Source organism: Salvelinus namaycush, chromosome 27, assembly GCF_016432855.1.
Source record: "Salvelinus namaycush isolate Seneca chromosome 27, SaNama_1.0, whole genome shotgun sequence".
In the NCBI taxonomy this organism is placed as follows: domain Eukaryota; kingdom Metazoa; phylum Chordata; class Actinopteri; order Salmoniformes; family Salmonidae; genus Salvelinus; species Salvelinus namaycush.
Window position 1 is genome coordinate 28,630,230 of NC_052333.1, and position 123,870 is coordinate 28,754,099.

At 42.6% G+C, this 123,870-nt stretch overlaps 5 protein-coding genes across 7 annotated transcripts; 3 read left to right on the forward strand and 2 right to left on the reverse strand.

The window, feature by feature from the left end:
* The first annotated feature begins 19,267 nt into the window (after positions 1–19,267).
* Positions 19,268–48,988, forward strand: LOC120022136 (phosphatidylinositol 4-kinase beta-like). Of its 2 annotated transcripts, none has more exons than XM_038965986.1 (12): positions 19,268–19,380; positions 27,041–28,371; positions 41,753–41,980; positions 42,167–42,400; positions 42,498–42,631; positions 44,189–44,293; positions 44,468–44,591; positions 44,710–44,823; positions 45,052–45,203; positions 45,464–45,596; positions 45,852–45,972; positions 46,120–48,988. In XM_038965986.1, the coding sequence occupies exons 2-12, from the start codon at positions 27,055–27,057 to the stop codon at positions 46,299–46,301; spliced, it is 2,844 nt and encodes a 947-aa protein (XP_038821914.1). In that variant the 5' UTR covers positions 19,268–19,380; positions 27,041–27,054; the 3' UTR covers positions 46,302–48,988. The 2 variants fall into 2 exon arrangements, with proteins under 2 accessions (XP_038821914.1, XP_038821915.1); XM_038965987.1 differs by having other exon boundaries at positions 42,522–42,631.
* A 3,473-nt stretch (positions 48,989–52,461) lies between these two features.
* On the reverse strand, positions 52,462–66,811 carry LOC120022256 (ubiquitin carboxyl-terminal hydrolase MINDY-1-like). The gene is made up of 10 exons (XM_038966141.1): positions 66,614–66,811; positions 64,862–66,286; positions 64,114–64,171; positions 60,915–60,979; positions 55,931–56,089; positions 55,722–55,824; positions 55,339–55,481; positions 54,892–55,089; positions 54,428–54,574; positions 52,462–53,870 (listed from the first exon to the last, which is right to left on the reverse strand). The coding sequence occupies exons 2-10, from the start codon at positions 65,567–65,569 to the stop codon at positions 53,790–53,792; spliced, it is 1,662 nt and encodes a 553-aa protein (XP_038822069.1). The 5' UTR covers positions 65,570–66,286; positions 66,614–66,811; the 3' UTR covers positions 52,462–53,789.
* Positions 66,812–72,160: 5,349 nt separating this feature from the next.
* Positions 72,161–96,332, forward strand: LOC120022645 (exopolyphosphatase PRUNE1-like). Of its 2 annotated transcripts, XM_038966624.1 has the most exons (8): positions 72,161–72,367; positions 80,485–80,589; positions 82,750–82,955; positions 83,683–83,867; positions 84,114–84,272; positions 88,727–88,821; positions 92,177–92,335; positions 92,907–96,332. In XM_038966624.1, exons 1-8 carry the CDS (start codon positions 72,329–72,331, stop codon positions 93,390–93,392), a joined length of 1,434 nt encoding a protein of 477 aa, XP_038822552.1. In that variant the 5' UTR covers positions 72,161–72,328; the 3' UTR covers positions 93,393–96,332. The 2 variants fall into 2 exon arrangements, with proteins under 2 accessions (XP_038822552.1, XP_038822553.1); XM_038966625.1 differs by lacking the exon at positions 80,485–80,589.
* Positions 96,333–98,750: 2,418 nt separating this feature from the next.
* LOC120022604 (guanine nucleotide-binding protein G(s) subunit alpha-like) lies at positions 98,751–102,445 on the reverse strand. The gene has a single exon (XM_038966576.1). It carries the CDS (start codon positions 102,068–102,070, stop codon positions 101,240–101,242), a length of 831 nt encoding a protein of 276 aa, XP_038822504.1. The 5' UTR covers positions 102,071–102,445; the 3' UTR covers positions 98,751–101,239.
* LOC120022328 (bcl-2/adenovirus E1B 19 kDa-interacting protein 2-like protein) lies at positions 99,567–114,842 on the forward strand. The gene is made up of 6 exons (XM_038966222.1): positions 99,567–99,813; positions 100,137–100,343; positions 100,546–100,648; positions 100,754–100,885; positions 114,364–114,450; positions 114,740–114,842. Exons 1-6 carry the CDS (start codon positions 99,567–99,569, stop codon positions 114,840–114,842), a joined length of 879 nt encoding a protein of 292 aa, XP_038822150.1.
* Positions 114,843–123,870: the final 9,028 nt, after the last annotated feature.

Genomic DNA, 123,870 nt, shown 5'->3' on the forward strand with positions numbered 1-123,870 from the left:
TGTAATAAAAAAAATCCACTGGGGCTGATAGGCTTGATCTATTTTTGCTGCAGCTCTCTGCCTCCCGATTTGCAGAATCATTAACTCATTTTTACCTGACGATCATATCTGGTACTATCCCCAAGGTTTGGACGGCGGCCCATGTAATCCCCCTTCAAAAGGTGCTGACCCATGTGAGCTAAATAATTATTGCCCTATTTCTAAACCCTCTTGCCTAGATAAAATATTAGATTCCTTGATTTAATTCTCAGCTTTGCTCTTTATCTTTGAAATGTATTCTAAATGCACATCAGTTGGGTTTTAGACCAGGTCATAGCACTCTCTGCTGTATCCGTAGTTATAAATGTGGTTCATTGTATGGATAAAAGGCAACATTGTGCTAAGCTCTTCATTGACCTGTCAAAGGCTTTCGATACTGTTGATCATTCACCTCTAATTTAGAGGCTTCCCTCAATTGGCCTACACAAAGCTGCATGTAACTGGTTTAAAAATTACGTGACAGAACTATGTATATCTGCTGATGGTGTTAAATCAGGTTTCTGGGATATTATGAAAGGTGTGCCCCAGGGGTTGTTTTGAGTCCTGTACTTTTTACATTAACAATATCGACTTGTCTGAAATTGTAACCTGAACTTGTAGACCGATGAAACTGTTGTATGCTATTGCCTCCACGGTTGACCAGGCTCCAACTACAGTCTTTCATTGCATAACGATGGTGACAGGTGTGCGCCATAACGAGCAGCCTAGTGGCCGGAGAGGGAGCACACGTGACATAATGATGCCACTGGTTTGGCCACTGGTTCAGAAAGTGGTACTCACAAGCCAAATGTGGCACCAGAAAATTGAGTACTACATCACACATGTGCACAAATGTGCACCACATCTTTGCTATCTCTCTCTTTTTGCTCTCCCCCGGAGTCATTGAGCCTGCCTTCCCTGGGGCAAATGCCAACTCGCCACACTTCTGCGGGCGGTAATGCTGGGCAGTGCATTATTCTAATTAGTCTGGCTCACATAACAGAAAATCAGTGTTTCTTGTATCCAAAATGGCTTACCACAAAATTACATGAATTCAACTAAAGATTGTAGCTAATTGAGGTAAAACAGTAATTATGCATGTATTGCATGCTTATTGACGAATTACAACAAAAGCGAGAGGTTTAAAAAATATTTAGTTGCTAACATTGCGGTCGGCATAAATCCCTTTCATAATCATGATCCAACAGTAAGATGGTATATGTCATGAAATGTTTGTAATTAGCCCACACAAGTGCAATTATTGAATGCAATATGCTGAGATGTACATACATGTTTTGAGATAATATGAATCAGCCACGAGGCACAAGAAGAATATAGATGATTAACCATTAACACATGTTATCAAGACCCTGCAACTACAACAAGTAGCTACAAAGTGTGTGTCACTAAATGTATTAATTATTTCCATATCCTTCCATGTCAAAGACTCGGCTACATGGACCTCACATAACAAGCATTCATCATTTCGCTACATCGTTGGTTTTATAACCTAGCTAGCTAGATCTATACCAGAGTCAAATGTAGACATAGAAAAGAAAGCAAAGCTGGGTTTGAAAAACTCAGACCATAACATTGGTCTTCTGTCAGAGCGAGCACCGCGCGCAAACGAGAGAAAATAAATGAAAACATCATCCATTAGCTAGCTATTAGCTAACGTTAGTTAGTAATCAACGGCTGACACACGACCACACCCCACCAGTTTGGAGTTGTGGATACACTACTAGCTAGCTTCCTATAATACACATGGGCAGACAAACCTAAATTAGCTAACGTTAGCCTAGCTTAGAAAGTTATCTAGCTAGCATAAGCTCTCTTATGTTAGCTAGCTACTTACTAGCTAAAGTTAGCAAGAAATAAATAAGAAATAAAACCTTACAAGTTAGCTAGCATAGTTTACGTAGCTAGTAACACATTGTCAAATGAGATAGCAAACCATCTGTCACATATGATCCAACAAATGCGCAGACAAAATGTTATCAAAAAAAAATCGTTAAAATAATGCACATTTCTCCATCATAGGTTTGACTATCAAATGCAGCTGATTTTTGGCCATCGCATTGAGCTAGTTAGAACACGTTAACGTTACCTAGCTAGCTAACCTTGTGCCGGCTAGCTAATGAAGTAGCTATGAAAATTGTTTCGCTGGTAGAAAGCTAACGTTACATACATCGTAAAAAAGGGTTTGTTCTTTCTGGATTACATTAGAATGACAATTGCAGAGAAAGGGACAGGGAAAGAACTCTTACAATTCCAACTATTGAATCCTGCAAGATACTGTTCTTAATTATACAACTACGTTTTTTGCCAAGGTGGATATGCTGAAAACAATTTTGCCCGCTCTACAGGTGTTTATATCATAATTTTGTGAGAAAAAAAATAGAGATTTTTTATATATTTTTTTTAATTCAGATTTTTCAGGTGCTACTTCCCCCGGATATGCTTTTGGAACCTCGAACCCTGGCAATTTGACTATGCTAGAAATGCAAGAGTTTGGGACTATAAGGTTCTATCTGCAAAAATAGGATTCTGAGATAATTGGCTTTAAGTTTTCGAACCCTCATTGGTTTGAATGGTGTCAGTAATTTTTATATTGTATTCTTTTGAATTTAAGAACATGAATTGGGGTATTTAGAGTACTATATCGATAGAGAACATTGAACAGAACAAGGCTATGTCAATAACAAAATTTTGACAAAAATGCAGATAGAGCCTTATAGCCTTGTCACGATCTTTCAAGATCGAACCCAGAAGCAGACCAGGACAAGGAGCGTAGGAAGAAGGTGAGTATTTATTTACAGTGAAATGTGAAAAGGTAGATATATCCAGATGGCGTAACGGGCAGCGGTGGTGAGTAGATGAGAGGAAATAGGTGAATCCAATGTAGTAGCAGAATCCTCTGTCAACCAGGCGGGAATGGAGTGAATGATCCAGGTGAGTAACTGAAGACAAAACAAACGGAGGTAAGTTCAAGGCAAGCAATACGTAAATGAAAACAACAAAACAAATTCTATCCAACTGGAGTCTGGTACTCAGGCACAACATACTGTTCATGGCTAACGATCCGGCAGGGAATGGAAGTCAGGTCAGAGCTTTTGAAGGGTAGAGATGATGATCAGGACAGGTGTGCAGATTACTGACGGGAAACAGGTGCGGGTGAAATCAATCTCCCAATGAGCTAATTCGCCCGGCAACCAGACAGGGTGCGTTCCAGGACACCTGAAACACACTCCAGGACAGACACACAGGCAAACCCAGACTCAGGAAGCGGGATTCGTGACAGTACCCCCCCTCCGACGAACGCCACCGGGCGGACTACCTGGAGCGCCAGGATGGAGGCGGTAGAAGTCACGAATCAGGTCGTCATCCAGAATCTGTCGCCGAGGAATCCAACTCCTCTCCTCTGGACCATATCCTTCCCAGTCCACTAGAAACTGGTACCCTCGACCCCGCCGTCTGGAGTCCATGATGCGGCGCACCGTGTAGACAGGACCACCTCCGATCATCCGAGGAGGAGGAGGACGAGGAGGAGGAGGCAACAGAGCACTGAGGTGAACCGGCTTGAGACAGGAGACATGAAAAGTGGGATGCACTCTAAGTGTTGCAGGCAACTTGAGTCGAACCACCACAGGATTTATGATTCTCTCCACTACAAACGGACCAATGAACTTAGGTGACAACTTCCTTGACTCCGTCCGTAGAGGAAGATCCCGTGTAGCCAACCAAACCTTATCTCCAACCGTATAAGCTGGGGCAGGAATACGGCGACGGTTCGCCTGTATCTGATACCGGTCAGAAACTCTAAGGAGAGCCTTCCTGGCCCGATGCCAGGTCCGGTGGCAACGACGAATATGGGTCTGGACAGAGGGAACCGAGAGATCCCTCTCCTGAGAAGGAAACAAAGGAGGTTGGTATCCGTAAAGGCATTGGAAGGGGGACATCCCAGTGGCAGATGAAGGAAGGGTATTATGGGCATACTCAACCCAGGGTAATTGAGATGACCAAGAGGTGGGATCAGAGGAGACAAGACAACGCAGCGTGGACTCCATCTTCTGGTTGGCTCTCTCCGCTTGACCATTAGATTGTGGGTGAAATCCAGAAGTGAGACTGACTGTAGCTCCAATGGCCAAACAGAAGGATTTCCAGACAGCAGAGGTAAACTGAGGACCACGGTCAGACACAATGTCACTGGGCAATCCGTGAACCCTGAAAACCTCCCTGACCAGGATCTCGGACGTCTCCGTAGCCGATGGAAGCTTGGAGAGAGGAACAAAATGAGCAAACTTGCTGAATCTGTCCACAATGGTCAGAATGACCGTGTTCCCAACAGAAGGGGGCAATCCCGTGACAAAATCCAGGGCCAGATGCGACCAAGGTCGCCGAGGAATAGGTAGGGGATGAAGAAGCCCAGAGCTGGGCCGATTGGTACTCTTGTTCTGGGCACAAACAGGACATGCGGCAACAAACCTCCGGGTATCTTCTCCCATGGCAGGCCACCAAAAACGTCTGCGCAGTAGTGCCATAGTCCGAGCAACGCCAGGGTGACAAGCTATCTTGCTGGCGTGGGACCACTGAAGGACAGCAGAACGGACCGACTCGGGTACGAACAACCGACCGGGTGGACCGTTACCGGGGCCGGGCTGCGTCCGAAGGGCCGCCATCACATCCTCCTCTATCCTCCATGTAACGGCTCCCACGACAACATTCTGGGGAAGAATCATCTCAGTCTTGACCCCACTCTCCTCCGTCTTAGAGAACATCCGGGACAGGGCGTCCGCCTTCCCGTTCTTAGACCCAGGTCGGAACGTCAGGGAAAAATTGAAACGTCCAAAAAACAAGGCCCACCTAGCCTGACGGGCGTTGAGACGTTTAGCCGATTGTACGTAAGCCAGATTCTTGTGGTCAGTCCAGACCACAAACGGTTGCTCCGCTCCCTCCAACCAGTGCCGCCACTCCTCCAAGGCAAGCTTCACAGCGAGAAGCTCCCGGTTACCCACATCGTAGTTTCTTTCAGCTGGAGAAAGACGACCAGAGTAGAAAGCGCAGGGATGGAGTTTACCGTCAGTGGAGCTACGCTGGGACAGGATGGCGCCCACACCCACATCAGAAGCATCCACTTCCACAACGAACTGACGGGAAGTGTCAGGTTGAGAGAGAATCGGGGCGTTGGTGAATCGGCTCTTCAAGTCCAGAAATGCTCGGTCTGCCTCAGGAGTCCAACAGAACTTTCTGGTGCAAGACGTCAGAGCAGTTAAAGGTGCAGCCACCCGGCTGTAGTCACGGATAAACCTCCGATAAAAATTCGCAAACCCCAGGAATCTCTGGAGCTGCAATCTTGTACCGGGCTGGACCCAATCCCGAACCGCCCGAACCTTCTCTTGGTCCATCTTGATCTCTCCCCTGGATATGATGTACCCGAGGAAGGACGTTGTATGGGCGTGAAAATCACACTTCTCCGCCTTCACGAACAGACGGTTCTCCAATAACCGCTGCAGGACCTGCTTGACATGCAGAACGTGGCTAGAAAGCTCCTTTGAGAAGATGAGGATATCATCCAGGTAAACGAACACAAAAATCCCAATCATATCTCTCAAAACGTCATTCACCATACTTTGGAACACCGCCGGAGCGTTGGTCAGTCCAAACGGCATCACCTGGTACTCAAAATGTCCCATCGGAGTATTGAACCCAGTCAACCACTCGTCCCCCTCCTTGATCCGAACCAAATGATAAGCATTACGTAAATCAAGCTTCGTAAAAACCGTAGCACCCTGTAAGGAATCGAAAGCCGAGCTCATCAAGGGCAGGGGATACTTGTTCTTAACCGTAATCTCATTCAAACCCCGATAATCAATACACGGTCGAAGAGAACCATCCTTCTTGCTCACAAAAAAAAATCCTGCTCCCAAAGGTGATGACGATGGCCGAATGAGACCTGTAGCTAGAGACTCCTTGATGTAGGTCTCCAAGGCCTCACGTTCCGGTCGAGAGATACTGTATAACCGTCCCTTGGGAAAGGCAGATCCAGGAAACAGATTAATCGCACAATCATAAGGTCGGTGGGGAGGAAGAGACAGAGCCTTCTGTTTACTGAATACCTCACCCAACTCGTGATATGTTTCTGGAACCAGGGACAAATCAGGAGGAGCAGAGTCACTGACCTGACTGGAAACAGCAGGAGAACAGGCAGTCCTAAGGCAGTTAGCATGACACTCAATGCTCCAACTAGTTACCTTCCCTGTCACCCAATCAAACGAGGGATTGTGTTCCTTCAGCCAGGGGTAACCAAGAACCAGAGGAACATGGGGCGAGGACAAAATGAAGAAAGAGAAACTCTGAATGATTTCCCGACACCAACATCTTAACCGGTTCAGTTCTCATAGTGATCCGTGCCAGACTACTGCCGTTCAGAGTGGTTGCTTCAATGGCTTCCGGCAATTGCTCCTTGGAAAGCCCCAGCTGTTCCACCAAGTCGGCATCCATAAAGTTGCCATCGGCACCTGAATCGATAAAAGCGTTCAGGTCAAAACTCTGATCCTTATTCATAAGGGTCGCAGGAAAACGGGGTCTGACAAGATCCTTGAGAGATTGAAACTGGCTCGCTAAAATTCCTCCCAAATTTAGCGAGCCGGGCAGTTTAACGGGCGCTGTGGACAAGCGGAGTTGTAATGTCCCGATCTACCACAGTAGAAAGAGCTATTGGTCTCACGTCTACTTTGGCGCTCCTCCTTAGTTAGCCCGTGTCGCCCCACTTGCATTGGTTCAGAATCTGGTGGCAAGACTCCTCCACTAATCCCTTGTGGAGAATAACGATCAATACGTCCTGGTTCACCTCCTGAACCGAATGGTAACCGAGTTACAGATTGATTGGATAGACCCCACTGCTTCTCCCTCCTTCTCTCTCGGACTCTATTATCAACCCGAATAGATAAAGCGACCAAGCTGTCTAAGTCACTAGGCTCTGGATAAGAAATCAGCTCATCCTTAAGTTCATCTGACAACCCCTTGTAAAAAACCGCTTGTAGTGACTCCTCATTCCAACCACTCTCCACAGCCAATGTCCTGAACTCAATCATAAAATCTGCCACACTGCGATCTCCTTGGCGAAGAGAGAACAAACGTTTAGCTGCGTCCTTACCTCGGACTGGATGATCAAAAAGCTTCCTCATCTCTCCCGTGAACTCCTGATATGAAGCCGTGCAGGTTCCCTGTCGTTCCCAAACGGCTGAAGCCCATTCCAGAGCTCTTCCACGCAACAGTTCAATAACAAAGGCTATCCTAGCCTTGTCAGTGGCGTAAGAATGGGGCTGTAGATCAAACACTAACCCACACTGCATAAGAAACGAACGGCATTTTCCCAAATCCCCTTCATATTTATCAGGCGTCGGTACCTTGGGTTCACGAAATGGAACCGCTTCAGACACGGCAGGTGAGATGGGTGAAACCGGTAGTGAATGAATCACCTGCAAACTGAGCTGATCCTGGACTTGTGTCAAGCTAGCAGATAAATTCTGGATCGAACTCGCTATCTCCTGTAGCGCCGTATTGTGTTGTCCCAATTTCTTCTCCTGCAGGGTAATGGCATGGCAAACGGAGTCCAGGTCCGCTGGGTTCATTACTGGCCGGATCGTTCTGTCACGATCTTTCAAGATCGAACCCAGAAGCAGACCAGGACAAGGAGCGTAGGAAGAAGGTGAGTATTTATTTACAGTGAAATGTGAAAAGGTAGATATATCCAGATGGCGTAACGGGCAGCGGTGGTGAGTAGATGAGAGGAAATAGGTGAATCCAATGTAGTAGCAGAATCCTCTGTCAACCAGGCGGGAATGGAGTGAATGATCCAGGTGAGTAACTGAAGACAAAACAAACGGAGGTAAGTTCAAGGCAAGCAATACGTAAATGAAAACAACAAAACAAATTCTATCCAACTGGAGTCTGGTACTCAGGCACAACATACTGTTCATGGCTAACGATCCGGCAGGGAATGGAAGTCAGGTCAGAGCTTTTGAAGGGTAGAGATGATGATCAGGACAGGTGTGCAGATTACTGACGGGAAACAGGTGCGGGTGAAATCAATCTCCCAATGAGCTAATTCGCCCGGCAACCAGACAGGGTGCGTTCCAGGACACCTGAAACACACTCCAGGACAGACACACAGGCAAACCCAGACTCAGGAAGCGGGATTCATGACAAGCCTAGTCCCAAACTCTCAAATGGCTGCCAGTCTTGATTTGAACTGCTAATCTACGGATTAGCCCATACATGTCTGTCTATGGTTGGTAAACAGCTGTCAATTTGTCTTTCACAAATTTAAAAATACAATCCCGCAAAATACGTAGGCTACAGTTTGGAAAGCAAATGCTGTCATTACTAACTGTGTAATGTCATACGTATTTTAACATTACTATTTTTTTTACACACACAAAAAAAACATTTGAAATATTTAATGAGTCGACTTCCTCAAATGAAGGGGGTGATGACACAATTTTTGCGAGAGGGAGGTATCTGATTTGTGGCTCAGACACTTCATTCAGGGTAAGTGGAGTTAGCCTGCCCATAGCAGGATTCATTGCCATAGAAATTTAACTGGCTAAATGATGAGCCACTTTTGTGTCACCGGTTATCCCGAGTTGAACTGAGAGTTGACCAGAGTTACCTTGCCAACTCCTCAAACCTGATTCGTAGTATAGGGCTCTGGCCACAGTGGCTAGGGTTTTTTTTTTTTCTTCTTCCAAGTTACCACAATGCACTTTCTGGTCCCATTGATCACCCAATGTACAGAAATTCAGCAGTTCTACTGGTACCAGTGATTTTACTGTACCAAAGTAGTAAAAAGGAAATTAATGCCCCACTTGTTCAAAGAAAGGGCTCGGCTCTGTTAGGCTAGTGGCAAGTCCCCCAAAATATTATCGAGATAACACCTACCCGAGGTATAACAAAACACAACCATGTTTTTCCATTTCTCTAAGGTCTCCCATATATGAAATGGATGGTTGTGTAAAAATATTTTTCTGGGTGGACAAAATGGCGCCGTGAAGAGAACACTGTGTTTCAGCGAGCTCCCGTGGCATTCGTAAATTTATATTTTTTCATTAATCTCCTAGCTTGAAAAAGTGGTAGAATTGGCTAAATAAGTTATCCTACAATGAGTCTTGACAGCTATTTCTCAAAAATCTCCGACAACATGCCCAACAGAACTACTAAGAACTCGACCAAAACCACCATCCCTGTAGATGTGCAGGAGGAGCTAGCTTACGTTAGCGAAGCTAACACCATTGCAGATCCAGGCACAATGGACCTGGTGATTCAAAAGATGATGGATAACATTACTAAAGTGATCGATGTTAAGATAAGAATGGTCTAGGAAGCAATAGCAGGCCATTCAGCTGAACTACAGAGGGTTGTCAAACGTGTTGATGAGGCGGAAGGAAGAATTGCTACAGTGGAAGCTTCAACTACATCTATGGACACTAAGATAAAAGCACTTGAGAAACATGTGCGCGAAATGGCGGAGCACATTGACGACTTGGATAATCGAGGACGCAGATGCAATATTCGTGTTGTGGGACTCCCGGAAAATTCTGAAGGGACACGTTCAGTAAAAAATTTTGAGGAATGGATCCCTGACTACCTACAAATGGACACTAAGGCTGGTCGTGTGAAGCTGGACAGAGCCCATCGCTCTCAAGCACCGATACCCGGTCCCAACCAGCGCCCACGGCCAGTGGTTATAAAGTTCCACAACTTCACCGACAAGCAGCGCGTTATGGATGCGGCTAGAAACATCGGCTCTGACGGTAGTCAACGTAAAGGTCCAAAGGTCTCATTCTTCAATGATTATTCCACAGCGGTTGTACGAAGACGCAAAGGGTTTGATGAGGCGAAGGCTCGACTCGAGAATGAAGATGGACTACGCACTGCTGTACCCGGCCACATTGAAGATTATGGTCAACGGATCGCCTAAGAAACTCTACACACCTGAAGAGGCTGCTGCGTTTATTGACTCTCTCGGGTAAATAACTTTAAGCTGCACCTCCGCAGCATTGGATAACTTTTTTATTTTATTTGAATCTGATCATGAAACAGTGGTGTGAGTTCTCACGTGCTCCGGTTCAGTAATATTCGTATTTTTATTATTTTTATTGCTAAAGTAACTGCCGCTATAGCTCAGGCTGAGATATGGGTGAATCTATATTGGTGCCCAGGCTTGGTTTTAGGTGGAAGAGCCTCAACCTTCTATTGATTTTCATTTCCATATATATAAAGGATGAGGCTATTGAGTGGCAATGCAGACTTAAGAGTCTACATTGGAAAGTTGAAATCCCCTGCATGTTAGCTAGTGGGAAAACCCCCTTTTGGATCTTTACATGTTTAATTTTTGGGTTTAGTATAGTTCGAGTTCAGGGTTCATATCGTTTGTTTATGCTCGGTGAGATAGAAGAGAGTTCAACACATGGAAAAAGGTACCACCCCACTTTTTACAGTACGATTCAGTCTGGATATTGAATGGTCAAAGTGCAATGGCAGGTAACAGACTGCGTGTATGTATATGGAACATTAGAGGGAGCCATAACCCCATTAAAAGGAAGAAGGTACTGTCTTTTTTGAAAAAAGAAAATATTGATATTGCCCTGTTGCAAGAAACTCATTTGGATGATAAGGAGCATCTGAAATTACAACAAGGGGGGTTTGGTCAAGTGTTTTTCTCATCATTTACATCCAGAGTAGAGGTGTAGCAATTCTTGTGAAAAAGAACTTACCACTTAAGGTCTTGAATTGTGTGAAAGATAAATTTGGTCGCTTTGTTATAATTAATGGTACTTTACAAGGGCAGAACATCTCCATAATGAATATTTACTTCCCCCCCTGCCCACCCCCCTGATTTCCTCACTAAGGTATTTCTAGACTTTTCAGAATTAAACTCAGACACTGCAGTGGTTGGAGGAGATTTTAATTGTTTGTTGAACCCCCTTATTGATAAGTTTCCCAGCGGTATAGCTTCACTCTCTCCTCGAGCTAAGTCACTTAAAGCTATTGTGGGGTATGCTGATGTTTAGAGAACTTTTCACCCCTCCAACAGAGAGTTCACTTTTTTCTCTGCACCTCATGGATGTCAGACTAGAATAGATTACTTTTTTATGCCCAGGACGTCTTCGCAGTCTGTTTTATCCGCTAGGATAGGAAGCATAGTCATATCTTATCATGCAGAGGTGATCCTGGACATAAAACTCGACGGGGCATTCAATCTGTCAAGACATTGGAGGTTGAATACAACCATCCTTAAAGACCATACATTCACATCATATTTTATTACAGAGTTTAAAGCATTTTTCTCTATTAACTCTCAATCAACAGATAACCCCTCGCTCCTTTGGGAAACCTGTAAAGCGTACGCCAGGGGTCTGATTATGTCATACACAGCCACTAAGAGGCGGAAAAAGCGTGAAAAGCAAAAAACGTTAGAGGGTGAATTAGGAACTAAAGAGAAGGACTATATTAAAACTCCCACTCCTGCCCTATTAAAGGAAATATCAGTTCTTAGATCAACGTTGGACTCTCTCCTAACACAGGAAGCTGAAAAGAAAATGAGATTTGTCAGGCAAAAGCTATATGAACATGGCGATAAGCCAGGAAAGTACTTGGCGTACCTAGCTAAAAAGAGAGCTGACTCACAGTCAATTGCTACTATTACTGATTCTGATGGCAATCATTTATATGAAAATAAATTGATAAATGACTAATTTAAGAAATTTGATGCAAATCTTTATGCCTCAGAACTGCCAAATGATGCACCCAAATTAATGGAGAACTTCTTTTCTAAGATTGTTCTTCGGAGATAGTAGGGAGCTCAGAGGTCTCTCCTTAATGCCCCTATTACCGAGGAAGAGATAATGTTCGCAATTAAGAATCTGCAAAATGGTAAGGCCCCAGGACCAGACGGGTTTTGTAATGAGTTCTATAAAGAGTTCCATGGCCTGATCCTTGAGCCATTGAGTGATATGTTTAACCACTCATTTTCAAATGACCAGCTCCCTCAAACGCTGAGAGAAGCCAACGTATCACTTATTCTCAAAAAGGGAAAATGTCCAGAGTCTTGTTCCTCGTACAGACCAATTTCCCTTCTGAATGTGGATAGAAAATTGCTTTCTAAAATTCTAGCCACAAGATTAGAGGACTCACTGCCACTAATTGTGAAAGGAGACCAAACTGGCTTCATTAAGGGCCATAAGTCATGCAACAATGTCAGGCGGCTTCTTAAAGTAATTCAAGCCTATCAACAAAGTGCTAGGGATGGTCTTGTGCTCTCCCTAGATGCTGAGAAAGCATTTGATCGTGTGGAGTGGTCTTACCTATTCTTTGCTCTAAATAAATTTGGTCTAGGGGACAACTTTATAAAATGGGTGAAAGTTTTATATGATGATCCTCATGCTGCTGTCCTTACTAATGGGCTACGGTCAAATAGCTTCTCTTTATACAGAGGTACCAGACAGGGCTGTCCTTTGTGCCCTCTCCTATTTGCACTCGTTATGGAACCACTGGCCGAGGCCATCAGGGTAACGCCTGCTATACAGGGGCTGCTCATTGGTGATGTTCACCATAAAATAAGCTTGTATGCTGATGATGTCCTGATATTCATCTCTAGTCCCGAGACTTCAACTACATCTCTTATTAATATTATTGAATTATTCAGCGAATTCTCAGGCTACAAGATTAACTTAATTAAATCAGAAGCTATGCCAATTGGTAACCTTCACTCTGTACCTAATACTTCTCCCCCCTTCCCTTTTAAATGGTCTCCCTCAGGTTTTACGTATCTGGGTATATTTGTAACTCCTAAATTCCAGCAAATGTACAAAGCCAATTTTGTTCCCTTGTTTGATACAATAAGACAGGATCTGGAGCGCTGGAACTCTCTCCCGATTTCTTGGTTGGGTAGAATATCCCTCTTGAAAATGAACATTTTACCTAGACTACTTTACCCAATCCAAATGATCCCAGTATTACTATCCAATAAGGTAATAAAGGATGTAAATGGATGGCTAAGTTCCTTTACATGGAGTAAACGCAAGCCAAGACTTAAGATGGCAATATTGCAGCTGCCAAGTTCTATGGGGGGCTTGGATCTGCCCAATATCAGGTTCTATCAGTGGTGTGCCCACCTATGTTATATTTCTGATTGGATCACAAACGATGATGACTCTATTTGGTTAGACATTGAGACTTCTCTTTCAAAATACCCCTTACAGGATCTTTTATTTTTCAGAAGATTCAAGTCTGTAGAAGATCACTGCAATAATCCTATTACACTTAACACACTCAAAGTATGGAGGTCAGTTCAGCGCTTCCTGGGAAGGTCCAAACTAACCTCTGCTCTTACCCCAATTCTTAACAACCCAGATTTTGGTCCAGGATTGCTGGATGCTGGCTCTAACTTTTGGCTTAATAAGGGCATACGCAGACTAAATGACTTATTTGCTGATACGATTTTATTGTCATTTGAGCAGATGGTGGAGAAATATCGACTCCCAAAGCAGGACTTTTTCCGCTTCCTACAAGTAAGACATTATATTGTGAAGAGCACCACCTTAATTGGTAACCCTGATATGTCTGTCATTGAAAGAATGCTTTTTTTCCCACAACGGAAAATGTCTGTAAGTCTGTTTTATGATGCTTTAAGGTCCTTTTCTGCTGTCGACACACAGAGGGTGAAACAAGTGTGGGAGAAAGAATTGTCTGTTACTATTGACGAAGAGATGTGGGAGGACATTTGGAGATATGCAAAAACAATATCTATATGTAATCGTACTAGAGCAATCCAATTAAGAATAATACACAGATTGCATATATCCCCAAATCGCACACATGCTTTTAGCCCCTCTTCCTCTTGTCCTCAGTGTCTTAAATGCAAAACTGATACAGGCACCCTAACACATTGTTTATGGTCATGTACCAAAATACAAAGATACTGGTCTGGTGTTCTGCAAGAAATTGAAAAGATCCTAGGGGTTGATCTAGAATTGGACCCAGTTTCTTTACTGTTAGGTCTCCCTAGTAGGCATGTTACTTCTGTGGGTAAGAGGAGGCTTTACAACATCCTTACCTTCGCAGCGAGGAAAAACATCCTTTTACAGTGGATTAGTGATAAGGTTCCTTCTATTAAAGATTGGCATAAGATACTATTTGAATGGGTGCCTCTGGAATATCTGACATGTACATTGCATTCTAAAACAGATCAGTTCTACAAAGTATGGGAACCCTATCTAAATTACCTAGAACCTGAGGTATCAGCTATTATGCTGCAAGGATTCTCTTAGAATGGTGGTGATCTATGTATTTCAGAATTACACTCTACGTTCCATGTGTGGAACCTAACTTCTTAGTTTAAACTGAGCTTTTTTGTTTAATTTCTGTTTGTAAGTTTGTTTAAAATGTATATATTGAGAGACGCAATGATGGGGATGGGGTGAGAGAAGAGGGGAGAGGAAAATGGTGTGTGGGTGTGTATGTGTGTGTATGTATGTATGTGTATGTATATGTATTTATACAGTGGGGCAAAAAAGTATTTAGTCAGCCACCAATTGTGCAAGTTCTCCCACTTAAAAAGATGAGAGAGGCCTGTAATTTTCATCATAGGTACACTTCAACTATGACAGACAAAATTAGAAGAAAAAAATCCAGAAAATCACATTGTAGGATTTTTAATGAATTTATTTGCAAATTATGGTGGAAAATAAGTATTTGGTCAATAACAAAAGTTTATCTCAATACTTTGTTATATACCATTTGTTGGCAATGACAGAGGTCTGTAACGATTGTCCTCCTCCTCTTCTTCCGAAGAGGAGGAGTAGGGATTGGACCAAAGCGCAGCGTATGTTGAATCCATATAGATTTATTTACAGACGAAGACGAAACACGAAAAACACTTGAATAAACTACAAAACAAATAAACGATGTAGACAGACCTGAACTAGAGAACTTACATAAACACGAAGAACGCATGAACAGGTACAGACTACACAAACAAACGAACGAACAAACGAAACAGTCCCGTGTGGTGCACAGACACAAACACGGAAGACAACCACCCACAAACAAACAGTGTGAACAGCCTACCTTTATATGGTTCTCAATCAGAGGAAACGTCAAACACCTGTCCCTGATTGAGAACCATATAAGGCTAATTACCACTGACCTAAACATAGAAACACAAAACATAGAATGCCCACCCCAACTCACGCCCTGACCAACTAAACACATACAAAAACAAGAGAAAACAGGTCAGGAACGTGACAAGGTCAAACGTTTTCTGTAAGTCTTCACAAGGTTTTCACACACTGTTGCTGGTATTTTGGCCCATTCCTCCATGGCCCATTCCCCCACTGTATATATACGCAGGTATGTGTAAGTGAGTGCAGTTTTTTTTTGCTTTTTCTCTGTTGTTGTATCTCTTAATATTGGTGAAAATTGTGAAATTCCAATAAAAATACTGTTTAAAAATAATAATAATAATAATTTTTCTGCAAAAGTGTTTAAATTGATAGATATTATGACACACCTGCCCACGTAACTCAATATAGCCTGGCTGGAGGGGGGGGGGGGGGGGGGAGATTTTGTACCCTTAGCCCTTAGTCTTGCAATTAAGGGCTCTATTCAATCTGTATTGCTGAAGCGTTACATTTTGTGAGAAATAAATGTAAAGATCATTTCCATTTGAGTTGTGATTGCAGTCAAAACTGTTTGGCTCAGACGCATTAAGAAGAAAATAAATTCCACTATTTAACTTTTAACAAGGCACACCTGTTAATTGAAATGCATTCCAGGTGACTACCTCATGAAGCTAGTTGAGAGAATGCCAAGAGTGTGCAAAGCTGGCAAAGGGTGGCTACTTTGAAGAATCTCAAATAAAAAATATATTTGATTTGTTTAACACTTTTTTGGTTACTACATGATTCCATATGTGTTATTTCATAGTTTTGATGTCTTCACTATTATTCTACAATGTAGAAAATCGTAAAAATGAAGAAAAACCCTTGGATGAGTAGGTGTGTCCAACATTTTGACTGGTTCTGTATATATTTGAAGATCATCCCTGGGCTTTGATAGACAGTAAAAGGGTTGCAGAGGAAGTGGAGCTGATCAAGCATTGTACATAAAGACCACTAACTCACAATCAATCGCCGACCACCATCAATTTTCACATACATCAAGTTTTACCACCCATAAATGGCATATTCCTTATAGAATTCCTTTGTTTTTTTTGTTTTTTTAAAAGCCCTTTTTCTCCCCAATTTCGTGGTATCCAATTGGTAGTTACAGTCTTATCTCATCGCTGCAACTCCCGTACGGACTCTGGAGGGGCAAAGGTCGAGAGCTGTGCGTCCTCCGAAACACAACCCAACCAAGCCACACTTCTTCTTGACACAATGCCCACTTAACCCAGAAGCCAGCCGCACCAATGTGTCGGAGGAAACACCGTACACTGTGCCCGGCCCGCCACAGGAGTCGCTAGTGCGCGATGGGACAAGGACATCCCTGCCGGCCAAACCGGCCCCTAACCCGGACGATGCTGGACCAATTGTGCGCCGCCCCATGGGTCTCCCGGTCACGGCCGGCTGCAATAGAGCCTGTCCTTGAACCCAGAATCTCTCGTGGCACAGCTAGTGCCTTAGACCACTACGCCACTCGGGAGGATGTTGGGATTACTGCAGTTTCTCAGACCAATGCATGAGTCACCCCAGCATGAGAGCTCATTCTTCACATGCAAGTCCAGTTCAGGTATCATATGGGCCTGCCAGCCATGGTTGGTAGCAAAATAGTTACATGTTAGAGCAATGCACAGCAGCAATTTCCAGTGCATTTTTGCTGTTGAATGGCCTCCTGACATGTGGTAGTCCAGTTCCATGGTTTTTCTGTCTCTAGTAACGGTCTGAGAGGAGGACTGATGGTGGACTGGGCCTATCGAGGATGTTTTGGGAGATTCAGGATGGCATGAAAGCAAATTTGTGAATGAAAGCAAATTTGACTTGGAAGGTTGTCTATTAAACAGCTACCAAAAAGTGAAGTTTACATTCATCATTAATAATCATAGTTGATATTTCAACCTATTGTATCTGTGTGTTTACAGATCTATATTTCCAATATGCAGTAAGATATCCAAATGTTGTTTGTTTGTGTATGTAGGGCAGACAACTGACTACTTGCTAAGGACCCTGGGACTAAACACCTCCCTCTGCAACTGGATCCTGGACTTACTGACGGGCCGCCCCCAGGTGGTAAGGGTAGGTAACAACACATCTGCCACGCTGATCCTCAACATGGGGCCCCTCAGGGGTGCGTGCTCAGTCCCCTCCTGTACTCCCTGTTAACCCATGACTACATGGCCAAGCATGACTCCAACACCATCATTAAGTTTGACGACGACAAAACAGTGGTAGGCCTGATCACCGACAACGATGAGACAGTCTATAGGGAGGTCAGAGACCTGGCAGTGTGGTGCCAGGATAACAACCTCTCCCTCAATGTGATCAAGACAAAGGAGACAATCGTGGACTTCAGGAAAAGGAGGACTGAGCCCGCCCCCATTCTCATCGACGGGGCTGTAGTGGAGTGGGTCGAGAGGTAAACGTTCCTTGGCGTCCACATCACCAACTAACTATCCTGGTCTAAACACACCATGACAGTCGTGGAGGGCACGACAATGCCTATTCCCCCCCCAGGAGACTGAAAAGATTTGGCATGGGTCCTCAAATCCTCCAAAAGTTCTACAGCTGCACCATCGAGAGCATCCTGACTGGTTGCATCACCGCCTGGTATGGCAACTGCTCGACCTCCGACCGCAATGCACTACAGAGGGTAGTTTGTACGGCCCAGTTCATCACTGGGGTCAAGCTTCCTGCCATCCAGGACCTCTATACCAGGTGGTGTCAGAGGAAGGCCGTAAAAATTGCCAAAGACTCCAGCCACCCTAGTCATAGAATGTTCTCTCTGCTACAGCACGGTAAGCGGTATCGAAGCATCAAGTCTTTGCCCAAAAGGATTCTTAACAGCTTCTACCCCCAAGCCATAAGACGCCTGAACAGCTAATCAAATGGCTTCCTGGACTATTTGCATTGCCCCCCCTCATTTTTACGCTGATGCTACGCTCTGTTTATTATCTATGCATAGTCACTTTACCTCTACCTACATATTACCTCAACTAACCTGCGCCTCCGCACATTGACTCTGTACCGGTACCCGCTGTATCTAGCTTTGTTATTGTTATTTTATTGTTGCTCTTTGATTATTTGTTATTTTTAATTTTTTCTTATTTTTAATTTGTATTAATTTATACATTTTTTGCTTCAGTTTATTTTAGTAAATACTTTCTTAACACTTATTTTTCTTAAAACTGCATTGGTTAAGGTCTTGTAAGTAAGCATTTCACTGTAAGGTCTACACCCGTTGTATTACGCGCATGTGACAAATAACATTTGATTTGAATTCCACATTTTAGCAATATCAGATCTTGCAATTTTGACTTACATGAACTTGCAAATTAGAGTTTGTACTGGACCATTGCAGGTAGGGCCCTCCCCGTTTCATTCTGTTTGCTTCCGTTTCGTTCAGAAACAGAATAGACTCAGGGTTCAGGGACTGGTGTATTTTCCCACATTGGCCACCGGGTGGCATACTATCCACAGACATACATTTAGTTAATGCAAATCAATGCAGTGAGTGTACAAGGCAAATATAAAATCTTCCTGAAACGCACCGAGAAGTCAACTCAGTTATGAAGAATCCAAAGACTCATGGTCTACGAGAAAATGGGACATATCAAGTTAATATTCCAATGTAATTTATTTCCAACATTGGTTATTCTGAGCTTCCTCTTTTCATATCACACAATGTAAAATACAGACCATAAACCATCATTTGGGTATATGTATGGTTGGCTTTGGTAATGAACAGATAGAACGCATCACACTGTACCTTATATTGGTGGAAAGGGATGTGTTCATTTATGCCGCGTTCAAGACAACTGGGAACAAAGAAAAAATTAGCTCCGACTGGAAAAAATAGTTTTAAACGGTCATCCAACTCAGAATTCTGAAGATCACTGACGTCATGATTTGACCTCGTTTTCCGAGTTCCCAGTTGTTTTCAACGCGGCATCAGATTCACTATGTGATAATGCTGGCGTCATCTGTCCTTTTAAATATTTTGAGGCGGATCCGTTGGCTAGAGGTTTCGGATTTGCGCAGCATCAGAATGAGATTTGAGCTGGGGTGCTAGAGTCTTTCCAAATGGAATTACAAATCCAATGGATAGATTGAGACCCTAAGATCAAAAAATATTGTCAAGAGGGTAAGTTGTTTATTTATATAACGAATTTACCTAACGTTACAGGGTTCAATTGATATGTGTTGCTCCCGGTCCCAGCTGTGGCTAGTCGTTTTAAGGAATGCTTCCTCTTCCAATCGACGCAGGAGCTATCTAACAATACTAGCTACTAGTTAGCGAGCAAATCAGTCAGAAGCTATGCTTTATTTGTTCTATTTATTGAGTTTAGCAGTATGAATGTATTTGTCCTTTTTAACGATTAGAGGTTGAAGCCAGTGATGTGAAGAATTTACTGTCTAACGCTTGTTGTAGCATTTAGGATCTTCAAGTGTTAGTTAACTAGCTGCTGGGCTAGGCGGCTAGCTAGCCTGGCTCGCGCAGCTAGCTAAGTAGATGGCAAACAATAACTCACGTGACCCAGTTTCTGGTTGTCTATGAAAGCATTAGCTAAAAAATGTAAAGCACGATTGAGACGGGGTATTAAATACAGCTAGGACGCTAGTCATTCTCAGGTGGGCACTGGGCAGTGTTTTTTTTTTTTTTTTTTGGTTGTTTGATAGCTAACTAAGCGTTTTGACTGTAACGACAATGGAGTGTTGGCACTCCTTGAAAGCCAATATGTTCTGCTTTACTAGCTACAGTAGTTAGCCATAGTAAATATTAGTTTATTGGCATCGCCTATTCCTCCATGGCTATAGCCATCTGACTTTTAGTTAAAAAGTAATATCGTTGGTGTATGTACTTTAAAAACAACTATGTGCGAAGTAGTTAGGCATGCCGTTTGGGAAGTGCTCCTAACCAGCATCATGACTAACCACGGTAGGATTCAAGTGGTGAGGAAAAGTGTGCATGATACTACTCAACGTTACTCTAGGGTTACCCATGTTCGAGTCGTTGAGAATGAAACGAGTGGGTTTGCGGGGGGGTTCCCGACGAGATAATGCCAGTTGAGTCACATGATTGATGGTTACCTTTGCGGACTGTTTTGAACTACACGTGCCTCTTGACACTTTATACAAGTCGAAACGTCGCACCAATGTTTATCATTAACGCTCGAGAATTGACTTGTCGCGTTCAAAACAACTGGGCACTCGGAAATCTCCGACCTCAGTGTGTTCAAAAAAACTTGAAAAAAAAAAAAACCTAGCTCCAACTGGGAAAAGTCGATTGAAAGTTAATCAAACTCTCAATTCCAAATCGGAAACCGCTGCATACACCAGTTTCATAGAGGTCGTCATTTGATGCTATCATTCCTCGTAGCTAGGTAAATTGATGATTTTGTCTGGTCATTTGTAACTGAAGAATAGAGTGCATTCTTCTCATTTCCATTTATCATGTCCAAACAAACTAATTCACTTCCAGGTGGATTATCTTTCAGTGCACCAAACATTTATAATACCAACCCATGTCTCCTAAAAGAGAAGCTGAAAAGGAGCATCATCAGGATTGTGTTTTATCCAGACAGGACCTCAAGTTCACTGCAAACATTATTTGTATTAGTCTAATACATGGTGACAATGTAACATTTAGTTCAGGCATTGTAGCCCTGCCCATCTGTGTTCAACCTGACACTGAATTTCAAGAGCACTTCCAGACAGTAAGTATAAGGAAGTGTTGTATACCAGCAAGTCTTCAGTATGGATATGGAAGAGTTATTTAAAAGAATAAGCCATCCAGTTCTCTTCCTGTTCAGTTGCTTGTTTCTCATGAATAAGTTCTTACTGGGCTAGACCTACAGTGCATTCGGAAAGTATTCAGACCCCTTGACTTTATCTACATTTTTATGTTACGGCCTTATTCTAAAATGTATTAAATTGTCGTCACCCCCCCCCCCCCCCCCCCCCCTCAATCTACACACAATACCCCATGAAGACAAAGCAAAAACGGGTTTAAACATTTTTTCAAATGTGTATATAACAAAAAAAAACGACACTCATTTACATAAGTATTCAGACCCTTTACTCAGTACTTTGTTGAAGCACCCTTTCCTGCGATTATAGACTCGAGTTTTCTGGGGTATGACGCTACTAGCTTGGCACACCTGTATTTGGGGAGTTTCTCCCATTCTGTGCAGATCCTCTCAAGCTCTGTCAGGTTGGATGGGGAGCGTCGCTGCACAGCTATTTTCAGGTCTCTCCAGAGATGTTCGATCGGGTTCAAGTCCGGGCTCTGGCTGGGCCACTCAAGGATATTCAGAGACTTGTCCCGAAGCCACTCCTGCGTTACGGTCGTTGTCCTGTTGGAAGGTAAACCTTCACCTCAGTCTGAGGTGCTGTGGAGCAGGTTTTCCTCAAGGATCTCTCTGTACTTGGCATTCAGGCCAAAGAGTTAAATCTTGGTTTCATCAGACCAAAGGACTCTCAGACCATGGTCTCATGGACATGTCATGTGCCTTTTTTACTGAGTGGCTTCCGTCTTTCACTCTACCATAAAGGCCTGATTGGTGGAGTGCTGCAGAGATGGTTGTCCTTCTGGAAGGTTCTCCCATCTCCACAGAGAAACTCTGGAGCTCTGTCAGAGGGACCATCGGGTTCTTGGTCACCCACCTGACCAAGGCCCTTCTTCCCAATTTGCTGTTTGGCCGGGCTGCCAGCTCTAGGAATAGTCTTGTTGGTTCCAAACTTCAATTTAAGAATGATGGAGGCCACTGTGTTGTTGGGGACCTTTAATGCTGCAGACATTATTTGGTACCCTTCAATTGATCTGTGCCTCGACACTATCCTGTCTCGGCGAGCTCTACGGACAATTCCTTCAACCTCATGGCTTGGTTTTTGCTCTGACTTGCACTGTCAACTGTGGGACTTTATATAGACAGGTGTGCCTTTCAAAGTCATGTCCAATCAATTGAATTTACCACAGGTGGACTCCAGTCAAGTTGTAGAAACATCTCAAGGATGATCAATGGAAACAGGATGTGCAATTTCTAGTCTCATAGCAAAGGGCCTGTTTATTTTTTATACATTTGCTAAAATTTCTAAACCTGTTTTCACTTTGTCATTGTGGTGTAGATTGGTAAGGACAAACAATTTAATCAATTTCAGAATAAGGCTGTAATGTAACAATGTGGAAAAAGTCAAGGGGTCTGAATACTTTCGAATGCACTGTATATGGACAAGCTGCCTTCTGGAGATGTGTGTTGGAGGGTCTTTGTTGATTTGACGACACAACCACACATTCCAACTCTAAAAGAGCATGATAGATCATTCTGTTTATTCAATGTACGTATTCTAAAAGCTGGGGGATGTTCTTGGTGAAGTCATAATGTGTGAGAGATCGTGATTTGAACCAGTGCCAGATTACTCACTCCCCCGCTATAGCAGAGAAACTTTACCGTCTGTGCTGTGATGGAAAGACTGAAGTGTGCAACTGATCCTGCTGGTCACAGTTTCGGAGAGCGAGCGAGACGCCAATCAGTGTTATTCCGCCTGAGTAGCTCATTGTGCCACTACCTCATTAAATAATACATCGGGAGAGGGGAGAGGTAGGGCTTTGTGCGTTTGATATTCCACCCCACTGACACACTGACTGCCCTTCCTGTTGTTTTCACTGTCCAGTAGCCGCTCTATAGAAATTAAATCGGAAAACAAATTAAAGATGGAAATGCAGGCTGATATCTCCTGTCACACCTGCTGGAAATGCCTTCACTTGTGGTAGTGACATTTTAGAGTATATGTACAAGCTTGTGTATGTTATTGGGTCAGTGGAAGGGTCATTTACCAGCAAGTTTTTATATGCTGTTTGTTTAAGGGGTGATAATTCTGTGTACAGCTCTAGATTTCTGATAACAGAGGGTCGGAGTTCAGGAGGGAAAGACGGCAAATGGGCTCCTGCTGCTACATCGCTGGTAGGTCAGTCCAATTAGGTCAGATGTCGTTAGTGTTTGGAGTGAGAGATTTTTCACCATTGATCTAATTGGTAACAGTGAAATGCAAACATTTTAGGGAACATCCCGCATTTCACTCCAGTCTTTACCACCCAACCACAACAATGATAAAGGCCATTCAGGCCGGCACACAGTGACTATTTGTGCACAACACGTTAAGTGGCCACATTTAAATAAGCTTGAAGGCCAGGCTGTACTGCCATGGTCTGTCCTGCAAATATCTCAAGCCCAGTTGGCAGTTGTCATATTTTCCTTAAAAGAGATGGAGATGCCAGCACGAATACTCTCAATTATCAAGTGCACATTTGCCTCAAACCCTTGGTCTGGTAAATAACCTTCTCACTGCCTTAATTAACTATGTCAAGTTCTCTCACACACACACACAGCCTTGATGCCATAAAGGGAGAAGTTGTTGGCTCTGTTCATGCCTGTGCTGTATGACTCGCTCTGTGGAGCAGCAGCTGTGTAGAGGAAGAGAGGTGGCAGACGCCCACCCCTACAGCCTCCAAAACCCCACACCTGGAAGCCATCGTCCCACCCCTGCCTGACAGGGCCCCGGTGGGCCTGGAGGAGCCGGCATGGGCTCATTACGTCAGTCATCTGTGTTTTATTAATCGTGACCGTGCATCATCTGGGTTGTGTTTTACAGTTGGCTGAGTTTGAAATCATTACAACCACTCAGAGCCTCGTCAGAGTGCTAATCATTTTTTTTCAATTGCTGAAAACATTTACTTCCTGAAATTCCACCTAAAGAATTTCTGATAGTGTCAACTGGCGTATCGGTAATGAAATCGGAACATCAAGCACATCCCACAAGAATGAGTCATGTTCTAGGTTACAGCTTGTAAAGTCAGTTAAACATTTATCTGAATAAATATTAGGTAGGCCTATCCCATGTCTCTTAGCCATTTAAAACATTTTAAGAGCTTTCCTTGCTATAATAACATTTGTGGATACACACTGACCTCCATTGATATCAGTGCTTTGGGCACATGTCACCATTAATTGATACTCTAGGCCTTTATGCAAGGGAAAGTTAATCTCCATTGTGTGCTAATCTCAGATCAGCTTCTTAAACAACATTTGTGGGGTTGATTAATTAGGCTTGGCCTAGACTATACCTTTGACTCTTTAAGCTGTGGTAATAGGAACAGGCTTAGCGTAATGGCACAATGTGTTTTTGGGGCCTGGAATGGGTGTCAGAAGCAGCAGATCAGAATATTGTATCGTGGTCTGTTTTAATGTGTAGGCTAAACACACACTGAGAGGGAAGTAGATTACTTGTGTGTTTTTTTTGTTCTCTCAAAGTTGAGGCTGGAATGGCAATGTGTATTCTACAAACTGTTCAGCATCAGTGCCCGATTCTCTGACACAGCAGGGACGGGACCTCTCCACAACATAATCAGATCTGGTGACGGTCAGAGGATCAGGATGTCTTACAAAGTGAACTGTACCTGAGAGTGAGCAAGGCCACATGCTCAATCTTAATAGGTCCACAACCCAATGAAACCTATGAGAGCTACAGCATATGCTCATTTTAATAGGTGTAGGAACCTGAGCCATATGCTGTTTGTATTGGTAAGCCTAGGTCTTCAGTGACTGCCTTTAAATAAAAAAAATTAGAGAGCAATACACATATGTAGTTAGGGCTACATGCTTTCAAGGAGGATTGTTCACCTGAAAGAGCTAGCTAAGCTACGCAACATGCATTCTAAAAGGGACTCGGAGGTAGACGACTCCAAATGCCTTTTGAAAGTAGGCGCCATTCTTATTCTAAAAAGTGAAACATGCTTCAAGTCTACTTGATCAAACCTTTAATCCAACCGACGATCTACTCCAGAGGTTTGGGTGATTGTGGATGTCAGAGGTCCACTTTCAGTTGGTGGCGTGAACATTTGCGAAACCTTAAAGGTACTGATAAAGGCAAACATGCAGGGCTGTATCTTCTATTTCACTGTTGCTCAAGCCTGTGGTATTCATAGGGGACTATCGCGCACATGTAATTTAAAGCCCTGTCGCTGACTGCATGCCGAAACCTGTTGAATGACACGCATGTGATAGATTCCCATGAAACCAGTTTTAACCATGGCAGTAGCAAATTCAGTTAGAAAACCAAGATGCCTAGTTTATGGCACTTTGCCTTATTTTAAACACATTTTACATTTTCGTCTTATTTTTTTGTACGCTTCCACCCCCAAGTTCACATTACCGAAATCTGTCTAAAAGGCCTGATGGTTTCTTTTTTGAAATATGTTTACTTTGGTCCCTCAAGTGGTTCTCATGCTTTAATAGCCCCCCCCCCCCCTCGAATCCCCCAAAAGACTTGCCTATTAGCTAGTTTTTAAAGGCGAAACCTTAGTTTTAGTAGAGAAATTCTATGGAAAGTGCCAATCTCCCTGTTTGCTGAAAATGACCAGCATTTTGTCATGACATTTCTATACATGAATGATGGACACACAATGAATGTGAAATCTTGAGCTATCAAATATTTTGATTCATCTCGTCCCCTTCAAGCAATGAGGGGAATCTGCCTGGTTATGTAACGCTCTAATCCTTTCCCTCCCAGAGGGAATTGGAATTGGCCTCAAGCACATCTGTGAGGCTTGTGTCATTGGCTCAGACTCGTTCTAGGAAATCTTGGGAGTGCAGCTGCGTGGAGTACTGTGTTTGTCACATCTTTGGACTTGGTTATGGCAGGAGTGTGATCATGGATGTCTGGAGAACCGACCTTGTGACCCAGTAGATCTTATGCTGATTGGAAATGCAAGCTTTGTGACTTGATTTTGGTAAATGTACTGGAATAGATTAAAATGTTTAATACTTGGTCATGGAGAGAGGCACCCGTCTTATAGTGAACAAAAATATAAACGCAACATGTAAAGCGTTGGTTTCATGAGCTGAAATAAAAGATCCCAGTATTTTTCCATACGCTAAAAAAGCTTATTTCTCTCATTTTGTGCACAAATTTGTTTACATCACTGTTAGTGAGCATTTCTCCTTTGCCAAGATAATCCACCCACCTGACAGGTGTGGCATATCAAGAAACTGATTAAACAGAATGATCATTACACAGGTGCACCTTGTGCTGGGGACAAAAGGCAACTAAAATGTGCAGTTTTGTCAACACAATGCCACAGATGTCTCAAGTTGAGGGAGCGTGCAATTGGCATGCTGACTGCAGGAATGTCCACCAGAGATGTTGCCAGAGAATTTTATGTTCATATCTCTAGTATAAGCCGCTTCCAATGTTGTTTTTAGAGAATTTGTCAGTACGTCCAACCGGCCTCACAACCACAGACCACATGTAACCATGCCAGCCCAGGACCTCCACATCCGGCTTCTTCACTTGTGGGATCGTCTGAGGGAAGGGGTGGGGGGAGTGCTGAGGCGTTTGTAATAAAGCCCTTTTGTGGTGAAAAACGAATTCTGATTGGCTGGGCCTGGCTCCCCAGTGGGTGGGCCTATGCCCTTCCAGGCCCACCTATGACTGTGCCCCTTTTCAGTCATGTGAAATCCATAGATTAGTGCCTGCTGAATTTATTTCAGTTGATGACTTCCTTTTTATATGAATTGTAACAGTAAAATTGTTGGAAATGTTGTGTTTTTTAAATATTTTTGTTCAGTATATAGTCCAGATAGTAGTTTGCAGTTAAATATTTAATTTAAAAAATGAATGTATGACTTCAAGAGCTAGCCTAAAGCATAACTTCAAGAATCAATCTGATGTTATGAATACACGCTAGTTTTTCCCTGTCTGTACACTGGTCTCTTGATTCACTGACTTCTCTGTCCTTCTCCCAGGTTCAACTGCCACCATGGCTGAAATGGAAGTGGCTATCTCCCCTGCCCAGATCGAGACACTTCACCTCAGCCCCTCGCTGTCCTCCACCTCTACATTTTCCTGCCCTTCCTCACCTGGATCCTCTTCTTCCTCATCCTCCTGCTCGGACTGCTCCTCGGACTGCCCCAACCAGCACCAGTCCTCCTCCAGTCCCAGAAGCTCCAGCCCCAGTGGCTGTAGCAGCGGCAGCGATGGCATGCGGGGCTGCAGCCCTCCTTTGGACATCATATCTGAGGACGCTATAGAGCTGGACCTGGTCATTGACCCTGAAGTGGCCCTGAAGGCTTGCCAGGAGGTCCTGCAGAATGTCAAACTCCTGAAGGTTGAGGAAGAACCAGAGTTGTTGGAAAAGTGCAGCCCGCATAGGCGGCTGCCCAATGGAACAGTATACTTGGAGCCTTTCGACACGGGTTCGATTAAAGAGGAGGAAGAACAGCATGATCCTCTACAACAAATAATGCTACCATGCCCTCTGTCACAACAGCCTTGTGACACAGGTTCCATTAAAGAGGAGGAAGAGAGTGATGCTCTTCGACATATTCCCTGTGACACAGGTTCGATTAAAGAGGAGGATGAAGAGGAGGAAGAAAAGCGTGATCCTCCCCGACAAATTATTCCGACATGCCCTCAGTCGCAACAACAGAATGGCGACCAGTCCTCCGCAGCAGCCAAGCAGTCCTTGCTTTTACGGTTATTTGAGTCTAAGCTCTTCGACGTCTCCATGGCCATCTCCTACCTGTACAAGTCCAAAGAGCCCGGCGTCCAGGCCTACATTGGCAACCGCCTCTTCAGCTTCTCGGACGACGACGTGGACTTCCACCTGCCCCAGCTGCTCAACATGTACGTCCACATGGACGAGGATATGGGCGACGCCATCCGACCCTACGTGGTGCACCGCTGCCGCCAGAGCATTGCCTTCTCCCTGCAGACGGCATGGCTGCTCGGCGCCTACTCCTCCGACATGCACATCTCTACCCAGCGCCACTCGCGCGGCACCAAGCTGCGCAAGCTAATCCTCTCCGACGAACTAAAGCCCCACTCAGCTTCTAAAGGTGTGGCTCCAGCTGGTGCTGCAGCCGCCAGCCCTGGGCTGCGGGACGGTGCTCGGATTCACCAGCGGCACGCTGTGGAGCCGGCTCCCGACAGCCAAATCATCCCCGCCAATGCCTACCTCTCGCCTTCCAAGCGGACACACCAGCGTTCTAAGTCGGACGCCACGCATTGCACGAGCCTGGCGACTAGCCTCAAGAGAACAGCCAGCAACCCCAAGGTGGAAAGGGGCTACGATGAGGTGAGGGCCTTAACACTCGCTCCTCTTTTTGTATGACAAAAAGATGTTATCTGAGTTGGAGAGTATAGAAGATGTTAATTTTAATCATGTCTTCAATAGGCCTGTTGCCTACATGTTCTTTGTTAATAGTCACTATAGATGATCGAGCAGAGTAAACCCTGTGTGGATTTTAGTTGAGGAATCTGAGCCCCTACTCTGCTTACCAAGTTTTTCTCCATCTGTGTGTCAGTAGTAAATGTGTGTCCAACATAACACTGGGATCCAGCAAGTTAAATTTTGTTAAACTACACTGGATCGTGGCAGATCAGCAAGACTTTTATTCGCAGGTGCAGCTTTTGCTTGCGACTTACAGCATTTTCTTCCATGCCTCACAATAATATTACTTGTGGAAAAACTGTTCTGTCAAAATGGAACATTCTTTGGGACACAGGCTTACACATTTTGGATCTTCAGGAGCACTATTCCAGCTCTTTCTATGGTCTAGCCAGACTACCCTCAGTCTAACTAATAAAGAAGGGGGTGGGGTTAGGTAGCATCTGTCCCACATCTCCAGAGTTCCCTCCCTATTGTTTTGGATGTGCAGTCTACTCCCTCTTCTTTTTGGCTGGACTTCTCAGCCAGATTGCTCTGCAGCTGGTGTCAGAGGTCGGAGTGAGTTTGAGTCCCTCCCGAATGGAGCGCTTGTTGTAAAAATGGGTCACTTTCTATTGTTGCTGATATTCGACTGTTTACCAGATGCTATTGTGAGTATGTTTGTGTGTTGAGGAAGGATTTGTCAGTGTTGACCAGGGATATTGGCCTTGTGGTAAACCACATGAAAGCCATGCCTCTTGGTTGGAAGAGATACTATCAAATAGTGTGGTTTCCTTGTGAGTGCACAGGGAAAGAATGTCAGGGATAGTGTTTATCTGCTCCCCCTTTCTGGCCTTTCTGTCTCGCTTGACTGTCTGAACTGAAATCTGGCTTACAGCCTTCTTCCATCTCATCAGGGGATCAGTTATTTTATGAGAAAGACGGAACAATGTCCTGAACCAGAGCAGAGAGATGGTCACACTCCCTCTCCTCTCGTTTTATATATTTTACTCTCCTCTCACTTCCACCCCTTCTTTTAAATGTTTTTTATATACTTTCTGGGCAAGTGGACTCTCCCAGACATCTTGCTGAGTTATGAATTTCTCCCTACTTCCAATGTTCCCTCTTACCTCTAGTCTCTCTCGCTCTGCTGCCTTTTTTCATTGTTTTTTTGTTCCCGTTTTTGTCATCCTTTTTTAATATCCCCTAACCCGCCCTCTCAGCTAATATTCTTTCCTTCTTTCACTGTCCCTCACTCTGTTTTCCTCCTCTCCCTTCACCAGTTGTGCCTGCATCAAACCTCCCCGCTGGGATTTTGGGTGCTCAGGGATCCATGTCGGTGCTCTGTGAAGACTCCTGTAGAGCAGGTGGAGCCCAATAACGATCCACAGAACACAACCAACACCACAAAGGAGTTCAAGGGCGCATCACTCTATTGACTCTGGTCTTTAGGATGTATGAGCAAAGACGGGCAGAAACTGCATCTCCAATAGAAATCCCTGTCGTGCTGAACTGTGCTTGTGCAGGCCGTCAAATCAAAGGCACTGCTTCGATATAAAATTTGATGAAATTAAAAACGTGTCAGTCTCACTTTCACAAGGTTATAGTAATGACAGTTTGCGCTACTTAAGACATTGGCTCGAATCTATATTTTGCGTTTGAGAAAATTAATAATTAAGGATACATTTTTTTACTTCTCCCATTGACTTGCCAAACCCCGGTCTGCTTCGCAAGCGTTCCCGGAATCTCGCAGTGTTGCGCCTCTGGGTTTAGAAACTGATCACTAGTTGGATGGCAAGCAGTCCATTTTGCTTTGATAAATACTGTACTGATAGTCCTTATTGATGAGGCTTCACTCGCCATCTTGTTAGTCTTGAGCTGTGTTCAAATACTCATGCTAACCGCACTATTTGTGACAAAATGAGTATGTAGTACGCTTATTGGTCATAGGAGGAATATAGTTAGTATGCCAAAAGTTCCCGGATGTCGTACTACAATTGCCAAAGTATACAAGCAGTGGTCCATAATGCAATTCTCTAGAAAATGGGCGTAGCTTTACAACAATTTCAGATGAGAAGAAAATGGCGGAAAATATACAGTAAAAGTACGACGAGAGCGGATACATTTTCTGCTTTTAAGAAAATGTTGAGCAATGTAATAAGCTTGAAACTATGTCTAAAGACTGTTCACACCTGGTGGAAGACATAGGAAAAGGAATCTGGTTGATATCCCTTTGGAGGAATGGAGGAAAGGCAGGCAATGGAACAGGGATTTTTCAAAATAAGAGGCACTTCCGGGTTGGATTTCCTCAGGTTTTTGCCTGCAAAATCAGTTCTGTTATACTCACAGACAATATTTTGACAGTTTTGGAAACTTTAGAGTGTTTTCTATCCTAATCTGTCAATTATATGCATATTCTAGCATCTGGGCCTGAGAAATAGACAGCTTACATTGGGAACGTTATTTTTCAAAACATAAAAATACTGCCCTCTAGCTTCAAGAGGTTAAAGAAGGATTTTTAAGCCCTGAGACAATTGAGACACGGATTATGTGTGTCATTCACAGGGTGAATGGGCAAGACAAGATTTAAGTGCCTTCGACCGGGGTATGGTAGTAGGTGCCAGGCACACCGGTTTGTGTCAAGAACTGCAACACTGCTGGGTTTTTCCACACTCAACAGTTTCCTGTGTGTATCAGGAATGGTCCACCACCCAAAGGACATCCAGCTAACTTGACAAATCTGGGAAGCATTGGCATCAACATGGGCCAGCATACCTTTTCGACACCTTGTAGAGTCCATGCACTGACGAATTCAAATCAAATGTATTCATAAAGCCCTTTTTACATCAGTCGATGTCACAAAGTGCTATACAGAAACCCAGCATGAAACCCCAAACGGCAAGCAATGCAGATGAATTGAGGCTGTTCTGAAGACAAAAATGGGGGGTGCAACTCAATATTAGGGAGATTTTGTACACTCAGGGTATGTCCACCATTTTGAGCCACGCTTTAATGTGAGTGGGACGCCCCCGCAGTGCAGTTTGGGTGGGTGTTGCATAATGGTGCTTTTGTTTACAGTCTGGGCTTAGCTGTCAGTGTCCAGCATGCCCCCTCTGCCTCACTACTTCCCTCTTCCTGTACCCCCTGTGTAGTCTTGGCAACAAAGCTGCTGGGCTGGGGCACTGTGTTTGATTCGGATAGCTCTTTTATTTTATTTTTCCGGAGTGGTATTAAATGTAAAATACATTAGAAGTTTAACTATAGATGCAGCTGTCGCTTTACACAAATGATTGTAGGTTATATATATACACTGCTCAAAAAAATAAAGGGAACACTTAAACAACACAATGTAACTCCAAGTCAATCACACTTCTGTGAAATCAAACTGTCCACTTAGGAAGCAACACTGATTGACAATAAATTTCACATGCTGTTGTGCAAATGGAATAGACAAAAGGTGGAAATTATAGGCAATTAGTAAGACACCCCCAAAAAAGGAATGGTTCTGCAGGTGGTGACCACACACCACTTCTCAGTTCCTATGCTTCCTGGCTGATGTTTTGGTCACTTTTGAATGCTGGCGGTGCTTTCACTCTAGTGAAATGAGACGGAGTCTACAACCCACACAAGTGGCTCAGGTAGTGCAGTTCATCCAGGATAGCACATCAATGCGAGCTGTGGCAAGAAGGTTTGCTGTGTCTGTCAGCGTAGTGTCCAGAGCATGGAGGCGCTACCAGGAGACAGGCCAGTACATCAGGAGATGTGGAGGAGGCCGTAGGAGGGCAACAACCCAGCAGCAGGACCGCTACCTCCGCCTTTGTGCAAGGAGGTGCACTGCCAGAGCCCTGCAAAATGACCTCCAGCAGGCCACAAATGTGCATGTGTCTGCTCAAACGGTCAGAAACAGACTCCATGAGGGTTGTTGCCCTCCTACAGCCTCCTCCACGTCTCCTGATGTACTGGCCTGTCTCCTGGTAGCGCCTCCATGCTCTGGACACTACGCTGACAGACACAACAAACCTTTTTGCCACAGCTCGCATTGATGTGCTATCCTGGATGAACTGCACTACCTGAGCCACTTGTGTGGGTTGTAGACTCCGTCTCATGCTACCACTAGAGTGAAAGCACCGCCAGCATTCAAAAGTGACCAAAACATCAGCCAGGAAGCATAGGAACTGAGAAGTGGTGTGTGGTCACCACCTGCAGAACCATTCCTTTTTTGGGGGTGTCTTACTAATTGCCTATAATTTCCACCTTTTGTCTATTCCATTTGCACAACAGCATGTGAAATGTATTGTCAATCAGTGTTGCTTCCTAAGTGGACAGTTTGATTTCACAGAAGTGTGATTGACTTGGAGTTACATTGTGTTGTTTAAGTGTTCCCTTTATTTTTTTGAGCAGTGTATATACAAGTACCAGTCAAAAGTTTGGACACCTACTCATTCCAGGTTTTCTTTATTTTTACTCTTTACTACATTGTAGAATAATAGTGAAGATATCAAAACTATGAAATGGAATCATGTAATCTAAATATATTTGAGATTCTTCAAAGTAGCCACACTTTGCCTTGACAGTTTTGTACACTTTTGGCATTCTCTCAACCAGCTTCATGAGGTAGTCACCTGGAATGCATTTCAATTAACAGGTGTGCCTCAAGTTCATTTGTGGAATTTCTTTCCTTCTTGATGCTTTTGAGCCAATCAGCTGTGTTGTGACAAGGTAAGGGTGGTATACAGAAGATAGCCCTATTTGGTTAAAGCACAAGTCCATATTATGGCAAGAACCGCTCAAATAAGCAAAGCGAAACGGCAGTCCATCATTACTTTAAGACATGAAGGTCAGTCAATCAGGAAAATTTCAAGAACTTTTAAAGTTTCTTCAAATGCAGTTGCAAAAACATAAAGCGCTATGATGAAACTGGCTCTCATGAGGACCGCCACAGGAAACAAAGACCTAGAGTTACCTCTGCTGCAGAAGATAACTTCATTAGTTACCAGCCTCAGAAATCGGCAATTAACTGCACCTCAGAGTTAAAGTAACACACATCTCAACATCAACTGTTCAGAGGAGACTGAGTGAATCAGGCCTTCATGGTCGAATTGCTGAAAAGAAACCACTACTAAAGGACACCAATAATAATAAAAGACTTGCTTGGGCCAAGAAACACGAGCAATGGACATTAGAACAGTGAATCTGTCCTTTTGGTCTGATGAGTCCAAATTTGAGATTTTTGGTCCCAACCGCCGTATCTTTGTGAGACGCAGAACAGAAGATCTCTGCATGTGTGGTTCCCACCGTGAAGAATGGAGGTGGTGGTGTAGGGGTGCTTTGCTGGTGACACTGTCGGTGATTTATTTAGATTTCAAGGCACACTTAACCAGCATTGCTACCACCGCATTCTGCAGCGATACGCCATCCCATCTGGTTTGTGCTTAGTGGTATTATTTGTTTTTCAACAGGACAATGACCCAACACACCTCCAGGCTGTGTAAGAGCTATTTGACCTAGAAGGAGAGTGATGGAGTGCTGCAACAGATGACCTAGCCTCCACAATAATTTTTTTAAATCACCCGACCTCAACCCAATTGAGATGGTTTGGGATGAGTTGGACTGCAGAGTGAAGGAAAAGCAGCCAACAAGTGCTCAGCATATGCGGGAACTCCTTCAAGACTGTTGGAAAAGCATTCCAGGTGAAGCTGTTTGAGAGAATGCCAAGAGTGTGCGAAGCTGTCATCAAGGCAAAGGGTGGCTACTTTGAAGAGTATAAAATACATTTTGATTAGTTTAACTTTTTTTGGTTACTACATTATTCCATATTTATTATTTCATAGTGTTGATGTCTTCACTGTTATTCTACAATGTAGAAAATAGTAAAAATGAAGAAAACCTTTCTTAATGAGTAGGTGTGTCCTAACTTTTGACTGGTACTGTACATACAGTGCATTCGGAAAGTTTTCAGACCCCTTGACTTTTTCCACGTTTTTGTTACGTTACATCCTTAATCTAAAATTGATTAAGTAAATGTTTTTCCTGATCAATCTACACACAATGCCCCATAAAGATAAAGTGAATACAGATTTTTTGAAATATTAGCAAATGTATTAAAAATAAAGACATTTACTCTGACAGCGCTCCAGAGTTCCTCTGTGGAGATGGGAGAACCTTCCAGAAGGAGCGCTCCACCAATCAGGCCTTTATGGTAGAGTGGACAGACGGAAGCCACTCCTCAGTAAAAGGCACATGACAGCCCACTTGGAGTTTGCCATAAGGCACCTAAAGACTCGCAGACCATGAGAAACAAGATTCTCTGGTCTGATGAAACCAAGATTAAACTCTTTGGCCTGAATGCCAAGCGTCTGGAGGAAACCTGGCACCATCCCTACGGTGAACCATGGTTGCAGTATCATGCTGTAGGGATGTTTCAGCGGCAGGGACTGCGCGAATAGACAGGATCGAGGGGAAAGATTAACTGAGCAAAGTACAGAGAGATCCTTGATGAAAACCTGCTCCAGAGCACTCAGGACCTGACTGGGGCAAAGGTTCACCTTCCAACAGGACAACGACCCTAAGCACACAGCCAAGACAATGCAGGAGTGGCTTTGGGACAAGTCTCAATGTCCTTGAGTGACCCAGCCAGAGCCCGGAATTGAACTCGATCGAACATCTCTGAAGAGACCTGAAAATAGCTGTGCAGTGACGCTCCCCATCTAACCTGACAGAGCTTGAGAGGATCTGCAGAGACAAATGGGAGAAACTCCCCAAATACAGGTGTGCCAAGCTTGTAGCGTCTTACCCAAGAAGACTCTAGGCTGTAATCACTGCCAAAGGTACTTCAACAAAGTACCAAGTAAAGAGTCTGAATACTTATGTAAATGTGATATTTCAGTATTATTATTATTTTTAAATAAATGTGCAAACATTTATACAAACCTGTTTTTGCTTTGCCATCATTGGGTATTGTATGTAGATTGAGGGGAAATAAACGATTTTAATCAATTTTAGATTAAGGCTGTAATGTAACAAAATGGGGGGGACGTTAAGGGGTCTGAATACTTTCCGAATGCGCTGTGTGTGTGTGTACAAGTTTGGACACCACCTCATTCAAGGGTTTTTCTTTATTTTACTATTTTTCTACATTGTAGAATAATAGTGAAGACATCAAAACTATGAAATAACACATGGAATCATGTGGTAACCAAAAATTGTTAAACAAATCTAAATATATTTGCGTTTCTTCAAAGTAGCTACCAATTGCACACTTCCTCAAAACCTCCCCTTTTATTGTCCCCAGCACAAGGTGCACCTGTGTAATGATCATGCTGTTTAATCAGCTTCTTGATATGCCACACCTGTCAGGTGGATGGATTATCTTGGCAAAGGAGAAATGTTCACTAACAGGGATGTGAACACGTTTGTGCACATTTTAGAGAATCTTTTTGTGCGTATGAAACATTTCTGGGATTTTTTTATTTCAGCGTATGAAATATGGCACCAGCACTTTACGTGTTGTGTTTATTTTTGTTCAGTGTAGTTGGATTGGTTGCATTAAAAATAGACATTTTGGTGGCAGACATGCTTCAACATTGATTTATTTGACTGCTGTAAAATCAGTTGTACATTTTTAGACTGACTTCCTTATGAGATAAACTAGTACAGAGAAGCTATGTGTTGTCACCAGGGTAGCTCTGCCTTACGCAATGGTATTCTTACACGTGGCCATGTGTTCAACAATCACCTGGACTACAGGTGCAAAGGACGTCTGCTCTACTGCTGACGTTGCACTTTGCAAGGGTGCAGAATGTTCTGTTTCTCTTTTCAAAATAGATTGAATTACTATTTCTACTGTGTAGCACCTGCAACTTACCACAAGTGAGAAGTTAGTAACTGAGAATCACCTGCCTCCAAACACATTTGAAGTGAAAAATCGCCATTTCATTAAAATGTACTTTCTTGGTTCTGTGCATAGGTGCCAATATATTTGACCCCAACTGTAGAACAACAATGAATAGGACTGTGAAGGTCATATACCTTTGGAGGACGGTTATTGGTTGGTCAAATCACAATTTTGTATTTCATTTTTGTTCATTTTTCTCGTTTGACTGCATGTGCTGGTGCTGCAGGGAGGGGGGTGTTGCTAGAACATCTTGCTTGTTTCAGCAAGCAGCAACAAAGTTTCATGATGCATCAGGCTGTCCCGTCTTCAGTCAGCTGTTTGTTTCAAATCAAATCCAGCTTTATTTATACAGCACATTTCAGATATGGCTTGCAACGCAATGTGTTTTACATACAATAAATAAAAGCTTAAATATATTTACTACACAACAAATTCAATAAAAAGAAAATGAGAGAATGCCAAGAGTGTGCAAAGGGTGGCTACTTTGAAGAATCAAAGTATTAGTTTAACACTTTTTTTTTTGTTGGTTACTACATGATTCCATATGTGTGTTTTGATGTCTTCACTATTCTATAATGTAGAAAATAGTTTAAAAAATAAACCCTGGAATGACTAGGTGTGTCAACTTTGACTGTATGCCAAGTTGCTCTCTCAGAATATCATAATGTACCTGACTTTCTCCATTTCTGCTCTACCTTTCTGCAATTTCTCTTTAATTTAGTTTCCTCACTCATCCAATGAGCTCTCTGTTTGGTGTGGCCTCTTTCAGCTATGGCATCAATGGTTGCTCTTAATTTGCTATTAAAGTGATCAACTAAATCATCACAAGGAAGGCAGAATAAGTGGTGGAGTATTGTTCATACACTGTCTGTAGCAACTTCAGCTTCAGGAAAGCGTTTCTTTTCGTTCAAATATTTTTTATTGAACACACACAGGAATGGTGTATAGGTATAAAAGGCAGGTATACAATTTTTATCTAAACATAAAAGAGCAGACAGTAACAAAAAGACCCAGAGTTCTGGGTACAAAACAAATATTACAAAACAAGACATACAGAACAAGGACAGGTAGAAAGAAAGAGGGTAGGTGTCACCCCCCACTTATTCCCCCCCTTTATCCCTCCCCCGCTTCTTCCCCCCCTTTATCCCTTCCCCTTATTCCCCTCCCGACTGCTCGGGTGGCGAGGAAAGCGTTTCTTAATAATGCGTTAGGTATTACACTGCTATGGGCAACAAGGTAGTAAAAAATGCACTGTGGTGATCAGATAAATCAACATCCACAATAGAGGATATGTCAATATAAAGCCCCTTGGTAAAAACCAGTCCAGAGTATGGCTGCGGTTATGGGTGGGCCCAGTAACATGTTGGATAAAGTCCATAGAGCTCAACAGATTAATAAATTCAATGGCCTTGGAGTCAGTCTCTTTGTCAATATGAATATTAAAATTGCCCAACACAATGATTTTATCATAGTTCTCAAGGACAATAGTTCAGATAAATCAGGTAAGATAGTGGGGCAGTGCTTTGGTGGCCTATACAGGGTTAGGGCCAGCACTGGTGGCTGACGTTTTAAACAGAATAGCATGAAGCTCAGAAGACCCAAAGTTGCCAAAAGGAAATGTCCTTACATCTGAGAGCGTTAGTAAAAATAGAGGCTGTCCCTCCTTTTCCCTTTTCTGAGAATCAAAGGCTATAGTACTGGGGAGGCTTCAATAGGAGCGGCACTACAGTCTGATTACAGCCATGTTTCACTGAGAAACATGCAATCAACTTTGCTCAGTAATGAGGTCATTCACGAGGGAGGTTTTACTTGTGATTGCTCTAACATTTTTTTAAAGTGCCATATTCAATGAGTGTGGGCAACTCTGTCCCTGGGGCATCTGCCTTGAGGTAACCAATGGAATAACAACCAAATTATTAACGTTACAACCACTAGAAGGTGAAATTAAAGAGACATACTGTAAATTAGGTTACTAACAATAACCATAGTTCCATTTCTACAGGAGTTTATAAGATTTCCAAGTCCTCTTTTGCTTATTCTGACAGGGAGAAATGGAGCACTACCAGACCCTGTCCATCAGTCTCTAAAACAGTTTGCAGTGTTGCTGGAAATGATCCTGGAACCCCTGCTGTTAGAGTGAATCCCGTCTCCTTTTTAAAAAGTGCTGGTTGGTCCCACAGCAAATCGAAGTTGTCACAAAAAGAGACATTTGTCATTGCAACATCTCTTCAGGTACTCGTTCAGGGCAAAGAGTCGGGTGAAACATTCCAAGCCCCTTCGGTAGCACGGGAGGGGGCTAGAGATAATTATTCTCTTCCCTGTGCTAGCGAGGGTGTTTTTTAAACGGCTACGCTGTTTGATAGCTGGAACGGATCTTCTCTGACAGATGAAGGGTGGCCATACTGTCTCCCCTATCTCCTATGCCTTGTGAGTGTCCAGCCACGGAGTTGACCTTAACATCTGTCTGTTGGATTGTGACATATCAACGCTGCCCAACTCATTGACAGCTTTGCTATAGGTGGCATTTAGAACTGACATTCGGTGTGCCTGGGTTACAGCAAGGTCGGTGTACTTAGAAAGCAAGTTATCCTTTTCTCGCAGCCAAGCTAACAGACAGAAAATCTCTTCCTTAAACTGCTTGATGATGGTGCATTTCGGGCAGACAAATCCCTGCCCATTTTCCAGTCACACCTTGATTGTGTGAAAAACATCTCTCGCCTGACGCAACTGTGCCCAGCCGTGGATAAAAACACAGGTGGGCTAGCACTGCCAGCGTTAGCCATCATGAAAAAGGAGCAGGCTAACTGCTACTTAACAGGAATCCAGAACACGTTTTGGGAAGTGTTACCCAGACACTATTTATTTGGAACACTAATTATTGTGCCTTGTTAAGCACTGGTCCAGAACCTGTTTTTGTGGGTTTTTTCTATTTCAAATGGGGACATCAGATCCCAGTAACACTCAGGGACCCTTCCTCAATTGACCGTCCTGTCCACTCGAAGTGATGTTCAGGAAGTCATGACGTTTGGTCATGGTCCAGAAAAAGACACTTCACAGGAAAGGCGTTTGATATTTGACTACAGAAGTAGAACACAAAGGAAGCCATTTGGTTTGCTTGTCAACACAAAAAGACCTAAGGAAATGCAATGAAACACGGGTTCCTCATCCTGGAAAATCTGTAGTTTTGAATAGGCCTAACCAATGTCACATAGGCTCTGTTTCAATGTCCACACCAACCAGCATATACTACCTAGTGTATGTATTGGGCATGATTTCTTTGTAGTATACTAATATGGACTTTGGAATGTAGTGCAACGGTCTCTCAACCCCTTGGGTTGTTTTCCCTCTAATTGGATAACTTGCTTCAGGTTTTCCCCCAACAAAACATTTGAGGAGACACCGCTAAATGTAAAGTCTCCTGGTGTAGCCTGTACTGAATGAGAGGATAGTATGAGACGATTTTGAATGGAAAGCTCCAGTGTCACATGCAAGGTCAGTCATAATTACACATTTTACTTGGTAGTTCTAAGCAACAATCATGCCAATCTGGTGGTAGTTCATGTGGCAAAAATAGGCCTACCTGGTATTTTAAGCTAGACTCAGCGATATGACGTAGATGCAGAAAGTAAACAGCATAGTGGGTCAATTTCCGCAACATCTAAGCACATTAAAGCGCGAGGCTCAACTTCTCCACGGTTTTGGTCGCCTGGCTACCACGATATAACTGTGAGAGCGAAGTCTTGCCTCTCGCTCATCTCAATATCTGTGGTGCTGCTCGTGGCAACATCATTTTGCTCAGTGCCCCTTTAACTAAGAAAGCTTTTTTTTTTTTTGTGTGTTATGTATCTTAACAAAAAATGTAACTGTCCCATATGTTAGACTACTTAATTGGAGCTTGATTCATTGTTTCCATAAAACTAAAAATGAAGTAACTATTTTTTTAAATAGTTACCTTGTGATTGAGATGTTATCTAATTCCAAAGTAGCCATAAAGTGGAATTGACAGCATTTTAGCAACATGAAATCTTATACAAATCTGTTCATATACACCCTCCCAGGAACAATGACACTTTTAAAAACATTTTCTGACATAAAGCACTTATATGGTTAGTTTCATGTTTCCATTCATTCTTAGACTGTTTGGGAATTACGTAGAGTAAGGCATTTATGAAAATTCTATAGCAATATAGAATTTTGTGTTTGGACAGTTAATAGACACTGCAGTAAATTAAACCTAATAAACATCTGTCTTGTCCAGGACCGGAGTATATGCAGACCGGTGCGCCAAAGCCAATCGAAGCTACAGTAGACCTTTACATAAAGGTGGGGGGACCCCAGGAAACCCTGATCAAGTGCATTCGTGACTATTACTGACACGGTCATATTGCGGGTGTAGTGCATTCGTAAATTCATCAGTTATTCTGCGCTCTGGGACACATACGAAATAGGAGTGGATGGCATATCTCTTGCGTTCGCAACTTCACTCTGACTAACTGGATAACAGTCGTTCTAGTTCTTGCTAGCTAACCAAATGACACATGCATCTGTGTGCAGCCACTGTTTTTGTCCAAAATATTGAGTCATTGAAACAGTGCATCCCGAATGGCGGCACCAAACAATGTACCTGGTCAGCTGTGATTTACAACCTGATTGCAAGAAATGCATTGGTTAAATTATATTCATCATGCATTGAATTGCATCCATCTATTCTGCCAACAATGCCTTAGAGTACAATCATGGAATGTTGATTCAAATATAACCTATTTTTAAAACCTCTTTATGAAGTTGGTTTTGTAGCATAAACTGGGAATTTTATATTTTTTACTGATATGATTGTCTGTCTGTTTCATATCTGCAAAGTAGCTAAAACGCTGTTTGTTCGACTTTAATGGTGGACTGTAGAACAAAGGACTTCCTAGATTTGTACTTTGACCTACTGTAATGGTATTGAACATTGTTCGTACTTAAGATATTAAGATATTGGACACCATAAGTGGTGACTAAACATTCCAAAGGCCCCAGAGCTTGTTTGGCATATACGTTTCTCTCAACGCTCTCATTTTAACCAATATGATACTGACACCTGGTGCTAGTATGTGGTACTGCATCGGGTTGACATCAATTCTCCATTATCTGCTTGTTTCTCCCTGTGGCCATGTATTCTTAGTCTTATACCTCCCTTGGTTTTCTTTCTTCTGATTCTGCTCCTAAAACATCCCTCTTTCATTTCTCATCATACCATCTTTGTCCTCCCTCCTTTCTCAGCCTCTTATTTGAGTAGTCATTGAAGGAAGGACCTGGGAAAAGTTGTGCCTCTTGTCATTTGCTGTAACTCGCTGTACATTTCTTCAAAACACAAAAAGACATGTCTTTGATCTAGATTCTAACCTTTCTCCTCCTTCCTCCTCTCTGTAGCCGCTGCGCCTGACACCGCAGAGGGAGTTCATCAAGTCTCTGATGGGCATCGGCAAGCGGCTGGCCACGCTGCCCACCAAGGAGCAGAAGACCAAGCAGCTCACCTCAGAGCTGTTAGTGCTCAATCACAAGCTGCCCGCCCGCGTCTGGCTGCCCACTGCAGCCTTTGATCACCACGTGGTGCGCGTGCCCCACACACAGGCCGTGGTGCTCAACTCCAAAGACAAGGTGACCAGAAGGCCTAGAAGTTTAAAACTTTTTTAGTTATTTCCTGAGGTGCCTGGAGTTTAAATGGAGTGGGCCCCAATGCTCTAACTGGTTAAATGTATGTTTTAAAAATAAAATAAAAATAGCTCTAGAATTCCATTCCCTAAGTATGACCTCTGACCTCCTTCATTCTCCCCTTCCTCTCAGGCCCCGTACATCATCTATGTGGAGGTGCTGGAGTGCGAGAGCTTTGAGACGTCCGCCATTCCCGTGCGCATTCCTGAGACGCGCATCCGCAGCGCCCGTTCTGCGGACAACCTCCTCCCAGAGTGCGTTGGCATCACAGCCGAGCAGCGCGCCGGTAGCTTCTCCACCGTGCCCAACTACGACAACGACGACGAGGCCTGGGCCGTGGACGACATCGGCGAGCTGCAAGTGGAGGTAGGTACCCGTGAGGAACCACATGGTGGCACCGTGTAACTTTCCATCACATTTTGATGACAAGGGTGTAGGAGTGAATCAGATTTGAATGTACTAGAACCCTGGGGTCCTATGGTTCCAGCTCCCAGAAGGCCACACCAGTAGCAGTGACAACATCTCCCAGTTCTCTGTGGACAGCATCACCAGCACGGAGAGCAAGGAGCCCATCTTCATCGCCGCCGGTGACATCAGGTACAGGGGTCACTGTCAGCTAGAATTGCTCTGCTAGCTTGTAGTTTCTCTTTCAAGACTTGCTTGACTTGGGATGAAAGAGGAGCTGTCTTTTTTTCAAGTCAGTCCATAGAAATTCCCAAATGACATTATGTTATAGAGACTTCTGATTATTCACTGTTAATAGTTCATATGCTTTTTGACCGATGGAATTTCATGACTTTTCCAGGACTTCCCATGACTTTTTAACCAAATTTCCGTGCCCAATAATTGGCGGCGTCGCTGTAGCCTACATGGGAAAAGTCAGCATAAATGTGGCATTGACACTAGAAGGCTGCTGGTCTCTGATCCCATGTAGACCTATCTCCTACCGTTGTGCCGTTGATCAAGGCACTTGACCCCTCCCCTCAAAGTAAAATAACTGCACTGTAAGGCTACTGTATAAAACGCATGTGATCAACCCTCCATCTGGGGAGATACTGGCTGTTCAGGCTTTTGATCCAGCCCTGAAACACACCTGAGTCTGCCTAACAAGGTCCTGTTGAGCAGCTGATGTGTAGGCTACAATGTGGTGTGTTAGAGCAGGGCTTGAACAAAAGCCTGCACGCCCAGAAGCGCTCTTGGAGGACGGTTGAACACCCTTGATATCAAATATTGCAACGTTACAACCAAATACTTTTGTCTTGTTAGAATTATTCCCTCATTAAAATGGATAATGTAGGCTACTTCAAAGCAAGATAGCTAACTAACACATGTTTATCTATAACCTTAAGGCTAAAATATTTGTGTTTCCGGGGAGGTATTTGTCAATTAGGCTATTCTTAACGTCGGAATTACATAGCCTACTGTTTAATAGAGGGGAATCGCAGCTTTTAAATAACGGTGTTAGATTTATTTCTCGACATTGGTGGTGGAAGGCTACGAGTCAACAACATTTTTTTTTTTGCTATAGGCCTTCGCATTAACTAGCGAAGTAGCATGGCTAATTATGTTTTGAATTGGCTATTTCGTTAGTCTATCCTTATTTTATAGGCTAACTTCTGCTGAAATGTCTCTTTCCTTGGTCAATGGCCCACTTCCACACACAGAGATGATCCACAGCATACATATACGCGCTGAACGGTAGGCATAATTCTGATCAGGGCTGATCTGTAATGATTTCCTGGATTTATGACCATAAGAACCCTCATTTGACAACTTGGAACATTGCATCCTGGCGTTCAGGCTGGCGCATTCTCAAACGAACAGTCTACTGGCGGCACACATACACCGGATTCAGAGACTAGTGTCAAATAAGCTTGAACAAATAGGAATCAGGATATGAAGGCACACTCTCCATTACTATTCAATGCCAATCCTCCACTTTGATCAAACGTTTTTTTTTTTTTGCCGCTTCTGTGTGATTTGCCGCTTTTTTTTTGCCACTTTGTTTTCTAAAGGAGACGACAGTTCCCCAAAAATGAGGATCCGGTATGGCGCTCCGGCCCAAGTCCAAGCAATGCCTGTTATAGTTTCATGTATTTGGGTCCATCGCTATGGTCTGGATAGAGGTTTTACAACAGCATGTTTCTTTCTTAGGCGACGTCTGTCAGAGAACCTGGCCCACACCCCCACCACGTTCCGGAAAGATCCGGAGGACCCGTCCGCTGTGGCGCTCAAGGAGCCCTGGCAGGAGAAAGTCAGGTGGGTGATTGGCACACAGAATGAATAGAAGGGACACACATGGATGGGCGTACACAATCCCACCTGACGATACATGTCTATCCCACTTACTGCAGCGAAGAACAGCACCTTGTGGCATAGTCAAGTAATTTGCTGTGTCTCACTATTTCCTCCCGCGGTCTCTCCATCCCTCAGGCGGATAAGGGAGGGCTCCCCTTACGGTCACCTGCCAAACTGGCGGCTGCTGTCGGTCATCGTGAAGTGTGGGGACGACCTGAGGCAGGAGCTACTGGCTTTCCAGGTGCTCAGCCAGCTACAGGTACGTGACCCTCCACGGTAGAGTCCCATTCCACAGAAATGCTCTTAATAATAATAATAATAATAATGTATTATTAGCATTCACCTGCTAATGCGCTCCACTTCTCCCCCTTCTCCAGTCCATCTGGGAGCAGGAGCGTGTCCCCCTGTGGATCAAGCCCTATAAAATCCTGGTGATGTCATCGGACAGCGGGATGATTGAGCCCGTGCTGAACGCTGTCTCTCTGCACCAGGTGAGCACATTTAAAAAAAGAAAATGTAAAAAAATGAAATGGACCCCAGTTGAAATGTCATGCCAAAGCTGCCCAGGTTGTTTAGCTATGTGATGCAGTACGACTGCCTTCTTGAGATGAAGATTCTGATAATATAAGTAACAGTTTGATCCTGCACTATTATCAATAGCTGTTTTGTATGGAATACCGTGTTGCCATTTCTAATGGAGTGCTGTGTCTGTGCTCCAGGTGAGGAAGCAGAGCCAGCTGTCTCTACTGGACTACTTCCTGCAGGAGCACGGCAGCTACACCACCGAGGCCTTCCTCACCGCCCAGCGCAACTTTGTGGAGAGCTGCGCCGGCTACAGCCTCATCTGCTACCTGCTGCAGGTCAAAGACAGGTGGGCAGCCCTCCCTTCTCACCCCTCCTTTAGTTTCACTAGTACTATTACTCCCCTGTTCTATTTCCCCTCTCAGCTTCCTGCATCGTTGAGCCCGTTTGGCTGCGTTTACACAGACAGCCTAATTCTGATCTTTTGTCGATAATTGGGCTGCCTGTGTAACCACCGCTTTTGGTGTGATATCAACGACCACATCCCACCCTCTCCTGTATTCCTAAACGTTTTACTCACTCCCCCCTTCTCTCGTCTCCTTTCTCCAGACACAATGGCAACATCCTCCTGGACTCTGAGGGCCACATCATCCACATTGACTTTGGTTTCATCCTGTCCAGCTCACCCAGGAACCTGGGCTTTGAGACCTCTGCTTTTAAGCTCACCAGCGAATTTGTGGATGTGAGTCAAATAAATCAGAATGCATGTGAATGTGCATTGTCACATGACTGTAAACCGGAGAAAGCAATGTGGAATTGCTCATACAGCTAGCTGCCTAACAATTGAGTTAGCAATCTCACAATGTTCACTACATTAATACATTTGTTTGTGTGTTAGAAGATGCTATTAGCGACATCAAGTTTGCTGGTTATCTGCATAACCTGTCGGTTTTGAATGTGTAAAAAGTCAACTCTGTTGTCCGTGGTTCTCTCTCAGGTGATGGGAGGCCTGGATGGAGACATGTTCAACTACTACAAGGTGCTGATGCTCCAGGGCCTGATAGCTGCTCGCAAACACATGGAGAAGGTGGTCCAAATAGTGGAGATCATGCAGCAAGGTACTGTTTGCTAAAACGGTATATGAGCATGGTCAGTGTGTCTCCGTTTCCATGTACATGATCTTTCTGCCGTGTGTCTGGTTTCTTTATGGTCTTGCTATTACAACTCCTCTGACTCCCGTCTCCCCTCTCTCCTCCCCCCACCAGGCTCTCACCTGCCCTGCTTCCATGGCTCCAGCACCATCCGCTACCTGAAGGAGCGTTTCCACATGAGCCTGACGGAGGAGCAGTTACAGGTGCTGGTGGAGCAGATGGTGGATGGCTCCATGCGCTCCATCACCACCAAGCTTTACGACGGCTTCCAGTACTTCACCAACGGTATCATGTGAACAGTTCAACACCGAGACACAACTCAACCACATGGGACATCCACATGGGAGAGCAAGCAATCGTGTACACACACACATACAGATGGTGGCGAACATGGGCATATGGACTCAAACATGTGCTTGCCATAGCAGCACATCTACGAAAATGGACTCTTGTATAGACTAGTACTACAGGACTTGTATAGACTAGTACTACAGGACTTGTATAGACTAGTACTACAGGACTTGTATAGACTAGTACTACAGGACTTGTATAGACTAGTACTACAGGACTTGTATAGACTAGTACTACAGGACTTGTATAGACTAGTACTACAGGACTTGTTTGCAAACTTGATATGTTCTTTTTCTTAGACAGACTTCTGCCCCCCCCTCCCCTCCTTGTTTTGGCCTTGTGGAGGGGGAGACTGCACCTCCTCCCTCCTGTCCATAGGACTTTTACCTCATTGACTGTTAAAAAAAAGAGGCATAACGCACAGTTCAAATCACACACGAAAAGGATTAAGTATCAATATTGGAGGAGGTACTTCATTGAAAAAGGGAGGGGCAATGTGGGAGAGGGCGTGGTCTAAATTCAGAGGAGTCAAGAAGCGTTTTCTCAGAATGGACAACTGCAAGAGCAAATCAGAGGTACATATCGAATATGTACTTATTTTCCGTTGTTCTTAGAGCAAAATGGACTTTGAGAAGCCACTATGTAACGACAAAGAAAGCACAAGACAGGTTTTCTAATGGACATTTTCCCTTCTTCTCTGAAAATTCTGTGGTCATCAAGAATGAGCCAGCCCAAAGAGAGGGGGGGAAAGGACTATTAAAAACCATGGGTGTATGAGTGTTATCTGTCAGGAAAACAACCTTATTCCAAGAGTTTGATTTGTTTTGAACAATGTTTAAATTTCGAACTGGAAGTTTGAACTAGGACCAACTCGTCTCTTCTTAGGGATCCAAGCATGCAGCGAAGCTGCTGGTTGTATGTGTTTTTCTTCCCATCCTTAAAAGGAGCAGTTTCATTTCAATCTGGGTTTCAGACAACTGGTTCTCATCCAGTAGAGCACATCTGTACTTAGTGTTACAGATAGAAATACCATGAATAGAAAGGAGACTGTTCTCTATCATCACATGACAGTCTGTATATTCAACAGACTGTGTCATGCCAACATACATGATGTAGGGCTTTGCTAGTGTCACTCTTAAAACCACCATACTTGAAGGAACGCTAGCGTTGTGCTGAGCCTCATGCACTTGACAGTTATGTTGAACCAAAATGGCTACCTGTGGTTACATATATAAAACAATTGCAATGGATTTATGCAAAAAAAACGAAACATTGATGTTCCACTAATGTTTGTCTTTCATCTCTAACTAAATGTGTATGTTAACGCATTATTATTGTATGTTATGTTAACTAAGGCTGCATATTTAACGAATGCTCAACACGTCCCTCTCTGGTTGGCTCTCAGATGCATTCCTGTGACTAACTCGGGCCAATCCAGAGAGAGGGTTGTCCTTGAGCAGACTGTAAATAATGGGAGTGATGATCTCATTGCTCTGTCTGTCTGTCTTAGTCTGTTTTTATTTCTCCTTATTTTGAACAGTATGAGCTCATTATCACAAGTCAACTTCCTTGATATGTGAATGTTTTTTTTATATGATACTCTGTACTAAACCGTTTTTTTTGCTGTCTCAAACACAAACATGTATTCAGTATTGAAGAGAGCTGTTTGAAAAGCTACATGCTGGGATAGCCTATAACTTATATTACCTGCTTATTTATGTCTTATGTTTGAAAGCTGTGTCGTTGGTGGGTGGCTTTTGTGTATAGCAAAAATGACAGAGAGAACTCCAAAATTAGTCATTCCTGTGAGAACCAATGCCTTGACATAACTTTTATCAATGCAACAGTTGGGACAAAGGCGTGCAGGTCATGTACACAAAGTTTATTTGATCAAAAGTTTTAAACACTTCCTGCTTACTCTTCAGTAAATACTACTTTCATTGCCTTTCCCTTCATTTATTCCAACCCTAACATTATTCTGTAAAATGATGTAAATAACTCAAGTGCATTTTATCTTTGCCGGTGTGGGTTCTGTCAAACCCCAGTTTGATGTTCTCTCCCATTTTGAACTATGGAGAAGCAGAATTGTGTCCTTGTCCAGTGTCACACCAGCTAAATGCTTGTCCATGGGTATATTCAGGGCAGACATGTGTTCAGACTGCTCCAGATAATGTATAGATCACACTATTGTTCTGAACAGAAACATGTCTGCTCTACATGTAAAGTTTTTTGCCCTTTTCAAGTTCTGAACATTGTGCCCTCAAAGAGACGTGGTTTTAGACAGAAGTGGTCCACCGCTAACACCAAGCAAAGCATTTATTTGACTAAATTTAACAAGTCCTTCGTCCTTGATACTAAAGACATTTTAGAATGTACAGGGGAAGAAATATTGCCCACTTTTGTATCAGAACGCTAACACTTACACTTTAATCTTCCTAATTATATGTTTCACTTTTCATACACATGGTACAGAGACGAACCTTGTATCATGTTGCCTAAATGCATGAGTCCTTCAATAAATTGTAACGTTTTTTTTTTTTTGTATATTTTCTTGGTTTTCTTAACATGTGTTGATAAATTGTAGGGGGAATTTTGGATATATAATTGAATAAAATGCGAGTCGTGATTACTAGTTTACTGTGTGTATATGTAATGTGTTGCAATAGGTTTCTGTTTTCAGTTGCATCAAGGAGACTATTTGTTAATTCCGTTTTAAATATGGAATGACACTATGGCAGGCTATATTGTAATCAACTGAATATGAATTGTAGAACAGAATACTATTTTAGCAAATTTAATGACATGTCCTCTACAGCTCTTAGTGATCCTAATAATTTGCAGTGCTGATGCTACTATGGCTGCTTTACACAGACAGCCCAATTCTGATCTTTCATTGGTCTTTTGACCAACCAGGTGAGCTCTGAAAAAGATTAGAACAAATATCAGAATTTGGCTGCCTGTGTAAACTCAGCCAATGACTTTAATTCTACGGTTGTAACTACTTAGTCAAAGTTCAGCATTCTTCCAACAAACAGTGTCTTGATTGGACTTGGACATTTTTGGCTACCTGAAGCATTTGTCTTTCATTAATAGGAGCTGTTTTTCTTGATTTTGAGTCCATAATCATGAGGGGTCAATATCAGAGATGAGCATTGTGCAGCCAGCGTAAACAAATAGATTAAATTAAATTCCACTCTGCACATTTATACAAAATTCATCAAATGAGGGAGAACAGACAGACTGAAAATCTGTTCTGAGGTAATAGACTTCGTTATAAATACATTCTAATCCGTACTGTTCAAAGTGTTAAGTCCACAAACATCTCTCTTAATGCGCAGAAACTTCTCTAGACCTTTTCCCACACTCCCAGTCTGGCTAATCATATATTGTTCTGTGTTGTACAATGTTTAAGAGCTATTGTTGAGAGTTTACAGCGTCTCCATCTACATCCTATTTACAGATGTCCGCCTTAGAAACCCTGAAAGACAGATTGTTTCACCACCAGAGACACACACCGAATACAGGGAGCACAAACACCTTAAGTCTAGCTGTACATCTTCGCCACAGACAAACACATCTCCTTGGGTTTGGTATGTTTAACTACAGTGTACAAAACATTAAGAACACCTTCCCAATATTAAGTTGCCCTCAGAACAGCCTCAATTCGTCATGCGACTCCACAAGGTGTTGAAAGCGTTCCACATGGATGCTGGCCCATTTTGACTCCAATGCTTCCCACAATTGTGTCAAGTTGGCTGGGTGTCCTTCGAATGGTCCACCACCCTTGATACACATTGAAACTGTCAAGTGTGAAAAACCCAGTAGCGTTGCAGTTCTTGACACACTCAAACTGGTGCGCCTGGCACCTACTACCATACCCCGTTCAAAGGCACCTAAATCTTTTGCCTTGCCCATTCACCCTCAATGGCACAGCTGCAACACCGAGAGCATCCTGACTGGTTGCATCACTGCCTGGTACGGCAATTGCTCACCCTCCGACCGCAAGGCACTACAGAGGGTAGTGTGTACGGCCCAGTACATCACTGGAGCTAAGCTGCCTGCAATCCAGGACCTCTACACCAGGCGGTGTCAGAGGAAGGTCCTAAAAATTGTCAAAGACCCCAGCCACCCCAGTCATAGACTGTTCTCTCTACTACCGCATGGCAAGCGGTACCAGAGTGCCAAGTCTAGGACAAAAAGGCTTCTCAACAGTTTTTACCCCCAGGCCATAAGACTCCTGAACAGGTAATCAAATGGCTACCTGGACTATTTGCATTGTGTGCCCCCCCAACCACTTTTTTTACGCTGCTGCTACTCTGTTTATCATATATGCATAGTCACTTTAACTATACATTCATGTACATACTACCTCAATTGTCCCGATCAACCAGTGCTCCTGCACATTGGCTAACCAGGTTATCTGAATTGTGTCCTGCCACCCACCAACTCCTCTTTTACGCTACTGCTACTCTCTGTTCGTCATATATGCATAGTCACTTTAACCATATCTACATACTATCTCAACCAGCCCAACTAACCAGTGTCTGTATGTAGCCTCGCTACTGTTATTTTTCACTGTCTTTTTACTGTTGTTTTTATTTCTTTACTTACCTATTGTTCACCTAATACCTTTTTTGCACTATTGGTTAGAGCCTGTAAGTATTCATTTCACTGTAAGGGCAAAACCTGTTGCATTCGGCACACGTGACAAATAGACTTTGATTTGAGATACACAATCCATGTCTCAAGGCTTAAAAATCCTTCTTTAGCCTGTCTCCTCCCCTTCATCTACTCTGATTGAAGTGGATTTAACAAGTGACATCAATAAGGGATCATAGCTTTCAACTGGATTCACCTGGTCAGTCTGTCATGAAGAGTTCTTCATGTTTTGTACACATAGCTCTCTCTCTCTCAAAGATGGAGCAGAAAAAGTTAAGATGGAAAAGAAATAACAGAATAAAGCAAGAGGCAGGAGAACAAAAAGAGGCATCAAAGATATGGTGTTTCAAGGCGGCCCAGAAGGACTTGAAGGATTGGTTGTATGAGTCGATTATGTGAAGTAATGAATGATATTTACCAGACAACAAATGAGTCATTGAACACCATGATGATTTGTTTAGATTTTCCTTTACTGACATGACAAATTAAATTCAAAGCAAGTGGTGACGATTAACACTTGGCGATTAACACTTGGCGTCAAGGTGTGGTCTATTTCTGTAGTGTTGCTAAAAGCCCCTCCCCCTAAAGCTACTTCAAAAGGCCCTGTATAGCCGACCGTCTCAAAACTGAATTAAGTGCCTGAACTTTATTGTTAAGTGCTGTAAATCAAATGCAGACTTCTCATAGTTGGTTCAAGCGCCAGATTTGCTTGAAGGCCCAGTGCAGTCAAAAACATGATTTACCTGTCTTATGTAGACTGAACAAAAATATAAACGCAACATGTAAAGTGTTGGTCCCATTTTTCATGAGCTGAAGTTAAAGATCCCAGAAATGTTCCATACGCACAAAAAGCATATTTCTCTCATTTTGTGCACAAATTAGTTTACATCCCTGTTAGTGCTTCTACACCTGCATTGCTTGCTGTTTGGGGTTTTAGGCTGGGTTTCTGTACAGCACTTTGAGATATCAGCTGATGTAAGAAGGGCTATATAAATACATTTGATTTGTTAGTGAGCATTTCTCCTTTGCCAAGATAATCCATCCATCTGACAGGTGTGGCATATCAAGAAGCTGATTAAACAGCATGATTATTACACAGGTGCACCTTGTGCTGGGGACAATTAAAGGCCACTAAAATGTGCAGTTGTGTCACACAACGCAACAGAGGTATCAAGTTGAGTGGCATGCTGACTGCAGACATGTCCACCAGAGCTGTTGCCAGATAATGTTATGTTAATTTCTCTACCATAATGTCATTTAGAGAATTTCTGTCTGTAATAATGCCCTTTTGTTGGGAAAAACACATTCTGATTGGCTGGGCCTGGCTCCCAAGTGGGTGGGCCTATGCCCTCCCAGGTCCAACCATGGCTGCACCCCTGCCCTGTCATGTGAAATACATAGATTAGGGCCCAATTTATTTATCTTTCAATTGACTGATTTCGTTACATGAACTGTAACTCTTTAAAATTATTGAAATTGTTACGTTTATATTTTTGTTCAGTGTGTATATATATACACTTCCACACTGATGTTGGAATAATACTGTTATATTCAGAAATGTTAGCCTGTGGTGGTGGGATGAAATTTCGGCCTGCCTGAAATGGGTTAATAGACCAATAAGAAAGAGTTCCAAACCTCTCAGCCAATTTTCAGGTTTCCCCTCCCCACTCAGACCACTCGCAGACAGACAGTCCTATCAAAATTCTTGCTCCAGATATGGCTCTTTCCTAAGCTATTTGTTTCTTTTTGACCATTTAAATTCTTACCTAGCAATTATTTAAAATTGAGATAAAAACAGCTACATTCGACCTTTAATTCTTATTCTTATTCCCATATAGTCATCACCCCCCACTGATCTTAAAAGTCATCCACAAAAGATGCTCCAGCAGAACCCCTTCACTGCCCATACCATTCTACTTCTGCATAATTCCTCCCTGCTACTAACTACAGCATAGCACACTATATGACAGCAAAAGTAAAGCCCATGCTTACTCTAGCAGATAGGACTTTGGGGAACACTGCCCTCAAGGCCATCTCTTCGTTCGTTCGTCGGGCTTGCAGAGTCCGCTTCTCGACCCAGGCATAATTGTGCATTGTTCTGTATAGGACAGGAATGTACTCGAGTTTCCATCATGGCTTAAATGCATCAGATGACGACTACCCGACAGTTTGCTTAAAAACAGGGCTTTCTAAGGCGACTTTTTGCCATTTCAAAAGTTGCATCATCCATTAAGATGCATCAGTTGGTCAGGGCTGTAGTGACTTCCCTTTAAAATTTAGACCTTCACTTTCTGTCCACTTGTCTTACAAATCAGACCACTGCCTGCCTCATTGCCATAGAAACCAAACCAGACCACAGTTACAAACTTCTCTCATATTTCTCAAGAGGGGCAGTGATAGCTGAATAGAAGACGACCCCTGATGTGTGACTCTACCTGGGTTGTGACGTGTCTTGGATGATTCTCAGCTGCTGTAACCAACTAACTGCATTGGATTTCCTCTCTGCAACCTCAATTCACATTTAGATTATATTCTGTGGTCTAGCAAAGCGGAACTAGTACTGCCACCTTCTGGCCTGGATGTTCAAAGAAGAACAAGGGTGAGAGATGGGGAGGTAGTGAGTGAGGTACAACCTCGAGGTTAGGTTTAGTGTGAAGGGTGAGTTTGGCATTGAGATGGCAGGGGCACAATCCCCTAACTGTGTGTGTGTATTAGGGGTTGGCTTAATGCAATGAAGTGCAGGCTAATGGGGACTAGGGTAAGTTTAGGTGTCGCTATAATATGGCACAGTCGGAATCATTCTTTTTCTCCCGTCTCCTCTGACCTCCCGGCTTGGCTGCCAAATGACCTCTCACCTGGAAGCAAAACAAACATTCATACAGGAAATGGACAAGCTTCTATGTAGGACGTTTGTGAATCAAAGATAGCAGAAAGTTGTGTTTAAACCTAGTACCAGAAAAGTACAACACTGCACCGTGGTGAAAGAATGCAATGAGTCCTTCACATTTTCTGCTCAAATAAATTATAGTGTGATGGAAAAAGCACCAGGGGACAACTTTCTTTACCAGTAGCCAAACATTTTCAGCGGGGACCCCATTTTTTCAGCCAGAATTTCTAAGGGACCTCATTTTTTTTGCAAACCCACATCTAACAAGAATCTTAAAAATCGGTACATTTGGAATTTTACATCAAGAAACAACCTTATTCATAACATTCATCTCTTATCCAAATTAAAAGAAAAACACATTTACTCAAAATTGCTTTAAAAAAAAATATTAATTAATGGGGAAGTCTTTTGAATATCACAGGTCTATACTGTTGTACTGTGTTAATATTTCATACTGTTGAAGTAAAGCCTAGAGAGGGCACCATCTTTCCTTCTAGTAAATGTCTTGATTGTGTGGTTGGTTACCTGCTGTGCTGGGGCCTGGGAGGGACCTTGTTGCTGCTGCTGCTGCTGGTACTCCTCCTCCTGCAGCCGTCTGGCCAGGTCCAGGTCACTGAGGGGCCCCGGGGCCGCCCCCTGCTGCTGCTGCAGAGACATGGCCACCAGGTAGTCCTGGCAACCAAGCATACACCACGGGGTGAGTGAATGTGTAGTCATGGAAATGTGCATAGAGGCTGAAATCCTTAACGTCCATGCATGATTGACAGTACATACAGATCTCAAGTTAGGATCACGTTAGCGTGGCAGTTCTACACATAAAAAACCCTTAAGTATCTAGCTGCAGCATAAGACATGGAGATTGTCTCTGTGGCGTATTGGATACTGCCCACTGTATCTGGGTACTTCTCAAATAACAGGTATCCTCAAACTGAAAATGGTGGCGGTGTGTTGTGGAGCTGGGGGAGGGGGGAGGGGGGGGGGTCACTGACCTGGTCGATCTGTCTCTGCTGCTGCTGGGGCGTGAGACTGTCGGGCTGTGTCACGAGGACGCTCCTCTGGGGCGGGTGGCACAGGCGGAAGTCTGAGTTGCAGAAGTTGCCGTCGCCCTCCACGTTGTGTAGGCTCTCCCACACCAGCCCCCCCTCCTGCAGGAAGCCCTGGTCTGTCACCAGCAGGTACAGGTGGCCCTGTGGGGTCACAAGGTCAAAGGTTAGAAGTCATTCAGTGGGGGGGTGGTGGTAAGCAGCGTTTTAGAGAATGTTGTGCTACTGCAGGGCGCTTGAGGGAACGTTACAGAACGTGCTACATGCCGATGTCATGTAGAATACAGTCTTATCTATTTATGCCATTTCTATATGCAAGGTTCTATATGTTGCACCCTATAGATTGAGCCATTGGTAAATTCCCCTTACCAACACGCACGCACACACACGCACCTTGTGCTTTATCATAGTGCTAAAGTGGTTGTTTCTGAAGAACACGGACAGCTCGCCCTCCTTGACTGTAGTGTTGAGCTCACAAAGTCCGTGGTACGATAGCTGGGTCGCTGTGGACTCCAGAAACTGCTCTGCCACCAAACCTGAGACGGAGAAGTATCAGCATAAGAGTGTAAGGGGAATAGCTGTATTACAGAGGAAACGGCCAAGTGAACAGAATGCAATTGGGATTATTTGATCAACTTCCCATCAAGACCCTCATCAATAAAACCAGGTTATTAGAGCTGGGCTTGAACATAAGTCTTCACCACCAGTAGCTCACCAGGACAAGGGTTGGTGACAACTCAAATGTATGTCAAGTAAGGATTCAGAAGGTCCTGTACCTTCACTGACACGGCTGCTGTCGTCCGAATGCTTGTATCCGATGATCTTCTCTACCAGCTGGTTGTAGCTTAGCTTTCCCACCGCTGCCACCATCTCAGGGCTCTGGAGAAAGAAAATACTTTTAAACTGAAGCCCAAAACAAGGGATTTGGGGCATTAATTGTGAAAGGAGGGCTTTTACCTTCACATGTTCTACAAATGTCGCTTACCTGAGGGTCCACCAGCCAGCCATGGTAGAGCGGGATATCCAGCAGGTCAAAGGCGATACACTCTGGTGTGTACTCAAAGTCCGACACGCCTGTGAAGCGCACGTTGACGTCAAGGCCCGTGGACAGCTTTGGCAGAACTGCCATGGCATCGCTCATGTTCTGCGGATTCAAAGATAAAAAATGATGTATATTAGAAAACTACAGATGTTGGAAACTGAGTTGGAAACCAGGGTTGGGGGATTACTACTGTTTCGATTACAGTCGATTTCGGGATTAACTTCTAGAATTGAAGATCAGACCAATTAATATTTTGTGTTGAGATGGAATCATACTTGCATACAATGTAGAGTTGGTTGCACAGAGGTCCAGTATCAGCTGTTCCTAAATAATTTTCACATATGGTTTACACCTCAGTTCCATTGACATGTAAGGTATGAGAATGCTGAAGGATAAAGCTAAGTGGATATGCAGGTTAATCTTGTAGTTCAAAGTTCACAAGTGTTTCCAAGAGACCTGCACTCTCAATCATACCTAAAATTTCTGTCACCGTCGACTCCTACAATATGGTGTTTGAGTGAAACTGAGCAGCTAACTAGAATCCTCTGAGCTTAGCAATGAAAAATGAACCTAAGGTTGTCCCTTACTAAAGAAAATATTGGTTGACCGAAAGCAGTCTGTTCTTTCGACCAATCGATTAGTCAATTTTAAAACATGTATACACACCCTGTGTTTAATAAAATCAACTATATGTATTTAGCTTGTCTGATGCTTCAAGATCACTGATGAAATATGACACAAAAGACTCAACAGGGAGCTAGAGATCACGATAACCAGAAGGGGAAAAAAAGAAATCCTCCTCCCATTACTGCTTTCTCCGATTCTGCCATTACTCTCCTGAAGTTGCTGGTAATAGGCTACACGAGGAGTCGGGAAACTCTCATGTGGAATGACAATTTATCTTACCATTTCTACCGATCTGCGTGCCAGTTATGGTTTTCATATGCACATTTTCATTTCATTTCTACTAACAACGTCTTCGTATCTCAAATTCATTCATGTGGTTAATGAAAATTCTATCCAAATCTAAATGAAACACACCTAAAAAGTAACTTATACTGCCAACTGGGCTATGTAGAAAAAAAAGAAGAAAAAAAACATTGCAGCCTGCAGGTAGAAAATATCCTGACAAAAATAAGCATGGCCTGTCTGCAACGAACTTGAAACAATGTATCAACTATTAGCTTGGGTTGGGCCTGAAGCTCCTTGCAACATTGTAGAAAATATTCTGGGCCCTTAGGAGTTTAGTTTACCAGTGAGCTCGGACAGACACAGCTGTGGGTAATTTGCGCAAGCGATAAGAAGTAATCAGGTAGGCCTATTTTATGACGTTTCCACTGGATCAGAGCATGACATTTTTCCCTTTCTTGCCGGGTGGTTATCGAAATGGAGTGAGCTAGAAGGTTTTTAAAAATACATTGAGGAATTGTCACTCAATGGATGTAAAAATAGACTTTGTTTGCTTGCTGTTTGAGGAGAACATTAATTTGAGAAGCTCCACAGGTCATTAGTGGTGGTGCATTAAGCCAATCAGAAATACCATCAGAAACACCAAATGGGCACATTTATATGCCTACATTTGCAAGCAGGCCAGGTAGCATACAGACCTAATTCTATGTGTAATCAGGTGCGTGTCCTTACTCAACATTGACGGGAGCGCACCAAACAAAAGACAATGACAAAACTCGTAAATGGAATGAAATAAACCAAAACTTGTTTCTCAAGTGTAGCATATTGTGAACTCTGCAAACAATGTGTCCACTCCAAAAATGAGAACAGTAAAATACTGGAATAATAATATATTGAATGCATTAACGTAACCAAACAAACATTGTAGATTAGAAATTTAAGCAATTACCTGTAAATTTACTACAGGTGATATACCCTATGTAAATTAAGAATTGATACACTAAAAATCAAAACGCAAACAATTCACACCATGAAGTTATGAAACAATGAATGTGCACAAATTGGAGGAAGAGAGCACATTCTGGAGAGAGATGTGCATTGTGCAGCCACACTCCCCTTCTTTTTGGACTGTGCCATCCCTGCGGACTCCGCAATGGACTAGTTCACTGAGATGGGGGAAAAGAAGACTGGTTTCTAGTGCGAAATAAATAAATGTGTGTGTGTGTGTGTATGCATGTATGCTTTTTCAGTTCTGCCCACAAATGTTCTATGGGATTGAGGTCAGAGCTTTGTGATGGCCACTCCAATACCTTGACTTTGTTGTCCTTAAGCCATTTTGCCACAACTTTATGCATGTATGCATGCATACATACAGTTGAAGTCAGAAGTTTACATACACCTTAGCCAAATACACTTAAACTCAGTTTCACAATTCCTGACATTTAATCCTAGTAAAAATTCCTTGTCTTAGGTCAGTTAGAAACACCACTTGATTTTAAGAATGTGAAATGGCAGAATAATAGTAGAGAGAATGATTTACTTCAGCTTGTATTTCTTTCATCACATTCCCAGTGGGTCAGAAGTTTACATACACTCAATTAGTATTTGGTAGCATTGCCTTTAAATTGTTTAACTTGGGTCAAACGTTTTGGGTAGCCTTCCACAAGATACCCACAATAAGTTGGGTGAATTTTGGCCCATTCCTCCTGAAAGAGCTGGTGTAACCGAGTCAGGTTTGTAGGCCTCCTTGCTCGCACATGCTTTTTCAGATATGCCCACAATTTTCTATGGGATTGAGGTCAGGGCTTTGTGATGGCCACTCCAATACCTTAACTTTGTTGTCCTTAAGCCATTTTGCCACAACTTTGGAAGTATTCTTGGGGTCATTGTTCAGTTGGAAGACCCATTGCGACCAAGCTTTAACCTCCTGATTGATGTCTTGAGATGTTGCTTCAATATATCCACATCAAATTCATTCGTCATGATGCCATTTATTTTGTGAAGTGCACCAGTCCCTCCTGCAGCAAAGCACCCCCACAACATGATGCTGCAAGCCCCGTGCTTCACGGTTGGGATGGGGTTCTTTGACTTGCAAGTGTCCCCCTTTTTCCTCCAAACATTACGATGGTCATTATGGCCTATTTTTGTTTCATCAGACCAGAGGACATTTCTCCAAAAAGTACGAGCTTTGTCCCCATGTGCAGTTGTAAACCGTAGTCTGGCTTTTTTATGGCGGTTTTGGAGCAGTGGCTTCTTCCTTGCTGAGCGGCGATGTCGATATAGGACTCGTTTTACTGTGGATATAGATACTTTTGCACCTGTTCCTCCAGCATCTTCACAAGGTCCTTTGCTGTTGTTCTGGGATTGATTTGCACTTTTTGCACCAAAGTACGTTCATATCTAGGAGATAGAACGCGTCTCCTTCCTGAGCGGTATGACGGCTGCGTGGTTCCATGGTGTTTATACTTGCATACTATTGTTTGTACAGATGAACGTGGTACCTTCAGGCATTTGGAAATTGCTCACAAGGATGAACCAGACTTGTGGAGGTCTACAATTTTTTGGCTGATTTCTTTTGATTTTCCAATTATGTTAAGCAAAGAGGCACTGAGTTTGAAGGTAGGCCTTGAAATACATCCACAGGTACACCTCCAATTGACTATCAGAAGCTTCTAAAGCCATAATTTTATGGAATTTTCCAAGCTGTTTAAAGGCCGTGTCAATTTAGTGTATGTAAACTTCTGATCCACTGGAATTATAAGTGAAATAATCTGTCTGTAAACAATTGTTGGAAAAATGACTTGTGTCATGCACAAAGAAGACGTCCTAACCGACTTTCCAAAACTATAGTTTGTTAACAAGAAATTTGTGGAGTGGTTGAAAAACGAGTTTTAATGACTCCAACCTAAGTGTATGTAAACTTCCGACTTAAACTGTACATACATATATACACACACTAGTTCTCGACAAAAAAAATTGGTTGACCAACAGCCTATAGACCAGTCGAATAATTGGGTTCCCCGTTAAAGGAACCAGATTGATTAGCTCTGAACCGCATGTGTGTCAGAGCCAGGTGGTTGGATCATGGTGCTTACAACATCAAGAACATGGGTTTGATTCCTGCATGAGCCACACATACCAAACAGATGGGTTGACTCGAAGTCACTTTGTATTAAAGAGCTGCTAATGACCATTAAGTGAATTGGCTGCATCCACACAGCTACTACCTTGCCACCCAAATGTTTGAGGCTTACACCTTACTGTACATTTTTGGTACAGTAATTCTGAATCCTTGTTGTTCCCTAAACTCCTTATTGTGGTACTCTAGTGACAGGTGGTGTGACTTAGCACTGATGACACAGGCTTCTGCCTCTGCTGTGAACTCCACTTCCCCTTAAAAATGTGTCACTAACTTACACCCAACCACACCCACAATTTTGTGCACATGTAACAGTATAACTTTAGTACGTCCCTGACCTCGGGCGCGAACCAGGGACCCTCTGCACACATCAACAACAGTCACCCACGAAGTGTCGTTACCCATCGCTCCACAAAAGCCGCGGGGGAACCACTACTTCTAGGTTTCAGAGCAAGTGACGTAACCGACTGAAAGGCTGCTAGCGCGCACCACCGCTAACTAGCTAGCCATTTCACATCCGTTACACACACAGCTACAAAAAGATAGACCAGTGGCGGCTGCTGAGGGGAGGACGGCTCATAATAATGGCCAGAACGGAGTAAATGGAATGGCAAACACAAACCATTTGTTTGATTTATTTGAAACCATTTAACTTATTCCGCACCAGCAATTACCACGAGCCCATCCTCCCCAATTAAAAAGGTGCCACCAACCTCCTGTGAGGTAGACAACACAGACAGACCTGCACCTGCAGACGCACACGTCCAAACACAAATACACACAAGCTAGCGCTGCTTCCGAAAAACATTCAGACACAGACCGACAGTGTCATAGATAAGCCAAGTGGACAGATGTGTGTTTATACAGAGGTGAGTTTACCTGCTGAAAGTTGAGCTCCATTCCCTCAGCCTTCTCCCTGGGTTTGATGGACAATACGCACTCTCCTGTGGCAGACACACAAATTGCGGGAGTATAAAAACAAATGGGTAATGTGGTTCTCAGACTGGTCACTCACTAACAGAAATGCGTGTTATAATATACAGTGCATTCAGAAAGTATTCATACCCCTTGACTTATTCCACTTTGTTGTATTACAGCCTGAATTCTAAATTGATTATGTTCTCACCCATCTACACACACAATACCCCATAAGGAGAAAGTGAAAACATGTTTTTAGAAATGTTTGCAAATGTATTAAATTAAATATAGATCTCATTTACATAAGAAATCACACATGAGTCAATACATGTTATATTTACATTTGGCATTGATTACAGCTGTACAGTCTTTCTGGGTAAGTCTCTAAGAGCTTTGCACACCTGGATTCTACAACATTTGCACATTATTCTTGAAAAAATTATTTGATCTGTCAAGTTGGTTGTTGAGCTTAGATAGATATTCCGTTTCTTTTTATCCCAAAAATCTCCCTTGTCTTTGCCGATGACAAGCATAGCCATAATATGATGCAGCCACCACCATGCTTGAAAATATGAAGTTATACTCAGTGATGTGTTGTGTTTGCCCCGAACATAACGTTTGTACTCAGGACATAAAGTTCACTTTTTTGCAGTTTTACTTTAGTGCCTTATTGCAAACAGGATGCATGTTTTGTAATATGTTGATTCTGTACAGGCTTCATTTCACGCTGTCATTTAGGTTAGTATTGTGGAGTTACTACAATGTTGTTGATCCATCCTCAGTTCTCCTATCACCGCAATTAAACTGTTTTAAAGTGACTATTGGCCTCATGGTGAAATCCCTGAGTGGTTTCCTTCATCTACGGCAACTGAGTTAGGAGGGACACTTGTATCTTTGTAGTGACTGGGTGTTTTGTACCCATCTACCAATAGGTGCCCATCTTCGCACGGCATTGGAAAACCTCTCTGGTCTTCATGGTTGAATCTGTTTGAAATTCACTGCTCGACTGAGGGACATTATCGATACAGTGCATTCGGAAAGTATTCAGACCCCTTGACTTGTTGCATTACAGCCTTATTCTAAAATGTATTAAATCGTCCCCCCCCCCAAATCTACACACAATACGCCATAATGACAAAGAAAAAAACAGTTTAGAAGTTTTTGCAAATTCATTAAAAAATTTTTTTTACACGGAAATATCACATTTACATAAGTATTCAGACCCTTTACTCAGTACTTTGTTGAAGCCCCTTTGGCAGCTATTACAGCCTTGAGTCTTCTTGGGGATATCGCTACAAGCTTGGCACACCTGTATTTGGGGAGTTTCTCCCATTCTTCTCTGCAGATCCTCTCAAGCTCTGTCAGGTTGGATGGGGAGTGTTGCTGCACAGCTATTTTCAGGTCTCTCCAGAGATGTTCAATCGAGTTCAATTCCGGGCTCTGACTGGCCCACTCAAGGACATTCAGAGACTTGTCCCGAAGCCACTCCTGCGTTGTCTAGGCTGTGTGCTTAGGGTCGTTGTCCTGTTGGAAGGTGAATCTTCGCCCCAGTCAGGTCCTGAGCACTCTGGAGGAGGTTTTCATCAAGGATCTCTCTGTACTTTGCTCCAATCATCTTTGCCTCGATCCGGACTAGTCTCACAGTCCCCGCCGCTGAATAACATCCCCGCAGCATGATGCTGCCACCACCATGCTTCACCGTAGGGATGGCGCCAGGTTTCCTCTAGATGTGACGCTTGGCATTCAGGCCAAAGAGTTGAATCTTGGTTTCATCAGACCAGAGAATCTTGTTGGTCTAAGAGTCTAGGTGCTTCCGTCGGGTCACTCTACCATAAAGGCCTGATTGGTGGAGTGCTGCAGAGATGGGAGAACCTTCCAGAAGGACAACCATCTCCACAGAGGAACTCTGGAGCTGTCAGAGTGACTATCGGGTTATTGGTCACCTCCCTGACCAAGACTATTCTCCCGATTGCTCAGTTTGGCCGGGCAGCCAACTCTAGGAAGAGTCTTGGTGGTTCCAAACTTCTTCCATTTAAGAATGATTGAGGCCACTGTGTTCTTGGGGACCTTCAATGCTGCAGAAATATTTTGGTACCTTTCTCCAGATCGATGACTTCGACACAATCCTGTCTCAGAGTTCTACGGACAATTCCTTCGACCTCGTGGCTTGGTTTTTGCTCTGACCTTATATATGTGTCTTTCCAAATCATGTTCAATCAATTTAAATTTACCACAGGTGGACTCCAATCACGTTGTAGAAACATCTCAAGGATGAGCAATGGAAACAGAATGCACCTGAGCTTAATTTCGAGTCTCATAGCAAAGGGCCTGAATATTACGTAAATAAGGTATTACAAATAAAAAACGGAAATACATTTGCAAAAAATTCTAAAGACCTGTTTTCGCTTTGTCATTATGAGGTAGTGTGTGTAGATTGATGAGGGGGAAAAATTATTTAATCAATTTTAGAATAAGGCTGTAAGGTAACAAAATGTGGAAAAAGTAAAGGTGGTCTGAATGCACTTTAATTGTATGTGTGGGGTACAGAGATGATGTAGTCATAAAAAAAATCATGTCAAACACTATTACTGCACACAGTGAGTCCATGCAACTTATGTGACTTGTTAAGCACATTTTTACTCCTGAACTTATTTAGGCTTGCCTTAAAAAAAGGGTTGAATACTTATTGACTCAAGGCATTTTCCCTTTTAATTCATTTGTAAACATTTCTAAAAACACAATTCCACTTTGACGTGGTGGGGTATTGTGTGTAGGCCAGTGACACAAAATCTCAATTTAATCCATTTCAAATTCAGGCGGTAACACAAAAAGTCGAGGGGCGTGAATACTTTCTGAAGGCACTGTATTTCTCCATGGTAATGGTCAAAGTTGACTGCTTTTCCAATTTGCTAGATCTTTCAATGACTTAAGCCCTTGGCTCCTGGAGCATAGGGCCAGTGATGATCTTTAATTTACTGCCTGATAATATGCAGTCTCTTTAGTTACTCGTATTTTCATGCATTGGTTGCATTTTCATGTGTTCATGACAACCTCAGAGTAATGTATGAAAATGTGTTGTTTACTGGAAGTTACAAAGCAATAACTTCAGTGTAACAAAGTCTGTATGGAAGTACAGTCAATACACTTGCTTGTTTCTTACCAAGGTGAGCCATCAGGTCCTCTGTGGTGACTACTTCTGTCTGGGCGGGTAGCTTGGCCTGAAGACAAATCACACATGATTATAATTTGTATGCACTTTTCTTGACCAATGTTCATTAAACAATAGACTCTCTGAAGCTGACATCCTGCCATTTATAAACGTAAATTCTGTGTTGCCTCGATTTTGAAAGATATTGATGGTACAAACAAGATTATAGGATTCAGAAGGCTTTGGTGTTCTCTTAACTACGGCTCATCACACCCTAACGTGAACCTGTAATTCCTGCTTCTAGAAACTTCCCTCACGCCTGTGTCATGTCACTAATTCTGGCATGCATACACACCTCGGATGTCATCCTCAGTGTGTCATCCTCACCCTTATACGCAGTCACCTTAAGGCCAATTACACATCTCAATTGTCTTAAGGCCTACTTCATCTGCACTGATCTCAAAACATATGACAGGGTAAAGCAGTATATTTTAGGACTATTGAGGGATTTTGCAACGTGCATCTCAATAGTCTAAAGTAGCCTCCTTTTTTGTCTCCTTCTATTGATCTGCATTGATCTGAAAAAAAATAGACCAGTGAATGCAAAATCCCCCAATAGTCCTACAATATACTGCTTTACCCTATCATATGTTTTGAGATCAGTGCAGATGAAGTAGGCCTAAAACCACTTAAGACAATTGTGATGCGTAATCATGGACCCCATTAGTCCTATATAGCTGTTTCTACAGTCCAACATTACCTTCCAGCGCAGAAACAGGGTGTTCATGATGGCCAGCAGGGGACAGGGCCCGTTCTCACTCTGCGTGATGATGGGTGTCTTCTTCTCCTTCCAGGTGATCCATTTCACAAAGTAGTAGGCCGGCATCATGGGCTCTGGGTCCGGGGCGGCGGTGGCCCCTCCCGTGGCTGCGGCAGCCAGGACGTCACTGACCAGGCCGGGGACGTCAGCAGAGGGGGAGCGGCCCTCGTTGCCCAGGGCAGAGTAGGACGACAATGGCTCGTCATTCCCAGTGTTGTCCTCGAAGAACTCCAGGCTGCGGATGGAGAAGGAGGGAGAGTCGCTTGTAGCCGACTGGCTATTCTCGTCCGACCTTCCAAACATGGCCTCTGAGCTTTTCCCATTCACTTCGGTCAGAGTTTGGCTCTGCAGGGTGGATTGAGCGTCTTCTGTTGTGCCGTTTTCAGACATGGTGGCACACGTGGCGGCTGGCGTGAGTGCGGTTCCACTGTGTTTGTCAGAACCTTCTGCTTCCATAATTGGGGTCTTGACTGATGGGACTTTGGTGGAATCTTCACGGTCCAAGGGCTCTGCTTTGTGGCTTTCTTTAGCCACAGAGGACCCTGGTGGAAGGCCACCCTCTTCAGAAATGGCCTCTGTCAGAGAGCAGTCATCTTTGACAACGCTCAGGAGATCTCCTCCGACTATCTCAGTGCCAGAATCCGCCATAGCTGGGTAATGTTCAATGTAGCACTTAATCAATAGAAAATAAGGCCAAATCGTCGGTAAAGACTACTTCAGGCTTAGGCTGTATAAGCGTAGAAAAACAAACTCAGCCCTTTACATTAAGTATATTCATGGCTTTAAAAGTTGGCAGTGAACTTCTAGGTGAACCTTGAGGGAAATCTACCCGACAATCAGTTCCCTGGTATTCCTGAGTAACAGTGTCCTTAGTTTGCAAAACAGGGTTGATGGACGGCTACAGCAGAATCCACAGTCGCTCTGTCGGTTTTATGTCACACACAGTAAGACAGAGTGGATTTCACAAAACTCTACAAGATTTCCTCTAACAAAAGATAATGATCTTTACACAAAATATTTATCAATTTAACCTTAACAAAAGTACAATTATCTTACAGATAATTTGCAGGCACTGCCTCTGTCCATTGCAGGTACAGCTGCAAACTAGAGCAAAGTTATCTTTGGGGGAGGCAAAACGTATCTGGTTATGAAAGATGTGCTTTTCCTGACTATACAATGGAATACACCAGAGAGATGGACAAGTGACAAGGGAGATGAAGCTGGTCAAGCTTGTTCCTTGCCTCGTGACATGGATGACTCAGTATGTTTATAGGATATCAATGCGGTATGGTTGACTTCTTAGCTTCGTCTGAAAATATCAGCTGGAGAATTCGAGTAACCATATTCTTAGAAATTGTACCATACCTGCAAGAAAAAGATCAGTCAGGGAAATAACTTATTCTCTAACAACACAAATTATTATTCTAACTGTTATAGGACTGACCCTGGGGTTGACAAAATACTGAGAAGGTAACGCTAACTATAAAGCCGGTCTAGAAAATGTTGCATCTGCCAAGTAACACCAGAACAGGCTACTGTCCGGACCATAGCTGGCTATAGCCTCGTGGTGACGCTCAGAAGTTGATAGCGCCCATCACTAACGTTATCCTGCAATGAGTATCTTGATGATGTTGGCAGCTTGTTAGCTTGCTAGCTAACGTTAGCTGACCAGCAGAAAATAAAATAACTTACCATGAAGCCAGTTGACAGCGTAAATGGCAACAACAAAAAGTAGTGAAATTCAGACTGTTGTTGGTCCAATCAACAGAAAACGTTAACGAGCTTCGCTGGCTGACTAAGCCATACTATTTACATTCCACGGTCTCCTCGTTCGCTATCTTGAATTCGCTTACTCCTCTTTACTTCCTCTTGTACTACCACAGCAAATATTTGTATATCTGTGACCAGTCTGTAAACAATGATGTCACGAGCTGCATTAACCACAGGGGGGAAACTCATTTGTAGATGTCATGCACCAAGCTACAAACATAAAATACATTTAGTATAATATGCAAACTAAAAATATTTCGGGGGAAAAAAAGAAAATACTCAGCAAATATGCGAATTAGTCAAACACCAGCTACATTAAATGATTGTGAATGTAATCTTCATGGGGACACGAGTGGTTGGAGGAGAGAACTGCAGGTGTAAATATACTGGTCGTGTTCATGAGCGTCATATCTCCTTGCTGTGTAGTATTGCAGAGACGAAAGTCTAAAATGTGTGTTTAGTGTGTAATGGATGATATGTCACACATTGTGTGACATCTGTGATATATAAAGACGATGAACGCCTGCTCTCATTAATGAAGGAACTAAATAAAATAGTAGAATCGTCCAATTCCCACACAGCTTAATTTCTTCCATGTCTTGTCTTGACCATCATTCTGATTCTAAAAGTAGGATTTGTGTTGGTAAAATACATATACAAATTCTGGAAATATGTTGTGTTGATATTGTCATGAGGTGAAAAGTATGGCACACAGCTCTGGAGGGTCTTGCTTATTGGGACTACTACACATGTGACGTCATGAATTTAACGGCGTAAACACAACCACTTTCGAGTGATGTGGATTCCGAGTCTTTTCAGTGAGCCGGCTCATTTGGCTCAGTTCAACTAAAAGAGCCATTCATTAAGCTCCTAAACGACTCATCGTTCAGTAGCGCTTAAAAACGTACCTAAAACCATAAAAAATGCAAATCTCCAGAGTTGTAGACTCGATTCACATGACTTGGACTCGAGTCTGACTCCAGCCACAAATTTGATGACTTGAGACTAGACTTGATAGAAAATAAAATAACTTGAAACTTGACTTGGAGCCTCAATACTCTGGACTAGACTTTGACTTGAGACTGATGTATGGAGCAAGATAGCTGCCAATAGGTTGAACTTACATAGCGTTAGGATCGTAAGAAAATCTATACGTAAATTGTTAGGATCGTAAGAAAAACATGAAACATGAAGCGTGAAACATGAAAAGTAAATGTTAAATTAGAAGTGTAAACGTGCAAACCCTATGTTATGACTGTGAATGAACATTTACACGTTCAATTCTTACTTAACATATCTCTTTACTCGGTTACATATCTTTTTTATAAGTACAAACTTTTGTCAGTAATGCAATGTGTCAGATAGTAACCCTTTTGGACCACACTTCATTAGAATTCTTTAACATACTATGAATAGTCAGTGTGTCTACCTCGGAATTGCAGCTCAATTTCTTACACACACGCACACACACACACACACACACAGGAGAGACTTGGGTCACTCTGTTTTCATGAATATATAATCTGGGTCTATAAGTGTTGAACATCCAAAATATTTTCAGAAAACAAAGATCAAGCACCAAGGAAATAAGATAGCATTTGTGTGTAACATAAATTGCATAGTTTATTTACAACAAAAAAATAATTTACAAAAAAACAGACTGCAATTTGACATACCAGGTATCAAGCAGAAATGGACTTGAAAAATATAAATAATTTTGGTGACCATCAATAATACAAACTTAATATATTTATGCTCATATATATTATGTTAACTAATAGCAAAGAAAAGTTTTGGAATTGGCCTAATCAAGACCAAATTAAATCTGTGTGACATGATACCCTTTGGATTTATCATTTTAGAATTTCAGTGTACTAGTTAGTACACAGTCCGGGTTTTAATCATGACCAGAGGGACCGCCTAAGCGCCAAATTATCCTAGGTAGATTTAAAACAGCATAATTCTGCGGTTCTGATGAGAACTGGCAACATTTTTCACAAACTCTTCCATGTTGAGGGAGCATGCCTTCCTTGACTCAACATTGAGAATTCATAGGTAACTTAAGCTGTCATCAACCATTGTTGTCCTAAGGTGGGTTTTAATCAGTTTTAAAGCTGAGAAGTAGCTCATGGAAGACCTCTTTATAAGGTTCTAGAAACACAACAAAGTCAAGAAGAGTAGACGGTATGTCCCTTCCACTTTTCTCTCTCCTATCAAGAAGCCGCTTGTTTTGATGAACCTCATGTTTGAGGACCTCTAAATCTGACTCAAAGGTCTGAGCAAAGGCAAACAGAGGCTTCTCATTCAAGAATGTTGTACTCTTTGGGTTGAGAGACTGGACCCCTTGCATTATCTCACAATTCTTCTTTGAAAAACACCTCTGCAACTCAGCTGTGAGACTGTCAAGCACCTGATAAAAGATAGCTCTTTGGAAGCTCTCACCATCACGTTGGTCTCTATTTTTCTGTCCTACGGTGCTCATCATCAATGAGTCGTGAAGTCTTAAGCTTGTTTTAGGCTGTCATTTACACACTGTTTGGAAACTGCTGGAAGCCTGTACTTCTGATTACGGCATTCCATGTATCTGCATGCCCACCTTACATCCGTAAGTCTCTGTAGTTCCCTGGGCTGCTGCTGTGGATACAGCTCTTTCTGAACTGCAAGCCACTTGAGATAAACGTGCGAGCCAGATACAAAGTTATAAAGCTTCTGCAGGAGAGCAAAAAAGTAAACTGCTTCAGGCACTGTTTTTACAGCATCGACAAGAACCAAATTCAAACAATGTGCATTACAGTGCACATAAAATTCAAATCTTGCACTGTTTTTAACCAGTGCAGACACACCAGAATGCTTTCCGCTCATGACGGACGCACTGTCATAGCCTTGCCTTACAAGATAATTTCTGTAGTCCAGGCCATGTTTTTCAAGGCAATCCATTATAATTGTCGTGAGACCTGCTGCATCTAAGTTTTCAGCTGACTGAAAATGTAAAAAGCTTTCGTGTATAGTACCTCACAAATAAATAAATGTTTTCTTTAAATCTTTGATTTCATCTGCAATTACACTAACAACTTCACTTTCTTTTACTTCTCTTATTATTTCACTTTGTACCATCTCAGCTAAGCCCTCAATAACTTTGTTCTGGATTTGGTGGCTTGTGTACTTAGCATTGCCACATGCATTCATCCTTTTCTCTATGAGAGGATCATGCTTTGCTATTTCTTCTAAGATTGTCAAAACATTACCCTTGTTGTGAGAGTCATCAGACACTCGATGACCTCTCTGCGCTTTATTTTGAGTGGCAGTTAATAGGAGCACATCTGCAATTGTTTTAATGTAAGTACAGATTTCCTCCACTTTCTTTTTCTGGTCCTCATTTATGACATCTAACATTGATGAGTTGCTGTCAATAGCCCTTTTATGCTGATTCCAAGCATACATAGCATTGATATGATGCTCTGCCTTCGAATGGAGCTCAAACCCAGAATCTTTATACAGCGCCTTTTTCCAGTTACAAAAACCTGACTGTGATGTGAAGGCAGATTCAGGTGTATTGGGCAGAGAAAAATGCCTACAGGCGAAACAATAAGTCGAATCTTGACTTACAGAATATTCAAGCCATAAATTGTCCTTATACCAGGAGCTGTTGAAAGCCATTTTCCTAGTACCATGCTGAGTTCTGGCAAATGTTTTCAAACACGGCTGTACAGGACCCTCTTCTCTGGATCTTGAAATGTCTGAAACATGGCTAGCCCTACTTTGCAGTAAGTAACTTAGCTAGCTATAATTTCTTACACCTTTACGATAGTAAACAGGCTAGCTGCAAATTGTGGTCATCTTTTGAGTAACGTTAACAGATTGATAATAACAAATGTTCGATTTGAGTTCAAGTACGAAAATCTAACTGGGTTAATGGATTTCAAACTACCGAATGTTAACTTGCTGAACACTGACAGCTGTAGCCTACTAGTTACCCCACATTAGCTAAACATTCATATACTGTAACTTACGACACTGCACTGTATATGTGTGTATTACTAGCACAGATGTAAACATAATGTTAGGCTGAATTGGGAACCGATCTCTCTTATCTACTTAATTGTCTGTTAATGGATCCAAAGGTCTGACGTTAATTTACACAGTGACTCAACTTTCGTAAAAGTTGTTCAGGAAACCTAAACCCGATGCTAAACCTTAAAATGTACTTCAAATATGATGCTTTCATCAATCGCGAAAAGAGCTCGTGGAGCTGTGGAAATATTCTCTCTTCTTCTTCTGTATGTTCTTATTCTTATTCTTTTATATCTCGCAACCAACGTTAATATTCTCTCTTCTTCGTCCTTGTTTGAAAACGTCAAAATAAATGCTTCTTTCAACAAGAGGTGAAATGAGATGTCAATCAGCATTAAACTGCCAGTAGCAAATGAAATTTTGAGGTGGCACCCGGGGTGGCCAATCAGATGTCAGGGGTGTCCAGTGCCACCCCGGACACCCCTCTGGCTCCGCCCCTGGCTACAAGGTCCCTATTTTACAATTAGTTGAAAGTTGACCAAATAATATAAAGGGCTGTCTGGTAGCCTCAATAAATACACAAATATTTATAGTTGAACAAGTCGTTGCATATATACATGTCTTTTTTAAAAACTTGACTTGAGGCTTGACTTGAAAACATGACTCTACTCGACTTGACTTGGTCTTAGAATCACTAGCGGGGGGCAGTGCCTGGACCCCCTTGTGGCCCCCCTAAATGTGGAGTATGAAATAATTTTTACATAACTAATTTTTGCTATTGTTCTTTTTTTACATCCATTTTTAGACAGTGGCAACGATGATGATTATGAACATGGTATTTTGCCTGCTAATGCCTGCAATGCAGTGAAGAAAACGATGACAACAATAACGTCTAATGTAACTGGCCCCTCTAACAGTACAACTGGGCCCAGCTTGGTGCCCCCAGTTGAAATGGTCTAGAACCGCCACTGCTTAGAATGCACGACTTGGACTTTACTTGAGTCTTGACCAGTTATTCTTGGGACTCGACTTGTGACTCGGACCTTGTGACTTGAGAATTTTGTGACTCAAATAATAGTGACTTGGTCCCGCCTCTGAAAATCTCTAATGTAAAGCCGACAACGTTGCCTGCCATTATGTCAGACCGTGACATGCGAGACCAAATACATTTTTACCTTTCCAAATTATTACATGGCCTGCAAAAAAATATAAGAAAAAAAGGAACGCAATGCAACAATAGGTGTGGACCAGAAAAAGTCTCTCTCCTCACTATCAATTGTTCCTGCAGTGATGAATTACAATCTTCAGGTAATGTTTTTATAACCTATCATCTGCAGATAATCCTTGTCTGGAGCTCAAAAGGCAGTATAAACATTATTCAAATCAGGGAGCCAAATGAACGGCTCTTTCACAGATGCGATTCGGTCCCCGACGTTCACCAAAAAGAGCCGTTCAAAAAGAACCGGTCGTTCGCGAACGACCCATCACTACCACTTTATACCCTTCAGTAGCTTCTGCTTTTCAAAACGTGATGTAGGATATTCGTCAACTTGTCTTTGCAGAGGACACGGGTCTGTAAACATTCTGTTTGGCAGAATATCCCAGGCGTGCTCTACGCTGGCGAAAATGGAGGGGTTTCTACAGAGATGTAGCGCTGCATTAAAGGTAGGCACACACACGAATACGTTTAACGTTACTATACATTGCATTTCATATTTTACAAATGTTTAATTTGCTCTGTTTAATGACTAGCCTTGTCCATCGCGTGCTCTCTGCTGTCTTTCACGCAATTAATTTACATATTCAAACTGTCTAAATTACTGTCACAGAGGCTGGTCACTTTTTTCCAAGACTTTGCTGCTTTTACTATTAAATTAGCTAGCCTATTACTATTATATTACTATTCTATTATTCATAATGTATGCATATCCTAACAACCTGTCAACTAAAATTGAGAGTTTATTGATTCATTCTCTCAAGTTACAACATAGCTGAATTGAAAGTCTAATTGCAGTATGGTTCAAGATTCAAAAAAATGTTTTTCCTGAAGATGATGAATCTTTTCTTGTAAAAGGTCTAACACAAAAACACAGAGCGCCATGACTCATAAGGAGGTGATGTGTGGATGAAGAGCTAGAATTGTCAGAGAGCAAGAGGAGGTAGAATACTGCACACTGAAACTTCAATAACAGTCATTGTCACATATTGCATCTTTGGTATGTTTTCAGCATGTTTTGCAAGGGGTTGTCACAGTAGAGTCAGATGACCAATGCCATGAGGGTTAATGATTTGTATGACATTTTAGTCGAGTGCAAAGAACCTGACATAGTGGGAAAAAGCCTCTTAAGCTATTCCCTTTTTATCCCACCCTGGCATCTCCTGCTCCCTGTATTGCCTGTGTGTACATTCAAGACTAAAGGTGCCATGCATGGTGGGTTCCCCTTGTTTATATAGGCTATGTGGGCACACGCACACCTCCCTCTTTCTCTAGCTGGAGTCTGGGCTAAAGCTCTCACTTCCAAATTCCTGTGGTCCAACAGCTTGACTGTTGTGCATGTGACATTAATAGTGATATTAGGTGACACCTCTGTCACTATGCCTGAATGGCAGACATCTCATCCCCCCTCCCTCCTTCCCCTGCAGCCTTGGTATGGAATGCCGCTGTCTTTGGCTGTCAGGCACAGCAAAGATTTAAAGAGAAGGTGTCTAATTTCAAGGGGTCGGCGATTACTCTTGAGGAGTCACCATTAACCTGCTTTACTTTCGTTTTTTCCCCTTCCGTCAGAGAACAGCTGTGGTGGGATATCATATGGCCGAGAGAGAATCAGAGAACACATTCGAGACATAGCGTGAGACTAATCAAAACATGTAATGGGCTGAATTGAATTCCCTTCTTAAAACCCTCTCCGTAAGACACTGTAGTATTTTACATTTTTTTATTTAACCTTTATTTCACTAGGCAAGTCAGTTAAAACAAATTCTTATTTACAGTGACAGCCTACACCAGCCAAACCCGGACGACGCTGGGCCAATTGTGAGCCGCCCTATGGGAGTCCCAATCACGGCCGGTTGTGATACAGCCTGGATGTAGGCCTAGTTGTAGTTTGTAGTGGGCTAGTTGTAGTTTGTAGTGGCCTAGTTGTAGTTTGTAGTGGCTTAGTTGTAGTTTGTAGTGGCCTAGTTGTAGTTTGTATTGGCCTAGTTGTAGTATGTAGTGGCTTAGTTGTAGTATGTAGTGGCCTAGTTGTAGTTTGTAGTGGCTTAGTTGTAGTTTGTATTGGCCTAGTTGTAGTTTGTATTGGCCTAGTTGTAGTTTGTATTGGCCTAGTTGTAGTATGTAGTGGCTTAGTTGTAGTTTGTATTGGCCTAGTTGTAGTTTGTAGTGGCTTAGTTGTAGTTTGTATTGGCCTAGTTGTAGTTTGTATTGGCCTAGTTGTAGTTTGTAGTGGCTTAGTTGTAGTTTGTAGTGGCCTAGTTGTAGTTTGTATTGGCCTAGTTGTAGTATGTAGTGGCTTAGTTGTAGTATGTAGTGGCCTAGTTGTAGTTTGTAGTGGCTTAGTTGTAGTTTGTATTGGCCTAGTTGTAGTTTGTATTGGCCTAGTTGTAGTTTGTATTGGCCTAGTTGTAGTATGTAGTGGCTTAGTTGTAGTATGTAGTGGCCTAGTTGTAGTTTGTAGTGGCCTTTTGATTCATTCACTTAAAAGTTATTCTTTCCCAGCATCCTCCCCCCTTCTCTAAGTATGAGTTCCCATTTTAAATGGGCTTAATCAAAGCTTCGTGGCATACTTCCTGGCTCTTGTCGTCTGTAAGATTTAATGTTTCTGCCCTCTAGTCAGATGCTTCTGTTTGGTCCACATCAACCACTTAGGCCAGATTATATCTGAATACTACCACACAGAAGGTCTCTGTGTTCTGATGGGCACTGGGCAGCCTTAGTTTAGCTACTGTCACTTCACATTATGGCCTCCTCACATGGCTGGAGACTAAGTGTTGATGTTTATGTCTGGGGTCGTCTCTGACTACTCTACCTGGGGAGCTTAACGCTTTGTATGCCTGTCCTGTCTCACGCCCACACACTCACGGGTTGAGGGGCCCTCAACATGCTCATCTTTTCCATAATCAAACACTTGAAGACAATTTAATGTTATTGGTTGCAGCAGTCTTTCTTTTCAGTGATGGGGCAAGGCTATCGGTATGTTCAATAGACCGAGACAGTAGATTAGAGGTCAACCGATTATGATTTTTCAATACCGATTATTGGAAGACCAAAAAAGCCGATGCCGATTAATCTGCCGATTTTTATATATATATTTGTAATAATGACAATTACAACAATATTGAATGAACAATGAACACTTTTATTTTAACTTAATATAATACATCAATAAAATCAATTTAGTCTCAAATAAATAATGAAACATGTTCAATTTGGTTTAAATAATGCAAAAACAAAGTGTAAAAAAGCTAACGTTTAAGTTCCTTGCTCAGAACATGAGAACGTATGAAAGCTGGTGGTTCCTTTTAACATGAGTCTTCAATATTCCCAGGTAAGAAGTTTTAGGTTGTAGTTATTATAGGACTATTTCTCTCTATACCATTTGTATTTCATATACCTTTGACTATTGGATGTTCTAATAGGTACTTTAGTATTGCCAGCCTAATCTCGGGAGTTGACAGGTTTGAAGTCATAAACAGCGCAATGCTTGAAGCATTGCGAAGAGCTGCTGGCAAACGCAGTAAAGTGCTGTTTGAATGAATGCTTACGAGCATGCTGCTGCCTACCACCGCTCAGTCAGACTGCTCTATCAAATCATAGACTTAATTATAATATAATAACACACAGAAATACAAGCCTTAGGTCATTAATATGATAAAATCCGGAAACTATCATTTCGAAAACAAAACGTTTATTCTTTCAGTGAAATACGGAACCGTTCCGTATTTTATCTAACGGGTGGCATCCATAAGTCTAAATATTGCTGTTACATTGCACAACCTTCAATGTTATGTCATAATTACGTAAAATTCTGGGAAATTAGTTTGCAACGAGCCAGGCGGCCCAAACTGTTGCATATACCCTGACTGCGTGCAATGAACGCATGAGAAGTGACACAATTTCCTTAGTTTAATATTGCCTGCTAACATGAATTTCTTTTAACTAAATATGCAGGTTTAAAAAATATATACTTCTGTGTATTGATTTTAAGAAAGGCATTGATGTTTATGGTTAGGTACATTCGTGCAACGATTGTGCTTTTTTCGCAAATGCGCTTTTGTTAAATCATCCCTTGTTTGGCGAAGTTGGCTGTCTTTGTTAGGAAGAAATAGTCTTCACACAGTTCGCAACGTGCCAGGCGGCCCAAACTGCTGCATATACCCTGACTCTGTTGCACAGAACGCAAGAGAAGTGACACAATTTCCCTAGTTAAAAGAAATTCATGTTAGTCGGCAATATTAATTAAATATGCAGGTTTAAAAATACATACTTTTGTATTGATTTTAAGAAAGGCGTTGATGTTTATGGTTAGGTACACATTGGTGCAACGACAGTGCTTTTTTCGCGAATGCGCTTGTTAAATCACCCGTTTGGCGAAGTAGGCTGTGATTCAATGATAAATTAACAGGCACCGCATCGATTATATGCAACGCAGGACAAGCTAGATAAACTAGTAATACCATCAACCATGTGTAGTTAACTAGTGATTATGTTAAGATTGATTGTTTTTTATAAGATACGTTTAATGATAGCTAGCACCTTACCTTGGCTCCTTGCATCCCACGCATAACAGGTAGTCAGCCTGCCACGCAGTCTCCTCGTGGAGTGCAATGTAATCGGCCATGATCGGTGTCCAAAAATGGCGATTACCGATTGTTATGAAAACTTGAAATCGGCCCTAATTAATCGGCCATTCCGATTAATCGGTCGACCTCTACAGTAGATATCTGTCAGATAGTTCCTTCCTTGACTGTGTATGCCATAATTCTGTTGTTGTGATTTAATTGATCTTTTATAAACAATACAAAACATACACATACAAACAACAACATCATACAAACATCAACTACATCACACCTGCCCAGACCCACTAGAACACACCCCCATCTCCAGCGCCTGTATCACTTTCCGCCACATGGCCTCAAATCACACTTTACATTTTTAGATAATATAGCATTTTACTTTTCCATTTCTTTAACGACAGACGATTGGTTGATTTGCAGTTTTTAAGTCTACGTTTTTTAAAAGATGATTGACGAGAAAATATCGTCCAACCCATTGGGTATCTCACTGCACCCTCATATGCCATGTCTTGAAATATGCAGACAGATTAAACAAAATGGTCTATTTAAGCAATAAGGCCTGAGAGGGTGTGGTGTATGGGCAATATACCACGGCTAAGGGCTGTTCTTAAGCCCTGCGGTGCCTTATTGCTATTATAAACTGGTTACCAACGTAATTAGAGCAGTAAAAATAAATGTTTTGTCATACCTGTGGTATACGGTCTGATATACCACAGCTGTCAGCCAATAAGCATTCAGGGCTCGAACCACCCTGTTTAGCATTTTGTTTATGCATGTTTTTTGTTTTGTCTATCTAAGGAATGTCAACCTGCCCAAGTTCCTAACCGTTACCTAAAGTTAAACCATACCCATTACCTAAAGTTAAACCATACCCATTACCTAAAGTTAAACCATACCCGTTACCTAAAGTTAAACCATACCCATTACCTAAAGTTAAACCATACCCATTACCTAAAGTTAAACCATACCCATTACCTAAAGTTAAACCATACCCGTTACCTAAAGTTAAACCATACCCATTACCTAAAGTTAAACCATACCCGTTACCTAAAGTTAAACCATACCCATTACCTAAAGTTAAACCATACCCATTACCTAAAGTTAAACCATACCCATTACCTAAAGTTAAACCATACCCATTACCTAAAGTTAAACCATACCCATTACCTAAAGTTAAACCATACCCGTTACCTAAAGTTAAACCATACCCATTACCTAAAGTTAAACCATACCCATTACCTAAAGTTAAACCATACCCATTACCTAAAGTTAAACCATACCCGTTACCTAAAGTTAAACCATACCCATTACCTAAAGTTAAACCATACCCATTACCTACCTAAAAAACACTATACCCAACAAAAGGGGAATCAAGGTGGAATTTATTTAGCTGAAAAGTTATACTGATGATGAGGATGAGAAAAGAAGCGTAGAATGAGGAAAACTAGGGGTTTGTCTCTCTTCCCTCTCTCCAAACAACTTGCTACTCCATCCACCAATTCCACGGTTCAGCCTTATCTCTCTGAGTCCCTGAGGCCTGTGCTAAGTGGATTGGAGAGAGAATGCCTCAGTGTGGTGCGGTTTTACATTAACCAGATGGAATGAGAGCTATGATGGGACTCTCAGAAAGGGGAACGGGTGAGAGTAGCCAGCGTGCCTTACTGCATATGATTTGTGTTTCAGTAGTAATGGAACACTATTGGCTCATCAATATCAACCCAATGAAGCCAGCAACCTGGCTCAAAGTGATCCCTGGCTTGAATGCTGCACTCAAATGCAGGCCTAAATGGATTGCTCTGTGAATGTGGTCGAATTCACATTAGCGTGGGATATGAGGATAACTGTTAGAAAACAGCACGGCCCTATTATGTAACAGTCATTGACATTTCTCAGCAATAGAGTGAGTTGAATATGAAGCCCGTTGCAAAACAGTTTGCATTTCCCATTAACACCGTTGTCTACACTTGATCTGCGAATGGCGCACAAAACAGGTGCACAAGGACATGCATGAAGATCAGAATCAGAGCATCCTGTCATAATCATGGTACTATCATAACATTCCTCCTCTACACTTCCGTATTTGTGTCAGGCCTACGTTTTCCCACCAACCAAGTTGTTCACCTCATATCTAACCCTTGTTTACATTTCTAGCCTCGTCTTTGAATGGATACTGCAGTACTGGATTACTATAGCTGTAGTAGACGTCGCCCTGATTCGTTCTGTTTACCATGGGGCTGTCGTGGATTCACGGTTGAAGAGCTCTGCACACACACACACACTCTGTTGTTAAATATAGCCTCCCTTGGCTCCTGTTTGCCTGCCCGGGTCTGTCCACTGCTACGCCTGATGGGAGGGAAGAGGGAGATAAGAGCACGCTGGGAAGAGGGAGATAAGAGGGAAGGGGAGGCTGGGCGGCCATGACGCCATGTTGTCGTACACTCACACTGGCTTCCCGTTAGTGTCGCCCACGGGGCACTTACATTGGGCACTTAACATGGGGCGAAATGGCTCTCTCTCCATCCAGTTGTCTACACACTAAGCTACAGCCCATACTGATGGGGAGAAAAAACTGTCTAGAAGGCAGACCTGGACATATTTCTTGATTTACCATTGAAGTCAATAGGATGCACATCAATTCTCAATATGTTGAGATCAACAGGGGAGATCCTACACTGGTTACACTGGTTCACAAAGTACAATGGTGGACCAATCGTATAGGTTGATTGTTAAATCTATGGTGGCCCTAAGGGACAAAGTAGTTGTTAGCATATAAATCCCTAAAAAATAGTTAGTGTTTGGACATCTTCTCCTGGTTTACAGATAAATGACAGGTTTCCAGCAGTTAGGTTCATAAACTAACTGAACTAGCTAATTAAAGTGTTCTCAATGTATAGCAGAGTGCTTCAGAAGAACTTAGCTAAAGCCAGACAGTTGATTTTGCTTTTTGTGTCCTGCCATACTGCCACACACACACTGGTAATTAGTGCTGTCACAGCTTTGCCATCATCACGTCACAGCAAGGCCGTCTCCCCGGTGTCAATAATAACATTGTTTCTTTCACAGATAAAGCGATACTAATCACACTCCTTATCACAGTCGGTCTACCAGTCGATGGCAAAATGATCTCGCTGAGTCCAATAAGGCTGTGTCATAGTTGTAGCTGCACATTCACTCATTGTTATTAAAGACGTCCCGTGGCAGTTTTTGAACATTTACTGTTGAAAAGCTAAAGGGTAAAGGAATAAGTTTTGAGCAAAATTATTTTTTTTTTTGACACAACAGCAAACTTCAAGGAGTAGGCCATTCAAAGAGTTGGTCTGATGGGAATCTGGATGTCATCGGCCCTCCTTCTTGAGGAACAATAGAGGAGCATGACTTGTGCTATGTCATGACTTATCTGGACCACCTATTGAGATGTGCCTATTGTTAAGTAAATCAGTTGTTAAATTAGGTGAAAAGTAGACTGGAGTGCCACTTTAAAGTAGGTGATGTTCTTTGATTATCATAGCCTAAGTAGATTAAAAGCAGCAGTCCAAAAATGATAGCATAGGCTAGATGCTAACTAACTACTGTGAGCCAGAATTAAATATAGGTCTACCATTTCAGTCTGTCAACATGGGATTTGTTTCACTAGGCTATTCTTGGCTATTCATTAACTGACTGCAGGCAGGTATCTTGCATTCTGGTGACTGTTTAGCCAATACCAATGCTTTTTACATTTTGACTAGTGTAGCCTTGGCTGTGTAAAAAAAAAACGGTTTAGAAATCTACAATGTATAAATCTGACAAGGAACTTTCCCACTTTCTTTACTTCCCCCTCTCTTTTCCTTCCTTCCTTCCTTCCTTCCTTCCTTCCTTCCTTCCTTCCTTCCTTCCTTCCTTCCTTCCTTCCTTCCTTCCTTCCTTCCTTCCTTCCTTCCTTCCTTCCTTCCTTCCTTCCTTCCTTCCTTCCTTCCTTCCTTCCTTCCTTCTCCCCTCCTTAGGGCAGTTCGGAGGGCAGCTCTGGGATCCACGTTGTCCTTGGCAACGAGGCCTGTGACCTCGACTCCATGGTGTCGTCCCTCGCCTTCGCCTACTTTCTGTCCAAAGTGAGTCAGCTAGCTTCTAGCCTGTGCCGCCTCTCATTAGTGAATCCCTCAACCCAGGTCGAAAATGAGTTACCATACCTGAAGTATCCGTTCCCCTTCTCATATGTTCAGGTTTTTTATATGGTAACAAGTAATTGACACTTTACTTCAGGGCTGCTGGAAGTGGGGTCCTAGTGCCCTTGACAAACTTGGCCCTCGCAAGAGGCTTCCAGAATGATCTTATGCAATTATAAGCCATGTATTTTTGGGGTGTCTCACTACTGAGATTTCATTTTGTTTCGGCACCCCTGCTTTACTTGAGTCATAAGGACTACATAACACTCATAATCATGACATAACGTCAGTTATCATAAGCTGACACCAGTTATGCCATGATTATGACAGTGTTATGTAGCCCTTATATAACAGGGGGGTTTAGTAAATTGTTACCCAAAAATACATTCACTACATGACCAAAAGTATGTGTGCTCGTCGAACATCTCATTCCAAAATCATGGATATTAATATGGAGTTGGTCCCCCCTTTGCTGCTATAACAGCCTCCACTTTTCTGGGAAGGCTTTCCACTAGATGTTGGAACATTGCTGCGGGGACTTTCTTCCATTCAGCCAAAAGAGCATTAGTGAAGTCAGGAACTGATGTTGGGCGATTAGGCCTGGCTCGTAGTCGGCGTTCCAATTCACCCCAAAGGTGTTCGATGGGGTTGAGGTCAGGGCTCTGTGCAGGCCAGTCAAGTTCTTCCACACCAATCTCGACAAACCATTTCTGTATGGACCTCACTTTGAGCACGTGGGCCTTCCCCAAACTGTTGCTACAAAGTTGGAAGCACAGAGTCGTCTAGAATGTCATTGTATGCTGTAGTGTTAAGATTTTCCTTCACTGGAACTAAGGGGCCTAGCCCGAACCAGGAAAAACAGCCCCAAACCATTATTCCTCCTCCACCAAACTTTACAGTTGACACTATGTATTAGGGCAGGTAGTGTTCTCCTGGCATCCGCCAAACCTAGATAAATCCTTAGGACTGCCAGATGGTGAAGCGTGATTTATCACTCCAGAGAACGTGTTTCCACTGCTCCAGAGTCCAATTGCTGCGAGCTTTACACCACTCCAGCCGACGTTTGGCATTGCCATGGTGGTCTTAGGCTTGTGAGTGGCTGCTCTGCCATGGAAACCCATTTCATGAAGCTCCCAACAAACAGTTCTTGTGCTGACGTTGCTTCCAGAGGCAGTTTGGAACTTGGTAGTGAGTGTTGTTGCTCTTAGACGTTTCACAATAAGAGCATTTACAGTTGACCGGGGCAGCTTTAGCAGGGCAGAAATTTTACGAACTGACTTGTTGGAAAGGTGGCATCCTATGACGGTGCCACGTTGAAAGTTACTGAGCTCTTCAGTAAGGCCATTTCACTGCAAATGTTTGTCTATGGAGATTGCAAGGCTGTGTGCCTGACTTTATACATCTGTTAGCCACGGATGTGGCTAAAATAGCCGAATCCACTAATTTGAAGGGATGTCCACATACTTTTGGTGATGTAGTGTACCTTCTGGAAATCTTCTGGTATGAAGACCCATAGACTCTATGTTGTGGTTGTTTGAAATCAAATTGGTAAATTAATACGTCCTGCTATGCACTAATTAATCTCCTCATTTAACTTGTTAATAGCGTTGAGAGAGCTGGGCCAAGTCCTGAAGCACCCCCGGCTCAGAATGAACTCTGTGAGTAACTCATTTCTAGGTCTGAGGTCCATAGCTTGACCAAGCGTAACCAAAATGCCCAGAATTCTCCAAAATAGGATCAGACAACCTTCAGAGTCACTCGGATCATACTCAAGCATAAAAGCAGTGTCTGTGCCCTGGCCACCAGCCACCGGTCTCTCCTTATCTTTCGTTACTGCATTGATCCATCTGCCCTCTCTAACCCCTGGCTATAGCTGCTCGCTAGCCTATACGCCCCCGCTACTCATGAAATATTCACACAGCCTCAGATACTCAAGATCCGCCAAAGGCCTGAGATGGTGGACAAAAACATTGCAGAGGAATCCCAGCGAACCTCAGCAGGAAGGTGTGTTGGTGTCAGATGTCTGTTTTAAACTGGTCTCCCTCTTCCATCCTCTCCTCCTCTCCTCCTTTTCCCTTCCTCTTCTTCCATCCCCTTTGTTCCCAGACGTCTGGCAGCTCGTGTAAGACTGTGGTGCCAGTGCTGAACATCCCGAGGGCCGAGTTCCCCCTGCGTTCAGACAACGTGTTCCTGCTGAAGGAGAGCGGGGTTCCACCAGAGGCTCTGGTGTTCCGTGACGAGGTGGACCTGGCAGGGCTCCATAGAGCCAAGAGGCTGGTGCTCTCCCTAGTGGACCACAACGTGCTTCCTAGGTCAGGGGTTGCAACATGACTCTTCTTTATTTTCTCACACTCTCTTTCTGACGTTCTCTCCCTTGCCATCTCTGCCTTTCTCTCACTCAGACTTTCTACCAATGATACCTACAGTATCAAGTAATATTGACAACACAGGACAACTTTGTGGGGAAGTGCCTGATATGTGGAGGTCCAGTTTCCCGGACCCAGATTAAGAAAACGTGTTACTTTTTACCCCTTTTTCTTCCCAATTTCATAACAGTTGTCTCATCGCTGCAACTCCCCTACAGACTCGGGAGAGGTGAAGGTTGAGAGCTGTGCGTCCTCTGAAACACGACCCTGCCAAGCCGCACTGCTTCTTGACACACTGCTCGCTTAACCCGGAAGCCAGCCGCACCAATGTGTCGGAGGAAACACCGTCCAGCTGGCGATCGAAGTTAGCTTGCAGGCACCCAGCTCGCCACAAGGAGTCGCTAGATCACAATGGGACAAGGATATCCCGGCCGGCCAAACCCTCCCCTAACCCGGACGACGCTGGGCCAATTGTGCGCTGTCTCATGGGTCTCCTGGTCACAGCCGGCTGTAACACAGCCTGGGATTGAACCCGAGTCTGTAGTGATGCCTCAAGCACTGTGATGCAGTGCCTTAGATGGCTGCGCCACTCGGGAGGCAGAAAACACACAGTTAAGGATACATGACACAATGTATTTCACAATATTCACTCAACTCCAACTTTTCCCCGTAGTCCCGACATTGACTTGGAGGAGGCAGTTGTGGAAGTCATTGATCACCACCACCTCGAGAGGACACCCTCCACTTCCTGTTCGGTCACCATGGAAACCGTGGGTTCCTGTGCCACCTTGGTGACGGAGTACATTCACCACAAGGCACCTGAAGTGTTAGACAGACAGGTGGCCCAATTATTATACGGTAAGGTTGCCACAGTAATAATTCTCTCACGTCCAGCATTCTCTATAACACGTGCCAAACTCCAGTACTTGAGGGTCACAGTGTCTCCGGGTCTTTAAACAATGCATACCTCAGAACTAGGCAGTGGGAAAATGGCAGGAGGAATTTTTACTGAAATCAACAATTCTCTTTTAGTTGCGCTTGTTTGTCAATGCCTGCGGTAACAATTGGCTCAGTTCACCTATACTTGGCAGTGTGCCCACATAGGGGCCATCGTGCTGGATTGTGTCAACATGGCACCAGAGGCGGGCAAGGTCACACCCAAGGACAGCCATCTGGCCTGCCTACTGGAGTCGCGCTTCCCCGACCTGCCACCCAGGGGCGCCCTCTTCCAGTCCCTACAGAGCGCCAAGTTTGACATCTCAGGTAATAAAGCAAAACCCGCCATGGGAAAAGTGTTGACAGGTGGACAAAATGACACTGCCTTGTCACTTGACATTCAGGGACACAGGATGTCATGACAATATGACATTATTATGCCAGTATTATGACACTGTTAGGACATACCATTCAAATAAAGTGTTACCCGTATTTTAAAGAGTGTTGTAGAGTAAATGTGAGATTTTACACGACGTCAAAAGAATGTTGTGGAGTGTTCATCTAGAAGTAAACAAACTAATATGTCAAACCCTTTAGGTAGGAACCTCTGCTCTCTTGACCCAATGACTGGACAAAGCCATCGATCACGTGACACCATTCATTCCTATGTGCAGACTCAATAGCGCATTCAAGCCAAATGAAGTCGGTTAAGATGGCGTCTAATGGAGACATAACATGCGCAGTTAGAGCTACTCCAAGAAGTGACATTGCAGGCTAGCTCAGTATTGCCCCCTCTCATTGATTAACTCAAGCTGAAGGCCGACCGGGGTACCGCGATATTGGTACCATGATTGTCTTCTAAGTAATGTTTTCTTTACACAAAGATTGACCATGACGATTGCCATTTTTCAATTCACTTTAATGGGGGATCCTGTTTTCTCCTAACAATGCCTGCAGTCTGCGGTCGGCCTTGGACTTCCAGGGCTTCAATGAAAGGGGACAGTCATTCTCCCTTGTGTCGACCACATTCCAGGTTTATCTTACTATGTGTTATGTTATACTGGTACTGGGTAATGTTCATGATGACGTTGACCTTAACAAGAGACCCAGGACCAGTGGAAACAAAATAGCCCCATAACATCAAAGATCCACCACCATATTTTAAAGTAGGTATTGGGTTCTTTTTTGCTTATGCATCCTTATTTCGACGCCATTACAAACATTGTGTCAGAGATAAAAATCCAATACTTGACTGTATTTGACCACATTACACCCTGCGTTGTGGTAATTTACCATAGAAATAGAGTGTTGTTGTTTATCACTTATACAATCAAATCAAACTTTATTTGTCACATGCGCCGAATACAACAAGTGTAGACCTTACTGTGAAATGCTTACTTACAAGCCCTATACCAACAATGCAGTTCAAGAAGAGTTAAGAAAATATTTAACAAATAAACGAAAGTTTAAAAAATAATAATAACAAGTAACACAATAAGAATAACGAGGCTATATACAGGGGGTACCGGTACTGAGTCAATGTGCAGGGGGTGCAGGTTAGTCGAGGTTGTTGATAATTTTACAACCAGCTGAAGTCTGCTCCTAGTGACAGTCTGACATACCGCCTGGCTCTGTGTGCGTGTCTGGTTAACTTCTACCATGGAGGGGTCAGGGCTGTTTGCCTTCAGAAAGTATTCACACCCCTGAACTTTTTTTCCACATTTTGTTGTGTTACAGCCAGAATTTAAAATGTATTACATTTAGATTGAGAGTTTGTCACTGGCCTACACGCAATACCCCATAATGTCAAAGTGGAATTATGTTTTTTTGATATTTGTACTAATTCATTAAAAATGAAAAGCTGAAATGTCTTAAGTCAATAAGTATTCAAACTAGGTTATGGTAAGCCTAAATATGTTCAGTAGTACACATTTGCTTAACAAGTCACATAATTTGTATGACCTCACTCTGTGTGCAATAATAGTGTTTAACATGATTTTTTAATAACTACCTCAAAAGTATCTGTAAGGTCCCTCAGTCTAGCAGGGAATTTCAAACACAGATTCATTCAAAAAGACCAGTGAGGGTTTCCAATGCCTCGCAAAGAAGGGCACCTATTGGTAGATTGGTTAAAAAAAAGCATACATTGAATATCCCTTTGAGCATGGTGCAGTTATTAATTACACTTTGGATGGTGTATCAATACACCCAGTCACTACAAAGATACAAGTGTCCTTCCTCACTCAGTTGCCGGAGAGGAAGGAAACCGCTCAGGTGAAACCGCTCAATGGTGACTAAAACAGTTACAGAGTTGAATGGCGGTGATAGGAGAACTGAGAATGGATCAACAACATTGTAGTTACTCCACAATACTAACCTAATTGACAGAGTGAAAAGAAGGAAGCCTGTACAGAATATTCCAAAATATGCATCCTGTTTGCAATAGGCACTAAAGTAATTCTGCAAAGAAATGTGGCAAAGCAATTCACTTTTTGTACTGAATACAAAGTGTTATGTTTGGGGCAAATCCATTACAACACATTACTGAGTACCTCTCTCCGTATTTTCAAGCATAGTGGTAGCTAAATCATGTTATGGGTACGCTTGTAATCGTTAATGACTGGGGGAGTTTTCAGGATAAAAAAGAAAATGGAATGGAGCTAAGCACAGGCAAAATCCTAGAGGAAAACCTGCTTCAGTCTGCTTTGTCAATCTATGTCAAGACCTGAAAATGGTTGTCTAGAAATGATCAACAACCAATTTGACGGAGCTTGAAGAATTTTTCAAAGAATAAATGTGTAAATAAGAGTATTTATGTACAGTCGTGGCCAAAAGTTTTGAGAATGACACAAATATTAATTTCCACAAAGTTTGCTGCTTCAGTGTCTTTAGATATTTTTGTCAGATGTTACTATTGAATACTGAAGTATAATTACAAGCATTTCATGAGTGTCAAAGGCTTTTATTGACAATTACATGAAGTTGATGCAAAAGGTCAATATTTGCAGTGTTGACCCTTCTTTTTCAAGACCTCTGCAATCCGCCCTGGCATGCTGTCAATTAACTTCTGGGCCACATGCTGACTGATGGCAGCCCATTCTTGCATAATCAATGCTTGGAGTTTGTCAGAATTTGTGGATTTTTGTTTGTCCACCCGCCTCTTGAAGGATTGACTACAAGTTCTCAATGGGATTAAGGTCTGGAAAGTTTCCTGGCCATGGACCCAAAATATCGATGTTTTGTTCCCCGAGCCACTTAGTTATCACTTTTGCCTTATGGCAAGGTGCTCCATCATGTTGGAAAAGGCATTGTTTGTCACCAAACTGTTCCTGGATGGTTGGGAGAAGTTTCTCTCGGAGGATGTGTTGGTACCATTCTTTATTCATGGCTGTGTTTATAGGCAAACTTGTGAGTGAGCCCACTCCCTTGGCTGAGAAGCAACCCCACACATGAATGGTCTCAGGATGCTTTACTGTTAGCGTGACACAGGACTGATGGTAGCGCTCACCTTGTCTTCTCCGGACAAGCTTTTTTCCCGGATGCCCCAAACAATCGGAAAGGGCAGAGAAAAGGACTTTACCCCAGTCCTCAGCAGTCCAATCCCTGTACCTTTTGCAGAATATCAGTCTGTCCCTGTTGTTTTTCCTGGAGAGAAGTGGCTTCTTTGCAGCCCTTTTTGACACCAGGCCATCCTCCAAAAGTCTTCGCCTCACTGTGCGTGCAGATGCACTCACACCTGCCTGCTGCCATTCCTGAGCAAGCTCTGTACTGGTGGTGCCCCGATCCCGCAGCTGAATCAACTTTAGGAGACGGTCCTGGCGCTTGCTGGACTTTCTTGGGCACCCTGAAGCCTTCTTCACAACAATTGAACCGCTCTCCTCGAAGTTCTTGATGATCCGATAAATGGTTGATTTAGGTGCAATCTTACTGGCAGCAATATCCTTGCCTGTGAAGCCCATTTTGTGCAAAGCAATGATGACGGCACGTGTTTCCTTGCAGGTAACCATGGTTTACAAAGGAAGAACAATGATTCCAAGCACCACCCTCCTTTTGAAGCTTCCAGTCTGTTAATCGAACTCAATCAGCATGACAGAGTGATCTCCAGCCTTGTCCTCGTCAACACTCACACCTGTGTTAACGAGAGAATCACTGACATGATGTCAGCTGGTCCTTTTGTGGCAGGGCTGAAATGCAGTGGAAATGTTTTTGGGGGATTCAGTTCATTTGCATGGCAAAGAGGGACTTTGCAATTAATTGCAATTAATCTGATCACTCTTCATAACATTCTGGAGTATATGCAAATTGCCATCATACAAACTGAGGCAGCAGACTTTGTGAAAATGTATATTTGTGTCATTCTCAAAACTTTTGGCCACGACTGTATTTCATTTTCAGTGAATTTGCAAAAATTTCTAAAAACATGTTTTGCCTTTTTCATTGTGATGGGGTATTGTGTGTAGATGGGTGAGAGAAAAAACAAATATTTAATCAATTTTGAATTCTGTCAGCAAGACAACAAAATGTGGAATAAGTCAAGGGGCATGAATCCTTTGTGAACACACTGTATATGTAGTGCCCTGTGTTTTGGTTAATCATGTCACATGACCTACATTTTTAAAAATTTGATTTAAAGGCTTCAAATAAAGGTTAAAAACCAGGTCATGTGACATGATTTAACCAAAACACAGGGACCTACATACAGTATATGATCTGCTGTAGTGTCATTACCCAATTACATGCTGCCATTGTAATACTGCGTGTCCCATTGGTTTGTGTTACAGGTCTTTCTACAGAGCAGATCCTGCTGAAGGACATGAAGGCTGTCTCCAGAGGCGACCTGAGACTGGCAGTCAGCGCTGTGTACATGACACTAGATGTACGTACTGTCTAGCCATGCCGATACTTGAATTAATCCACTCTGCCACCACCTTGCTTTAAACTGAGACTCAGCGATATTAGGTCACCACAAGAGCAGTGCAGCCAGAGAGTGTGAGGCAAGAGGTTGCACTCGTCAGCACCAACACATACACTGTTAAACATCTGCACAGGAGTTTGCATCTCTCTAATGCAGTGTGATAGCTGCGTGACAACAAATGCTGACGATTGCAGCCTCTTGCTTCGCACAGTCTTTGTTTATGTCGGAAGTTGCCCTGCTCCTCATGGTAAATGAATATGTCTGAGTCTACCTTTAACATCACCCTCTCAGCATCATACTGTGTGTGTGTGTGTGTGTGTGTGTGTGTGTGTGTGTGTGTGTGTGTGTGTGTGTGTGTGTGTGTGTGTGTGTGTGTGTGTGTGTGTGTGTGTGTGTGTGTGTGTGTGTGTGTGTGTGTGTGTGTGTGAACCTTTACTCTTCTCCGTTAACAGCGATGCGTTAAAATGGCCGACTTTTCCTTTGAATAACCAACTCTTTAACGAATTTGGGTTTGCAGATGATTCACCAAGTCATATTTCCTACTCCTTGGGAGAATTCTATTCCACTATTAGAATCTTTCCTCTTCAGTCATACTCTTCAGTCACTCTACAATGTTACCAATTTAGCTATCAGACTCGCTTTTAATCCTGGGAGATGATCTTTTTTCATATTCTTCATTCTGACAATGGAGCCTCTGCCTCGGGGAGGTGCAACTATATGCAGTGACAGACATCTAGGAGCGAAAGTGACAGCTATATGCAACTAATGGCTCAGAGCGTATATTTTACCGTCTGATTAGCATAAACAAATGAGATCAGTAGCTACAGTTTTGCTTCAGACCAGGCTAAACAATAGTGACAGGAGTCATGTCTGTTAGTTAAGAATACTCCCTGATATTTGGGTGGTAGTCATTGCTTACAGAAGATGAGGAGTTGAAAGTGGGAGTCTACTGTAGTTAATACAGATAGTTGACTCCTGGTGAATGCACATCAAATAAGTAACTCTGTTTAACTGCAGTGCAGTTCCTCCGTCCCAGTGTAAATGTATTATTTTTACAAATACCTTCTATTAGAGCTGGCACAGTTATTGTGTAATTGTGTAACAATTATGGATAACAATTATGGATATGGATAATAACTGTGAACTAACAAAAATAAGCGTAATAATCGTCTCAATGCATTCATTTTAAGAGAAGGGATTCTACTTTATATTTCATTTAGATATAGTTTACCCAATATACATTTTTTTTTACATGAAATGGGTAAAGTTGGTAATAATTTTACGAGCAGAAAGGCACAGTCGGGAGCGGTGGTGTAAAGTACTTAAGTGAAAATACTTTAAAGTACACCTTAAGTAGTTTTATGAGGTATCTGTACTTTACTTGACTATTTATATTTTTGAAAACTTTTACTTTTACTTCACTACATTCCTCAAGAAAATAATGTACTTTTTACTCCATACATATTCCCTGACACCCAAAAGTACTCTTAACATTTTGAATGCTTAGCAGGACAGGAAAATTGTCTAATTCACACACTTATTAAGAGAACATCGCCGGTCATCCCTACTGTCTCTGATCTGGAAGACACACTAAACACATGCTTCATCTGTAAATGATGTCTGAGTGTTGGAGTGTGCCCCTGGCTATCTGTAAATGATGTCTGAGTGTTGGAGTGTGTCCCTGGCTATCTGTAAATGATGTCTGAGTGTTGGACTGTGCCCCTGGCTATCTGTAAATGATGTCTGAGTGTTGGAGTGTGTCCCTGGCTATCTGTAAATGATGTCTGAGTGTTGGAGTGTGCCCCTGGCTATTTGTTAATGATGTCTGAGTGTTGGAGTGTGCCCCTGGCTATTTGTTAATGATGTCTGAGTGTTGGAGTGTGCCCCTGGCTATTTGTTAATGATGTCTGAGTGTTGGAGTGTGCCCCTGGCTATTTGTTAATGATGTCTGAGTGTTGGAGTGTGCCCCTGGCTATTTGTTAATGATGTCTGAGTGTTGGAGTGTGCCCCTGGCTATTTGTTAATGATGTCTGAGTGTTGGAGTGTGCTCCTGGCTATTTGTTAATGATGTCTGAGTGTTGAAGTGTGCCCCTGGCTATTTGTTAATGATGTCTGAGTGTTGGAGTGTGCCCCTGGCTATTTGTTAATGATGTCTGAGTGTTGGAGTGTGCCCCTGGCTATTTGTTAATGATGTCTGAGTGTTGGAGTGTGCCCCTGGCTATTTGTTAATGATGTCTGAGTGTTGGAGTGTGCCCCTGGCTATTTGTTAATGATGTCTGAGTGTTGGAGTGTGCCCCTGGCTATTTGTTAATGATGTCTGAGTGTTGGAGTGTGCCCCTGGCTATTTGTTAATGATGTCTGAGTGTTGGAGTGTGCCCCTGGCTATTTGTTAATGATGTCTGAGTGTTGGAGTGGCTATTTGTTAATGATGTCTGAGTGTTGGAGTGTGCCCCTGGCTATTTGTTAATGATGTCTGAGTGTTGGAGTGTGCCCCTGGCTATTTGTTAATGATGTCTGAGTGTTGCAGCGTGCTCCTGGCTATCCGGAAATTAAAGAAAACAAGAAAATGGTGCTGTCTGGTTTGCTTAATATAAGGAATTTGAAATTATTTATATTTTTACTTTTGATACTTAAGTATATTTTATCAATTATATTTACTTTTGATACATTTATATATTTAAAACCAAATACTTTTCTACTTTTCTCAAGTAGTATTTTACTGGTTAAGGTATCTTTACTTTTACTCAAGTATGACAATTGGGTACTTTTGCCACCACTGGTCAGGAGGAGAAACTTAACTTATGAACGTTCCAAGCGGTCAAAACCATTCGTTTTTAAGACAGGGGTGTCACCAAAGCTATGTTGTATTCATTAGGTATGTCGTAGCTCATTTTCAAAGATGCATTACAAGCTCCAAATATTTTTTTACAAAAATGACAATTATGACAATAACCGTGGCTATTTGCATGACAATTAAACATGACCCAAAATGCCATAACCGATCTGGGTTCAAAACTATTTGAAGTCATTTATACTGTATCTGTACTTGATTGAGCTTGCCTTTTAGAATGGAACCAAGCAAACGCTCAAAATATTTGAAAGACTTTGAATAGTATTTGAACCCATGCCTGTGTTCTATATGGTATAGTTTTGTTGTTTACTGTTACTTTGAATAGTATTTAAACCCATGCCTGTGTTCTATATGGTATAGTTTTGTTGTTTACTGTTACTTTGAATAGTATTTGAACCCATGCCTGTGTTCTATATGGTATAGTTTTGTTGTTTACTGTTGTACGTCATCCCATGCGTTCAACAGATGTTCCTACAGCGGAAGAGCCTACAACGGGAGCTTTGTGAGTTCTGTCACAAACATCGTTTTGGTGCGGTGGTCGCCATGACAATCTCTTTCAATGAACGCAGCGAGCCTCATCGGCAGCTGGCGGTCTACAGCTCCAGCACCCTCTATAGGGAGGAGGTATGAACTGCACTTCCATGCCAACTTATATTGACCCCTAGACCCCTATGATGTGAGATGATTGTATATTTATAGGGTTAGTAATATAATATTATGGATTTGATGGGGTAGGTTTTATAATAGGTAATAGTTCCACCTAGCCCTCTAATAGACTTGGCAGAATTTACCAATTTTGTGCGGCACATTTCTGTTCCTGACATTGAAAAGTATTTTATATGAGTTCAGTGTACTGTAAAGTGCCCATTTGAATATTGGTGTGAATCTTTCCTCCCTGCTGCTTAAATATACATAAAAAATTGGTCTACTTTGTGTGCCAACCTACTTTCCTACCTTGTTAGTTTAATTTTGGCCTTCAGAAACTATTCCTTGGTGTGAAAATAAATAGTATTATTATGTGATATTAAGCATGTCTGTAAGTGAGATAAATCAAAGTATTCAATGCTGCCTGTTGCTATTATTTATTAGTGTGTTTATCCTCTCAGGCATGACAATTTGAGAATATTAGTCAATGTTTAAACGGCAACTATGAAATAGCAATACACTTTTAAGTGTGTTTCACATTCTGCTGTAGGTGAGCCAAGCATTAGAAAAGGCCCGGAACCCCTCTCTGTGCATCTCTCCAATGAGCAGCCCCTTCAACGACATCAGGTCCTATCTCCAAGGCAACGCGCTGGCCTCCCGCAAGAAAGTGCTACCTATCCTCAAGGACTTCCTGAAGGAGTGGGACAAGAAGCAAGTGCATTGTGGGGAGGCGGAGGACTTTGAGGAGCTGGACAACCACTTTGACCCCACGGGGTCGCCTGGTATCGATGGAGATGCCCGTCGCCACTGCTTTTCGGCCTCTCGGCACCACCGCCGCCGCCTGTTGGGTCCCGAGGACTCTGGGACGGAGGAGGACTTCCAGGTGCCGGCCACACCCATGAACAGCCTGGTGGAGGGCTGTCCACTGGACGCTGGCCTGCCCCAGATCAGCGTGGAAGCTATTTTGGAGAAGTTCAGCTGCATGGTAGGGGAAGCAGGGGAAAATAAAGATGTCAGCTGGCCAGGTGATCAATAACCTTCTATTGATGCCTTTAAATCCTAGTGCCCCTGGTTCTCTGTCCGCGTGCACTGCAACCCAACCAAAAGACTATAAGGAGTGTTCAAACTCAGAAGCATATCAATCAATTGTATGTTTCATAAGGGACATCTCATAGCGAATTATAATGACAATCCAAGGGGCCATGTACAGTAACTCACTCACTGGTGAAGACTCCAGACAACAATGAAGGTTCAATAGTGTTTTCTCTCTTATCCCATCTGAGTACATGGGACTGCCTCATTGGTTAGTGCCATCTCCAAGTGTAGGGGGAGTAGATTGGACATTTGGAGAATACATGATGGACTAATGTAATGAATCTTTGAAGGGCCTATTTCAATGTCACAGGCATTTGAGTGAAGCTTTATTTTGAGGAGAATATTGCCCCTGGAGAAGGACTTTATCAATTTTTGCAGCATGTGTTTCAGTAGTCCTGGTCCTTGAAAACTGCAGAGTTTGCTGTTTTTTTAGTGCAACTTATCTATGTACAGCTTCAGTAGTGCGTTATTGAGCTGATGATTGAGCACGTGAAATCTCCTGGCATGTGTGTGCGAGCGCGTGTGTCTGTGTGTGTGTGTCTGGAGTTCTTGGTTAGCGTGATGTCGTGATGACATTATGATCAGGTTTGTTTCAGTCCATAGTTCTCCTCATTGTCGGAATCCATCTGGAAAAGAAAGAAGGGAAGAACACACACACTCCCCACAAAGAGAGAGAGGTGGAGAGATACATACCAGATGTCAGATGCAACTCTGCTGTTCATTCAATGCGTTTGAACTGCCTGCCCCCAGTCAGATCTCTAAAATTGCAGGTTTCCTTTTTATTTTTCCCATCATGAATCTTGTTCTGGAGGCAGCTCTGCAGAGTGGTCACTAGCTGGCACAGCCACAAAGTCATACAATCTGATTTCAAACCTAACCCTAACCTTAACCCTAATCACACTGCTAACCCTAATGCATAAACCTAAACTTAAATTAAGACCAAAACCCTTTTTGTTTTCATGAATTTGTACAATATAGACATTTTTTGAGTGTGAGGCTGGTCCATCTACCGGAAATCGCATAGTTTTGCCTCAAGGACAAGACTCATCCCAATAAACGTTTATCTGTGCTAAATATTCTCTCTCTCTCTCGCTCGCAGGTTTTTCTGAGATTTAGATCACAAAGCTACTTCAGCTGCCCAAATATACACAAATCTTACGTGGAACTTATCGTCTAGTTTATCGTCCAGACTTATTCAGGGAATTACCATTGATTATGTCGTCCTAATGACATCATAACATTTTGACAACAAATTAATTGATGCAGAGGTTGACTTCATGCATACAATTTTGCGCTGAATTTTGTTCAGCATGTTATTCCTGCATTACAAAAAACGGTGATACATTTCTATTAATACCCCCCTTTGTATTTTTGAGTTACCAGACATTTGCCTGTTCCCAGATCTATTTGTGCTCTTGCCAACTCCTATCATCAGAGTTGACTATACAGCATCAACAGATCTGGGCTAGTGATGAATTGCTCTGATGATGGTATCTGATCTGGAATCTGTGTCGCATACCCCAGGGAGCCTTGTGGCGGTTCATTTGAGGAAACATTACTGCATTAGTGCAGATGTCTGCTTCATTAGCTGTCTGTAGTTGGGCCTGAGGAGTAGGTTTGAACTTACTGTACCACAGAGATGTGCATACACCCCTAGGAAAACCCACATACAGATGAATGCATAGACACAAACACATTAGACAGTGGCCCGATTCCATTTCAGTCACTAGTCTCTTCCTTGAGGTCTACCATTTCAGTGTTCGCAGATCACAAGGATTCGATAGGTAAGTGATAAGATGATGGCTCCACCTCGTTCGATAGGGTATGTGAAGGTTCTACCATACACTCACCTATCCAGTCCTTTTGCATCGTGGAACTTCAAACTCTGAGAATAAGGGAGGGCGGCACGGACTAAAATGGAATCCTGCTAGTCTTGCTGGAACTTCGGGCTTTGTTAGAATTCCCAGATTTTATTTAATATATCTTTAACAACAGAAAACATCTAAGAATGTTGACTAGCCCAGTGCTGAACCATTTAATGAAGATATTAAATGAAGATAGTATAGTTGATCATACCACTTGATTATATAAATCAACCATGCAGTTTCATTGATTTATTCTCTACATCACAGCGAGAAGTAGTTTATAGTAAAATAATATGTTGTGTCTAGGCTAGCATGGTATTGATAGTGAGTTTGTTATTAAACATACTCTGAAAGATTATTATATTGAGCCTCAGGTATTAAGGATTTGGCAATGCTTGGCTTGTAGTTGTGTTTTTTTTTTGCCAGCTAAATCTGCATGAGCCAAAAAAAATCCATTGTGCTAATTGTTTTGTTCTTCTTCTTTATCTCCAAATATACTTTTTGTTGAATGGTTTCATGGGAAATGTAGCTTATGTGGTGGACAGTGTAATTGCTCAGTGACTCTGCAGTTTAATTTGAACACTAAAACGAGTTTGTTTTTTTCATACCATTTGTCATGATTACATGTTTTAGTAAACACTCTTGTCACTGTGGTGTTCTAATCTCTCTAATTAACGTTTGAAATGTTAGCTTGCTGGACTTGTTTAGCTTCTAAATAGGTTGAATGACATCAAGTCATTCACAATGTTGTTTCTTTAACCCAAACTGGTTCCCTTTTTCAGTTTCTCATGGCTTTAATCCAAAACATGCCCCCCCCCTCAACCCCTCTACATGCAGTTCCTTTCAGCAAGGCTAGTTTTGTGAATTTTATGCAGGACAATCGGGATTCAACTTCCCTTTTATTCAAGTACGCAATATGAAAAGTGTTTGCTGTGCGGTTCCTGAATGCGAAATCACGTGTATGACGAGATTATAAGAGAAAATGTTCAAATATGCACTTCTATTAAAAAAATTGATTTTAAGAGTTTGTGTTGTCATCAGGTTTTATTCAGGCTTCTAACTGATTCTGGGTGATTGATCTGATTCAAAATCATAACCTAAAGCTAACATTTCTACAAGGCACTATTGGAATATTTAGTGCCTATCACTAACTATCTCGAACTCCACCAGTCAGCAGTGTCTAATTTCTCTTAGGGTGTGTTCTCACCATTTTCCCACCATATGCTGTGTGTGTGTGTGTGTGCATCCACCCATTCCTGGTCATGTCTCAACATGTTATTGTGTTCATGCCTTCAGAAAGTATTCATCACACCACCTGATTTTCTTCTACATTTTATTGTGTTAAAGTCTGAATTTAAAATGGATTAAATTGAGATTTCTTGTCACTGGCCTACACACAATACCCCATAATGTCAAAGTGGAATTTTGTTTTTTGAATCTTTTACAAATTAATTATAAATTCAACGCTGAAATTATTCAACCTCTTTGTTATGGCAAGCCTAAATAAGTTCAGGAGTAAAAATGTGCTTAACAAGTCACATAATAAGTTGCATTGACTCAGTGTGCAATAATAGTGTTTAACATGATGTCTACCTCATCTCTGTACCCCACACATACAATTATCTGTAAGGTCCCCCAGTCGAGCAGTGAATTTCAAACACAGATTCAACCACAAAGACCAGAGTTTTTCCAATGCCTCACAAAGAAGGGCACCTATTGGTAGACATTGAATATCCCTTTATGCATGGTGCAGTTATTAATTACACTTTGGATGGTGTATCAATACACCCAGTCACTACAAAAATACAGACGTCCTTCCTCACTCCATTGTCGGAGAGGAAGGAAACCGTTCAGGAGTTTCACCATGAGGCCAACCGCTCAGTATATAAAAGAAACGGAATGGAGGTAAGCACAGGCAAAACCCTAGAGGAAAACCTGGTTCAGTCTGCTTTCCACCAGACACTGGTAGATGAATTCACCTTTCAGCAGGACAATAACCTAAAACACAAGGCCACATCTACACTGGAGTTGCATACCAAGAAGACTTTGTATGTTCCTGAGTGGCACAGTTACAGTTTTGACTTAAATATACTTGAAAATCTATGGCAAGACCTGAAAATGGTTGTCCAGCAATGATCAACAACCAATTTGACAGAGCTTGAAGAATCTTTTATAATGGGCAAATGTTGTACAATCCAGGTGTGGAAAGCTCTTAAAGACTTACACAGAAAGACTCACAGCTGTAATCACTGCCAAACGTGCCTTCCTCTACAACGTATTGACTCAGGGGTGTGAATACTTATTTTCAATACATTTGCAAAAATGTCTAAAAACATGTTTTCACTTTGCCATTATGGTGTATTGTGTGTAGAAGGGTGAGAAACCAAATCAATGTAATCCATTTTGAATTCAGGCTGTAACACTACAAAATGTTGAATAAGTCAAGGGGTGTGAATACTTTCTGAAGGCTCTGTATCACACATTGCAGATGGAAAGCAAAGATCTAAGCTATCAAACGGGCTTTGTCAACTCCAAAGGTCAACCCCTATGTTTATCAGTATATGAATGCTTGGCAATTTCTCTCGTTTCTAAACATATTTAAGATACATAGGCAGTTTGTGGTGACTGAATGAGGAAATGTTGAAGAGGGGTGTGATTACTAGAAACATGTAACTACTCAAAATTACAAGATAAGTACTCATGGTGCAATGCTGAGCCAGCAAATAATGTGTAGATAGCCAAGGAAGTACCAGGTGCACAAAACATCTTTGGGTACAAAATCTCTTAGGTCAAATTTCTATGGACCTTTCAAATCTACAGTAGGCCATACATTTTGGATTCAGAATAGGTATTAGGATGTTTGTATGTGTTTTGTACTATAAATAACATTGAAAAAAATCCTCAATCATGTATCACTGGTTTCAGTGCTGACTCTTTTGTTTGATTCTCTGTGATGTCATACAGCCCAATAGCCTTACATTGCATGAATTCTGAACAAGCATGCATGTACATGCATGTTTTCACCCTAAAGCGGAGCTTGTGCAGTTCATTCCTGTTGCCTTGGTTACAGGGATGGGCTTGCACTGGCAATAAATACACCACACCTTGACTCTCAGGTGTGGCAATTGTGTCAGTGCAATTGAGGCTTCGTCATGAGTTCAGCAAATCCATAACGTTTACCTCTTTCACTCAAAGGCTACTCATTGTACAGTTACTGTACTTTTACAAAGGCATTGAAAAGTTTGTCGGCCTGTCAACCAAATACCATCAACAAGGTAATGTTACACGTTTGTTGCTTTGTGTTGTATCTGTGCACATGCATTCCTGTCTCAAGTTTTGTTTACCACTTATTCACATGAATCTAACCAAGACAAACTTGATGATATTGGTGCAATTTAATGTGTTCTCACTGGTGAAAGGGTCTTACATTCTACAAGTGATTCTACATTTTCATTATAATACAAGCTTTGAAAAAGAAAGTACAAAATGGTGACAGACAGTGGTTGTTGACAGCCTTGGCTTATATACCGTACTACCTATATTGCACTCAATACAAATGAACACTGTGCGTTTTCCACTAGAGGCCAGCATAGGAACAAATCCCTCATTATCCGATAATTTGGCAGAACTGATCAGACATGAACCTGTTGGTGTTAGTGTTTATTTTTTTAACTTGTTACCGTATGTCCATGACATTCATCATAATTTCTTTTTACACCCTTTATTCTCCTCAAATAAAAATATGAAGTTACAGCTAAAGTTGCTCCTGAGCTGTAATAGCAGTTTGGATTTTTAATTTCTCCGGGCCAAAAGGTTTGCTGTTACTCTGACAACATCTATCAGGAAACTTGGCACTGAAAACCTGCACAGCAACAACATGGAGCCAAGAGAGGAAGAGCAAGAAATGGAGAAGGAGGAGGAGGACATTTACATTCCCAGGTCAGAGGTCATGGTCATCAGACTGAATTGTTTTTCTTATATTATCAACATACCAAATATCCAAACAAGTGTTTTTTCACAATGAAACACCTATATCTAATAAAAATTCCATAGAAATGTAATTGTTGACCTCTCTAAACATTGTAGGTCACCTCCCAGGAATGTTCATGGCACAGATGCAGTCTCGGGGAACCCCACATTAGCTGCTGATGACAGGCCAGGTAACACTTCAATTCAAAATGGCAATGTTGTAACATCACAGTCACTGTTATAAAGCTCCATATAAATGCAAATCATGATGATTAAATGTCATGGTAGCCCCGCCCAGCAGCCTGGCTCTGACAGGGCCCCGACCCAGGAAGAAGCGCCTGGTGGCCCCCGCCCTAAGTCTGACGCTGGATCGCAGTGACTCGGCGGTGTCCGACGACTATGCCACAGCTGCCCTCTCTCCCTCCCCTGATGATGACGATTTGGGGCTGGACATCGACTTGGATGCCATGGAAACGCCCTCGGACAGCGAGTCCCTCCATTTTCCAGTGCACAACATGGATTTGGAGGGTGAGAACTGGGTGCAGTGGACAGGACAGACTAACAGCCTTTATCTTTGGTCCGTTTCTTCACTCACAGGTCCAAGACAGGCCAATGAACTTATTGAACAACTTTCACTTGGATTATATTTTTCCCATGGGATAGACACAAATAGGCTATTTTGGGAAATTAACAATATAGCTATTCCCTTTATATATACTTTGCATTAGATGATCTTGACCCCATAGATATAACATATTATAGACAGTACACAACCACTCTCCGTCTATACATTTTGTTATCTACAGTACGGTATGGGAAATTGACCATTGAAACATTATTCCCATTCACAGATGACCTGCTTCGTCTGGGAGTGGCATCATGTTTCCATAAGGCCCGTGAGTCAGTACCAGAGCAGATGGGAGTGGGCTCTCTTGACCAAGACCAAGTGGACAGCCAGGGCACTAGGTGGCGCCGGTTCCGCACAGGAGATCCGCTTCAGGAGAGTCTGGTCAACATGAGTGTACTGGATCCTTTCCTTCGAGTCTTGTCACATGGGGGTGAGTCCAGAATCCCAGCACTCACTTAATCTGTCGCACTTACCTAACTGACATTATGCAAGAATGTGAGCTTTTCTCAGGCTCATGGAATTCGGATAATGTGACCGTTTGTTGTGAGATCAACTCGGATGACAGAACGAGCATCTTCACTTATTTTTTGCATGTTCATTTTTGCCTCATCCAAATATTGTTTTCCTTCTAGGTTACTATGGAGAAGGGTCTAATGACATCATTGTGTTCTCTTCCTGCTATCTCCCTGAAAACAACATGGAGAACTACCAGCATGTCATGGACAACCTGTTCAGGTCTGAGAGCTAATTGATGAGAAGCCACAGTCTTAGTAAAACACTATCTGAATTGGCCACTCTTCAGGTCGACATTCCTAACCACAGCACCACTAAACATTGCAGGTACGTTGTGGGAACGTTGGACCTGATGGTTGCGGAGAACTACGTCATTGTGTACCTGTGTGCCATGGCCCAGCGTGACAAGCTCCCCACCATTGGCTGGCTCAGAGAGTGTTACACCACCGTTGACAGAAGGTTAGTTCTGTTTACTCAAATTGGCTTGGTTTGCGGTCCTATTTCAGAAGACTATATGCCACAGTGAGTAACAAAACAGTACAAACATATTTTAACTCAACAGTATCTCATGTCAGCGGAGTCTACAAGTCGTAGGCCACGTTCCAGGTCTAATAAATTGCAGTCATCAACATTGCAGTCAGAGTGCTATATTATATGATGTGGTTAGTGGATATGTTCAACACCTATTCAGGCATTGTGAGATCTGGCAACTGCAATGTAGTTGGCCTGGAACACTGCCAAAGTCAAATTTCAAGTTATTTTATTTTATGCAAAGTAATTAAGTCTCAAGTAATCAAATCATTGAAATTTGTCTCAGTCGGTGAAAAATAAGTGTCTCAGTGTCGAAAATCTACCAAGCTGGCTATCTGTCAAGACACGGAAGAAGAGCCGGATGTTTTCCGTGTCAACTGCACAGGTGAAAACCAGATGACAGTCCCTTTCGTCTAGTTGGCCTGCTGCACTGATCTTCAGAAACTCATCATGTATGAAGTACTTTGCCCTGGTGACACGAAGGTCCTCCCCTGGTACTGGTGTTGAAAATTCCGGCATAGTGTAGTGTGCAAATTCTGGGAAATACTCTTCCATTTTTGATTTTCCCTCCAAAATCTTCTCTGCTAGGAGGTCCTGTTTGTTCAGTAAGACCCAGACAGGAAGGGTCCTTAGCCACCTGTTGTTCCAGATGATCTTGAAGAGGTTTAGTGCCTCCTGCAGCCCGTTGGTCTGGCTGTCTTCCTGCATCACCATGTCATAGCTGCTGCTGTCCACCACAAAAATAACATCCCACACGTCAGCAAAACACCGCATCCACTTTCTGCTTTCGTACCTCTGACCTCTAACATTAGATACATGAAAATGGATACCATCCACCTCGAAAAATGTCTCGGACACCCCTGAAGCCTTTTTACTGTTGTTTTGTATGTAATGTATTTTCTCCTGTGCAGTGCGTTCCACATGTAAACAGCGCATCTGATTTACTATCGTGCGTTGCCCAGATTCATCAGCTCCTAACAGTAGCAACTGGCGCGGGCAAGTTATTTGGTTATTATGCTTGTCTTCTTGCAGCTGTTTATTAATCATTTTGTTTGATTCTTTACGTGCCTTCTCAATACGTTGGTCTTTACTGCACAGACAACCCATATTCATTAAATAATACCAGATTCCTAGGCTTGCCTAAGAAAAAATACAGAAATTAAGAAAATGACAGTGTTACAACAGACCCCTTCCTCCCGTAAAATGTCACTCTGGGTCTGACACAGAAAGCATCCTCTGCCACTCTGAAGGTTGATTCCTAGAACGTTTTCACTGTGAATCCGCAATGAAGTCCTCAAGTGTAATGTAAATGTAAATATTCAGCAATAAGTCTAAATGCAGGCAATGAGTTTTCGAATCGAGATTCCCATGATGTCTTACTGTGGAGCCACACTGAACTTTAGCAGTATTTTCTAGAACCGATCGATTTTCACGAGTAGCTCAGAATTCAAAACTTTGCAGTTCTGTCAAAGCGCAGCCATGGCTAGATGCTCTTCCCTTCACCACAACGATAGTAAAGCCAGTGGAAGAAAGATAATTAAAAAGTAAACTTCTGAAACAATATTTACACAATTCCACTAAAATGGGGGCATGCGATCATTACACGAAGCTCCTCCCTGATTCGAATGTCTTGCTTTGTAGCATTGCGCAAATTGTAGATTTATATCCTTTATTTCCCAACCTTGTAATTTCCCCTACTCAGCATCTGGTGAAATATGACTCTGCTTGTGGTAACGTGTTGTTTGTGTTAGGAGTTTGTGTAGAAGCAGAATTATTGTATTGAATATGAATAGACCCAGGGTGTGGTGCTTAATTAATGTCCAACTTGCTCTGACTGGCTGTACACAAATGAGGGCAAACACTCCACCTTAAACCTGTTGATTTGTAGTATTCTATGGTCCATTCTTTTTTATATATTTTTTATTTCACTAGGCAAGTCAGTTAAGAACAAATTCTTATTTTACAATGATGGCCTTCCCCTGCCAAACCCTCCCCTAACCCGTACGATGCTGGGTCAATTGTGTACCGCCCTATGGGACTTCCAATCACAGCCGGTTGTATTACAGCTCGAGATCGAACCAGGGTCTGTCGTGAAGCCTCGGACCCTTCCTGTCTGGGTCTTTCTGAGTATTTCCCAGAATTTGCACAGTCCTGAGTATACAACAACAGTGCCATTGGAGGACCTTCGTGTCACCAGGGCAAAGTACTTCAACATCATTATATAACATCATATTTCATTTTATTCAGCTGGGCAATTTGTTTTATTAATGATATAGTAGTGTCCCTACTCAAAGTCAAATCAGCCTAGTTGTTAATTAGTCTGGCTAACGCCTAATTCTTGAAGTCCTCCTGACTTCAGAGTCGCGAATGGCTCTTTGATGTTGTTGGCACAAGGCGTTGATAATGGAGGGGGCTGTGCTTTTACTGCTTGGCCCTCCTCTGTGTCCTCACTCAAACACCCACAGGCACAGCCACATACAGCCCCCTTCCATTACAATGTTTGGATTTTGAAATCTAAACAACGAGAGCTCTCAACCCCTGAGATTTTTTTTTTATAAAATAAAAAATAATGAAATCCATTGCACAATTTCTGAGCGAATATTGCATTAACAAATGGCCTCCTATCCAGGCCAGTGTGGTCACAGCTCTCCCTGTGCTGTGAGTCACATGGATCGGGTCAGCCAGGTTAGTAGTTGATAGCCTGATCCACCACTGTTGCGCTCTCGTGTAGTGAAACAGAATTGAAGCTACCAAGACGAGTCTCAAGCCATCAAATTTGTGACTGATCCTGATCTAACTCAAGTCTGCACTTCATTAGGTAATTACTATGTAACTATTTAACTACAGTACCAGTCAAAAGTTTGGACACACCTACTCATTCAAGGGCTTTTCTTTATATTTTTTACATTGTAGAATAATTGTGAAGACATCAAAACTATGAAATAGCATCATGTACTAACCAAAAAACTGTTAAACAAATATTTGATATTCTTCAAAGAAGCCACCCTTTGCCTTGATGACAGCTTTGCACACTCTTGGCATTCTCTCAACCAGCTTCATAAGGAATGCTTTTCCATCAGCCTTGAAGGAGTTCCCACATATGCTGAGCACTTGTTGGCTGATTTTTCTTCCCTCTGCGGTCCAAATAGCCCTTACACAGCCTGGAGGTGTGTTTTGGGTCATTGTCCTGTTGAAAAACAAATGATAGTCCCACTAAGCGCAAACCAGATGGGATGGCGAATCGCTGCAGAATGCTGTGGTAGCCTTGCTGGTTAAGTGTGCTTTGAATTCAAAATAAATCACAGACAGTGTCAGCAGCAAAGCACCCCCACACCATCACACCTCCTCTTCAATGCTTCATGGTGGGAACTACACATGCAGAGATCATCCGTTCACCTACCCTGCATCTCACAAAGATACAGCGGTTGGAACCAAAAATCTCAAATTTGGAGTCATCAGACCAAAGGACAGATTTCCACCGGTCTAATGCCCATTGCTCGTGTTTCTTGGCCCTAACAAGTCTCTTTTTCTTATTGGTGATTCACGCAGTCTCCTCTGAACAGTTGATGTTGAGATGTGTCTGTTACTTGAACTATGTGAAGCATTTATTTGGGCTGCAATTTCTGAAGCTGGCAACTCTAATGAACTCATCCTCTGTAGCGGAGTAAACTCTGGGTCTTCTTTTCCTGTGGCGGTCCTCATGAGAGCCAGTTTCATCATAGCGCTTGATGGTTTTGGTGACTGCACTTGAAGAAATTTTAAAAGTTCTTGAAATGTTCCGAATTGACTGACCTTCATGTCTTAAAGTAAAGATGGACTGTCGTTTTTCTTTGCTGTTCTTGCCATAATATGGACTTGGTCTTTTACCCAATAGGGCTACCTTATGTATACCTACCTTGTCACAACACAACTGATTGGCTGAAACGCATTAAGAAGGAAAAAAAATTCCACAAATTAACTTTTAACAAGGCACACCTGTTAATTGAAATGCATTCCAGGTGACTACCTCATGAAGCTGGTTGAGAGCATACCAAGAGTGTGCAAAACTGTCATCAAGGCAAAGGGAGAGAATGGCACCGGAGGGGATGGCTGCCGTTTTACGGACTCCTAACCAACTGTGCTATTGTGTATAACGTGTGCACTGGGAGTCGGGAAGCAAGTTCAGGGAGTGAATCATTTAATGAATGAACGAAACATAATACAAAACAAGAAACACGAACAACGCACAGACAGGAAACTGAAACAGAAACAATGACGCCTGGGGAAGGAACCAAAGGGAGTGACATATATAGGGCAGATAATCAAAGAGGTGATGGAGTCCAGGTGAGTGTCATTATGCGCAGATGTGCATACGAGCAGCCTGGTGCGCTATTACGAGCAGCCTGGTGACCTAGAGGTCGGAGAGGCGCACACATGACAGTACCCCCTCCCCGACGCGCGGCTCCAGCCGTAGGACGCCGACCAAAATGGCGATCCCGGGGATCAGGAGCGGACCGGTCACCTCTGCTATGGCACGGGAACCTGTCGATCCGGCTGAGGCGCGGGAGCATGGCGACCAAGAGCGCCGGAGAGAGAACATATGTGACAGTACCTCCTCCCCGGCGTGTGGCTCCAGCCGCAGGACACCAACCACAGGGACGATCGCAGGGATCAGGAGCGGACCGGTCGCCTCCACTGAGGTGAAGAACCCTGACGAACCGGCTGAGGCGTGAGAGCCTGATGAGCCGGCTAAGACCTCCCCGGTTGCCTCTGTCGAGGCACGGGAACCTGTTCACTCAGCTGAGGCATGGGAACCTATCGAGCCAGCTGAGGCATGGGAGCCGATCGAATCCGCAGAGGCATGGCAGCCTGTCGAGCCAGCTGAAGCATGGAAGCCTGTCGAGCCAGCTGAGGCATGGAAGCCCATCGATCCCGCTGAGGCAGGGGAACCCATTGAACCCGCCGAGGCATGGGAATCCGACAAACCGGCTGAGGCCTCCCAGGTAGCTTCGGTTCTGACACCCAGACCCGACATCACCTCCAAAACAAACAAAAAAAACTCCCTGATGCTTCGCTTTGATGAGGCGTCATTCTATAACGTGTGCGCTGGGAGTTGGGATGCAAATTCAGGGAGTGAATAATGAACGAAACATAATACAAAACAAGAAACACGAACAATGCACAGACAGGGAACAATGACGCCTGTTTTTTTGCGTTGTTTGTAACTTGTTTTTTAACTTATTTAGTACATAATGTTGCTGCTACCGTCTCTTACGACCGAAAATAACCTCTGGACATCAGAACAGCGATTACTCACCTCGAACTGGACCAAAAAAATTATTTAATGATTCCGACGGGAAGAATATACTGCTTTCTCGGGAATGGGCCCAAATCCCGTCATTTGCATGAAGAAAAGACGGAGGAAAAGGGAGAGGAGGTCAGGCTGCCTTCTGAGAATTCGTAGGTGAGTGAGTAAACCCCCACTACCCTCCATTGTATTGGCCAACGTGCAATCATTGGAAAACAAAATGGATAATATACGATCAAGAGTATCCTACCAACGGGACATTAAAAACTGTAATATTTTACGTTTCACCGAGTCCTGGCTGAACGACAACACGGATAATATAGAGCTGGTGGGATTTTCCATGCACCGGCAGGACAGAGAAGCTACGTCTGGTAAGACGAGGGCCGGGGGTGTGTGTTTTTTTGTCAATAACAGCTGGTGCATGATGTCTAATATTAAAGAAGTCTTGAGGTATTTCACGCTTTATGAAAAGCTGTAGACCACACTATCTACCAAGAGAGTTCTCATCTGTTATAAGGGCACAAGGCAAGACCCAGATGCAGACACAATGGTCATGTACAGGCAAAAGGTCAAAACCAGTTCAGAGTCCAGTAGGTACCGAAGGGCAGGCAGGCTCGAGGTCAGGGCAGGCAGGCGGGAATGGAGTCCAGAAAACAGGCAAGGGTCAAAACTGGGAGGACTAGCAAAGAAGTGAAAAGGGTGTACGTGAAAAAACACGCTGGTTGACTTGACAAACATACAAGATGAACTGGCACAGAGAGACAGGAAACACAGGAATAAACACACTGGGGAAAATAAGCGACACCTGGAGGAGGTGGAGACAATCACAAGGACAGGTGAAACAGATCAGGGTGTGACATCTATATTATTCGTAGCCGTCTATTTACCACCACAAACCGATGCTGGCACTAAGACCGCACTCAACCAGCTATATAAGGCCATAAGCAAACAAGAAAATGTGACTCCAACATCATCATTAAGTTTGCTGATGACACAACAGTGGTAGGCCTGATTACCGACAACGATGAGACAGCCTATAGGGAGGTGGTCAGAGACCTGGTAGTGTGGTGCCAGGACAACAACCTATCCCTGAATGTGAGCAAGACAAAGGGGCTTATCATGGACTATAGGAAAAGAAGGGCCGAACAGGCCCCCATCAACATTGACGGGGCTATAGTGGAGCGGGTCGAGAGTTTCAAGTTCCTTGGTGTCCACATCACCAACGAACTATCATGGTCCAAACACACCAAGACAGTTGTGAAGAGTGCACGACAACACCTTTACCCCCTCGAGACTGAAAAGATTTGGCATGGGTCCCCAGATCCTCAAAAAGTTCTACAGCTGTACCATCGAGAGCATCCTGACCGGTTGCATCACCGCCTGGTATGGCAACTGCTCGGCATCTGACCGTAAGGCGCTACAGAGGGTAGTGCGTACGGCCCAGTACATCACTGGGGTCAAGCTTCCTGCCATCCAGGACCTATATACTAGGCGGTGTCAGAGGAAAGTCCCAAAAATTGTAAAAGACTCTAGTTACCCAAGTCATAGACTGTTCTCTCTGCTTCACCCCCATCCCCCCCATTTGTTTTTACACTGCTGCTACTCACTGTTTATTATCTATGCATAGTCACTTTACCTCTACCTACATGTACAAATTACCTCAACTAACCTGTACCCCTGCACATTGACTCAGTACTGGTACCCCCTGTATATCGCCTCGTTATTGTTCTTTTATTGTGTTACTTTTTATAATTTTTTACTTTTGTTTATTTGGTAAATATTTTCTTAACTCTTTCTTGAACTGCATTGTTGGTTAAGGGCTTGTAAGTAAGCATTTCACGGTAAGGTCTACACCTGTTGTATTCGGCACATGTGAGAAATAGAGTTTGATTTGGATTGGATTTGGATTTGGTTGGCTACTTTGAAGAATCTAAAATATATTTAGATTTTTTAAACACTTTTTTGGTTACTACATGATTCCATATTTGTTATTTCATAATTTTGATGTCTTCACTATTATTCTACAATGTATAAAATAGTAAAAATTAAGAAAAACCATGGCGTGTCCACCACCGTTGCGCTCTCGTGTAGTGAAACAGAATAGAAGCTACCAAGACGAGTCTCAAGCCATCACATTTGTGACTTGTCTTGATCTAATACAAGTCTGCACCTCATTAGGTAATTGCTAAGTAATTACTATTTAACTATATCACAAAGTTATACCAGGAGGCTACTTTTATACCAGTACCAGTACTTTTAATAAATAAACGCCTTAAAACAGCAGACAGTAAAATAAAGTTAAACCTTCAGTAAATATTCCCAAATAATACCATGCGTACTTAAAAAAAATTGTGTATGAGAGTTTGAATGTGCAGTGTAGCAACCATATGTACTTATATAGTATAGAAAGTAACCCACAGCAAGTAGCTGGCAATAAAAGTGTCACATTGGGCCTTAGCATCCTTAGCAAGTTTACGAGAGCCTGCTTTGGCACTCCTTCAGCCAGAGGATGGCATCAAAACCAAAGTATAATTTTGAGTTTCCTCCTGACTTCCCACACAGCCAACCTACAGTTCTCAGGCTAAGAGGTAGTAGATTCCAGGGTTTTGTTCATTAGGCACAAAACGGAAGAAAATGGACTGAAACTAGGATGAACTACATGGACTTGTCCAATAAAAAACACTCACATAGTCATTTTCCGTTGGAAAACGTTTTTAAAACGTTTTACATTGAGTGCCCTAATGGAAAGAGTGTTATTTTTTTCAGGATGGTTACAACAGTGTCCAAAGGCTTTTGTACGGCATGGCTACTAACATAATCCCTCATATTTCCAGAAAGCTTTGATGCTGTAAACCTTGACCTGGGTCTAATACTAATAATGTAACTAAATGTTTGGGTCCAGTAACGGTATCAAGTGAACTGCAGGAGGAAAAAAGCTGCTAAGACCATCACACTGACCTTGTATGTTGTTGAAATGAATGTCTCAACTTGATTTCCCTTTATATTATTTATATTATTATATTTTATTTATTATATTAGTATATTAGTATATTTATTTATTATATTTATATGATTATATCCTATTTCCCTTTATACAAATATGTGTAAGGAATTATCCAAGAAAAACCCTGCAGGGATTTCTAGAGGTTACCTATAGTTCAGACACTCATTTTTTTGTGATATGATTTTGGACTCTTTCTTTGAACATTTACATTTTAGTCATTTAGCAGATGCCTTTATCCAGAGGGACTTACAGTTACTGCATTCATCTTAAGATAGCTAGGTGGGACAACAACAACATATCAGGGGGAAGCTGGTTCCACCGTTAGGGTGCCAGGACAGAGAAGAGCTTGGACTGGGCTGAGCAGAGCAGGAGCTTCCCTCCCATAGGGGTGGGAGGGCCAAAAGACCAAAGATGGCAGAACGGAGAACTCGGGTTGTGGTTTAGGGTTTGAGCATAACCTGAAGGTAGGGAAGGGCAGTTCCTCTTGCTGCTCCATAGACAAGTAACATGATCTTGTAGTGAATGCGGGCTTCGAATGGAAGCCAGTGGAATGTGCAGAGGAGCGGGGCGAGATGGGAGAATTTGGGAAAGTTTAACACTAGGCAGGCTGCAGCGTTCTGGATAAGTTGCAGGGGTTTAATGGCACAAGCGGGGAGCCCAACCAACAGCAAATTGCAGTAGTCCAGACGGGAGATGACAAGTGCATAGATTAGGACCTGTGCAGCTTCCTGTGTGAGGTAGGGTCGTACTCTACGGATGTTGTAGAACATGAACCTGCAGGAGCGGGTCACTGCTTTGATGTTTGCAGAGAACGACAGGGTGTTGTCCAGGGTCACACCAAGGTTCTTTGCACTCTGGGAGGGTCACACTGTGGAGTTGTCAGCCGTGATGGAGAGGTCATGGAGCGAGCAGGCCTTCCCCTGGAGGAAGAGCAGCTCTGTCTTGTCGAGGTTGAGCTTGAGATGGTGGGCCGACATCCAAGCTGAGATATCCAAGCTGAGGAGCGACCTTCCAGGTAGGATGCAATCCAAGAGTATGCAGAGCCTGAGACACCCAGCCTTGAGAGGGTGGAGAGGAGGATCTGATTGCTCATGATGTCGAATACAGCGGATAGATCTAGAAGGATGAGAACAGAGGAGAGTGAGTCAGCTTTGGCAGTGCAGAAAGCCACCATGACACAGAGAAGAGCAGTCTCGGTTGAGTGACCCATCTTGAAGCCTGACTGGTTATGGTCAAGAACATAATTCTGAGAGAGATAGCGAGAGAGTTTGTCTGAGACAGCGGGCTCAAGTGTTTTGGAAAGAAAAGAAAGAAGGGATACCGGTCTGTAGTTTTTGACGTCATAGGGGTTGAGTGTTGGTTTCCTGCGGAGTGGAGCGACTCCGGCCATTTGAAGTCAGAGGGATTGATGAGGGAAGCCAGTGAGTTGATGAGGGGAGTGAGGAATGGGAGAAGGTCTCCAGAGATGATCTGGAGAAGGGAGGAGGGGATGGGGTCGAGTGGGCAGGTTGTCGGGCGGCCGGACACTAGTCGCAGGATTTCATCTGAAGAGAGAGGGGAGAAAGAGGTCAAGGCGTAGGGTAGTTCTGTGTGAGTGGGACCAGTTAACTCTTTTCAAAGTGGTTGACAAAGTCGTCCGCAGAGGGGGAGGAGGGAGGGGGTTGAGGATTAAGGAGGGAGGAGATGGTGGAAAATAGTTTACTAGGGTTAGAGGCAGAAGCTGAAATGTAGAGTGATAGAAAGTGGTTTTAGCAACGGAAACAGAGGAAGAGCATGTAGAGAGGAGGGCGTGACAGGATGATAGGTCCTCCAGAAGTTTAGTTTTCCTCAATTTTCGCTCCACACAGGCCTGTTCTGTAAACTCGCAATGAGTCACTCAGCTACTGGGCAGGAGGGGAGGGCCGAGCCGGCCGAGAGGAAAGAGGACAATGCGAGTCATAGGATGCGGAAAGGGAGGATAGTAGGGTCGAACAGGCAGAGTCAGGAGACAAGACAGAGAACTATTTAGCAAAGGGAGAGATGATATGATAGAAGAGGAGAGAGTAGTGGGAGAGAGAGAGCAAAGATTGCGATGGCATATGACCATCTGGGTAGGGGATGAGTGGAGAGGATTTGACGGTTTTCCATACAAGATTAAGTGTTTGTGGATGAAAAAGCTCTTTCAATAGTTCTACATTGAGCATGCTTTTCAGTCCAGGAGTAGGGCTCACCTGTGTCTGGAAAACCACCATTGTTCTTTGTGATGTTTTCTCCAATAGAGCTAGTGTTTTGACACCTGACCGTGTCTAGCCAACTTCCCCTCTCACTTTCTGTTGTCTGACTTGGCCCATGTACAGTATCAGTCAAAAGTTTGGACACACCGACTCATTCTAGGGTTTTTCTTTATTTTTTACTATTGTTTACATTGTAGAATAATAGTGAAGACATCAAAACAATGAAATAACACATATGGAATCATTTAGTAACCAAAAAAGTGTTAAACAAATCTAAATATATTTTATATTTGAAATTCTTCAAAGTAGCCAGCCTTTGCCTTGATGACAGCTTTGCACACTCTTGGCATTCTCTCAACCAACTTCATGAGGAATGCTTTTCCAACAGTCTTGAATGAGTTCCCACATATGCGGAGCACTTGTTGGCTGCTTTTCCTTCACTCTGCGGTCCAACTCATCCCAAACCATCTCAATTGGGTGGAGGTCGGGGGATTGTGGAGACCAGGTCGTCTGATGCAGCACTCCATCACTCTCCTTCTTGGTCAAATAGCCCTTACACAGCCTGAATGTGTGTTTGGTGTCATTGTCCTGTTGAAAAACAAATGATAGTCCCACTAAGCGCAAACCAGATGGGATGGCGTATCGCTGCAGAATGCTGTGGTAGCCTTGCTGGTTAATTGTGCCTTGAATGCTAAATAAATCACCGACAGTGTCACCAGCAAAGCACCATCACACCTCCTCCTCCATGCTTCATGGTGGGAACCACACATGCAGAGATCATCCGTTCACCTACTCTGCGTCTCTCAAAGACACGACGGTTGGAACAAAAATTCCCAATTTTGGACTCATCAGACCAAAGGACAGATTTCCACAGGTCTAATGTTCATTAAAACTAAATGCTTGCTATTCAATTGATCACTGCCCGCACCTGCCTGTCCGTCCAGCATACTCTGGACGGCTCTGACTTAGAATACGTGGACAACTACAAATACCTAGGTGTCTGGTTAGACTGTAAACTCTCCTTCCAGACTCACATTAAGCATCTCCAATCCAAAATTAAATCTAGAATCGGCTTCCTATATCGCAACAAAGCATCCTTCACTCATGCTGCCAAACATACCCTCGTAAAACTGACCATCATACCGATCCTCGACTTAGGCGATGTCATCTATAAAATAGCCTCCAACACTCTACTCAACAAATTGGATGCAGTCTATCACAGTGCCATCCGTTTTGTCACCAAAGCCCCATACACTACCCACCACTGCGACCTGTACGCTCTTGTTGGTTGGCCCTCGCTTCATACTTGTCGCCAAACCCACTGGCTACAGGTTATCTACACGTCTCTGCTAGGTAAAGCCCCGCCTTATCTCAGCTCACTGGTCACCATAGCAGCACCCACTCATAGCACGCGCTCCAGCAGGTATATCTCACTGGTCACCCCCAAAGCCAATTCCTCCTTTGGTCGCCTTTCCTTCCAGTTCTCTGCTGCCAATGACTAAAACTAACTGCAAAAATCACTGAAGCTTGAGACTCATATCTCCCTCACTAGCTTTAAGCACCAGCTGTCAGAGCAGCTCACAGATCACTGCACCTGTACATAGCCCATCTGTAAATAGCCCATCTATCTACCTCATTCCCATACTGTATTTATTTATTTATTTATCTTGCTTCTTTGCACCCCAGTATCTATACTTGCACATTCATCTTCTGCACATCCACCCTTCCAGTGTTTAATTTCTATATTGTAATTACTTCGCCACCATGGCCTATTTATTGCCTTAACTCCCTTATCTTACCTCATTTGCACTAACTGTATATAGACTTTTTTCTTTTTTTTCCTACTGTATTATTGACTGTATGTTTTGTTTATTCCATGTGTAACTCTGTGTTGTTATATGTGTCAAATTGCTATGCTTTATCTTGGCCAGGTCGCAGTTGCAAATGAGAACTTGTTCTCAACTAGCCTACCTGGTTAAATAAAGGTGAAATATATATATTTTTAATTGCTCGAGTTTCTTGGCCCAAGCCAAGCAAGTCTCTTCTTATTGGTGTCCTTTAATAGTCTTTGCAGCAATTCGACCATGAAGGCCTGATTCACGCAGTCTCCTCTGAACAGTTGATGTTGAGATGTGTCTGTTACTTGAACTCTGTGAATCATTTATTTGGGCTGCAAACTGAGGTGCAGTTAACTCTATTGAACGTATCCTCTGCAGAAGAGGTAACTCTGGGTCTTCCTTCCAGTAGCTCTTGATGGTTTTTGCGACTGCACTTGAAGAAACTTTAAAAGTTCTTGAAATTTTCCGAATTGACTGACCTTGATGTCTTAAAGTAATAATGGACTGTCGTTTATCTTTGCTTATTTGAGCTGTAATATGGACTTGGTCTTTTACCAAATATGGCTATCTTCTGTATACCAATGAAGCTGGTTGAGAATGCCAAGAGTGTGCAAAGCTGTCATCAAGGCAACGGGTGGCTATTTTTTAAGAATCTAAAGTATAACATATTTTTATTTGTTTAACACTTTTTTGGTTACTACATGATTCCATATGTGTTATTTCATAGTTTTTATGTATTTTCTACAATCTAGAAAATAGTCAAAATAAAGAAAAACCCTGGAATGAGTAAGTGTGTCCAAACTTTTGACTGGTACTGTAAGTGAGAGAGGTAGACCACTTACTTAACAGTTTGCGCCTGTCTGGGGAGTCACACAGACTGGGCCCCAAATAACCTTTGGAGGCACTAAAGTAACCTTTGGTAGAGATACGTGTCTTATGGAAAGGTTTAAACCGTCAATCATGGTGATGTGAGAGAGGTAGTGTAAATCTACAGAAGATATACTGACAGATTGAATGAACAACTGTTACCTTTACTCTTAAACTTGATTCTGTTTCTCTCGTAGGTTGAGGAAGAATCTGAAAGGTCTATACATCATACACCCAACCTGGTACATCAAGGCCCTGATCACTATCATCAAGCCCTTCATCAGGTGAGGGCCACCATCCCCTGAGACACCAAGTCTAGTCTGTCAGGGTTGCTGTTGTTGTTGTTGAGTCAATGGGCCCTGTTACTCCATGAAGCAAAAGGGACATATATAGAACAATGGCCATAGCACTGTTTGAGCAGCCGCCCTGATCTTGTAACTGTAATAGTACAAATCTTAATTGTATATTTATTTCATCTAAACGATGCGGCCTACTACTGTATCTTTATTTTTTACATGTAGGCTCTGTGCCGTCACACAAAACTAATGGCTTCCGATCCCGTCATCCTCACAGCTCCAAATTCAGTCGCAAGCTTCAGTTTATCGACAGCCTTCGGGAGCTGTCCCAGCACATCCCTATTGAGCGTGTGCAGATCCCCGACTGCGTCAGACAGTGAGTGACACCATCAGACTCTCTCACGCCACGTTCAAAACACTTGGGAACTCGGAAATCTCTGACTTCCGACCTCAGTGCGTTTAAGACAACTGTGAACTTGTAAAAAATGTAGCTCCGACTGGGAAAAAAATATTTTTGAGGGGTCAACTCAGAATTCCAAGTCGGGAACTAAGGTCTCTTTCTACGGCTCCTACTTTCCGACCTTAAGATCACTGAAGTCATTATTTGACCTTGTTTTTTCCAGAGTTCCCAGTACTCTTGAAAGCACCATCACACATTCACAATAAGCTACATTAATGAACCCATAAATGGGAAAGCCCATCACCTCGTATGTTTATTGTGTGACTAATATCTAGTTTTTCTTAATCACTCTTTGGCTACCATTGAGTAAATCAAAGTATTCATTTTAAACAGAAAGAAAACAGTGAGACCTTCTATTATGATGATTCATGAAAATGTATTGGCTGTGTTTATGTATTTATTGTTTTTCAGTCCAGTTCAATATATTTCCATTCACACAGGTTTGACGAGAATATGGACAGGTGATATGCTGAAAATGGTGATCTGGACCACAGTGTAAGGTACATGAAGACAAAACAGTGGACTAAAAAGGCTCAAATCTGGCAAACAATGACTTGACACTGATGATGAACCTGGCTGGCCAATCTAACGTCAGTTGTCCTATGAGACAACTTTAACCAAAGTATCTACTGCAGGACCACAAGTAGAAACACTGAGCTCCAGAAGTATTGAGACTGTAACCATGTTTCCATCCACAGTTTTTATGCAGTAAAGTCATACCATATAAAAAAAATACCAACAGCTGATGGAAACAGGAAGTTTCGGTACAATGTTATAAATGCAGACAGATCATTTGTTCGTTCGACATGGTGGGATATTTTTGTGTTAGTAAAATTAATAATGTGAGAAATGGCAGTGGAAATGCCTTCATGCACAAATATTGATATAATAACCATCATATCGAAGTAAACTTGGAGTCACGCGATATTATGGGGAGTGGTCCTCCCACTACAACTCAGGAAACCATACAGATTATTAGGCTACAGATGAAGTGATGAATTTTACAGGGTGGTGAAAGTGCAATGTGATCTTTATGCTCCTTTCCAATAAATATTGAGGGTCTTATTCTGGTGACATGATGATCAGTGCTTGACTGCCAATAAAAATATCACCTCTTATCCATAATAATCTCATCATGTAGACTTAAAGCCAATTTATGCTGGCTCTGCATATGTGATTCTTACAGAGAATGTGAAGCAATTGCAGAGCCTCTGAAGGCTTGTGGAGGCCAAATCGAGCTCCGTACCGCATCGCCGTGAGCCTCCCAAAATTTGTGACAATGATTGGTTGACAGTAGATGGGGGCGGGAGGTCCTGTATTAACACAAACTCACGTCCTTGACAACTCCCTTCACAACAGCTCTGTTCCGCAAAGTACAAGAAGTATGAATGTCCTGACTTCTGCAGAGACCATATAGCAGTAAATGCTGTACGGTCACTGCAGATGACGGATTGACCATGCAGAGCCTTTTAACCCAGCACAGCCTACCCACACTGTATCTGCAAGCTGTTGGCTAGAGAGCTCGTACCAAGACCAGAGGAGGCACATTTGCTATTTAATGAAACAGTTTTTGTGACAAAACTATCGGTAGAGTTGAAAATGCGATGGAAACATTGAATTTTTTATTTTTATGCGTACATAAAAACTTAAGCGAAAATGTACATTTTGTGTGCGCTACGTTATCGCGCACTGTCAATTTTGTGGAAACACACCACTGGTGGGAAAATGCACACATTTTCTATATGCCGATTCTAGAGTATTAGCATGAAAATCTGTAGCCAGTTGGATGGGAACCTAGCGAGTGACACGTTATGTTGTTTTGGCTCTCCACTCCAGCACTTGGATTTGATATGGATACAATGACAATTAAAGTGCAGACTGTCAGATTTAATTTGAGGGCATTTTCATCCATATCGGGTGAACCGTTTAGAAACTACAGCACTTTCTGTACATAGTCCCTCCATATTAGGGGACCAAAAGTATTGGGACAAATTCACTTACACTACCGTTCAAAAGTTTGGGGTCACTTAGAAATGTCCTTGTTTTTGAAAGAAAAGCAAATTTTTTGTCCATTAAAATAACATCTTTATTGATCAGAAATAGTGTAGACATTGTTAATGTTGTAAATGACTATTGTAGCTGGAAACAGCAGATTTTTTATGGAATATCTACATAGGCGTACTGAGGCCCATTGTCAGCAACCATCACTCCTGTGTTCCAATGGCACGTTGTATTAGCTAATCCAAGTTTATAATTTTAAAAGGCTAATTGATCATTAGAAAACACTTTTGCAATTATGTTAGCACAGCTGAAAACTGTTGTTCTGATTAAAGAAGCAATAAAACTGGCCTTCTTTAGAGTAGTTGAGTATCTGGAGCATCAGCATTTGTGGGTTCGATTACAGGCTCCAAATGGAAAGAAAGAAAGAACTTTCTTCTGAAACTGGAACTATTCCATATGAGAAATTGCCAAGAAACTGAAGATCTTGTACAATGCTGTGTACAACTCCCTTCACAGAACAGAGCAAACTGGCTCTAACCAGAATAGAAAGAGGAGTGGGAGGCCCCGGTGCACAACTGAGCAAGAGGACAAGTACATTAGAGTGTCTAGTTTGAGAAACAGACACCTCACAAGTCCTCAACTGGCAGCTTCATTAAATAGTACCCACAAAACACCAGTCTCAACGTGAACAGTGAAGAGGCGACTCCGGGATGCTGGCCTTCTAGGCAGAGGTCCTCTGTCCTCTGTGTTCTTTTGCCCAAATTAATCTTTTATTTTTATTGGCCAGTCTGAGATATGCCTTTTTCTTTGCAACTCTGCCTAGAAGGCCAGCATCCCGGAGTCGCCTCTTCACTGTTGACGTTGAGACTGGTGTTTTGCTGGTACTATTTAATGAAGCTGCCAGTTGAGGACTTGTGAGACGTCTGTTTCTCAAACTAGACACTCTAATGTACTTGGCGAGTTTGATCTTTCATCCCACTTTACACCAGTTAATAATTTTTTTATCAGATAATTTATGATCCATTCATATGGAGGGGCGCAACTTTGGTTTTAGAAGTGGGGGGGACTTTAAAATTTAAAAAAATCGAATAAACACTCCAAACAGCCTACCCTACCACTCGGAGGATTCCGCATGGTCCTAAAGAACAATGTTGCCTTGTTTTGTATCACATTCCAATGCTAAAACTGGGGGGGACAAAAATACAATTTCAGAATGTGGGGGGGACATGTCCCCACTGAAAGTTGCACCCCTGCTCATATGACATTATTGGATAATTCTTTGTGTTTTTTTTTCTTCTATTCCATATCCAGATGACTGTTCATTTAGACAATGAAGTTCATTATTGTAATACACTATCTAAAATATATTTTATTGTAATGCTATGTCAACGCTGATAAGGGTGTGTGTTTAAATAACAGGTGATGATATCATTGACTAATGATGTCTTTATTGATTCATCCATCTGCAATTCAAACGAAACTAACTGAGATAAAGGGTGTATCAGACAAATTGCCTACAAAGCTGGTGTATCAGGGATAAATAGATAACCCAGCTAGCACATCAAGGTCTGTGAACCATATGTTTCTTAATCTTATGACTGCAGGGGCAGTATTGAGTAGCTTGGATGAAAAGGTGCCCAGAGGTGCCCAGAGTAAACTGCCTGCTCCTCAGTCCCAGTTGCTAATATATCCATATTATTATTAGTATTGGGTAGAAAACACTCTGAAGTTTCTAAAACTGTTTGAATAATGTCTGTGAGTATAACAGAACTCATATGGCAGGCAAAAACCTAAGAAAAAAATCCAACCAGGAAGTGGGAAATCTGAGGTTTGTAGGTTTTCAACTCATCGCCTATCAAATACACAGTGGGATATGTGTCAGTTTGCACTTCCTACGGCTTCCACTAGATGTCAACAGTCTGTAGAACCTTGTCTGATGCTTCTACTGTGAAGTGGGGCCGAAGGAGACGGGAATGAGTAAGGTCTATCATGAGCTGACCATGCTCTGACCATGTGCGTTCGCACTTCTGAAGACAATGGAATTCTCCAGTTGGAACGTTATTGAAGATTTATGTTAAAAACATCCTAAAGATTGATTCAATACATTGCTTGACATGTTTCTACTGACTGTTACAGAACTTTTTGACATTTCGTCTGCTTTTAATGAACGTGCTTCCTGACTTTTGATTTGTTTACCAAACACGCTAACAAAAATAGCTATTTGGACATAAATGATGGACATTACCGAACAAAAATGGGAGTCCTGGGAGTGTATTCCGACGAAGATCAGCAAAGGTAAGTGAAGATTTATAATGCTATTTATGAGTTTTGTTGACTGCACAATTTGGCGGGTAACTGTATGGCTTCCTTTTGTGTCTGAACGCTGTTCTCAGATTATTGAATATTGTGCTTTTGTAGTAAAGCTTTTTTGAAATCTGACACACCAGTTGCATTAAAAACAAGTGTATCTTTAATTCTATGTAAAACATGTATCTTTCATCAAAGTTTATGATGAGTTTTTCTGTTATTTGACGTGGCTCTCTGCAATTTCTCCGGATATTTTGGAGGCATTTCTGAACATGGTGCCAATGTAAACTGAGGTTTTTGGATATAAATATGAACTTTATCGAACAAAACATATATGTATTGTGTAACATGAAGTCCTATGAGTATCATCTGATGAAGATCATCAAAGGTTAGTGATTAATTTTATCTCTATTTCTGCTTTTTGTGACTCCTGTCTTTGGCTGGAAAAATGGCTGTGTTTTTCTGTGATTTTGCGGTGACCTAACATAATCGTTTGTGGTGCTTTCGCTGTAAAGCCTTTTTGAAATCGGACACTGTGGTGGGATTAACAAGAAGTGTATCTTTAAAATGGTGTGAAATACTTGTATGCTTGAGGAATTTTAATTATGAGATTTCTGTTGATTGAATTTGGCGCCCTGCACTTTCACTGGCTGTTGTCATATCGATCCCGTTAACGGGATTGCAGCCATAAGAAGTGGGAATTTCAGTACTTTAGCATAACCTTTCCTACAGGTTTCCTCATGGTTCTATTTAAAGTAATGTTCTCAGAATACCTGAACCCAGGTGAAAGCTATGATCCCTTATTGATGTCACTAGTTAAATCCACTTCAATCAGCGTAGATGAAGGGGAGGAGACATGTTAAAGAAGCATTTTTAACACTTGAGACAATTGCGACATGGATTGTGTATGTGTGCCATTCAGAGGGTGAATGGGCAAGATAAAATATTTTAGCGCCTTTGAACTGGGTATGGTAGTAGGTGCCAGGCGCACTGGTTTGTGTCAAGAACTGCAACGCTGCTGGGTTTTTCACACTCAACAGTTTATATGTATCAACAATGGTCCACCACCCAAAGCACATCCAGCCAACTCGAAGCATTGGAGTCAACATGGACCAGCATCCCTGTGGAACGCTTTCGACACCTTGTAAAGTCCATGTCCCGACAAATTGAGGCTGTTCTGAGGGCAAAGGGGGGAGTGCAACTCAACATTAGGAAGGTGTTCTTAATGTTTGGTATGCTCAGTGTACATTGTTAAGTATGTTCAGGTGTGTTGACTGCGCCCACTAAATTGTCCAAACCTGATCTTAATGAGTGCTTGTTTCCTTTGAAATGGGGTCTGTTTGAACAGACTAAAATGAACGTGGCATGCTAGCTCCATCCTGGTAGTGCAGTGGAGTAATTCCATGGATAGAGAACAGAATCTCACTGATGCCGTGCCACAATAAAAAATATGCGTTTGCATGGTTAAGCAAATGAATAGCCATGTACTTCAGCATCCAATCTGTTATTGGAGTTCAGAACAGTTAACCTAAGCTAGCAGTGTTATTAAATATTATTGAAACATTCTCAGAATATTATTTAATTACTTTCAAATAACCTAGAATTTCTGTTCTCAGAACGTTATAAAACCTCCCAGGAAAACTTTCACGGAACCATAATAAAACATTCTCAGAACCTAATTGCAACCTCCCAGAACAGTCAAAACATTTTTAAAAAACAAATCAGTTTTACTGGTCAGGAAACGTATGGATTTGTTCCCAGAACCAATGAGAAACCAAAGACTTGCGTTCCCACAACTTCCAAGGAACCAAGTGTGCTAGCTGGGAAGCAACCGGTTTTATATGAATCATCATTAACTATTATTGCTTATATTACACTGAACAAAAATATAAACGCAACATGCAACCATTTAAAAGATTTTACTGAGTTACAGTTTATATAAGGAAAAATAAGGAAAATAAATTCATTAGGCCCTAATCTATGGTTTTCACATGACTGGGAATACAGATCTGCATCTGTTGGTCCCAGACACCTTAAATGAAAGTAGGGACATGGATTAGAAAACCAGACAGTATCTGGTGACCACTATTTGCCTCATGTGGCACGAAATCTCCTTTGCATAGAGTTGATCAGGCTGTTAATTGTGGGCTGTTGAATGTTGTCCCAATCCTCTTCCATTGCTGTGCGAAGTTGATGGATATTGGCGGGAACTGGAACACGCTGTTGTACACGTCGATCCAGAGCACCCCAAACATGCTCAATGGGTGACATATCTGGTGAGTATGCAGGGAAAGGAAGAACTGGGACATGTTCAGCTTCCAGGAATTGTGTACAGATCCCTGCAACATGGGGCTGTGCATTATCATGCTGAAACATGAGTTGATGGCGGTGGATGAATGGCATGACAATTGGCCTCAGGATCGCATCATGGTATCTCTGTGCATTCCAATTGCCAAATTGTAATTCTGTTCGTTGTCCGTAGCTTATGCCTGCCCATACCATAACCCCACCGCCACCATGGGGCACTGTTCACAACGTTGACATCAGCCATCTGGTACAGTTGAAACCGGGATTCATCTGTGAAGAGCACACTTCTCCAGCGTGACAGTGGCCATCAAAGGTGAGCATTTACCCACTAAAGTCAGTTACAACGCCAAACTCCAGTCAGGTCAAGACCCTGGTGAGGACGACGAACACACAGATGAGCTTCCTTGAGACAGTTTTTGACAGTCTGTGCAGAAATTATTTAGTTGTGCAAACCCACAGTTTCATCAGCTGTCCGGGTGGCTGGTCTCAGACGATCCTGCAGGTGAAGATGCCAGATGTGGAGGTCCTGGGCTGGCGTGGTTACACATGGTCTGCGGTTGTGAGGCCAGTTGGACATACTGCCAAATTCTCTAAAACAATGTTGGAGGCAGCTTACGGTTGAGAAATGAACATTTAATTCTCTGGCAAAAGCTCTGGTGGATATTCCTGCTGTCAGCATGCTAATTGCACACTCCCTCAAAACTTGAGACATCTGTGGCATTGTGTTGTGTGACAAAACTGCACCTTTTAGAGTGGCCTTTTGTCCACAGCACAAGGTGCACTTATGTAATGATCATGCTGTTTAATCAGCTTGTTGATATACCACACCTGTCAGATGGATGGATTATCTTGGCAAAGGTGAAATGCTCACTAACAAGGATGTAAACAAATCTGGCATGACAATATGGAACATTTCTGGGATATTTTATTTCAGCTGATGAAACATAGGAACAAAACTTTGCATGTTGCGTTTATATTTTTGTTCACTGTAGTTGACCTATGATGGAAGCATCAGCTGGGGGTAATTTCATTTCATCCTTTTATTTACATTTTTGTCTTAATAACGTAACTTTCTCAAATGTTTGTCTACCAAGAGAAAACAACATGCTTGTAAATACCTCATCAAATCCATTGGAAGTACATCTACGGCACTTAGATTATGCTTTCTTAAAACACCAAGTTCACCAAATTGGATTCTGGAAATGTCTGCTGTATTTTCCTTTAAATAGGAAACTACTCCATGTGATCGACACGTTTATGAATAAACCCCAATGTCTCATGTTCAACTTAATTCTTGAGACACTCAATAGAACCCATTATACACTGTGACTTGTTTTCCAGTACAGGAGTGAATGTGTTGTTTTTAGGAGCTCTGTTGGGTACAGTGGGAGGGTGTTTGGCCTCTACCAGCTTCCTCCCCTTCCACACAGCACTTAATAAAGGAACACAGAGGGAGGGAGTGGGGAATTTGGCCCAGATCGCAGAAGGTGAGACTGGCTGTTCGGACCCACCAGACGCACAGGAAAAGGACCCTTACAGGGAGAGGAAGTGAGGTAGCTGTGGGGAAACTCAATAAACAGGAACAGAGAACAGTGTATGAAGTGTGAGACTGGTGCCAGGCCGAGGTTTACAGTTAAGGAAATTAGGCTCGGCCGATCCCATCTACACTATAGGAAAAAGAAGTCCAAAGTTTGAGTCATTCAGGTCTTTAAAATAGGTGTTTTGAATCTAGAGATGATTTACTGATGTTGCCACTTTCTTTACTGTGCATGCATCAATATCTGTTTTCAAGCCCTTGATTAGAAAAACATGATATGCTGTTCTGGGTTGTATACAGAGTAGATGGTTTGTTTGAGATTGTATCTCATCATTGGCTTGTGTTTTCAATGTCCATATGTGGTATTAAGTTGCATACACTTCTATATGATAAATTAAATTATTAAAAAAATAAGTTAATTATCAGTTCTACACATTTTCTACCTGGTCTAAGTAATTTAAGTTCAGACTGGAATATTTTCCATTGTAAAAAAACCCCCCAAAAAACTATTTTCTTTTTTTAAATTCCGCGATCAATTCAAACCTCCCCACCAGTTGAGACTAACTGCTTTAATCCCTAGTTTTATTCATTAGAATTTTATTACATCATCCATAAATACAGTTGGAGACATTACAGCATGTTCCATTAGTTGGGTTGTAAAACAGGACCTGCAGTACAGCAAGTTCAGCTGTGGCTCAGTCGTCTGATAACTACCATCAGTCATTGTGTAAGATTCATTACAGAACTACCACTACCAGTCATTAGTTGGAGGCCCGATATAAACAGCCCATGTTAT

Excerpts from the sequence above, each read along its gene's own strand:
- LOC120022136 (XM_038965986.1), top strand. The coding sequence starts at position 27,055 with ATGGCTGAAATGGAAGTGGCTATCTCCCCTGCCCAGATCGAGACACTT. Across the intron at positions 41,981-42,166 it reads TGCTCAACTCCAAAGACAAG|GCCCCGTACATCATCTATGT; the intron begins GTGACCAGAAGG and ends CCTTCCTCTCAG. Across the intron at positions 45,973-46,119 it reads AGTGGAGATCATGCAGCAAG|GCTCTCACCTGCCCTGCTTC; the intron begins GTACTGTTTGCT and ends TCCCCCCACCAG.
- LOC120022604 (XM_038966576.1), bottom strand. The coding sequence starts at position 102,070 with ATGAATATGGGTTGTCTGTGCAGTAAAGACCAACGTATTGAGAAGGCA.
- LOC120022328 (XM_038966222.1), top strand. The coding sequence starts at position 99,567 with ATGGTAGCCCCGCCCAGCAGCCTGGCTCTGACAGGGCCCCGACCCAGG. Across the intron at positions 100,649-100,753 it reads GTCATGGACAACCTGTTCAG|GTACGTTGTGGGAACGTTGG; the intron begins GTCTGAGAGCTA and ends TAAACATTGCAG. Across the intron at positions 114,451-114,739 it reads ATCATCAAGCCCTTCATCAG|CTCCAAATTCAGTCGCAAGC; the intron begins GTGAGGGCCACC and ends TCATCCTCACAG.
- LOC120022256 (XM_038966141.1), bottom strand. The coding sequence starts at position 65,569 with ATGGCGGATTCTGGCACTGAGATAGTCGGAGGAGATCTCCTGAGCGTT. Across the intron at positions 64,172-64,861 it reads CCCTGTTTCTGCGCTGGAAG|GCCAAGCTACCCGCCCAGAC; the intron begins GTAATGTTGGAC and ends ATTTGTCTTCAG. Across the intron at positions 55,482-55,721 it reads CAGCAGCCGTGTCAGTGAAG|GTTTGGTGGCAGAGCAGTTT; the intron begins GTACAGGACCTT and ends TCTCCGTCTCAG.
- LOC120022645 (XM_038966624.1), top strand. The coding sequence starts at position 72,329 with ATGGAGGGGTTTCTACAGAGATGTAGCGCTGCATTAAAG. Across the intron at positions 84,273-88,726 it reads CGCCAAGTTTGACATCTCAG|GTCTTTCTACAGAGCAGATC; the intron begins GTAATAAAGCAA and ends TTTGTGTTACAG. Across the intron at positions 92,336-92,906 it reads GCACCCTCTATAGGGAGGAG|GTGAGCCAAGCATTAGAAAA; the intron begins GTATGAACTGCA and ends ATTCTGCTGTAG.